Source organism: Anolis carolinensis, chromosome 1 (genome assembly GCF_035594765.1).
Source record: "Anolis carolinensis isolate JA03-04 chromosome 1, rAnoCar3.1.pri, whole genome shotgun sequence".
In the NCBI taxonomy this organism is placed as follows: Eukaryota; Metazoa; Chordata; class Lepidosauria; order Squamata; family Dactyloidae; genus Anolis; species Anolis carolinensis.
In genome coordinates this window covers 307,571,241-307,700,784 of record NC_085841.1, presented here as the reverse complement: position 1 = coordinate 307,700,784, position 129,544 = coordinate 307,571,241, and the positions used below count along the sequence as shown (strand labels likewise).

Below are 129,544 nucleotides of genomic sequence, written 5' to 3'. Positions count from 1 at the left end.
ACAGCCTCAGGCCCCTTCCTTTTCCCCCTCAGCCGCGTCCTTCCATTTTACTCTTTGACCTGTTCCTTTCATATGGAAGATAAATATGTAGAACTCAAGTAGAGCTTGTAACGTCCCTTTTAAAAAACTTGAAATCCTGTAACCTCTGGGAGTTATAGTTCAAACACATGTAACACTAAACCGCTGAGCTGCTGAACGTGCTGACCGAAAGATCGAGGGTTCGAATTTGGAGAGCAGGGTGAGCTCTTGCTGTTAGCCCCAGCTTCTGCCGACCTAGCAGTTTGAAAACATGCAAACGTGAGTAAATCAATAGGTACCACTCTGGCAGGAAGGTAATGGCACTCCATGCAGTCACGCCGGCCACATGACCTTGGAGGTGTCTATGGACAACGCCAGCTCTTCGGCTTAGAAATGGAGATGAGCACCAACCCCCAGAGTCGGACATGATTAGACTTAATGTCGGGGAAAACCTTTACCTTAACAATTATATTGTAATATAATAATAGTGAGCAATAATACTAATATATTAGTTATAATACTACTGATAATATATAATAATAACATAATAATAATAATCACTCTGACCAGGAGGTCATGAGTTTGAGACTGCTCGGAGCCTATGTTTGTTTGTCTTTGTTCTATGTTAAAAGGCATTGAATGTTTGCCTATATGTGTAATGTGATCCGCCCTGAGTCCCCTTCAGGGTGAGAAGGGCGGAATATAAATGCTGTAAATAAATAAATAATAAATAATATAATAATACTAATTGTTGTTTATTTGTTGTTTATTTCTGACTCTTCGTGACCTCATGGAACAGCCTGCGCCAGAGCTCCCTGTCAGCCATCGCCACTCCCAGCTCGTTCAAGCCATTCACTTCAAGGATAACATCCATCCATCTTGTCCTTGGTCAGCCCCTCTTCCTTTTTCCTTCCATTTTCCCCAGCATCATTCTCTTCTCTAAGCTTTCCTGTCTTCTCATGATGTGGCCAAATTACTTCATCTTTGCCTCCAACATCCTTTCCTCCAGTGAGCAATAATACTAATATATTAGTTATAATACTACTGATAATATATACAGTATAGTCTCACTTATCCAACATAAACGGGCCGGCAGAACACTGGATAAGCAAATATGTTGGATAATAAGGAGGCATTAAGGAAAGGCCTATCAAACATCAAATTAGTTTATGATTTTACAAATTAAGCACCAAAACATCATATTATACAACAAATTTGACAGAAAAAGTAGTTCAATATGCAGTAATACTATGTAGTAATTACTGTTTTTATGAATTTAGCACCAAAATATCATGATGTATTGAAAACATTGACTACAAAAATGTGTTGGATAAGCGAGTGTTGGATAAGTGAGACTCTACTGTAATAATAACATAATAATAATAATTAATAAAATCTTATTTCTAGACTGCCCTCTCTCCCCAGAGGGACTCAGGGTAGTTAACATATATATAAACAGCAAACATTCAATGCCGTATCTGCTTCACTTAATATCAAAAGTATAAAATGACAATAACATACTCATTATAATAAAAATTCCAAATTAGAAGAAAACAATACATTTAAACATGACACTCAGTAAAAACATTATTGCACAGAGCAAGCATATACCTGGACCAAATTAAATGACCAAGTTGCAGAAAATGTTCAGCATTTGTTGTAGTTTCACTTAGACCATAGCTGCTACGAGGTGACAATTATGTTAATCCTCCTTCTCTCCCTATGCTAAGGTGCATAAATATGTCTTTAACTGTTTCTTAAGGGAGAGGAGGGTGGGGGCCATTTTTATTTCTTTAGGGAGGGAGTTCCAGAGGCAGGGAGCGATCACAGAGAAGGCCTTCTCTCTCGTTCCCACCAGCCACACTTGTGACCAGCGTTTTAATACTGTTTTATTATTGCATATTTGTATATTTTAAGTTGTATTGTACTGTTTTTTTTATTGTGGCCTGCTTTGAGTTTCCGTATGGAGAGATAAAGCAGAATACACACACACACACACACACACATATATGTGGCACATTTTCCAAGCTTTGACCTAAATGTATCATTGCATCTGTCAGTTTCAGGAATGAATTATGTGTCATCTTCAAGATGTTGGGAGTGTAGATCTCAGCATAGTCAATAATGAGGGCAGATGGGAGGAGCAGTACTATAATTCCCGAAAAGCTACAGATTATCTGTCACTACTCTCCTCCATTTAGATGTGATTGGCTAGTGAGCAGGGCCGGTCCAACATGGCACGCCAATTACGCCTCTGAGTTGGGCGCACGTCGACGGGGGGCGATCTCGGGCAAAACATGTGCCTTGGCAGCTCTCCGTGCGCCCCGTACCCTCCATGCCTTTTTCCAGCTGATTTTGACATTTTTGTCCCTGAGCGGGATTCGAACTCGCAGCCTCCTGGTTCTGAGTCTGGTGCTCTTTCTGGGAGCCACCGACTGCCCTGTAACAATAGCAAACTTATAGTTATTCGCTCTTTGTAATCATTTATCTTTTCCCTTTATCTTCTAAGAATAAGAATAATAAAACTTTATTTATTTATTATTACGATATAATACTGATAATAATGCAATTTAATAATTTTAATTATATGTTATATATTAAATGTTATATATTAAATTGCTCTTTTGCAATCAGTTCATCTTTTCCCTCTATCGGGGCCATCCTGGCCTCGCGCCTTCCCAAACTTGGGGACATTCCTTCCTTCATCCCTCTCTTTAGAGTCCCCCAGGATTTATGTGCCAAGGAGTCTGGCTTGCTAGGGTACTTTGGGAAACTACATCTCTCATGTATATAAAATTGCCCTAAAAGCTCAGTGTTTCTGTTTATGTGTTCCTACTTGCCCATGCGTTATGTTGCCTCATTATGTTTCTGAGACCCCATCCCCTTCCCTTTGGCGGGAAACGGTGTTTCTGACCCCAAAGAAGTCCTGCATCCCACATAATCATATAGCCTGTGGGGACGAAATCAAGCTGGGAATTTCCTCATCATGTATAATTATGTGAGAGGCAGTCATAGGGAGGAGGGAGCAAGCTTGTTATCTTCTGCCTTGGAGACTAGAATGTGGAAGAATGGCTTCAAACAAATAACCCACATTACCTGCTTTGAACTGGGATATATGGCAGTAAGGACTCAGACAATCCAGTTCAAAGCAGGTAATGTGGGTTATCCTACCTTGATATCCTGGGTTATAGAGCTGTGTGGAAGGGCCCAAATTCTTTCTCCTTCTCTGCCAAATAATGCTGGAAAGTGTCCAGAGGAGGGCCACATCTATGGCAGGCATCCTCAGAGGTTGTGAGGTCTGTTGGAAGCTAAGCAAGTGGGGTTTGTATATCTTTGTTGAGAGGTGTTAGCTGGCCCTGATTGTTTCATGTTTGGAATTCCCCTGTTTTTGAGTGTTCTTTTTTTACTGTCCTGATTTTATTTATTTATTTATTTCCCATACTTCTGTCCCGCCCTTCTCACTCGAAGAGGACTCAGGGTGGCCTCACAATTGGCAACAATTCGATGGCCGACATACAAATTCCAATAATATAATGACAATTAAACTCAAACATTAAAACAAAAACTACTAAAAACAACAATTACAACCACATAAGTTCAAAATCATAGTCCAGAATCAGTCCAGTGGTCAATACTTAAAAAGTCCTCAATTATTGCACTGCTAGGAATAATGCTCAATAACCATAACCATGTCTAGCAAGGCTATTCTATGCTAATCAAGGTGATCAACTGCAGTTATTCACACTTGCCCTTCATATTATCCAACATTTTTGCTTATCCAATGCTCTGCTGGCCCGTTCATGTGGTTTGGTGTGTGTGTGTGTGGGGGGGGGGACCAAAATTTCTATTCGCTTACACTTGAAAATGATCTTGGGCCGGCTCTGCTAGTGAGGCAACAGTGTTTCTTGAGATGCATTCTCAGATATGTAAATTCCTTCATAGGACAAACACACTATTCCTTTACTCTGTGATTAAGGCTCCTCCACCCCATTTCTCAGTGTAATATATGAAATGAGCATCGGGGTAGAGAAATGAGGAATTGCCTAATTTCTTTCCTGGGAAGCTATCTTATGAAACAGAATCTTTCTTTTGTCAGTGCAGTAAATGTATTTACTGCCTCATAACATCACTGCAAATGGAATAAAAATGTTCTGCTGTCCCTGTTTTGTGAGCTGCCTGTAGTTGTTTCCTCTGGGTACAAAGGGCAGGGAGAGTTTACCACTCATCTCTTGCTCAGATCACGTGATTAAGCTAAGGTGTGGCCTCTGTACAAGCTGTAAACATTTAAGCTCAGGAGACATGCTGAGAGATTTACATTGGCATGCATGCTACTGCGTTGTTATTGTTACATCCCTCCAAGGAACTTCAAAATATTCTATTTCCCCTGTTTTTTAAGGAAGCATTTTATCCACCAACAGCACCTCCTTTCCCTGGTGGTAGGAGAGTGTGCTTGTGGGAGGCAAGAGGCTATAATGATAGCAAATAGTCTTTTTCTGAGGAGTCAGACTGCATATCCAAACAGCTATGGGTCAGCAGCAATAGTGTGTGTGTGTGTGTAAGAGAGAGAGAATGAAAAATGAGAGACTGGCGGAAGATCTCTCAGACAATGGCATTAGTAGCATTAGTACTGCACAGAAGGAAAAAATTGTAAAATCCTTTTCAGTTTTTTTACTATAAAAACTCTATGATGAGACAGTCCAGTGTGAAACTAAAGATAGTGCTAGAACATATTGTAACATGAAATGTGAGAAGTATATATTTTTTACGTGTCAGAAGCGACTTGAGAAACTGTGAGTCGCTTCTGGTGTGAGAGAATTGGCTGTCTGGAAGGACATTGCCCAGGGGACACCCAGATGTTTGCTGTTTTACCATCCTTCTGGGAGGCTTCTCTCAAGTCCCCACAGGGGGAGCTTGAGCTGACAGAGGGAGCTCACCCGCTCTCCCCAGATTTGAACCACCGACCTGTCAGTTAGCAGTCCTGCTGGCACAAGGATTTAACCCATTGCGCCACTGGGAAGCTAGACATACTGTAATACAATAAGAAGTAGAGTGACAGTAGTTGGAATGATGAAGCTAAAGTGGACAGGAATGGGATATTTTGAAACAGGCAATTGCAGTGTTTTGCAAAGGAAATGAACATCTAAGAAAAATATTTAATTGTAAAGTTTGTTTCCAAAAGATACCAAATCCCCCCCCCCCAATGAAAAATAAATTATATGTAGCAGCATGTTGTTGGCTAGGCATAGAATATTATGTACAGATCAAAACTATCAAACTGTATCAAATCACTTTGGTACAGGACTTGGAAAACTACATTTTATAGAAAAAGAATACATATCCTCAGCGCATTTTTTTGATTCCTGTAGAATTTGTTCAGATGGATTTGGTGTTTTTTGGAAACAAGTTCCACAATGGTCATGATATGCAATATAACCTGTACTCAAGACAGTAGTTACATTGAATGAATGAAATGCCACCTTGGTAGAGTCTTTGGGGAGAAGGATTGAATGCTGTTTAGCTAAGCATGCAGCCTTAACAAACCATTATGTGATCATATTCTGTTTGCTCCCCTTTTCTCTCTTATTGGTTTAACCAAGGGAATGTTGATGAAATCAGTAAATTTTAGCAGCCTTTGCACAAAACACTAAGAGTGCACCTGCACTGTGGAATTGCGGCAATGTAGTTTGACACCACTTTAACTGCCATGGCTCAATATTATGGAATCCTGGTAGTTTGGCAAGGCACCAGCACTATTTGCCAAAGAAGGCTAAAAAACTTATAAAACGACACCTCTCAGGATTCCATAGCATTGAGCTATGACAGTCAAAGTGGTGCCAATCTGCATTATTTCTAGAGTGTGGATGCATCCTGAGATTCCTTTTTTTCTGTGTCAGGAGCGACTTGAGAAACTGCAAGTTGCTTCTGGTGTGAGAGAATTGGCCGTCTGCAAGGACATTGCCCAAGGGACGCCTGGATGTTTGATGTTTTACCATCCTGTGGGAGACTTCTCTCATGTCCCCGAATGGGGAGCTAGAGCTGACAGACAGGAGCTCACCCCACTCCCTGGATTTGAACCGCCGACTAATCGATCAGCAATCCTGCCGGCACAAGGCATGTGTATAATAATGTGCTGATTGATCAATACTTCATCTAATGAAATGGCTCAGGTCCATGAAAGCATATGCCAAATAAAACTCATCAGTCATTAAGATGCTATAAAACACAACTTCCCACCTTAGAAATCCTTGAAAAGCCTGGAAACCTCTCAAATGAAGGATATGAAATAGATGTGGAATGGATTGTACCAGAGCTGATGATGCATCCTGAAGACCTTTCTACTACACGAGTTTATTGCAGATCTGCTCATTTCTTTCACAGTATCCTAGGTTTTTGCCAAAACTCACTTGCATTACACTGACACTGCAGCCCTATTTAGAGGGGGGAAATCACTAGTTTAGAGTACCTACCAAGGACTGCCCTAGCCTCCCACTGAATGTTTTGCAACCAGTGTTAGATCAAGGCTAGCAGGAGAATAGCCCCAAGAGGGAAAACTCCCTTGAAAGTGATTTCAAATGAATTGGTATCAGCTAGCAAATTTTACCAGAATAAAGGGACCTGGACCTCCCAAGAATTATTGACATAAGCCATTGTAAAGGTCCTTAGGCCAGCAATGAGGCATATAAACCAGTAGGCATATGGCTTATGCCTGATATATTTGGGAAACTGCACATTTCCCCCCTTTCAAACAAAGAAACTTTGGCATATTTTGATCTGTGGTCAACCCCTGATCCACTTTGCCACTAACTAGGGACCCTTCCAGACAGGCCCTATATCCCTGGATCTGATCCCAGGTTTTCTGTTTATCCCAGATTATCTGGCAGTGGGGACTCATATAATCCAGTTCAAAGCAGAAAACTGGGGATCAGATCCTGGGATATAGGACTTGTCTGGAAGGGCCCTAGGAGTTTAATGAGTTTAAAAAATGCTAAGGGCAAGGGAAAAACTGCTTTAAACAAAAAATTGTTATGTCGCCATGTCACTGTGATCAAGCAGCTAGCAAATTCTGAATGAGTTACTTTTTCCACATTTCTTCCTGCAATTGGAGCATTTGATTCAGATAGATGTAGGGAATGGTTTATTTGGGTTATATAAAGAGATAAAATGTCTCTGTCATCCTGCCAGTTTCTTGGAAACCATTGCATAAGGCTTCCTGAGGCATGAATGTCAATTCAGTTTCCTAGGGCATGAATGTCAATTCAGTTTCCAAACCTGTTTCAAGTTGCTGAACTAAATATGCACCCACAGATTTGCTTTGGCAAACTTTTTTTTCATGTCAGGAGTGACTTCAGAAACTGTACTTCACTTTTGATGTGAGAGAATTGGCTGAGTGCAAGGACGTTGCCCAGGGGACACCTGGATGTTTTGATGTTTTTACCATCCTTGTGGGAGGCTTCTCTCATGTCCCCACATGGAGCTGGAGCTGACAGAGGGAGCTCATCCACACTCTTCCTGGGTTGGATTTGAACCAGCAACCTTCAGGTCAGCAACACAACCTTCAAGTCAGCAGTCTGCCAGCACAAGGGTTTAACCCACTGTGCCACCTGGGGGTTAATACTTTAAAGTATTTCATAGGCCTCTGTTTAACAGATCGGTTAAACAGATCTGTGATTAGGGTGGTCTAAGCCAGCCTTTAAGAAAGACCATCATCCTAAGGTTCCACAAAAATCTGGGAGCTGTGGATTGAACAAAAAAATATTTATGGCCATGTAAATTTGATACTTGGTCCTGGACTAAGAAGAATAAGGCTACTGAAGGGGAATAAGATCTGTGCTTGTCTGTCTTTCTATTTCTGGACATTAAAGGAGAGGGAAGAGATTCCTAACTTGTCTTTCTCTTGTTTGAAGAACATGTAGGACATTTTGAATGAAGGAGCCACTGCTTTTCTAAAAGTAAATATGGAAACAGTATCCATCTCTGAATTGTGGCTAGTATGGAGACCATGAGCCGACCAAGAGCCCATTCACACTACACAGTTGTGGCAGTAGCATTACACATTAACTACTGGGGCAGCATCCCGTGGGATCCTGGGATCAATAGTTGAGAAAGGAACATTTAGAATTCTCAGCCAGAGAACTCTGGCACCTCATGAAACTATAAATCCTCCCAGGATTCCCAAGGATGCAGCCATGGCAATTAAAATGGAATCATAGTGCTACAACTATTTGTTGTAAAAGCGTCCCAAAATTAACTACACCAATTATATCATAGATCAGGGAAGGGAAACATTTTCTATCCTCCCTCACTATACACCATACTGGTTACAACTGGTGGAGGCTACAGATCAGCCATATCAGGAGGGCCGTGTGTTCGCTACCTCATATAGATCTGTGGATGTGGCTTTTTTTCCTCACTGTCGTTCTTGATGTGAGAGCTAGCATGGTATAGTGGTTTGACCACTTTGGAGACCAAGGTTCAAATCCCGGCCTGGTAATAGAAACCCACTAGATGACCTTGGATGGATAACACATGCTACTATGCCAGCACCAAGAACTGTGATCAAAATGTCAATTTCTATGAATGTTATGAATACAGTGGCCCTATTTGGTGCAATGCATTGGAATATATCTATTCATGGATCACTCCTTTTCCATTCCTGGATCATTCTGTTCCAATAAAGAGAATGCAGCTCCCTCTGCTTGTGCAGAATTTTATGAGAATTGCCATGATAGCCATGTGTACCAATGGTACATTATTGCTGGTATTATGTAATTGCTTATTTGGAAGGAGTGCTAGAATTTTAAACAATAGTCTTTCAAATCAAACATTTATCTGTAGCAGCTTTAATTCGTGTAAATTGCCCTGAGTCCCAGTACAGTCTGAAAATGCAGGAAATATGCTAAGTAAACAAACTATGTTTGCTTCATAATTGTGTTATAAATCATATGTATATTGTATATAATTTATAATTGATTTTATCTAACTTACACTGTGGTCAACATTAAATTAAATTGTTTTAACTGGGTTTAAATTGTCTGGTCTTAAGTAATAAATTATTTACTAGTACTGTATTATATATCCAGTAACATCTTTGAAATTGCTGTTAATTTTCTCTTAGACTGGTGTTGTGCACTACCATAGGCTTTTCAGGTGAATGGTGGGCGGGGTTTATTTAATATTTATTTATTCAAATATTTCTATCCTGCCTAATATCAAAAAGACCTGAGAGTGGCCTGCACCTATTCATAAATAAGTAAGGAGATAGAATAGAATAGCTGGGCATATAAATCTTTTCTTAGTTACTTTCATTAGAGAATTCCAAAGAATCTCAGAAATCTCTAGGCTAAGAACTATTCCCACCTAAAATCTTAAGGAACCTCTGTGAGTCAGAGTTGACAATATCAAAATATGCACCATTGATTTGGCTCAGTATGACACAGTTTGTTCATGTGCATTTATTTATACTATGCTGTCTGACTTTGAAAAAATAGATCTAATTTATTATTCTCAGAAATGGAGTATCTATCATGTATACACAGTGACATACTTAGACATTCATGCAGGGTGACTATGACGTTGTTGCCTGTCTCTGACCTCTTCCTCCAAGTGTGCATCAGACCAGCCAATCCACACTGAGGATTTTTATCTTGAAGCACAGCTCAGAGGCTGTTACCGGGCAAAAGAGACAGCTGTGTATAATGCAGCAAATACTTTGTGAAAGTCTGGGCCAGCTTATGACTGGTCATTTCCACTTTTGTAAACTTGGCTGGTAGGCTGAATAGAACATCAAACAGCTGGTGACATAACTAAATTTCATAAAATCAAATTCAATCAGCTGTAACATATGACTCTTCAGAAAATAGAGAGGAAGAAACGGGCAATTGCTTTTTGACAAGTGTTATTTGAATGAATTGAAATCAAATATTATATATAGTAAAGGTAAAGGTTTCCCCTGATGATAAGTCTAGTTGTGTCCGGCTCTGGGGGTTGGTGTTCATCTCAATTTCTAAGCCAAACAGCTGGTGTTGTCCAAGGTCATGTGGCCAGCATGACTGCATGGAGCACCGTTACCTTCCCGCCAGAGCGGTACCTATTGATCTACTCACATTTGCATGTTTACGAACTGCTAGATTGGCAGAAGCTGGAGCTAACAGCAGGAGCTTACTCCACTCCCCAGATTCGAACCACTGATCTTTTGGTCAGCAAGTTCAGCAGCTCAGCAGTTTAACCCACTGTGCCACTGGGGGCTCCATAAAAATACTTGAGGAAACAATAAGCTCCACTGGGGGCTCCATATGTGTGTGTGTGTGTGTGTGTGTCTATATGTATACACACCAGGGGGGGCTCCATATATATGTGTGTGTATATATATACCATATATATATTCCTGAAGTTAAATGCATGAAAGATTTGCAATACAGCAGGATATGTGTGTGTGTGTATCCTTGTATTGCAGATCCTTTCATGCATTTAACCTCAGGGAGAAGTAGTAACTTAGTGACAGAGTGAATGGAATATGTCCAGAAGACCCCAAGTTCAAGTCTAAGCTTCTCAAGTTCAAAAAATTTCACTCCAGAAAGTGACTAGATTGGAGTAGATGTCAGAGGACTAGTTGGATCCATGTTGTCAATGAACATGAGGCATTTATGTTCAGATGTCTTCCACAATAAACTTTTTGGAAAGGCTATAGATCAGTAGACGAATACATGTTTTGTATATACAAGTTCTCATGTTGAATCCTTAGCATCTCCACCTAGAAGGGATAGGTAAGTTGTGATGTGAAAATCTTCTATTCAAAACGGTGGACTATAAAGACATCCCGGATGAGTGACTCCTGATGGTACACAGCATCTGGAGCTAGAGATTCCTATTAGCTATCATAACCAGTAGTTTCAAATAGACATTTGAGCTTGGAAAAGTACAGGGGTTTTTGGATCACAACTGCCAGAATAGCCATTCTCTATGATGGTTGGGGAATAGGGTGGAAGATGTTGAGAAAATAGGTTTTCTATGCTTTCTTAGAGCAATTCCATTGAGAAATTCTGTGCTAGATGTCAACTATTTTCTTTTGCCAGTCCCAAACGTACAATCAGTTTTATCAAGTGATCCCAGAATCTCAATGTTATTGTTCACTACATCATACTTAATTTTGGTTTCAATCCAATACCTGTGCCATTGTAAGATTTCAAACCATGGATCCAGCCTTGCATTGCTTTAGTATCCTGTTGCTTGCTTTCTTTCTTTCTTTTTGGTTTGGTCTGGTCAGCCTATTTCCTGTCCTATAAATGTCAGTGAAATGAATTCCTGGAGTGCAGCTGTTACGCTGCCAGCTCACTTCTTCATTTAACTATTAAAGCTATATTAAATTCCTCTAAATGTGAGTAATATTCATTTCCCACACGAGATGGCAGTATTTAGTCATGGCTGCCGATATGACCCTTGTCAAGCCTCTAGTAAGTTCATAGATGAATCCGCTGTATGTATTGCTGCTCTATGTTCACAGTTGAAGATTCTTTCCCAGTGCAATTGCTACTCAGGCCTCATTTACACTGCCATTATAATGCAGATCAAGCTGCATTATCTGATCATATAATCCAGTTCAAAGCAGGTAAACTACATTATATGGTTCCACACTGACCATATAATACAGTTCAATCCCCTTTATAATGGCAATGTAGATAGAGCCTAGGTCAGTGCCCGATCACATAGCATAACAGTGAAATATGTTTACTTTTTTAGAAACATTTTTTAAAAATTTATTGTAAGCAACCTAACAAGTCTTTTATTGCAGGACTGTTGCTACAATTTGTATAAATTGAGAGGAAGAAGAGATCAGAATTTTTATAGAGATTTAAGGCTTAATATGCAATCTACTGCAAAGAGGCTACTTATTTGAGATAGGGAGCCATGGTGGGGCAATGGGTTAAACCTTTGTGCAGGCTGGTTTGCTGGCCTGAAGGTTGGGTTGCTGACCTGAAGGTTGCTAGTTCGAATCTGTGTGACGTGGTGAGCTCCTGTCTGTCAGCTCTAACTTGCAGGGACGTGAGAGAAAGCTTCCAGCAGAATGGTAACACATCTGGGTGTCCCCTGGGCAACGTCTCTGTAGATGGCCAATTCTCTCATACCAGAAGGGACTTACAGTACGTTCTCAAGTTGCTTCTGACACCTATTTGAGGTTTCAGGTGGAGGAGATTACGGACGGATATTTCTGATTTCTTTCACTTTATTTTTTGATAAATTTATTAATATTTACCCATTTTTAATATTCAGGTTATAAAGCATGGAAGAAACTAAAACTGGCCAATTTGTCGATCCAAGGACCTTTTCATGCTATAATTCCTCTGTAACTGCCATGGATGAATCCTATGGAATGCTGGTAGTTTGACTCAACACTTGAACTCTCTGAAAGAGAATCCTAAATGTCTTCCCCTAAATTCCAGATCCCAGGATTTCACGGGATGTTGCTGTGGCTGTTGAAGTTGTATCATCGTGCTATATTTGAGTAGTGTGAAAGGCCCTTTGAAAATTGAATTCTTAAACTACTGGGTTTAAATCCCTGTGTATTCAGCTACATTTGTGTTCCTGAGTTAGGACTGACAACTTTTTTTTTCATGAGAAGCTGCTTATCATTACCATATGGCTAACTGGCAAGCACAACACAATTCTCTTTATAGTGGGAATAGTTGTACTTCTTGAATTTCAAAATCCACATATTTCTTCCTATCTGGCAGAAAGCAAAAGTGATAGGGGATCCCATCCTTATGGAAAATACAGTAAAAATCCCAACATGAATGTCTTGAATAGTGATTGTGTGATTTTAAACAATTACTATAATCAAACATGGAGTGGGTTCAATTGAGATAATAGAGGCAAAGTAACTAACTAGGTAAGTCAAATTTCAATAGCATGTTGAAAGGAGAAGTCCCCCCGCACACACGCACACAAATATCTATTAAAGCTTTCGAGATGGAGGATGTGGGTAAATTTTCTGCTGGGGCATTTAATCAGTGTACTGCCTGTTTACATTGGAGGCTGTAACCTTTTACACACTTACATAAGGAAGTATCCAGTACGCTTCAAGCATTTCCCTATTTGCCCAGAGTACAACAGGCTGGTTCAAAGCTTTGCACCCATGACCCATACCTGTCACCAGCATGGCCCAATATGATCACTTGGATGCTTCTTCCCTCTTTCTGAAAGGGCCTTTCATATGTAGTTCTTGATACATTGTGGGAAAAGGGAGACCTTTCTCTTGATTTAGGATCCAAAGTTAAGATAAAAATGACCTAAGGACTTTGTCAGGAACCAACTGGAGAGAGCAAGTTTGAGGAGCCTAGAAAGTATCTAATAACCCAAGATCTTCTAGTTCAGTACTGTCTATGGAACTGGTCCATCTACCTCAGTATTGTTTATGCTGACTGGTAAAGGGTTTCCTGGGTTTTAGGCACATGTGTGTTTACCACCTTTCATTCTTGAAACCCACAACTCTGTTTCCTGTATGATCCGTTAAAATTATTTGGCTGTGAACATAACACTATCCTTCACTAGAACATTTCTCAGCGGGATCTGGTGAGGAGATAGTAACTTAGAATGATTGGGATTACATCGAGGTTCTGGAAGATACAATGTCAATTAGGAAGTTAAAGTCAGATCTCATTAGAAGCATGGGTGGTAGAAGCATTTTGCTGAAGGAAGAGAGAAGCCAAGCAGTAGAATTGGGGGAGAATTTTACTTCAGGTTGTGTGCTCTCAAGAGACCACAAAAACTCTTCATTTGTTGGATGGAACCAACTGCTCTGTTCTTGGATTGCAAAGTCCTTGTTCTCTGTTGAGAAGGCACAGTGCAATGTATCTGTTGGCTCTAAGTGCAAAGTGTCTGCCTTACACTTTCAGTCTTCTCTCTGCCAGCCCTATCTTCTGGAACACAATTGCACACTTTTGGGGAAAGATCAGTTTTCTTGCCAATACACTTAATAGAACTTTTTAAAGCATTATTTAAGATCTTCCTGGATGTACTCAAACATTGTGAAGAATTCTCCTACCACATTGGACCTCTATAATGTTGCAGTTTTTTGCCTTCAATGTTTTCCTCAGTTTACTAGAACCCGAAAGCAAATCTTGGCCAGATCTGTTCAGATGTGGTTTGCCTCTGAGGTTGAGAGTGTGTGACTCACTCAGGGATTTGAAACTGGTTTCCAGTGCTGTAGACCAGTGTTCCAGTTCAGTGTTCCAACCACTACACCACACCTATAATAGCCTGCCACAATTCAAGCAATATTTGCATGTCATTTGAGCTTGATGGAAATTTGACAATTCTCCTGCCTCTTTGCAATAGTTATTATCCTATTTTTCTTTTTTCTGAATGCTATCAGTTTCATGTTGTTGGGCAGCCTATACAGAGTGGACTCCATTGCCACCCAGGAAACTGTGTTTGTGATTTACTGTTATTTATTGTAACATAGAAAAAGAAGCAGGTTCTCACAATTAAGATAGAGAACTGCATCAGACAATGGCTTCATTCTGTGCAAAGTGGTGATCTAAAAAGAGTTAGTCTCAAAAGACCAGCAGCAGCGTATTATTAAGACCTGTGTTCCCAATAGATCAGATTGATGCTTATGTACATAAGGCCTCTATGGCTTTGGCAAAGGAAGGTGTTCCTCGAAAATGGCATTCTAGAATAAAACAAAAACATCAAATACTAGTGGGTCGAAAAGCAACTTTTCTAGGCGAGTGACCTGTACTCAGGTAATAAGTATGTGTAGTTCCCATTTCATTGGGTAACTGCATACCTGCGGTACAGGAAAAACTACCTGATCATTACCCCCTTTTAAAGATAGCTCTTATCTGGCAGCACTTTCATTATCTCTAGTTTACATACAAAATAAAGATTGTGACTCAGTCCCAAAATCAGGATGTTTTCAGCATTTTGGTTGCCTAATTTAGATTGTATTAGAATGGGTGCTTTTTTTTCTGGTTCCTTGACCTCAGGGTGTTGATACTTCTGCTGAAAGTTTTTTAAAACAATCTTTATGTCTGTTAAAACTGTATATACAGGTCACCTTGTTTTAATGGGAAATTTGCACTCCCTTGAGGCTTCCAGGAATATGAGTCATATTATTTGGAGGAAAAACAAGGAAAAAAGTGTGTTTATGGGTTATAGATGCTGCATGTTGTCTGCTTTGACTCTACTAGTTTATTTTGTAATCCAGGGTTTTGTGCACACTATCGCCCTCAACTTCAATAATATATCAAACCAAAAATGGGCAATATTTTTTCTGCTATTCTATTCCCTAAGACTATTCATAGACAGCAATCACAGAATTTTAGAACTGGGGGGAACCACAGGAGTCATCTTGTTCAACCCCCTGTCATGCAGGAATATACAATTATATATTCCAGTGTGTTAGTTAGCCCTCCCAATTTTGTATCATCTGCCTTGTCTTCTAAGTAACTGAAAAAAAAAGTTGAAGAGCAATGGCCCTAGGACAGAATCCTAAGGAACTCTACTTAAGATCTTTTTCCGGTTCAGCCATTGATGATTCTCTGAGCATAGTTTTCTAATCAATTATGGATACACCTGACAGTGTTTCCATCTATTCCATATGTTATCATTTTGCCAAACATGCTCCATGCTATTTTTTTCTTTCCCTGCCAATTCCGCCCTAAATTCGTTGTTGCCAAACTCCACCAATAAAAGCTGGTGTTGCCATGAAATCCTACCTATTCACTTCACTTCATCAAGAAAGGAAGAAGACTCTCTGGCTCATTGCCAGGACTTTGTGGTCCCAAAGAATGCAGTGGCACCCTCCTGAACCCCACAGAGAGCAGGCACAATGACCACTGAATTGGGTAGCATACATGTGGGGCTTTGCAGGTTTAGCAGGAGGAATCAATGTAATCCCCAAATGTCAGGGATTGTTTACTTCCTCTAATGAATGTGTATACAAGGAGGATGAAACCAAGAGACATGTTTCTTTTTAGTGGGGTGGTAGTAGATACTTTAGACTAAGGGGAAGAACTCACATGGTTTGTTTTCTATCAGTTTCAGTTCTATGAATTATAGAGTTGAAAGAGGCCACAAGGGCCAGCCAGTCAAACCCCCTGCCATACAGGAACACTCAATCAAAGCACTCCCAACAGATGGCCATTCAGTCTCTGTTTAAAAATTTCCAGAGAAGAAGACTTCATAATTCTTCGAGGCAGTTTATTCCATTGTCAAACAGCTCTTACCATCAGGAAGTTCTTCCTAAACTTTATATGTAATCCCATAGGATGCTATGTATGTATGTGCCTTCAAGTTGCCTGTTGATTTATGAAAACCCAGTGAATTTCACAGAGTTTTCTTGGGCAAGAAATACTCAAGAGGTGGGTTTGGTAAGTAGCCCACAGCACTTGGTATTTCTTGACAGCCTCCCATTCAAGTACTAAGGAGGACTCATTCTACTTAGCTTCCAAGATCAGACAGGACCTAGTGACTTTATGGTATTTCATACCTCTAAATTGTTAAGAAATTGACAACTTCAGATCTACAGAACCTAATGTTCTGGTTTTTTACTAGAGCCTGCCAATTTAGCAAGAATTTTGAATATAGGACTTGGTTTTGAATACCAGAATTGATCAGGGTTCAAAGGTATTGTATTTCACCACATAATAGTTGCACCCTTTTAGGGCCACAAAACTGGGTTTTTTTGCCTTTTCTTATACAGTAGAGTCTTGCTTATCCAACATAAACGGGCCGGCAGAACGTTGGATAAGTGAATATGTTGGATAATGAGGGATTAAGGAAAAGCCTATTAAACATCAAATTACATTATGATTTTGCAAATTAAGTACCAAAATATCATGTTTCACAATAAAACGACAGAAAAAGCAATCAAATAATGGTAATGTTATGTAGTAATTACAATATTTATGAATTTAACACCAAAACATTACAATGTATTCAAAACATTGACTACTAAAAGGCAGGCTGCGTTGGATAATCCAGAATGTTAGATAAGTGAATGTTGGATAAGTGAGACTCTACTGTACTGGGGAGGAATTCCTCACATTCCTCTCTTACCTCTGAGGAGAGGCAAAAATGCCTCCCCCACAAAAAATGTGAGTATCACACAATGAAATATGGTACATTCTACAGCATCCTACACTTTCTTTCTTAGGGTAGGAGGACAGTAAAGCTATTTAGTTACTGTTACTGGAGCCCCGGCGGCAAAGTGTGTTAAAGCGCTGAGCTGCTGAACTTGCAGACCGAAAGGTCGCAGGTTCAAATCCCGGGAGCGGAGTGAGCACCCACTGTTAGCTCCAGTTTCTGCCAACCTAGCAGTTCGAAAACATGCAAATGTGAGTAGATCAATAGGTACTGCTCCGACGGGAAGGTAACGGTGCTCCATGCAGTCATGCCAGCCACATGACCTTGAAGGTGTTTACGGACAACGCCAGGTCTTCAGTTTAGAAATGGAGATGAGTCAGACATGACTGGACTTAACGTCAGGGGAAACCTTTACCTTTACCTTTACTGGTTTTAAAAAGGAGACAGAAAGGCTTGCTTTCCTACTGCAAATGCTCAAGATCTCCCTCTACTGCTCACATCTACATTAAATGAATAAAAATGATGATGATGATGATGATGATGATGATGATGATGATAATTTTATTTCTTACCCGCCTCTCCTCATGGCTTGAAAAGTTACAGAACAATTAAAACACATAAGCACAGCAAAAACACCACAAAAACACATATTAAAACGTACTTCTATAAAAGTTACACACCAAAACATATCTCTATAAAATATATATTAAAATGCAAAAGACAGAGATTAAACAAAGGACATGCATATAAAATTCATGTTTAAAGACTGTCTGGGTAAGCCTGCCAGAAGAGATAGATCCTTATATGGTTTTAAAATTCTGACAGCTCATTTAGCTGTCGGAGTTCTTCCAGCAGGTTGTCTCACAGTTGTGGGGTGGCCAATGACAAAGTCCTCTGGATGGTGGTTGCCAGTCAGGTTCTGGCTGGTTGAAGCAGAGATCCACAGAAGACCAAATGTGTGGGGTGGACTGTATGGGAGAAGGTGGTCTTTTAGGTAACCTGGACCCAAACCATGTAGGGCTTTAAAGGTCAAAACCAACACCTTGTACTTTGCCCAGAAACTAATTGGCAGCTAGTGGAGTGACTTTAGGATAGGTGTAATACTCCTTCCTAGATATTCCTGTAACCAATCTGGCTGCTATATTTTGAACCAGCTGGAGTTTCCAAACTTGATACAAGGGTAGCCCCATGTAAAGTGCATTGCAGAAGTCCAATCTTGAGGTTACCAGTGCATGCATTATCATCTTCAGGTCCTTCAAATCTAAGAGGGGGCACAGCTGGTATATCAGCAGAAGCTGATAGTAAGCACTCCTGACTGTTGCATCTACCTGGGCTGACATTTGGAGGGACGGATCCAGGAGCACTCCCAAGCTGCAAACACAGTCTTTCAGGGGAGTGTAACCCCATCCAAAACTGGTTGACACACCTCCATCCCTAGATGAGGACTCTTGATGGCAAACACCTCTGTTTTGTCTGGATTCAGTTTCAATTTTTTTCCTCATCAAGCCCATTACCTCCTCCAGGCATTCATTCAGAGGAGACACATTATCTTTAGCTAAACCTCTTTTTGAAGGCATGGAGAAATATATTTGGGTGTCATCAGGATACTGATAACACCCTGCCCCATGCCTACGGATGATCTCTCCCAGCGACTTCATGTAAATATTAAAGAACATTGGAGATAGAATGGCACCTTGTGGGACACCATGTAACAGCTCCTTTTTTGAGGAGCAGCTATCCCTAAGCACCATCATCTGGAGGTATGACCAGAACCACTGCAACTCAGTGCCTCCGATTCCCAGCCCCTCCAGGCATTCCAGAAGGATTCCATGGTTGATGGTATCGAAAGCTCGTGAGAGGTCTAGAAGCACCAACAGGGACACACTCCCCTTGTTGATGTTAAGACTGAAATAATTCACAAAGGTGACCATAGGAGTCTCAGCTCTATGCTAAACTGCTCTTAAGCGAGTTTGAAATGGGTCAAGGAGATGTGTGTTATCTAAGACTGCCTGAAGTTGGAGGACAACTGCCTTCTCAATCACCTTGCCCAAAAAAGGAAGGTTAGACAATGGTCTGTGATTATTACAGTCCAGGGGATCCAGGGAGGGCTTTTTCAGCAACAGTCTAACTACTGCTTCTTTTAAACAGGATTGAAAGTTTCCCTCCTTGAGAGATGCATTAATAATTTGTTGTATTATTGTATTTGTTGGATGACCAGACAACACTTTTTTTGTCTTTTGGGGAAAAGACTGGAAGCCTTTTGTGACACACAGATCCTTGTTTTGTTACAGTGCACCAGAATCAGTCCAGTCCTTTCTGTACTTGCACGTGGTAGTGAGGTCATGTCTCTCTTCTGTGTAATGGCTTTTGGCCACCTGCTCTTAGTGGCAAACTAGGATTTTGGATGATCAGGCCTATTGGATGTCCTGAGATCATCCAGGGGCCCAGCCATTTCCATTTCCATTCCCATTTTCTCTCCTCTTTTGCATATGACCATTAGATTTAGGATTTCACAGAGGAATAATTGCGGAGTAAAATACTGTTACTGGCATTTGATTTATAGCAACCATATGAATGAGAGACATTTAAGACATCCTGTTACAAATGTTTCAAGCCTTCCATACTTAGTTTTCCTGGTCGACTCTATTTCCCTGTAATGTGAATAACCTATAATTCACTTCTTCTTTCCCTACTGTCTTCCACCTAACCAAGTGGTATCTCTTTTTCTAATATGCCTTGTCATCTCATGATATGTCCAATGTGGAATAGCCTCAGTTTACTCATTTTGGTTTCTAGGGAGAGTTCAACCTTGATTTGTTCTTGGACCCATTTATAGGCCTGTAAAAATATAAAAGTGTATATAAAATGTAAGGTATAGAAAAAAAAGATGGCCCAGAAAAAAGATTGTTGGGCTACTAAACACAAGGAAAAAATCATACTGTGTTAAGAACTGATAGCAGAACTTTTGGGGGTGGGGGTGTCTCAATTTCTAGACTATCATAGTCAGCATGTTCATTGTTTCTGGGTGATTCTTGGAGTTGCAGAGTCAGGGTAGCAGACTGCTTGGGTGTAATCAGTCTACAGCTGTGGCTATTTGCTAGCTGTGTGTGTCACTGCCACACACAGTTCTCTACTGATAAGCTCAGGCTTCCCTTTTGACCTTCTCCAACTTCATTCTCAGCAGTCTTATATTCTTTCTGTAAGGCATGTTAAAAACTGTATCTAGACAGAGAGGATTATAAATTCTATCTAAAGAGCAAGAACCTTCCTTTCTTGGGAGCAGGCAGTGTGGGTGGTTGGTGGTTGGGTAAAGGACTATATGTAAACAGCAAGCCAAACAAGATATTTATGCAAATAAATAAATAAAAACAAGAACAATGCTTTCTCTTTCACAATCAGTGCTCATCTATAATCCCTTCTAAGCATTTCCCTCCTGATATTGTTCTATGAGGCTGTAGTAAATTCAGTAGTCCTTTCTCTGAGATCCGACTCTTGTGCGTGGAGTGTGCAGCTCAAACCTCAGTTGCAAGAGGGACAGAAGAAACAAAAGATGAATGCAAGTGCATGCAATCACAAATACTGGTTAGTAGAATACTTTGACATCACAATATTTTTGCAGATGTTGAATGTGTTTTACAGCTATTTAAAAACTGTTCTTAATCAAAAACACCTAGATAAAGGATTTGTTTATACTTTGCCATTCTGAGATAACAGTTAAGACATGGACATTAAGCGCTTAATAGAGGGGGGCCTAACAGGAAATTGTGAGTGGTTATTCATGCCCTCCTGTTAGGCCTCTCTCTGTTAAGCCCTTAATGTCCATGTCTTAACCAAATGCACCACAAGTCATTGTTGAAATAATTTGCATAAAGGCCAAAGGAGGACATATTATGAGTGCTTACTGGGCCATTAGTATAATCCTGTCCCCATTTGCTTCAGTGGCTTGAAAGCAGTGTGATGGCCTCATTGCCCAACAAAATACAGGGTGACAACTGCCACATCCTTTGTGGAGCTTCAGCTTTTTAATTCTAGGAGTGCTAGGGGCTAGGATACCTCAACACAAAGACCACTTCCACAACAACTTCCAGAATCCCTCAACTCACATGAGCAGTAGTCAAGTTGGCAGGAGGATTCTGGAAGCTGGCCTCCCAAAAAGGAAAAGTTGCCAAGCTTTGATCCTTTGCTGGCTTTTCTCCTGGGCAAAAACGCTTGTATTCAAAACTTTGCCTGTTTACCTGCTGCAAAAGTCCCTGTAACTTGAATGCCCCTACTCTGGTTACAAAAATATAAACACAATTCCTTATCAGAAGCACAGTTCCTTCCTTTCTACTAGCATAGTCATGTTTTATCACCTCCCTGTTGCATGCACAGAATTAACGTGACAAATTATTTCCAATACATGTTGATCTGGCAGATAAAACCCTGGAGGGGGAGACAAGGAAAAATATTCCTAGATTCAAGTGATGCAGGAAAGCCTGACCTTGTGTATAACAAAGGGCAATAAAAAGCCACTTTCCTGAAATTGTTCTTACACCCACTAACTTTATTTAAAATCTTGTTGTTGTCATGTGCCTTGAAATTGTTTCTGACATATAGCGACTTTAAGGCAAAACTTATCATGGATTTTCATGGCAAAAAATGTTCTGAGGAAGCTTGCCTTTGCTTTCCTCTGAGGCTGAGAGAGTGTGATGTGCTCATCCTCAGCCAGTGGGTTTCCATGGCCGAGTTGGGATTCAAACCCTGGTCTTCAGAGTCATAGTCCAATACGCAAAACACTACACCATTCTTGCTCTTACTTGAAACCTACTTTCAGAGAAAAAAGAATGATAAAAGTGTCAGGTTTGATTCTCAGCCTTATATGATTATTATCATATAAGAGTCAGCATGGTGTGTAGAGCCAATATTCCTAGGAAATCAGGATTCAAATTTTTGCTTAGCCATGGAAACCCACTGGGTAACCTTGGACATGTCACACTCTCTCAGTCTTAATGGAAAGTAATGCAATAATCGCCCCCCCCCCCCCAGCCCACAAAACCTTCTAAGAAGATCCCATTATAGGTTCATATTAGAGTCACCATTAATTGAAACTAGTTTGAAGGTGTACAGAAATCACAATGGCAAGTCACCTTTGGGATGAACGACAGCTAGGGTCAAATACATGACAACTAATCTTGCAATATCACTGTCAAATCTCAAAATATTTTTAGAAGTCTCAGAGATCTCTAATACCTCAACAAACTACAGATCTCAGGATTCCATATGATATGCCATGACAATGAAAATGGAATATAGCACCATAATTATATAGCGTGAACAGTCTCCTTGTTATCATCTTAATTGTTGCTTTGGCAGCAAGAGTTGCAGTCTGAGCAGAGTATGGAAAACCCACACTTTCTGAACTATTAACTCTCTCCTGGCTAGTGGTCAAATTGGTTGGAAGGTGGGGTGTTCTGAGAGTTTCAGTCAAAAAAGTAACTTTACCAAGTTCTGCTGTGATAAAATGTGCGGCAATCAGTGAGGGGACAGTTTTTATTTTGATTTTGGTTTTGCACTTCTAGAATTTGGTTATATCATGAGATGACATGGTATGATTAATTAAAAAACATGATAATCCTAGGTAAAGTGAGAAGCAGTAGGAAAAGAGGAAGACCACAGACTATAGATGGATAGACTCAATCAAAGAAGCCATGACCTTGAATTTGCAAGGGCTGCTGATAACAAGATGACTTGGCAATCTCTCGTTCATAGGGTCACCAGAAGTTGCATCTGACTTGGCAGCAATTAATCATAACCACCTCTGGAATTACCCTTTCCAGTAGGTCTGCCTGGCAGCTGCACTATTTTTGATTTTTGTTATGGTAGCAGGAGATATTGCTCTCCTGGGTTTTTCAGATCTTACATGTATTTATTATGTATTTTTTAATGAAAACACTCTAACCGCTAGTTTTCTTTTACATCTTTATAATCATAGTTGGAGGACAACACCGGCTGAGCTCTGTGAGTTGCAGCATTTTTTGGAATGAAGCAGAGAGTGTTTGAGGATCTGTAGTGATACCAAGATCCTTGTTAATAAAACTATTGTCCTCCCAACCCTGTTATATGTCTGCAAAACATGGACCATCTACAGACGTCACACTCAAATCCTGGAACACTTCCATCGGCGTTGCCTCCGAAACATCCTGAAAATCTATTGGGAAGACAGGCGGACAAATGTCAGCGTGCTGGAAGAAGCAAAGACCACCAGCACTGAAGCCATGCTCCTACACCATCAACTCCGCTGGACTGGCCACATTGTTCAAATGCCCGATCACCGTCTCCCAAAGCAGTTACTATATTCTCAACTCATGAACGGAAAATGAAATGTTGGTGGACAGGCAGGCCTGTAGCCAGGATTTTGATTCGGGGGGGGGGGGGGGCTGAGTCTGAGTGAAAGAGGATCTACCCTAGCAACCTTTTTCTATCGTTATCCCAATACTCCCATGCATATGGGATATATTGAGCATGGTGATCAGATCATGATATGAATAAACATAACAGTTTAAATAATAAATGTAAGGCCTTCTTGTGGACCACCCTGAGCATTTTTTTGGGGGGGGGGGGGGCTGAAGCCACTCAACACCCCCCCCCCCCCGGCTCCATGATTTAAGGATGGTTTAAAGCTAACCTAAAAAACTGTGGCACAGACACTGAGAACTGGAAAGCCCTGGCCCTTGAGCACTCTAGCTGGAAGTCAGCTGTGAGCAGCAGTGCTGTGGAATTTGAAGATGCATGAATGGAGGGCGAAAGGGAGAAACATTCCAAGAGGAAGATGCATCAAGCCAACCCTGACCGGGACCGCCTTCCACCTGGAACCCAATGTCTTCACCATGGAAGAACATGTGGGTCAAGAATAGGACTCTACAGTCACCTACCTATCCACCGCCAAGACACTACACTTGGAAGGCCATCATACTCAGATTAGGGATTGCCTAAGTAAGTAAAGTAAGATGGAGGAGACATTTAGGCCTTGTAAATCATTGTCCATTGCAGAAAACCTGGAGCTAAGGCATTTCCCGCCTTTATTAAAATACCATCTTTAGCAGGATAGAACAAAGTGAGAACAAGAGAATCTGAGCACCATCCTTCACTTTAAACCTATTTGATTGTGGCCTGTCCACTGGAACCACAGGAAACAAATTATTTGCCCTTTTCTATGAGATGACCAATTTCAATATTAGAGCCGTGGCCATGTAAAAATTCTACCTGTGCCAATTCATTAGATTTAACTGTATCATTTATTCTTAAATCATTTCTATTGACACTTTATGAAAGGATATACTGTATATCTAATATTAATGTTGTGTGCCTTTTAAAAAAGAGAATTTTCTCAGAAAAATTAAGCTAGGCTGCCTTGCCAAATAAATTTTAAAAATAAGCCATTTTGTTGGGTTGTTGTGTCTTTCGGGCTGTGTGGCCATGTTCCAGAAGCATTCTCTCCTGACGTTTCGCCCACATCTATGGCAGGCATCCTCAGAGGTTGTGAGGTACCTCTGAGGATGCCTGCCATAGATGTGGGCGAAACGTCAGGAGAGAATGCTTCTGGAACATGGCCACACAGCCCGAAAGACATACAACAACCCTGTGATTCTGGCCATGAAAGCCTTCGACAACACATAAGCCATTTTATTTATTTATACTTGACATTACAGCCATGATTAGCTCTCAAGTGTCTTTGAATTAAACTGAATTATAAGATACAATATAAGGAAATGGGTGTGCATATGTGCAGGTGAGAGCAAAGGAGATGTGATACTGAACTCGCTATGCTCGTTTTGTTTCTTCCTTGTGTTTCAGGTTTCCATGCTGTAGTACCTGCTTGACTGCAGTTTTTCACTGTCTTCCTCTGCTGACTCAGGAAACAAAAATGTGGCTCAAGTCTTTATCAATCTTTAATAAGTTGCAATTGAACATATCTATTATTGTTCTGCCTGTATCTCCACAAAATGTCTGGTACTTACTGCTGTTTTCCAAAACACTTCACAACAAATTGGCCATTCATTTCATATCATAGAAGCATGGTGGGACATGCATATTAAGCAAGGGCGATATCAAACTGTATTGTACCGTTACAATACCTGAACCTTCTTATCTTTGTAAAAGGAGGCATCTTATTAGGGCACTACATGTGTCCTGGATAAGGGAGTCTGAGGACTGGCCAAGATACTCATTTTGCTGAGAAACCATGATAAAAGGACGCAGCCCATGCACTATGGCTTATCTTTACATGGTATTTAAGACTTTGGAACCTTGCCTTATGATTTAGAGTAAATATATGGATTCTCTCCAGATCAAGACTTGCAAGAACCTTCCAATTTCTTCACATTTTTGAGAGACTTAAACGAGCAAAAGAAAAAAATGGAAATTATCAGATGGTTCCAAACCAGAAAAGTTAATAAAGGAGAAATCCTTTAAAGTGCCTTGCCGCGGGCAGAACTAAACAGGTACTTCTGCCATTTGGCCAGTATGTTGTGCTTATGGTGACCACTCTATCGCCAAATATCAGACAAGTGGGATAAGTCATCTTGGTTCTATAACTCTCCGCACCTATGATTTTCCATTCTTCACTGAAGTGAAAAGATCAACAAGATTTGAAGTTTGGGAGTACTCCTGGACTCAGCATTGAAAGTGGAAGCCCAGGTGTCTGTGGCTAGGAGTGCTTTTACACATGCAAACCAATGGTGCCCATTCCTTGAGGTGTTGGATCTGGCCATGGTGATACCTACCTATGTTACATCCCATTTGGATGACTAACATGCTCTACTTTGAACTGCCTTTGAAGAGTGTTTGGAGGCTTCAGCTGATCCAAAGAGCTGCAGCCAGATTGTTAACTGGGGCATATAACTCTCTTGTTGCAACAGCTCCACTGACTACTAGTTTGTTCCTGGGCACAATTCAAAGTGCTAGTTATGACCTATAATGCCCTATATGGCTCAGATCCAGGCTATTTGGCAGATTGCGTCCCCTTAGACAAGCTAGCCCAGGCTCTGAGATAATCAGTAGAGGGCCTTCCCACCATCGCAAGCACAGGTAGTGGTGACGTTAGACGGGGGCTTTGCAGTGGCTGCCCCTCAGCTCTGTAACTCTCTTATCTGGAAACCATTTTATCCAGGCCGCCTATTAAACAAAGCCTTTAAAGAAAAGACCAGTGGGGTCCTGCCTTGTGCCAAGGAATTGGTTTTAAAAGTCAACTTGTTCTACATGTTTAATTCAATTGCTTTTTAAGTGTAGCTGTTTGGGCTTTCAACTCTGAAAAGCAGGATAACAATAAAATATTAATAATATCTGGTAATACTTATCACAATTCTCTGTCAATGGAGCAGCATTTAACCTTCTCGCTCTAATATATTGTAACTCTTCCTCCATGCCCCTTTTTCATCTTTGAACATAGCTCAGTATGTTTGGTGTATATATATATATATGTGTGTGTGTGTGTGTATCAATCAATCACCTGGTTCTTTTAATTTTTTTATATTAAAAACACAAAATAAAGTACACATTATAAAACTGAATGAATCTGTTGTTCATATCCAGTCATATCCTCCCTTTATTTTAAAATACTAGATAAGTGCAATGAAAGCACTACGACGGGTTCTCAAAAAGCTTTTTGCCATTTTACACATTAGGAAATCAAGTGGAACTTTATTGCTGAAAGTTTGTGTGTCTATGCATATGTTAGTTGTGCAGTTGTAAGCATAAAACACTGTTGGAATGGACCTTGGCGCTATGGTATAGTATGGCTCTATGACTAGCGTTATAAAAAAAAACACATACATGATCATTAAGATGAGGATGTTGGAAATAGCAACCTTCCAAACCTTTCACCATTTATTTGTTAATGTATATATTTTCTAACCTGTATTCTATGTATATGTTGATTTGCCAGTTTGACTGTACCTCTTTGGTGTGGGAGGGGTTATAGACATGTGATTGTACTGAGCATGTTCAGACTTTTTGTATACACCTCACTGGAGATGGATTTGTCTGCTTTACATCTCAGTGGAAGTGGGTGCAAGTTGCTGTTTTGGACTACAGTAGAGAAATATGACTTATGGACTTCAGTGAGTACAACTATACCTGAAGACTATGGACTATTGATTAAGAATGATATCCTGTGTACTCAACAGAGAACTACATCTTATCTATAACTGAACTTAAATAAGAAATGTGCCTGTATAGTGAGTTAACACAAGATGTGAGTAAACAAGGTATGTTATTTTTCAAAGAAGACTTTGTTTTTTATCCTTGAGTGCATATTTTTAACTAAGAGGTTTCAGGGGAGTGTATATGTTTTGGGCAAATGCAACTACAATTTCAACTTTAAAGAAACAACCATCCTCTGCTAACCAAATATATTTTTGTAGTGGCATGTCTTTGTCATTGGTAGTTCAAATACATGATTCTTCAGTTTAATAGCTGAGTTACCTGTGTGCCATTACATGAACGCTCATGAATATCACTTGTTCAAATAATTGACTTCTAACAAGGTTATGCTTTTCTTGGCTAGTGGTTTTCAAAAAGTGGTCTCCACATATTCATGGAGATTCACATATGCCAAATGGATGTGACATCATTTTTCCTTTTCAATAAGGTTGTGATTGCCATTTATTTCCAAAGGGATATATGCTCAGAGACTGGGTGCAGTTATTTCCAATAGAGGAAGAAGGGGGAAGAGTCATGGTAATAAGGAAAAAAAAGAAATCATAGGCCAGATAGATGACTATTTGGTTTTGGAAAGAGCCGTTTTGGAAGGACGTTAATTCATTCTCTATATAAACAAATATATAAATTAAAAGTATAGGGCAGGACATGCAAAATATATTATCTGAACTCCTTCAAGGAGAAATAATTGATACAGTTAATATACACCTTTTTAAAAAGCAGAACTGTTCCAGGATTTTAAGCAGGAAACAAGCAGAAGACAAGCATGAGAACTACCATGGCACGTGACAGCTACCATTCAGATTCATTACTTTCTCAGCACTATTCCACTGTAAAAGCTTGGCTCACTAAGTCAGTTGGTAAATCTGCATAGGACTTCATCTTAGCAGCTTAGTGATCTGATTGTAACCAGAAAGGAGCAAAGATTTTGGCTTTTTGCCATGAGGAAATGAGAAACGTGTAGTATATAAACAAAAATGAAGCAATATCATAATACCATCATTTTTGTTTGTTAAAATCTTCTAAAGATGCTCATGTAATGACTTCCAAAATGACTTGCTCATACAAACAAAATGCATTTTCTGTTAGATTTATTTAAAAGCAACTTATTAATTACTGGATAAATGTATTATGTAAGCCACAATTGTACAACAGATGTCTTGCCTGCATGGCTAGGACCAAGCCCAGATCTGTAATGTCTATAATCTACTGGTAGAAACCAATATTACTTAAATGGATACTTACATTTCACTTCCTATGGCTCATTCATGAATTTTTTTTTTTTTGCAGACTATCATCCCACACATTCTCCAATCTGTAAGTACATCATGGGTTGGATGGAACTCATGTGGTGACTTTCAACATCAATGGGAATAAAGAAAAGATGTGGGTAGCTAGATTTTGGGTCTGCAATACTGGCCTTTAGATTAGCTTATATATACAAACATAGGGCAATTGTGAGCTAAGTCCAGCATAGCATTGATGGCCAGAATGGAGATTCTTCCTCCTCCTTCCTCTCTGCGTTCTTCCATATCACCTGAAAACTGATTCCAGAGGATTTCCTCATTTTTACAGAACTGATTTTGGGGGCATTCAGGGGATTGTGCAAATGTCTGTCTCTACTATTTAGTTCTCTATAGTGGGATCTCTTAAACTTTTTCCACTCATACCTCCTTTCTGCTTGAGAAATATTTACACAGCTCAGGTATAAAATAGGTATAAAATCAAACATTTACTGATAACCAGCATTTGGTAAACAGGCTGATTTTCCTTTTTATGAAGTACAGCTGAATCATTTTCTGCAGAGTCCACTGTACACTCTGCATATTGTTGCTAACAGATTTGTATAAATGTCTAGGCAGCATTCAGAAACCTTTTAACGTTGTCACATTTTTCGTGACCCCAAAATTGAGCTGAGGGGACCCTCATTTGGGGCCGGGACCCACAGTTTAAGAAGTGGTTTATAGGATCAATTTCTGCAGAATAGATGAATGGCCAAAAATTTTGGCTCTATGCAATCAACAGGGAACAGTACCCAGCTGTGAGATTTCAGGAGGGAGCCCAAGAGGATAACCAAAATACTCCCATGTCCCACAACAGATCAAACACAACAGTAATTCATTTCAAAAGATTTTTTAATTTAGAAATGCAGTTATATACATAGAACAATTGAAATTAAATTAAACTTTGTACAAATATTAAAATACTATCTTCACACCCACTGCAATGTACAGGATACCAGAAAAATATATATATATAAAATAAAGCAAAATCAAACTGATTGACATCCTGCACAGCATTAATTATGGTATTTTAAAATCCCACATATACGAGTACCATTCTGCAAATAAATTTTATAGTGGTGCAACGTAGGTTATGGACAAATAAAAAACACTGAAGGCAACCAGGTTCTCCCCATCTCCAACAGCTCTCCTGCATCTCCAATGTTCTGCAGCCTGCCTGCGGGTAACAGAGGGCATGTATATATTGATTTGGAAAGGTGTTTGGTCTGAACTGTGTAAGCGTCCATGCAAAAGCAAAACTAACAGTGAAATCTCCAGCAGAAACAAGACAACCATTCTCACTGGGTCACCTACTGGAGCAAAGCAGAAACCTGTATTCAGCACACATTTCCTCTGGTACAAGTGCTAGAACCTCAATAAAGTGACGGAGGTGGTCAAGTTCAAAAGTGATCAAATACATTTGTTGGAAACAAACTAGATTTGAAGGACAGAGGCATTTAAAACAAGAGATTCATAAAACATCACACTATACAAATCAAGCCAATTAAAGAATTCCTACCCCAAACAAAACATACACTGCCTCTTGTATATGTGTCCACTATGGTACTACAAAAGCACTAATAAGAGAAACTGAAAACATTCACATGGCAGTAGCTGTCACTGTGTGCACAGGCCCAGTGTCTGCTGTAAATGCAATGAACGTTGTTGAATTGTGAAGAAATGTATGTGTCTTTGCTCAGGGAATGGAATATGTAACCTTTGGCAATCGTTGATTAAAGACCACTAACACATGTCACAATATGACAGTGGCCACTGACACCTGCCATGGAATGAGTAAACTGCCTTTGATTTGTGGCTAATCTTTGATGCTTCTGAATATGAGAGTGCTTTTGGCGTACACTGTATTTGAAAACTTCCAGAGTTGCAATACAATCTGTCCAATGGGAAATAACTATGTTGAAAGAAGTCCCAATTCCAGCTCAACACACATGCATCAAAATTACAACAAATTCATTGGTGGTAGTCGCTCTTCCTTACAAAAACCAAGATATAACATTGCATACATCACTTGTGTATGTCCCATTTGCTCTAGCACAGGTAACATGAGCATCTTTGGTTTTGGAAACTATGCATGCAAAATAGTAATTTTAACTACATTGTTTGGTGTGATAGTCATGCACCCAACATTAATAAATACCAATGGTAACAATGAAATAAAAAAAAATGGTCACTGTGGTGCCTGAAAGAAAAACTTCTCTCATCAAGAACATGATAAAAAATTAATGGAGTGTATAAGAAATGATTTCAAGTTCTATGTTTGGCAGCCCTTGTATCCAGTGTTTTGAGACTTGCTTTTCATGTAATATTTTTATAAGGAAACAGACCTACATCTCTCATGAAGTGAGAGACATGATGTGCAGGAAGTAAAACAGGTTATATCCTTATTAAAGGTAAAGAGAAGTTGGGCAAAACAGTATAGGAAAAATTGTGCAAAAGATCTGCAGTCTGAAAAAATTGTATTGTGGGAAATAATCCTACAAGGTAGTTAACACATAAGTCTGCCTCCTGAGCATCTAACATTGTCCAATTCCCCATGTCCACTGTACTCCATCTTAGTTCTAGTCTTTAAAGACATACCTTGAATCCATGCCATAAAGAGAAATGCGTAACTTTAAACACGCAAAACAAGTATGTCTCAAGAAACCTTTTATTCTCCACCTAATATACTGTAAATGAAAGGATATTTACAGTACAGACCTGACTAAAAGAGGACTACAGACCTGACTAAAAGAGGACATGGTAATGCTGGTTGTTTTGACTTGCAGGAGCTCTCAAATTTCAGATTTAACCACAAGAGAAGGACATTGAGACTTCCTGCAAATGCCAAGGCACCTCTAGTCACCACTAGTTACTTCATCATGTCCCAAATTCTTTATTTATTGATCTCTTTCAAAGTACTCCAGAGTCTGTGGCAGGTATTGGTTGTAGAGAAGCAATATAAATGGGATACAACAATTCCATGTTAGTAGGAATCCTGTGAAGTATTTACTTGCCATTTTTCCTGCCTCACATTTTGTCTTGAAGTCATGCTGATGGTTTAGTGTTTTGCTTTCTTACTGTAGTTCTTATATAAACCAATAAAACCAATGTCAGCAAAAGGAGGAGCAAAGAAATCACTCTTTGCCAAGTCATCGTTTACCAGCATATGAACCTAGCCAGTTGGTAAATGATCACCTGCATCCATTAATGAAAAATAGCACGGCATTAAACCGCAAACAGGAACTATTCTCAATTAGGCAGAAAGTGGGAGGAAGAATAAGGGAAAATATTACTTTTCGATGCATGCAGAAGTCCTGTGTTCAACTCCTGAAATCTTCATTTCTCTCTCTTGTTCTCTCCCTCTCTTTTAAAGCTTGGAAATAACTCTTCCACTCTGAGTAAATATGACTGAGCTAGGTAGGCAGTCTTAGGCAGCGTCATGGGTTGATGCAAGGATGACATGGCATGACATGGCACAGCAACCACTCATTCCACCAGTTTAAGGACAATCCAAATTCCAGAAACAGACCCAGATTCCCAAATCACACAAACATAGCTTAAGTGGGATTTGATGCCTGCTGGGCACAAAGTGTGCCTTTGTAGCATTTGGCTCCCAATATGCAAGGCTGGAAGTAGTAAGCTGAAGTAATTTGGCACCTCAGCATCAGGCAGTGTTGGGCGGCAGGCTTTCCAACTGAAGGATTGCTCTTGGATTATTCTGATAATACTACAGATGCAGCCACCCAATTACTTCAAGGATATTGTAAACAACAAAGGTTTATGAACTGTCCACAGGCAAATGAGGAAAGGAAATTAAAAGTGGTGCTATTGGTCCATCCAGCTATTTTATCCAAATAAGAAGAGATCAGCATCTTCCTCGGGTTAACAGCCACCCAGAATTTTTGCACACTTCCATCTTGTCAAAAACATTTAACTCTACCGTTGTCAGTGTGTTCCAAGGCAGCAGAAATAGCCACAGCTATTATTTTCATCACGTGCCATGCTCTCCAAGTACTGGTATAACCTATCCCATCCCCCCTTTGCAATGAAACTTCATATTTATCAGATGTCACCTGCTCTACACCTAGGGCTCTCAAAGTGCATCCTAAGATTTGCCAAGGTTGGGTCTATATGTAATGTAATAACAGTAATAAATACCAGACATAAAGGGAATTAAAATTCACTTGACCTCACTGTAGTATCAAAAGCAAGAAAACTGCTCTCTGTTTAATTAGTTGTTGTAATTTATTTTGCTTCTGCTAAGTATGGCAAAAAGTTCTAAATTCCTTCCTCAGAACCACTAGGGAGTTTAGTTATCACATTTTACTAGATATATGTCCCATATATTTGCAAGGCTCTCTGCAAAAACATGGGCTGTGGAAAGCTTCTGACATATGTGGGCCACACTTTCCCAACTCCTGACCTAAACTTTGCTTTTTGTTTTTAAAATAGAAGATACCATTTTCTGGATGCTTACTTCTATATTCCATATGTGCTTCTGAAGCCTATTTGGTACGTGTAAAGTCTCGAGCTTGTGTAAAATCGAAAGTCTGGAAAAGAGTTTTCTGTTACACTACATCTCCCAGAATTCCTCAGCCAATGTGGGCATGCTAACTGTAGATTTCAGGGAGCAGTTATCTTAAATTAACTGTTCTGAACCATGTGCAGAATGCAATGTCCATCCACAAAAAAGAAGACGAAAAAGAATGGGGCAGCTGTCCATGGAGGCACCAGCTGTTCCCCACTCAGATTCTGCTGGTATTTAAGCTAGAAGAAATTTAAAGTGCAGATGGCCCCATATTGATGCAGCTGCTTATCCTCATCAATGCATGGTATGGAGCAGTAAGCACCATGCTGACCTCTAGCATCGTTTTTCTACAATGGATTTCCAGTGTCTCTTTAGATATGCCGAATATTTCTCACTGTCTTCCTGCTTCCATCAATCCCTAAAAACGGGGCAAAAATGAGAGCTGGAAATTAATTTGCTCTTTATCATAGAAAACTCTGGGAAAGCCCACAAAATTTTGAAATTTTGGTAGGCTCACTAGAAAAAACTCCTAAGAATCTATAGTCCCATACTGCCTTCAAGAAACTAAATGTTTTGTCATGGATGGAGAGATTCAGAAGAACAAAAGCAAACTTGTTCAGAAGAGGAAGAAGCAAGCAAATATGTTCCCTGCATAGTAAGACGTTTCCAACTGAAAGTGTGCAAAGCAAAAGGGGGAAAAAGAGGGGAGGGATCTTCCTTCAGACAAACGAGCAGCATGGCTCTTTCCATTCAAAAAGTTTAAGGCAGACTATCACTGTAATGCTTTCAAGGCAATATGGGCATGCCATTTACAAAAAACTACTTGCTAATGGTGGGAATTTTAATGACTAGTTTTTGACAGAACACGGAAGACATAACACAGACCAAGTACTACACACCCTGGCACTGCCTCTACAAGGAGGGGTACCAAAAAGTAAGAATGCTAAAATATCACACTCTTATCTTGGCGGTTCAAGCATAGGCATGGTCATATATAACCATCTCAATTCAGGCCCAGTATACCCCAAACTACAGCCAGTTGAAAGAAAACAAACACTTAAACATGGAAGTGGAAGGCTTTGGATCGTGCGTGGTAAACCCACAATACTGCTGACAGATGGCTCCCCTTGGAAGGGCAGCACTCACTCCCCACATGGGCTTGGTCATGCAGGTATGCTCAGACCCAGCTAAATACAGTGGAATCACCCAAATCTCCTTGCATTGAAACAGGGAATCTAGACTGATCCTACACCAAGTTCAGAGAAGGAAGTTCTAGATCAGGGGTGGGAATCATGTGTCCCTCTGTGTATTATTCAACTGCAACTCCCAACTCTCATCACTGGCCATGCTGGTTAGAGTGGGGTGGCAGTTACAGACCAACATCTAGAGGGCCACACAATTTCCATCCCTTTTTAAGACGAATAAAGGAAGAGAGAAAGGGAAGGCAGATAAGGTTTACCTAGTTTTTTAAAAACTAAAAATGTGTAGAGATACAGATGCATTATTCCAATCAAAGATCATTCCCTCTTTTAGAAACAACAACAAAAAAGAAAGTAGCATTCTAAGCTTGTCATCAAGGTTTGTTTTGAAGTTGACCAGTGGTGACACATACTCAGCACTGCCTAATATGTTAATGTGTACATCATGCTGTATATGCTTCTGGAATCCTTGATGGGTGTGGTACATGTGTGTGGCTCTTGTTAATTCCCTTGCTCTTAGCCACCCACCCAGAGGAGTTCTGTCTTGCCTTCATAAGATAGTAAATAAATGGAAGTAAACTATCTGCACCCAACAAAGCAAGTTTGGTTTGGCCCTGTTTTCTGAGCAGAAGTCCAGAAGATAATAAGGCCCATGAGAAGCTGCAAAAAGCCAGTGTGAGAAGGAGCAAGGCACAAGTAAATAGCAGCTCTCCGGAGACCACACTCGGATATCTGGCTGGGGAAAGGAGAGGTAGGAGGAGCTTAAGTCCGTTAATATCACTGAAGCCCCCGCTTAATGCAGGAAGAATGCAGGGTTGGGGGATGTCTGACACCCTGTACACCCCACTGACGCATCAAGGAGGCATCCTGGCAGCATCCTTTGGGTCTTCAGCTAAGGGGTGCTTTGCTTGGAGGTATTCAGGGCACAGCGCATGAGGGTGGAGAAAGCCTGCACGGAGTGCTCACCATCCCAAGAAGAAGAAAATGAACTGAAGGCTAGGCAAACACAGCAAGCCTCATGCTTCTTTCAACAATGGAATATCTGAAAAGGGGAGAAAAAGTAAGGGGGGGAGACAAGTTAAATACTTTTGGATGTTTACTTTCAATTTCAAAAGCTTTAATATAAGTACGAAGTCCATGCCATTTTCTATGAAAGCTAGACATTCTTTAAACCCTTGACCAGTTATGTTTTTGCAGGCCTTTCATCAAACAAAGACAAGAACCCTCTTGAGGATTTTCTGAAGAAATAAGTAGACAATGGAATTTATACTTGGGATCAATAGATAGGTCCAGGCCGAGACTTTTGCCATTTTCAATCTTGCAGTTTATTCTTCAATTTTTCATGGGTTTTACTATGGTGACATTTACAATAGCAACACCTTTTGGTAAAGTTTTGAATTAAAATTTATTGATTGACTCAGCAAGTTGTTACTGTTAGATTTTTCTGGTTCTATCACCTAACCATCTAGATCTCCCAAATTAACACTGAAGTAAAAAAATATGTTTTAGTGAATTTGATTGTTAGGATTTGTTAGGTTCAGAAGTCTCTAAGACATATTCCTTCCTTCCAGCCAGTCCATTTTCAGAACCATACATTCAAAACAGAGGAGTAAAAATAATGTTTTATTTTATTAGCCTCACAATAATTTAATAATGAGATTTAAAGAAATAACTATTAAAATTAGTGCCAAGAATAATGGGGTTGTTAGATAAGTGATCTTTGGACCAAGAGTGTTACAGGTTTAATTTGGTATCCCTGCTTCCCATGGGCTCTAACATTGATCACTGTAGAGCACATTTACTGACTGTGAGTGGAGAGGCTGAAATGCTTTGTTTGAGGAAAAAATTCTGCATATGCTCAGACGCTCTGAAAACATTTCTAATTACGTAATAACTGTCTAACCTTCATTTAGTGACTGATTTTTATGGCTATTTACAGACTGCCTTACTAATAGTAGAGCCATGTCCTTTAACTTTCACACTTCCTATTAACCTTTAGCAAAGAAGACATTTAAAAAGTGAATGAAATTCATGAGTTCATATAATCACTGAACTGAAGGGGATACAGGGTATCATTTAATCCAAGCCTGTCATGCAGGAATACACAACTAACACACTCTTGAAAAACACCCATCCAATCTCTGTTTAAAAAACTTGCAAAGAAAAAGAATCTGCCTCCTTACCTCCAAAGATTGTCTATAGTTGGAAAGGATAGAAAACAAAGAAAGATGAAGATAAGTGGGCAAACTAAATTGAAGAGACTGTAAAATGAGCTGTCATATGTTGGGATCTTTCCTAATTTGACAGTTTCCAGATATATTGGATTTCCACCATTCACCACTAATAATTATACTATAAACTTTGTAATCCATGTGGTGAAAAATATCCTGGCTGGGAGCAGGCAACTCGAAAACTCTCCAAAGGCCAACAGTGAAAACTTTCATGCCAACTGCCTGTTTAAAAAGCAAAAACTACAAACAAAACTCTATACCATTCTCCAGGGTCTGATCCCACACTAGTATTTTAACCATTGAGTTAATTGTAATAGAACTAGTTAAATATTTTCAATTATTACTATCAGTGGTTGTGAATAATTTTTAACATTTAACATTAACAAACTATTTTTCAAACCTAATGTTCCAAACTCTGCTTTTGGTGTCTATACATTAGCCACTCAGTCAATCACCCCAGCTGTTCTGGAAGTATTATTTATTTCCTCAGAGAAATTGAAATCAACAAATCTAATTTATAAATATCAGTAAATACTATAATTGATGTTAAAACTGAGTAAAATAAAACAAGCAGATTGTTCTATACAACTCCACTAGTGGAAAACTTGCCCTGGCTTTAATACATGCATTTTCTTTAGGCTAAAATCTACTTTTGATTCAGGAAAAAAAGTGTTCAATATATTGGAAGGCATTATGCCATTTTAGAAAGAATCTGTCTCCTTCAAATAAATTTTGGTGATCTAATATAGGGAATGCTTCATTGTGGTAGGTCTTTTAAATTATATCCCTGCATCATGACATTAAATTGATGACCAACACGATTGGATCCTTTGACCTTACACTGCTGGATTGGAAGGATAAACATTCATTATAACTTGCTCCACAGTCAGATGTTGCTTCCTTAGCATTTCTGTTCTAAGGACAACGTAAGAAAATATATTTTCTGGAATGAAAATAAGCTTATATTCATCTACATGCCAAGTCCATGTTCATATACTGTTTGCACCTTTTCCTTCCCTTCTCTTTGTAATTATGTTAAAATCAATTCTCTTCAATAAATATAGACTTAATCCCTTACAGGCACACTTGAAATTTTTCAAAGTTAGGGACTATCTGCCCATCAGAGAAAGGTGCAAAGAGAAAGGGGGATTTATAGATATATTTAAGTCTAATTAGCAGAAGCTTATATACAAGAATTATTTGTCAAAATGCTTACCATCAGTATAGTCCTCTGAGGAAGTGAGTGACAAAAGGCTTTGTACATCACTACTCTCCGAATCTGGTGCCTCCTTGTGCCCAGAACTACTACTAGATGCCCCAGCCACCCAGGAAGAGGTGGTAGCTTGGTGCACTAGGACAGCCTCCGAGTGGTGAGAGCTGCCAGCTTCACACAGTCCTGAGTGTCCAGGGACTTCATCCTCCCTATCAAAGCAGTTGTGACCCGCATGGTCTGGTGGAGGCTGTTGCATCTCTCCCGCTCCACTCTGCCCAGCTCCTTCTGAAAGAACAATCTGTACTCGTGAATCTGAGGGAGGTATGCAGTTCCCAGCACTGCCATAGACGGCTTCTTCATAGGACGGCAAAGCTACTTGAACTCCATCCACCATGATAGAAACCTGGTCCCCAGAAACACCTTGATCACGCCTGTATTTGGATTTGAAAGAAACAGTGTATTATATTCTAGCACAGTGAAGTACACAAAATCATATTAGAAAACACAACCTTCAGATACTCAACCTTCCTCATAGACCTACTCAATCAGCAACAACCATACAGATTCAGCTATAGTAACAGAATAGTTCTCTGCCATTTTTAGCTAACTTTGGGGCTCCAATAAAAATGAACAGGATAACGGTGCTCCATGCAGTCATGCCGGCCACATGACCTTGGAGGTGTCTACAGACAACGCCGGCTCTTCGGCTTAGAAATGGAGATGAGCACCAACCCCCAGAGTCAGACATGACTGGACTTAACGTCAGGGGAAACCTTTACCTTACCTAAGAGAATAGTTCTCTGCTATTTTTCAGTTCTCTTGCACCAACATTTAAACAGAAACTTGGGAAAAGGTAGTTCAGGATAATGTTTTGATAGATCTCTAAATAGCTTGCATTAAGTTATCGGCATTAAAAAGGCAAGACACACAAGAGGATGCCATACTAAAGAACCAACTGGATTTTTGACAAGGTGTTGAGAATGCAACTTCTAGAATTAACAACAAAATCCTGGAATCTTTTTATATTAGTACTCACACTGTTTTCTTAATTCTAAAAGTATGTGTACCTCTTGGAAACACCATTTTTCATCTGGTTCTGATTAGCTAACCTTGGGGCTCCAATAAAAATGAACAGGATAACAGCACTATTTTTACCACTGCTTGGTTTTATGAAGAAAAAGCAAACAAACAAAATATAGAGGGTATTCAGATTTCTCTGAGATTTTCCTAAGACAGTTCTCCTCCTTGCCATTGGCAGACAGGCATACGCCTTGTGAATAATTCTGGGTCACATTGCTTTCTCCTCATGTTTTGGATTACATGCTGGCACTGAAAAAGGATTCAAATTTATAGCTTTTCTGCTTGATATTAGCCCTATTCAAGATTCACAATGATCAGTAATTAACATTGTGCTGTTCAGATCTTACAGAATGCTCTAAGTTACCAAGTCTATAAAAAGAAACCTACTATGTATTTCTGGTTGAATGCCAGGTAAGATATTTACATTTTATAGTGCTAATCTGATAAACGAATTTACCATTTTCTTACTATTTAAGTTTTAACTCAGATAACTGATTAAGCCACAACATTGACCTGGTTCTCACAAAGGGTTCCCAGGTGTTCCATTTTATGTGGAATATCACATATTTGGATGTTTAAATTCCAATTTCACATCTAGTCATGTGGAATGCCCCAATATTCCTATTTCTATAGCTGTTGAGAGTGGGCACCATCCACACACCCCAACAGATTGAGCATTTAATGTGTTATAAACTTCCTCAAATAACTTACCAAAGGTTGGGTGGGGGGGATTACTGCTGCTGTGAAACATACAGCATGATCGTTATATAATAACAACTCATGTCTGTCTGCCCATTGTGAATGATGAACATGAGGAGGTACAGGCTTAGAAGTAGCAGTGGTAGCAAAGTACTTTCCCCCATCTCATCTCCAAATCTGGGAAGAAGATTGGGTGTATTTGGATAGCTGTGTTACTAAAGCAATTGGAGTTTCCTGGCAGTGCAAGACAAAATCATAATGGAACAGGAACAGAAAGCAACCAGCATGTTTCAGGTATGCAACAGTCAGACCAGGAAACTCTGCTTCTCCTTTTTCTTTGAAAAATAAAATTAACACCCCTCTAGCATACTTAAAGCTGCTCCTACCCATGAAGTCTCTTTTACATCTCAATCTATCACAACAGTGTGAGGCAGGCTATTGTTTTTATCCCAGTTTATATTGCAATTTGGGGAAGACCAAGAAACAGTTGAAGACAATATATCACCACAACACTAAAAAGAGGACATTAAACCAAGTCTATGGTCTTATAAATCATCACAATACTCACAGGGTTCTATAAACCAACACTACCACTAAAATCAGAGCAATGGATGATGTTATATGTGTCAAGAAAATCCATGAATTTTAAGGCTCACTCTGCCAACCTGAGACTATTCAAGAGAAGCGCCTTTAACGCAGGCTCCAGGCAAAAAGTAGCTACTTAACAGCAGCTGGACAGACTGAGAATGTCATGACTCAGAACAGCCAACGTTTTTGGCAAGCTATGGAAGAAGGGAGAATTCTCAGCATATCCAGATGTTTCGTCTAGGCAACTTTCCACTACTTAAAAAAAAGCCCAGAATTTAAAAATGTGATTTTTACAAAGCCAAATTCAAGCAGTGTCTCCAGATTCTATGATAATGCAATTCATAGTTCAAAATAAGTTATATTTGGATTTATAGGGAAACTCTAGAATCTAAGCAATGCACAGATATATACTCCTTTGTCCTTTTATCTTTATTCCCAAAGTGGGTCAGAAATAATTTTTTGGAATGTAATTGTATTGATATGCAAGACTGGAAAGTGTAAAGGCTTGAACAACAGATGGAACAGGACTGCCACAGGAATTAACCAGGAAAGGAGGGGGGACCACCACCTGTTAATAGGAAGCATGATTGCCTACATATATTCCAAAAGAGAACACCATTGGCATTTCTAGCGCTAAATGGATAATTTTTGTGGTATAATGTGGATGGAGTTCTGAGTTCTGTTTGATTTGATTGCCTACTATGACTTCAGTGCCAATTGTCGTTGGGGTCAATTCCAGTGCCTTTTGGTGAGGGCTGAAGGTAGGACTCCAAAAGAGATATTTGTTCAGAATCTCCCCTTCCAAGTAGGAGCCAACAATGTGGACCTTATCAGAAGAATTAATATCTATCTTCCTAGGAATTATCTTAAGATGGCAGAGCAAGGTACAGACACTGCAAAACTCAGGATCTGAGTTAAGGATAGGGGCATGACTACAGGATGGAGACTGGAAATTCCAGTGTAGCCGAGTCAGGGGGAGGGAGGAGGGCAAGGATCAGCAACTGGTTCCTCCCCTCCTGCCCCCCCCCCCCCAAATTCCTCCTTTCATGCGGCTATAGAGCAAAAGAAGATAGCTACAAGGGCTGTAGGAAACAGCTTCTTGAAAGCTGCAAGAGCTACAGTCTGGAAAGCTCCTTACATTAAGAGAACTGTAGAACTGGCAGCTCTATGATGCCTCACTTGCCGAGTAAAGCTCTGACAAAATGGGCACAAGTCAACAATGTCATCTTCACCAAGGCAGGGTGGAAATATAAGTGACTATTTGTATGTGTTATCCTTATCACACTGGCTAAACACTTCTTGAAGAACCTACTTAAAGAAACCATAAGCCCCCAAAGGAAAAGAAGAACTGATATTGCAGAGAATTTCACAATGCTTCAGAACTTCCTAAAGACTACTGTGATGGCAGAGGAAAAGAACTGGATGTGGTGGTAATGCACATCTTATATCTGTGTGAATGAGGGGGTTTGGTTACTACCAAAATGTAGCTCTAGAAGTTCCAAGGATCTCCACACAGGTGCAGGATAACCCATATGTATTAGTCATAGGCCATACAGCTGTATACAATCCACATTGAATTGGATTATATGGCATTGTGGAGTCAGATAACTCAGTTCAAAACAGATACTGTGGACCATCTGTCTTGATATTCTGGCTTATATGGTTGTGTGGAAGGGCCCATAGAGAACATTAAAAACTACCAAAGTTAGATCTTGTAAATGGATGGCAAGACTGGTGTCACTAGGAGGTCTATTTGAGATTCATGAAACCCAAAGTAATCCCAAACAATTCTGGTTTGGCAATCCCTTAGAAGCAATAAAAACAGGAAGTTTATTGAGCTTCTGTCAGCCCAAAACACACAGATGTTAGGCTGCATTAGGCAGGTTTATTATTAGTTTTAGTTGCACAGACCTGCACCAGGATCAGCAGTCTGATAGCAGGTTTTTGGGGGGTTTTTTGCCAAGTAACATAAATGGATTATTTGCATAACACAATGAAAGGATTGTTCCATTACTGTATAGGGAAAAAGTAAAATACTAAGAAAAAATCTGAAGAAAGAAAAGGAAAAGAAGGAATAGATGTTGGACAATAGAACAACCATGAGTCTTGTGGAACTTTTAAAGCTAGCAAGTTTTATTTGGCATATACTTTCATGGGCTGAAGTCCATGGAAGTTTAAACAAAATAAAACTAAGATGCCACAAAATTCTTTCTTGTATTTGATGCAACAGATTAACATGATCCTTTCCATGAAACTAGTGCCCCTTGAATATGCAGATACATCTGATTTCTAGCTGAGGAACGTCGACCTCACACATTTGCATGAACTCACCTGCTGTGATGAAAGGACTTCAGCTTTGGCTGCAGCAAAACAAACAGGACAACTAGGAGAAGGACAAGAGCTACTGAACTTGCTGTGGAAGCCACTATAGATAGTGTGGGCACTCCTACACTTGGAGGTGAATCTTTATCTATTAAATGAAAACAAAAAGAGTCGTTTAAAATCATTTCTCCTTGAAAAGCAGATGTTTCCTATTACCAAAGAAGACCTTTCAGTACACTAGGTTATGCGGGGAAAGGAGAAATATTAGGATGCTCCTGCATGCATTTTATAAGCTTTATTCCCAGCTGTAAGCTCTGGCACCAAATGTATTCAGATATGCTCATAAACAGAACAGAACTCGTGTGTAAACTAAGTAACACTCTCAACACAATTCCCAGACAACATTTGCTATCATCTGACCATCAGGATCCTTTTCCTGCACTGAGTCATTTTGTATTTTTTGAATATAAGCCAAAAGTGCATTAAAAACTTTTGAAGCTTATTTTATCCCTGGGGAACAAGGAATTGAATTTTCTCTTTGTGTTTGTATTATTGAGTCACTATTTCATGGAACAGATTGGCAAGATGTTTTGGGAAAGCAAAAAGTTGAGTCCAAGACACGTCAGAACTTGAAAATGAAGAAACCGCTGTTTTTTATCTAATAAATTCCTTTTTCTTTTGGAAGAAAAGAAGAACCTCACCTCTTTCCCACTTCAATCGGTTTAAAAATGTACATTATCATAATGATTTCAGCATTTTGTCATTTGCAAGGGAGTTATTTTCTTCACCCAAATTTCTGTTCAATTACACACTCCTTCCCTTTCTTTGCTCCAATACCTCATGGTCAATTAAAGGTACATGAGAAACATTTTCCTACAGACTTCTGGCTTCCTATCATGGGAAAAGAATTCTTATCCAGCTAGTGAGAAACCTTGCAAGACTCAACTGTCGAACTCCTTTTGGAAAAGTTATTTTCTTGGCAAGCAGAACTAAGCAGATAATGTAATATGCTATGACAGGGCACAACACTAAAATTCCCCTGCCCCAAATTCACATAATATAGTTTCTCTGTGCTTTAGGTCTGGAAAGTACATGCTTTAGTGTCCAAAGCATGAATGAGGAACACATTGTTGCTCTGTTGCTATCAGTGAGCAATTCCCAACAACTCTCACTAATAGCTATACTGAGAAAGATTAACTGGAGTTAAAGGTTCAAAATCTGGAGAGCTACATGGTGCAACCTGATAAAGAAACGCCAATGTGTCACAATACCTTTCTACTAATTGAAACTGGCTAAAGTGTCACTTCCTCTTCCAAAGGAACCCTGAAAACTGTAGGTTACAGAGACAAGTTTACAGTGAAAACTGATGTCTATGTAGAAGATTACACAACATATTTGATTAACTGTACTGGCATATTAGCACTCTGGCTAATGTGCCAGTACTGATAGGCACTGAGCAAGGAGAGCAGCACTGAAAACAAGAACTGGCATATTCATTCTGAAGCATAACTTACCTGGGCTGAGCCTGCAGGTAACCTCCATGTCTGGATTCCACTTTCCATTCTTGCAGGTCAAATATTTGTAGTCCCCCTTCAGCAGATAGCCTTCCTCACATAAATATTCTATGACACTGTCAGATGTCAGTGGGTCTTTACAGGGTGCTGGGTGGCATCTGTAGCCTCCATTCTCTGGCTCCGGGGGCTGTGGACAGACTGCTGAAGGAGAAAAAAACAACAGAGCCTATGATAAAAACACTGCATGGGGGAAAGAACATGAGGCCATTCAAGGACAGGGGCTGCAAGTTGTAAGGAAGCACCTTCCCCTACTATTAAAATTTGCCAAGCATCATCATCTCATTGGGAACAGCAATCAGACAAATAAAGGTATCTCAGCTACAGAACTCTGATTGTGAAATATCTGCCCCTTATTTGGGGAGCCAAATTAAAACTGTGATGTTCTCTCACCCTTTTGTACCTAATAAAATGAAAAATGATGCCATGATCTGATTGTGGGTTTTATTTATTTACCCAACTGATTTTAAATTGCCCTAAAATCACCGAATAAAGAAAGGGCCAGAAATATGTATTTTATTATTATAGTAATGATTACTTATTTATATTCCATTTCTCCCAAAATTAAATTCAAGGCATCTTATATTTTTTTTAAAGATGCAGCCAAAACATTATTTTACAAAAGTTAAAAAAGGTATTAAATGCCACAGTTAATAAAAACATGATTAAAAACAGGTGAAGTCACTTTAACATATATTTTTAAAGTTTCATAAAAAAGCACACCACTTGCAAAGATATCGCAGTTCCACAATTAAAATTCAAAAGCCTGCCAAAATATATACATCTTCATCTGCCAGCAGACAGAGAGCAGGAAAGGGGCTAAACTGATCTCACATGGAAAGGAGGTCCACAGTCTGGGACAGGGGTCCCCAAACTTTTGAACAGGGGGCCAGTCCACGGTCCCTCAGACCGTTGGAGGGCCGGACTAGTTTAAAAAAACAACAACTATGAACAAATTCCTATGCATTCTGCATATGCCTCATTTTGAAGTAAAAAAAACAAAATAAAACGGGAACAAATACAGCCTTGATGTTAATAATAATAATAATAATAATAATAATAATAATAATGAGGGTTGGAAGAGACCCCTTGGGTCATTGAGTCCAACTCCTTCTGCCTTTGTGCACCAAAAGCACAAGCAAAGCATCCCTGACAGATGGCCACCCAGCCTCAATGTTAATAATAATAATAATAATAATAATAATAATAATAATAATAATAATAATAATAAGGGTTGTAAGAGAAGAAGAGACCCCTTGGGCCATTTAGCCCAACCCCCTTCTGCCCTTGTGCTGTGGGGGCCGGATAAATGGCTTCGATGGGCCGCATCCGGCCCCCGGGCCTTAGTTTGGGGACCCCTGGTCTGGGATAAACAGCAAAGCAAAAACACTTGTTGACAGTGACACCAGGATGATTCTACCAACTTAAAAGGTGTCCTGAAAAAGTATGTATCCCTTGTCCCTTGACTTTCCAATTATAAACTGGAATTGAAATGGTTTTAACTGACATTGTTACTACGTGATGCACACAAAACACTCAACCCTATGGCGGCACAAAGCAGACAAAAAGGTAAGTAAAGAAAAACAAATAGTCTCTTGTTAGCATAAGCAATAACCTTTTCTAATGTCTAAATAAGCTGTGGCACAGCCCAAGCCACAAGTCTTGTGTGCGGCTGAATAGAGTCCGTCTTGGCATTTATTTATTTATTTATCAAACTTATATGCCACCACTCCCCTAAGGCTCGGGGCGGCTTACAAGAACAGGCTAAAATCATCAATTTAAAAACATCTTTCAAACATCTTTTAAAACATCTTAAAAACATCCTAAAAGCACTTTTTAAAACATCAATAACAGAACTCAAAAGCCTGCCGAAACAGGTATAATTGCACCACTCAGATTGGATTATATGTACAAATGAATACTGTCAGAATACAGTTACATTCTATATTACACAATGGAAATAATATAGCTCAAGTATGACTCTGCCTAGACACATCTTTCCACTAGAACTCAGGGACTGAATAAGGGGAGCATTATTCAGAAAAGCAACCAAGAAGCAAATTATGCCAGTGGATCCAGAGAGATCTGCAACTGACAGAAAAAAACCATCCATAGGACAAAAAAATGGTGGCAAAGGCGACTACGGAAACAAATTCACATAAAAGCCCATTTGGTGTTTGCAAAAAAGGCATGTGACAGATATAGCAAATATGTGAAAAGAGTTTTTCTTGTCTGATGAGACCAAAATAGAACTTTTGAGTATTGCCACAAAAAAGCTATGTGTGGAATAAAGCCAACTGCGCTCATCACTCTGAGAACAGCATCCCCAAAGTGAAGCATGGTAATGGGAGTATGATATTTCTCTCTTACAGGGACAGGGAATCCTGCAATGGTTGAAGCTTGAGCAAATACAGAGAAATTGTAGTGGAAAACCTCTTTCAGTCCACTAGGGGCATGGGATTGGGGTGTTCACTTTCCAGAAAGAAAATGATCCTAAGCACACTGCCAAGCCAACACTGGAATGATTCAAATATAAGAGACTGAATATCGTAGATTGTCCCACTCAAAGTGCAGACCCCATCTGATTGAGAATTTGTGGCAAGACTCAAAATGTGCTCTTGAGCAATGGCCCCTAGCTAACTTGATAAATGTAAAACATTCCTGTAAAACAATAAAGGGGAAAATTGTAGGATCCAAATAACCATGAGGACGTACAGCTGTAAAGGCTGCCAAGGATTATTCTACTAAGTATTAACTTGAGGTGAATCTGTGAAAGTGGCACCAACTTGTGCCAGGTTCTTGTTTAATGCCATAAAAAATATTTGGCACCTCCACTGTGTTGAGTATCTTGTGTATATAAAGTGATAGCAATGCCAATTAAATTAAATTCAGTTCCATGTTGAAATAGCACAAGCTGTGAAAGTGTAACAGGGTGATGTACATTTCTACAAGGCAACATATAAGAAATAAGTGCTGTTAAGATATGCAGCAATGGAAGTCTTGCACCTTACTGTATTTCAACAGCCTGTGAAAAGAGGGCTAGTGAAATCACTGCTGAGGAAAGGGACACAGGGAGGGAGGGAGGGCACCAGCATCTCAAGCTCCACAGGGGCCCCTTTCTCCCCATCTCTTGCTTTTAGGTTGCCACGTCTAAAGATGATTTAGATTACTCATGTGTAGCCAATATTTTGGAATAATGGCCACAATAATCTCTGGAATAGCAAGTCTCCTGTTGTGGCTTGAACTTTTGTTGATTTGATTATTCATCATTATCTAGGAATCTCTAAATCCTCCAAGGTGACTTTATGATCAACATCCAGTGGATGTTGTCCATAAAATCACCCTGGAGGGCTTAAAGATTCTTACAGAGGTATCTTTAAATGAAATGATTAGGAACATATGATCAAAAAAAGGAAGTGGGGAAGACAAGACCCAAAAATCTTAGGCTAGACTTTCATCTACTGTTCGCTGATGCAAGTTTGAGCTGCTGCTTAACAGGAAAAGCTGTCACTCACAATCCAAGGCCAAGACATACACTTCATAATGGACTTACGACAATGAGAATTAATTCATTGCCTCATCTCTCCTTGCTGCACTGAACACATGATGTTAACTAATGAGTACCCAGCCAATTTTGGCATTTACATCATATAACCATACCTTGAGGAAGTATGACCAGCATTTTAGTCTCACAACCACACTGTGAAGTGTATTACTTACAAACAGTATTTAACTGAGGTCAATCACTAAGTTTCAGGATGAAATAAAAATCCAATATTATATTTGGAAATATTATCATTTCTGATAATTGTATGTACACATATTCTCTACCCCCCCCCAAAAAAAACCCAAAACTGATTACACATAGTACTGGAATACAATAGCCATCATCCTTCACCATCACGTTAGCTAGCGCTGAGAGGCACTGCAATAAAAATACTGTAAATAAATAAATAAATCTGACAACACTAGGAGAATTTATTTATTTTATTGTTTATTTATATTCCACTTTTTCGCTCCATACAGAGACTCAAAGCAGCTCACAATTAAAAGCATTACAATACAACTTAAAATATACAAATATACAAATATTAAAACAGTATTAAACATCATTAATATTAAAAACAATTCAAGTGAAAACCATAAAAGCATATAAAACTACAGCACTCCCTGACTAGATCTTAGACACCTTCATTTTTAAAAGCCTGCCTGAATAAAAAGATTTTAGGAAGGACAACAGGGAGGGGGCCATTTTGGCTTCCCTGGGGAGGGAGTTCCAGAGTCGAAGGGCAGCTACCAAGAAGACCCACTCTCTTGTTCCCCCCAACAGAGCTTGAGATGGAGGTGAGACTAAGAGAAGGGCCTCTTCTGAAGATCTCAGTGCCCGACCAGGTTCGTACAAGGGGATGCGGTGGACCAAATAGCCTGGACCTGAACCTTCTAGGGAAGTGGTTCTCAACCTGTGGGTCCCCAGACGTTTTGGCCTTCAACTCCCAGAAATCCTAACAGCTGGTAAACTGGCTGGGATTTCTGGAAGTTGTAGGCCAAAACACCCGGGGACCCACAAGTTGAAAACCACTGGTTTAGGGCTTTAAATGCCATAACTTTGAATTGTATCCAGTAACAGACTGGCAGTCAGTGGAGCTGAAGCAACAGGGGCGTTGTCCGCTCCCTGTAGCCAGCCCCAGTGAGCAACTTGGCTGCAACTCTTTGGACCAGTTTAAGTTTCCGAGCACTCTTCAGAGGCAGCCCCACGTAAAGCATGTAACAGTAATCCAGATGGGATTATACATTAACCACCCCAAGCCCAAGAATTTTATAGTATCACAGCAAGGAAGGCCAATAAAATGTACTATTTAATACATTACAACACTTTAACTCTATTCTGACAAAAGCACTACTTTATTGTACCATTAACGGAACCAGCATGTTGTACTGTTTGAACATTGGACTAAGGAATCTGGGAGGTCAGGGTTCACAACTCCACTCAGACATGGAAAGTCGCCAAAGTAACCTTGGGCAAGTCACACTCTCTCAGTCCACTCTGAATAAATCTTGCCAATAAAACCTTATGACAAGGATGCTGTACGATGGAACTAATTTGAAGGAACACAAAACACACTGTACCATTTGTGATTTTCAAAATAATTATTTTGTGGACAAGAATAACTGGCTTCAACTACATTTATGGCAGAAATAGTTTAATCATTCTGAAATGCATTTTTATTGATAGAAAAGCCAGAAAAAAAGTTTAACGAACAGGTTATATAAACTTTAAAACATGCATATGGATCAATTTTACCCTGAACCTTGTCATTTCAACAAGGTATAGAAATAAAGACTCCTTTTCTAACTGTTGTCTTCAGAAATAGAGGAAGAAAGCAGGAGAAAAAACAATATTCAAAATCTTATTTTGTAAGTTTACAAAAGGGGTAAACTATGTTAGTCTGTTCCATAGCAAGTAGCTATTTTTGTTATAAATTATTGAATCCTTGTTCCATTTCCCAGAATACAAAAAAATATTAAATAATGTTGATCAGCCCAAATCCTGAATAAGATATGGACTTCTTATTCTCTTTGTTGCTGTGTGCCTCCGAGTCATTTCCAACTTACAGTGACCCTAAGGCACCTCTAACGCAGGGTTTACTTAACATGATTTCTTCAGTGAGGGTAGCCCTCACCTTCCTCTGAGGCTGAGAGTATGATTTGCCCATGGTCATCCAGTTGGTTTCCATGGCTAAGCGGGGTTTTGAAAACTCTAGTTATAGTCTAATACTCAAATCACTACACCACCCCAAATACCAGAACTTCCACCTGTCCCCTTTGTGGTAGACATCCTTAGGCAAGCTAGTAGATGTTTATCACAGCCCAGGGAAACATGTTCCACAAAGAGTCTCTGCCTAAACCTGCCACAAGAACTGAGACTGAAATAGCGCAAAACAGCCCAGCTTCAAAGACGAATATCACATCTGTATGAACCCTATACACACACACTTTCAGTGGCAAGCACAATGGGTTTCAAATATCAGAACAACTATCATTTGTGTTGACTGTTAAAAAGGATGTTCAATTTAAGTAATTGTTGAAAGTCATGGAATTCACAATATAGAAGCAAGCATATTTTGCCCCATCCGGGTTTTGTCATTAAGTGATTATTGGGAAATTACTGTTTCCCTGTCAGGGATGATTTTTTTAAAAAAAGAGTTTACTTTTTATAAATGGAATGAGATTGTACTCAAAAAGGATGTGTCTATGTAATCATAGTTCCACATTTATGTAATTAGATGTAAGCATTTACAAAGGATAATATATGCTCAGTAATTTCAGCATTTTAAATAAAAGGCACCAAAAACAGAATAAAGACTAATTGCAGCCTTGCACCAATGCAGTCACCAGCTGGTGAATCACAAGCAGCACAGAGTTGATTTATCTTAATTACCATGTGGCAACACTCCCAATATCACATGCTTATTAACCCTCTACCATGATTAACAAACCATAGAGGAAGACTGCCAGGCCCACCAGGAGAAGGACACTTTCAAGGGTTTTCGGTTAAAGATGTTGTTTTATGGCATGTTTTATAGATAAAGCCGCTCCTTCAACGCTTTCCGGGAAACAAAACTAGCCTGAGCTTTGCAGAAGCCAAGGAATGTTGGATCAAATATTTTTTTAAATCTTCAAAATGCTATTGCTGACTATGGCTCATAACTGTAGAATAATTTGAGTCCTCTAAATTTCATTGAAGGGAATGGAGAAATCGAAGAATGGCCCACACAAACTATTATCTATATGAAGAGAAAGATTTGCTTTAATTGTAAAAACAGCAATAATAAAGCTACATATGAAGATGGGAAACCAAAAGCCCATTCACTTGTATTGTCAAGCCTTTAAAACACACATATCCAAGAACTTTCCAGAATTTTTAAACAGGAAATGTTGCAATTTGCCTTTTAGAATACTGGACACATTTATGCTCTATTTTGTTTTCCAACACAACATTAAACCTAAGTGTATTAAGGAAATTAAATTATGAAAAATCATTCACAATTTGTTACAGGATGCCAGAAGGAAGGAAGCCATGCCTGTTTCTCATCAAAAAAAAACTCCTGGATCTGTTTTCTTTTGTTTGAGCACAATAAAATTCAGCATATTTGCAATCAGCAAATCATCAATATTAGGATATCTTGGCTCTACAAATTCTCTTGAAGTAACACATTTCTGCCCAGCTCTTCTATCTTTAGTAGCTTTTAAACATCCACGAAACCAAACCAAAGTCATGTACAAGAGTTACAGTTGCAATGCAAAGACCCTTGAAAAGACAATGGAGACTCAGAGACATGTTCATTGTGTCAAAAACCAGTTCGCTTCTTTGGAAGCCAGATTTACTCCTTTGAAAATCTTCAGAAAGCTCTTTGTAGTTTGTGGACTTCGAATACTATCACAGCATATTAAATATTAAGGCAAGTATTAGGAGACCAGAACATTGAGTTTTACTAAAAGGCTGCTGCTTGCTCATATGGAGCAATGATGAACATACACACGTTCTGAGACTTCCCATGCAACTTTCTAACATGGATGTAGTGGAGAAATTCTTCCTGATCACAAAATTAAAAAAAACAACTGAGAAGACACAATTTATCAGCACATGTGAGAAAGACAAGAACTCACTAAGTTCTGCTGGAGTGCAATAAAGGCAATGGCAAACAACAGTTGGTTATTCTGCACCTGACAAAGCTCTATGAAATACATGAGGTTGCCATAAGCCGACAGGCAGCTTGAAGGTGTATACACTGCTCAGCCAGCACATACTCCTCAATAAAGGTAGTTTTGATCCAGACCTTCCTATCACTTCAACATGGGACTTTGAGGAAGACCTTAGACATAAGGCATTATGGCAAAAATTACTTAGGAAATTGCCTGTACCTTTTTAAACTATAAGTGACTACGCTATCCTTTGCAGAGGGTCATGACTCCAAGACTGGCACTGAAGAGATATGCAACTTTGGATAGATCTGTCCTCTTTCAGGGATGAAATAGCCAGTGGTTGCCTCTTTTTTTCCCACCAAGGTATGTGCAAGGTGGTCTAGGACACCTTCTTGCCCAAGCAATTAAAATATTCAAAGAGTGGCTGCACTAATACTGTGTCCATATGAGATCCAGGTGAGGTGGGGACCGCAGCTCTGCCATGCGATACAGTTCACAGAGTTTGAACACTACTCAAATATTAAACCCTCCATCAGGCTGTAAATAAACATTTGCCAACTTCCAGTTCATCCATTCTGAGCCTCACTCACCTACCTTTCAAGACTCCTTATCTGCCTTTGTTTTCACAAAGTTTGACCCTTAACAAACCTGAATCTAACCTTAGACAATGGAAGATTCACCAAAGGATTCTGGACAACGTTATTTAATTCTCTACATTTACATGTAATTTCCCTGGAGTGTTGCCTACTTTCTTAATTCAAAATAGTATCTATGGACCTTTCTCCATATATTCAAAATTCTTCTAGGTCTCCTTAAGACTTCATGGTTTTTACATATACCCAAGAACTGGAGACCTGATAATTACAGGAAATTGGAGAAGTGTGAAACTAACCAGTATCCACTGGTGGGTGTTGTGGATAGTTTAGCAAGCGAGGATGAGATATTGACTGAAGGGTCAGCTGAGGAAGTTGGAGCCCAAGAGTGCCCAGTAGCTCCCTTAGCCAAGCTTTGAAGGAGAATCCATGGAAGTAGCTACTACTTCTCAGCCTGCAGAACAACTGCAAGCAAGTTCCTCTAAGCAGGCTGATGAAGAATTAACTGTTCTAACTTTTGTGGACATGCGAAGCGAGAGGTCTCAGCTGCACAGGTTCTCAAGGCAAGTTGAGAAATGAGTCACCAACAGGTAACACCCGAACTTTGAATTTAAGGAGTTCAAGTGTGGCACTTGTTACTAGTTGCAACACTGATACTGGAAGCTATGACTTCAGACTCTTGTTATCTGGTATTTGTGATCCCTGGACTAATCTTTACGCTTTGGCTGTCGGATTCTGATTTATCCCTGGGTACTAGATTCTCTGGTATCAGGCTCTTGACCCTGGACTGGACACTCAGTCACTCTGTTGGTTTACTTTCTTGGATGAAAATAATTAGATTCCCCAAGTCTGAAGCCTCCATGGAATTAATAATACTCTACCAAAAGACATTTTTAAAGTAGTACCGCATATATTTATTTATTTACTTTATTTATACCCCACCTTTCTCCCTGTGGGACTTCTCTCCACTTGTAACTTAATTAAGCTATGAAACTACTGCTATTAATAAATTACTGCTTTTCCAAAAATTGTGGCAGAAAAGAAAGGAGAAAGTTGGATTAAGTATCCTACTCCTTCCAAGCAAGTAGCTAAAGGGGGTATATATCACCCAGTAGGCAACACATGGGATATTCCCAAAGTAGCCCCACAGTCCTTCATGTCTGCGGCAACCACTAAAACTTCATTAATAGTATCTTTGGACCGTGAAGTTTCCAAATCAACTAGAATTGCTACTCTCTCAGGCCCACTACTTTCATCAGATCAGAATAAAAGGTTAAAAAACATAATTCTAGTACAATGACAATAGGTCATTAAGACAAAGAAATCAGCTACTGCACAATTCCTAAGAAAGGTAAATATATGCAGCATAAGCAAAAGTAGCAGGTGGTGGAGGATAATTGTCTCCTCAATAATTATTTGCAAAACAGGACACACTGCATTTAATGCACAGCCTTCAATCTGCTTAAAGAGCATGTTTGCATTTTCAAATCATTCAAATTTTGGTGTATGTTTTTAACCGGTATAATCTGAAACAGAAGTAATTCTGGTTTAGAAACACATTCTCACATTAACGTTCCATAGATCATTTTGATGCAAATGTATCAGGAAAAGTCTTTACAGTACTTTAATTAGCCTTTCCTATATATTAGTAAACCAATCGCTTTGTAACAAGGTGGAAAAAATATGTTCCTGGTTTGAAAGTGTTATTCCTGTTTAACTGTGTGGTACTTAATTTGAACATAGCTGTTATACTCCAGAAACTTTGTTTTTGTGGCTGCCACAAATTATGGCTGCCACAAATTACATAGAATCATAGAATCATAGAATCATAGAATAGTAGAGTTGGAAGAGACCTCAAGGGCCATCTAGTCCAACCCCCCGCTAAGAAGCAGGAAATCGCATTCAAAGCACCCCCGACAGATGGCCATCCAGCCTCTGCTTAAAAGCCTCCAAAGAAGGAGCCTCCACCACGGCCCGGGGGAGAGAGTTCCACTGCCGAACAGCCCTCACAGTGAGGAAGTTCTTCCTGATGTTCAGGTGGAATCTCCTTTCCTGTAGTTTGAAGCCATTGTTCCGACTAGGACACGGAACAATGGCTTCAAACTACAGGAAAGGAGATTCCACCTGAACATCAGGAAGAACTTCCTCACTGTGAGGGCTGTTCGGCAGTGGAACTCTCTCCCCTGGGCCGTGGTGGAGGCTCCTTCTTTGGAGGCTTTTAAGCAGAGGCTGGATGGCCATCTGTCGGGGGTGCTTTGAATGCGATTTCCTGCTTCTTAGCGGGGGGTTGGACTAGATGGCCCTTGAGGTCTCTTCCAACTCTACTATTCTATGATTCTATGATTCTATGATTCTATGTTGAACTGCATGAGACTCAATCAGATGTTTATTGAAAAACTGTAGCAAAATATGCTGTAGGATGTCCCACAAAAACAAAGTTTTTGCAGTTTAATAAACCTTTTCCATGTATTTATGATATTACCAATTAGAAAATGACACTTATAACCCATATATAATGTATATAATGTTATATGTATACAATATATCACAACAACATCTGTTAAATGCCCCATCTGAAAATATGGGGAAATTCCATATGAAAATTAAGTACAGTAATGTTGCCAAATGTTTGCATAAACTGAAAGAATACTACAGTGCATATGAGAAACCATAGCTGAGTCTTCTATTGCTTAAGCCAAGTAAGCACAGCAATGCCAAATGAAGCAAGACCTTGTTTCTAAAAGCAATTTGAGTACAGCTTCATTTTTCCTAAGACTCATCATAAAGATGATGGCTTTGAGGCTCTTCCAAGAATAATGTGTAGGACTGAGTTACTATTAGCATTCTTAAGAAGGAAGGATTTATTCCACCAAATTCTTGCCTAACGTACTGGTTTCCAGGACATGTTAATTCTCTTCAGTCATCCCAGTCAGCACTTAGCTACTCTAATACAATATCATCAACATTCGAACAATTTTCCTACTGGATTTTTTAAAAAGCAGAACTAACGCCAATTTGCATCAATCTTCCCAAAAGCAATGCAGACAGGAGGCAGACAGGGGTTACAGGAAACTGTAGCTTCAACTGACACAACTCTTTCTTTGACAATTTTAAAGTGAGATGAAAGGAAGATGATGTGAGCAGTTGTGCGATGGGAGAAGTGGCTGTATTGTTGTTTCAAACAACCACATGTTCTTTATTTAAATACACAGGGCCACAAACAGGCCACTCTGGAACAGCTCAAATCACTCCTTTTCTTATTTCCAGTGCTACTTCTCTTGCTTCACTTTGCTTTAGCACAAGCCCCATCTTCACACAAAAAGAAAAGAAAAAGAAAAAAGAAAACAGCAAACAAAATCAGAACATTTGTGATTGACAGACTGAAACAAGGTCTTATAGTGGGCAGCAGACTGTTACAGAGTTTAATTCATGAGGTGAGATTAGCATACTTACATTTGTTAGCATAGAAACTGAATTACAAGGGGCTCTCCAACCTACTTGTTACACAATATTGGTTCAGTTTAGGTCTGATTCATATATGACGACTATATCATCATTTATTATTATAGTGGGCTTGCTATATCTGCGGATTCACCATCCATGGATTCAACCCACTGCAGTTTCAAACTACAGGACTGAACAAATTACACAATAACTGCGCTGTACTTTACTCAACACATTTTGTGAAGCAGTAGAGAGATGCACACATGAGGCTTACAGACAGACACATACAGCAGCTCTATCTTATCAGGTGAAAGAAGAGCAAGGAGATTCAGATTACAGCACAGTATTTTTAAAAACTGTTGTAGCATCAAACAATTTTCAGCTAAAAACTTAATCTTGACAAATTTAAATGCTGAAAGCATTAATGAAGTAGTGCTTAAAGGACTAGTACAGATTTCTCACAATGGCCATGCCGGCTGTGGATAAGAAGTCAGAGAAGTCTAGATAAAAACAAGAGACGGGACACATGGGAACCTAGAAAATTTCTCCATTGAAACAACTGAAAGAACCAAATGAAAAGATGAACCAAAGGTAAAGCCCAGGCCTCTGAAGAGAGGCAGAAACATGATCCACACACTCTGAAATATACATGCATATAATAGATACACCCACATTCTCTTTCTTGGTAAGCCTCAGGCAATCCTTGCAAAGGTTATTGTTGAGACCCGTGAAGTCTAATTAGGCAAAGACTGTGAAGGAAAGATGTTTTTAAAAACAATCAGATTTCTCAAAGACAAGTTCATCTTTGCAGAGACACAGTAGTTTAGTAGGGTGGCTCTCTTTCTCTTTATTGCATACCAAAGGGGACAACTACGTGAGTGGACGACAAGGAGCAATGCTTCTGATTTTCAAGCATTTTAGAATGCCTTATGGTTGATGCAGGTACATCACCACACAGAAGGCATACTAAACAAGCTGCATTCCAGCTCATTTCTCAAAGATCAGAACATTCCTGTCCCACAATCTGTTATTCCCTCTGACTTCAGACCTAAACTTCCAAAATGAAAATTGTCACGACCCGGCTGCAGGGCACCAATAACCATACACAGAGTCCAGAATCTATCTAATATCTTTATTGAAGGAGTATATAAAGTTAATAAAAACAAGTGTAGAAAATAGTCCAGAATTAGACCTTTCAGAAAAGGTCAAAATTAGTCCAAAGAAACAATGTCCAATATGAAATATTAAGGTCCAAAGTTGTAATCCAATAACCGAAACACTCACTTTGCCAGGCAAAGTGAGGGGAGATGACAAGGTCCTTTAGTCCATGAACTTGAGCAAGGCTAGGAAATAACTTGAAACAAGGCTTGATACAAGGCAACAAGGAACGAGGAGCGAGAACAAGATCCGTGGAATTACTTGGCAAAATCCGGAAGACAAGGCAAGGCTGAGTCCTGGAAAACAAGGCAAGGTCCGTGGAGGTAAACAAGGCTGGAAACGGGAACGAAGGCTTGGAAACGGAGCGAAGGCTTGGAATCAGGAACAAGGCTTGAAACAGGAACGAGGCTTGGAAACGGAGCGCGCTGTCCACACACAACTCACTCCAGTAGCTGACGAATTGACTCCGCAAGATGCCTTTGTGGGTAAAACACCTAAATAGGGTCTAGTTTTCCCACCAAAGAGCAGTTCTCTGGGGAACTAGAAACGAAAGCTAATCTCTGAGTCCAGATGCATGACTCCTTAAGGTTTCCCATGGAAAGCAGGCTTAATCAGCTGAATTCTTAGCAGCTATCCTAGCACTCCTACGAGAGGCCGCTTGAACTGCTCTCTGATGTTTACAAAACTCGTGGCGAGAAAACACAGGAGATTTAGACTCAGGGCTTGTTTGACAGATTTCTGGAAGACAAATCTCTTGCAGGTGCAAGGTTCCCAAATCTGGCTGGGAAGGTTCCAATTCTGACTGAGACGGTGAAAAACCCAAGTTCTCCTCTTCATCTGGGACTACAGTGCCATGAACGGGACTACATGGCCCATGACTCATCACAAAAATTCAGGGGATGGGACAATGTACCCCATTTTCCAAGATGCCATGGGAAATGACACGGTGAGTTGAAAGTCACAGAGGCAACCACTGTTTTTATAACTCTTTGATTTTTTTTTAAAGTTTTACACATAATGTCATGTAATTTCATTTCCTATATATACTGTATATGATGCTATGATACTGCAAATAAAAAACAAAAATACAGTAGTTATTGAATATTTAAATCTCTTTGTGACTTTTTGGCCCACTCGGTATGACAAAAAAACTGGAAGATTTAATATACGTACGAGTACCTGACATTTATGTAGCAGAGTGCTAGAAGTCACGGTTTTGGAACAGCTGAAGTCATGACAGAGCTTTGAGTGGGCTCCTGACAAAGAAATGCATTGATGAGTTCACAGCTCCTTTGAATGAAGTCATAACTGCTAGAAAGATCACTGAGAGCACTGGTGTTTAAAAGTTTCCTAGAGGATTTTGTGTTGTTCTGCGTGGGACAGACATGAGAACCGGATGCTTCCCTCATTAAATGAAAGCTCAGTCTCTCAGTATTTCAGGAAAGGAGTGCTGTGCGTAACACAAATGAACGCCAGAAATCGTTACCACAATAGAAAGCAACCTGAAACAACTCAACCTTGCATGTTACAATGCAACCTCTAAAGATGCCAGCCACAGATGCAGACGAAGCATCAGGAAAAAATGCTGCTAGAACATTACTTGCACAATGTTACTATAAAATCTCCAGTTGTCTTCCACTTATCACACTTTTAATTCTAGACACTGTGGTTTGCTTAAAACAGTGATCTGAGAAGAAGGCAAGATTTGAAGCCAGTTTGATTCTTTTTCCTTCTCAAAATCTATATACATTTATGGATGTGCTGTGATTTTCAGCTTTCACTCAACTTTGTTTTATAAAAGAAATGTGCCTTAGATTTTTAATCATACCATTGCAACTATGAGTGATGCACAACACAGCTTTATTAATAGAAAAACCATTTATGATTTTCAGTGTTAATACTAAGTTTTCCTAATGACTCATCACCATCATCGGTGATCACTCATGTCCGAGTATGATTGTCTTCCAAGTGTTGTGTCTTGGTGGTGCAACTGAGCTTTACTAGTAGATACAATGGGAGAATCTCACCTCCTATGTGTGGGAGAAGAATGCTGCAGTCTGCTGTGCATCATTATTGACATACAGTGGGAGACGGACTAGATTACCACTCTCTCTATAAATTCAATCAACAGGAAGGTTCTTGTACAATGGAATCGCTTCTGTAATGTATGTGAATATGTTGCAATACCCTAAAAGTACCAGATTCCATCTTATTTTGGGAACTAAAGAGCCCGCCCCAGTTAGTACTTGAATGGAGAACTACCAACAAATACAAGGTGCTACAGGGTACATTTCAGAAGAAGTAAGTGGCAAAACCATTTCAGAGTACAGGAAGTCCTCAAGTTACAAACATTCAACTTACTAATGACTCACAGGTAAGAACAGGGGTGAAACACAGGAAGTGACGGAAATCTACTCCCAGGAAGAGAACTTAATTCCTGGAAGAGTTATTATGGGGAATTTATCATGGGGAAGAGGTGAAATCTTCTGAACGGGGACACAAAGAACAAAACAAACACTACAGGGGTGTTAACTCTTCCCTATGATACCTAAAGCTCTATTTATCTATTTATCTCTATCTATATATGAAATACATGGGACTGGTTTTTGTTGACACGTGACTGAAAACATACACACACATACACACATGCTGCATGGCTTAATTGAATGGAATGCAATAGTTATGATGGCCTATCTAAATCCCTCTGCTCAGATTTAGGAATGTTTTAAGAAAATCAATTGAGGATTCTTTATTAGAATGAAGGTGGTATTCTGCCTGTCTGGAGACTACAACTTTTGACTTTTTGGTGCGTTCATAGTATCCTGTATGATTATTTGATTTTTCCCTCTCTTTTTATGCATTTATCACCACCACCCCTTAAACTGAAAAATCCATTTGTGTAAACCTTTTGATCAAATGCATACAGAATACCCTACTCCTGTCTGTCACCAGGGTTGACTTAGGTTGCCGTTAAAGTCTGAAACAACCTGAAGCCACAAAATAATATGTCACTAGTTCCAATTCTTCCAGTATTTAAAAATGAATGGGGAAAGCTCCATTCACAGACACTTCAAATGGGTAAGTCTGCGGTAAACTTCATGTTAAAAAATGCAAACTTTTCCATTGCTCACTTTTGTTTCTACCGTGCATGTCAATCAGTCACAAAGCAGGCTTTCAATTAAAAGACAAATCCATCTACCTCTAAGAACCTGGGAGTTATGGTAATTCCCCTTTTGAAATGCTAATGCCATTACAAGCATAGCACCAGAAGACAAGTGGCAGAGCCTGGCGGACAGAAGTTCTGGCTGTGCCCTTATGCAGATGGTCTAATCAGGACCTTTTGTAAGCCATCTATCCTTCCACCCACCCCCTGCATCCCCTATGGGCCATACTTGATGGGATCTGCAGCTGTGGTCTAGATAAAGAAAGGGTTGGGAGCAAGTAAGGGAGAGTCTTTTCAGATGAAGAATGTAAGTGTGCCAATAGCCTGCAGTATGGAGGCAGCATGCAGCTCCATTCTTAGACATGCTTACAAGTTTCTGACGGCTATTTATTACCTTTATGGCTAAGCCAACAGCTGAACCAAGAACTCAGTTAATGCTCTTAGCCCCCAGAAAAAATGAGGTCCTTAGAATGTACTTGGACGAGCTACTCTATAAAACTGTTCACTAGCTCAATCTTTTCGTTCACAAAATGTGGAACAGAAAATATGTTTGTACACTCCCTTTTCCTGAACCCAAAGCACAAAATTATAGATACTCCTGGAACATGTTTCAAGTTGTAAGCTTTTTCCCCGATCATACACAAACACTAAGCCCATATCCTAATGGGTAAAAAATTGCATACATACAGATGTTACATAGCTTTTGTGGGCATCCTCCAAAGCTGTCACTGGCAGGTGCTACCAAAGATGACTTCAAGGGAGAACATTCCTACTCAAATTAACAAAGAATTATTAAAATATCTTTGGAAACTTCCACTTGTACTACCACTATTATCACTTGTGACAATTCTCTTCTGATTACTTAACCTGCTATCAAAGATGGTGGCTGATCTTTTCTATAACTTTATCTCAGTGTGTGTGTGCCTTCAAGCGGCCCCATGAATTTTTTATAGGTTTTTCTTAGGCAAGGAATCCTCAGAGGTACTTTTGCCAGTTCCTTCTTCTGAAATATAGCCTTAAGCACCCAGCATTTGCTGATGGTATCCCAACCAAGTAACCAGGGCTGACCCTGCTTGGTTTCCAAGATCAGATAGGATGCAGTACCTTAAGGACATTTAGGTCCCTTGTATCAGCATACTTGACCCCAAATGCATGTCTTGTGTTTAAACTAAATTATTTAGTAGAAGACAATGAAACTATTCACAATTATTTATTGTTCAATGCATGTGGATACAATGCAGTGTTTTAGCTTTGTTCTTTGTTCTTGTTGTTAACTACTGCCAAGTTGACTTCAAATCATATGGCAAGCGCATGAATGACAGACTTCCAAGTCATCCTATAATCGACAGCGCTGCTCAGGCTTTGCAGACTCAGGAATGTAGCTTCTTTGATTGAGTTCATACACCTGGAATGCGGTCTTCCTCTTTTCCTAATGCCTTCTACCTTACACCAAGCATTACTGTCTTTTGCTTTGGCTCCTGCTCTTACCTCTCAAACCAAGGGTGCATCTACACTGTAGAATTAATGCAGTTCAACATCACTTTAACTGCCAAGACTCAATGCTATGGAATAATGGAAGATGTAGTTTTACAAGGTCTTTATCTTTTCTGCAAAGGAGTGCTGGTGTCTCACTAAACTACAATTCCCAGGATCCCACAGCATCTACCCCATCAATGGTGCCTGCAACTTTATTAAAAAGGGGTTCCAGAAGCACCCTAACAGACATTAAATTTGTATTTCTCTCCGCAAAATAATCCGTTTTCCCCTATCATGTAAAGGGTTTTCAACAAGTCTCCAAGCAGACCACACAAAGAGCCTCAAGCTGAGTCTTCAGTCAAGTGGAAACTAGGCTAACATTTAAACAGGTGAAAAAACACATTAACTGGCAGAGAGTGCACTGCTGATTAAGCTACTGTATCCAGCGGATGAATATTCCAGTGTTTCAAAGATTGTTTCTGTTCCACCACTGTACCCTTGCCTGGACTTGGAGATGTCTGAGAAGCTATCATCTCGCCAAAAGGAAAAGTCACGAATTGAAGATTAATATAAAGAAACCATTTTATCACAAGGTGACACATCAGCAGTATTTGGTTTCTTTATACAAAATACACTGTCAGAAAGACAGAAAGTAAACAACATACAAATAATTAAACAGATACTAATGGGAAGCAACCAAACTATTAAGTTTTGTTTCTTTAGCATCTTTACAACTATCAATTTGTTTTGCTTCAGGCAGGGTGCTCCGATGGGCTGATTTGCACTTTGTGGAGCTGAAAGATTTGTTCAGGACATGGCTGCAATCCAACATCCCCTCCGTATAGTGTAAATGTCCACATTTGGAGGCATGGTTTGCCAGCATTCTGCAACCCCAGTGTAGAATTGCAACATTGTGAAATGCATGTTAATGAGTGGATGCCATTGTTCAATGCACAATGCATAACCATAATGTACAATATATGATGCACAAATGTAAAGCACAAAGCATGACTGTAAAACAAAGCGTGCAATCACAATGTAAAGAGGAAGATGTGGTCTGTGCAACAGCCTCAGCCTGAATTTAAGAAGGGGGAGAAGGGGAGCTGAAGGAGTAAGTAAGTAAGTAAGTAAAAGTTTATTTGTATACCGCCCTCTCTCCCAAAAGGGACTCAGGGCGGTTTCCAATATAAAATCAGCATAAAACATTGTACAATAAAACACTGAAAACACTATAAAACGCTATAAGAATTAAAACACTGAAAACACTATAAAACGCTATAAGAACAAAAACAAAACATAACAATTGACTAAAACAATCAAGGAGCAAGTGGGGAAAGAGGTAGATCAGTGAGAAAAGCATAAAACAATTCAGTCTGAGGCTTGTGATCAGCACTGGAGTCTAAGAGACTAAGGAAGGAGTTTAAAATATTTAATGGGAAGGAAAGGAGTAAGAGGCTGGCATTACTGGTAGGATAGCGATGGAGCAGCAGAAAAACAGCCAAGGAAGGTCAAGCTAGTTAAACAGCAGCTACATACTCGCAAATAATCAAATCCACAAAAGCGAAACCTGTGAACGTGGAGGGCCAACTCTATTCAATTCATTTACTCCCACAACTACCCCCCCCATGTATATTCTCACCCCCCCCCCTCTCTCTCGCACTCACTCACTCACTCATTTGGCTTCTCCAATAACTATCTTCACATAAAAATGAAACATACTTCCTAAAATCCATACTAGAAGTAAGTTTGCGGAAACACTTCAAACTCACTAGGCATCATGTTTTCCAGGTATCCAAGCCCCTCGCTTTCTATAGAACTAATGATATATATTTTTCCAGTAAGCCTTTTCTTTTCCCCTCAAAGCCTAGCCTCTAACTTAAAAAAAAGGGAGGGGGGGAGAGAGATGGATTGTGAAAGAAGGAAAATTCAGTCTGTTACAATACCAAACCAATGAAGCATCTTGGATACTGCTGAATTAGATAAATTAGCACATGTTTCCCTTTTCTTCTTCCAGCAACAATTTCCGTAGTCAAGAGTTCTACTAAAGAGAATTCTGAACCCAACTGTAGTGTTTTCCCTTTGCAACATATAGATACAATATATCTACTTTTGTAAGTTTAAAATTGTTTTGATCTGCTTTCAAAATTTTCTAATAATATTTTTATTGCACACTGCTTTTGGGAGCCCTGATAAGCAGTAAAGTGTTCAGCATTTTTAAAAAATAAATAAGTAAATAAATACTAGATGTGGTGATGTGAAATAGCACTAAGGAGGCCGAGCCCAACTGGGACAAGTTGCCTCCAACATAAAAGTGCAGAAATAATAAAGCTATCCCCTTTCAGCTCCTATTCTGCATAAGCCAGCTTTAAGTACACAATGGACATAGGAACAAGGCAGCACCTGCCCTTTTGAAAACAGGTCAGTGTTGTGAATATACCATTCTGAGCACAATGTCAGTCATCTGTCTGTCACGACATTAATATACAGTTCAGCAGGAATACGGTTGGATGGCATCAGCAGTTTAAGCCACTGTTCTCAGTGGAACGGCTGCCAGCCCAATGCAGAGCCTCTTTACCACAAAGCTGTTTTTCCATTCAGTGCATCAGAGTAGCTTCCTGCATACTATGAAGATGGTCACACAGGGCTGCTCCTGTCATTTCCAAGGCAGCTCGATATGGATGCACATGCTAAATTATTTGTTCACGGAGCCTGGGGATAGAAACCTGTGCTCTACTGTCTGATTTCATACAGTCTCCAGCTTGAACTCCATCCTGATGCACTTTTATTTCATGGTGGTTGCGGCTGCTAAAATGTGAAGCATAGTGACTCTTGGTAAATGCTGGAACTCTAAGCTTTGAATCTTCTGTTCCTTATCTAGTATAATTTAAATTGTTTTTTACTATTCAAAAATTGTATTTCAGCTGCTTTATGTTTCTTTATATCGACTCGATCTCTTACATGGATATCATTTCCATGACCTTTCATTCTGATATCACAGTGTAATTGGTGCCATACACCACTTAACTCTCACATATGTACTGAATTGTATGCCGTTGTTTGTTGGAATCCGCCCTGAGTCCCTTCAGAGAGATAGGGCAGAATAAAAATAAAGTATTATTATTATTATTATTATTTATATATTTTCCCAGCATATGGTGTAGTTCCCCTTTCTTTCAAGAGGCTATGTCTCCTCCCCTTTAAACTGTAATTGTTAGCTCCCTAAATCAGAAATTGAGACTATAGATTTTTATAGCAAAATGCCCTTCTGAAATCAAGTAAAGAATAAGAAATATTAGTATGCCTTTCTGGAAAGAAGTTGCTTATAGATGCCATACTCTACCATAGCTTTTCCTCACCACCAATTTCCTTGTGCTATATACATCAGGTTTTTTTGTTTTGTTTTTGTTTTAAATATCAAAACTAAGCAATCCTTTTATTAGGAAATGTGCTGGGGAAAATCTCAAAAGCATTAAACCTCCTGAAAACCTTATATAAAGTATCAGCTTTTTGAGGAAACTGCCACAGCTCTTCAAAGCAGTATAGTCAACACTGACAGTAAAATTACACCGCACAGTGCTTAGCCACAGTATTTAGATAGAAAATCAATGTAGGCACAAGCATAACTGAACTGTCTCTGTATACAATGTGCTGAAGACAAGAACAGGGAAGGGCTGTGGCAAGCATATTTACAATTCTGTATGTCAACCACATTTTGCACACAGCTGCCAGCTAATTTCTGACTGTTAGCCTTTCTATAGTGTTTTACATCACAATCAGATGATAGAAAAGTGATGTCCTGGCAGCTGATGTTTCCCTAGTGCCAAGGGAACTCTGGTAACAATATCTATGACTTCTTTTGTACCAGTTTCTAAAGAGCAAGTAATCCTCTAGAGAAGGATCCCTCAAAATGGTGCTCTCCCTCCTCTTCCAACTCCCATAATCTCAGGATAGCACCGCTAATGACAACACTGGTAAGATGATGAAATTTGTCCTGGGAGGGTGATGCCCTTAGTAAAGAATTAGGGCATGGGTTGTGTGCTCCTGCTGATATCAGAAGCATGATCTTACTTACCCCTTCTCATTTAGCATTGCTTACATGACAATAGCATATATCATATTAACTATTTATTAAACTGAAGTAACTGTCCTTCTGAATGTGTATTTGTGTCACTCATGAAGGAATAATGGCAATGTTAAAGGACTGGGTACAATAAATAAATTTGGATGAATCTCACAGGTGGTCTCACTGTATCTTTGAACCAGAATCCTGTTGTGGCCACACATTTGCATGAAAATTGTTGAGAAAATAGTTCTGTTTCTTAAACATTGCTGAAACATGGTTCCTATACTAAATGCTAAAGGCCAGTGACGGCAAGCAGGCGAGAAAGGGGTGGGTGGGAGAACAAGCAAGGGGAGTGGGCAAATAGGCTAGGCAGTCACTTGTTACAGGACCCAAAATTCTTAAGACTATTGAAAATGTAGCTCATTCAAATGAAAGTCTAACTGGATGTTTCATAAACATTTGGGGCATCTCAGGTTCAGCCTCCCCAACACCTCACGGCTTATTACAAGTATTTTATTGTATTATAACTTTATTTTAACTTATACCCATGACACAGATATGTAATTGTTTTTTGACTGCTTTTAATTTTTATATTTGCCATTTTTAAATTTATTGGGTTGTGTCATGTAATTTTGAGCCATCCTGAATCCCCATGAGGTGAAAGGCAGGGTAGAATTAAAGTAAATAAATAAATACAATAACCTAGAAACATAACTTCTTGACACATCATGTCTGACTCACAGCTTATCAAAGTATCCAATTCTAATATTCACCATAAGAGGGTCATCTTTACAGTAATTAGACAACGACTTGGTTTTTCTTTGCCCATACATTACCACCAACACAGATCCAATGGCTTTCATGTTGAAAACATTAAAAAGCAACGTTTTAGAAAGTTTTTAGGGAAAGAAGGTTTTAAACTGAGTATTCACTTGTATATCAAGTCCCTAGGTAAAGGTAAAGGTTTCCCCTGACGTTAAGTCCAGTCATGTCTGACTCTGAGGGTTGGTGCTCATCTCAAATTCTAAGCCAAAGAGCCAACGTTGTCCGTAGACACCTCCAAGGTCATGACTGCATGGAGCGCCATTACTTTCCCACCGGAGCTGTACCTATTGATCTATTCACATTGGCATGTTTTCGAACTGCTAGGTTGGCAGGAGGTGGAGCTAACAGTGGGCGCTAACTCCGCTCCCGGTATTTGAACCTGCAACCTTTCGGTCTGCAGGTTCAGCAGCTCAGTGCTTTAACACACTTCGCCACCGGGGCTCAAATCCCTAACCAACTTATATAGTAAGTTACACATAAGACTGCTGAAGGTGAACTTTGTTGGTTACATGTCGACTGATATCAGCTTCCTAACACACAAAACAGTTGTACATCACTTAAACTCAAAGAAAAGGCTGCTATCTTTATCCTGTGCCAAAGAATAGTTCTAACATAAATGTTCCTTCCCTTAAGACCTTTCTGACCCATTTCAAACCTGACCAATTCCAAACCTCAAAGTAAAGAAAGAATGCAAGATAGGGGGCAAGGAGCCCTTTGTACAAACACAGGAGAAGTCTCTGTAACTTAAGTCAATGTCCTCAAAAATGACTTCTTTTCCCTTTTTAATGTAAATAGCACTAAGTAACTTATATGGCAGGAAAAAACAGGGGGCTCAGGAACAGTTTGAAAGAAGGTTTAAATTTGCCTCAAACACCAACTGACTCCATTCCCTGATGGCAGGGAAGCAGACTTAACGGACAATTTTCCTCACCTACTATATAACTAACATCTTTATATCTGTACTACCTACATAACATATACACATTGCCCTGAGCTGCCACACAGAGGGCTATAAACGTAAGACAGAAAGAGCTTTACTTACATGAGTCCAGCCCTTCCACCGTATGTGTACTGAAGATAACCAGTGGGAAAAAAATCCCATGACTGATCAAGGTAAGCAGCGATGTTGTGGTGCCCTTTGTTGATACCATTCCATGGTACATCTTTTAGATACCAAAAAAAATTAAATCTTTTTTCTCCCTCCAAAGTTTCAAGGTTTTGCTGGTCAAGGTGAACTCTATCTACAACAAAAGGAGAGAGAAAAGAGTTAGATAAAACATCTAAGTGGAACAAGGGAGAAATGAAACAAAATGCAAGAAGACATTTGAAGAGATTCAAAAACAATGAGGCTGGGAGTCCACAAAACAAAGAAATAAACCTGCCTGAATGGACTCATGTTCTGTTGCATAGTACAGAAATGATAAAAAAGACATATATCTGGGAGTGGAGGTAAAAGCGAGAACCCACCTGACTATCTGGAGAATTAATTCTACAAACATCAGGTAAACCAGTTTTACTAGACAGATGCTTCTGTTTTCACAAAGAAATGGCAACCAAACTAGACTAGACTAGACAGATAGAGGATAAATAAATAGAAATATTTCATTACACACCCGTAGGAAGGGGGGCATTCAACCTGAAATCCCCCAGGAAAAGAAATCTCCAGAGTTTAAAAACATACGTTCATCTAACCAAAACCGTCATGAGAGGAAGTCAGATAGAAAAGCAAGCTGCAGTGTCTGAATGCCACAACAGTATTACAAAAGAGCACAGCTATTTACATTCAGGGAAGTGACATCATGCCTTCCTCTCAATACACTACTAGATCCAATCCAATGGTCTATGTCACCTTCTATATTCAGAGCCTAAGCCAAATACCTAAGCAAAAACCTGTCCTACGGCAAGTTGTTTCAGGAAGTCAATAATGTATCTAAGGCACTCGTAAATGCAATCCAGAGCTGTTAGTATCATATAACCACTCTGGTCCCAATCAATTTAAAGAGTCCCCTGATCTCAGGTACTCAGAATGAGATTTCAAAACATGTAAATAAAAAATGGATGACTCACTAATATAGATTTTGAAATACTGGCCTAAATCCAATTGCTAGTCTCAACGAGAGCAGGCCCATCGAATCCGTGGAACATAAATAAATGTTGGGGTTGTTGTATGTTTTCCAGGCTGTATGGCCACGTTCCAGAAGTATTATCTCCTGACATTTTGCCCACACCTATGGCAGGCATCCTCGGAGGTTGTGAGGTATATATATACCTCACAACCTCTGAGGATGCCTGCCATAGATGTGGGCGAAACATCAGGAGATAATACTTCTGGAACATGGCCATACAGCCTGGAAAACATACAACAACCATGTGATCCCGGCCATGAAAGTCTTCGACAACACATAAATACATTTTGTTTCCCCAAATTCCTTTTAGTAGTTCTAATCTAGATGGGACTAGCAATTGGAAATTTTTAAGTAATAGACATCTTTAGGGGGAAAATTAACTTAAATGATATTTCACTGAAGTTACAGCACTATTGGAGGGGATCAAGAATAATTACAAAAAGCTCCAAGACATCTAATATTATAAATTACCATGGATCTAAGTCAGTAGCAACTAAGAGTTTGGTACAATTAAGAACAAATGCACTAATGGGATTGTTTTAGCTCAAATTCTTATGGTTCTTTGGTGAAAACAGCAATGCAGGCAACCTTGCTATGACTCCATCCCTAGATATCAGTTACTTCTGTTGCTATGGAGCGAAGAGAGGGCTTCCACCAATCCCTCAGTGCTGCAATGCAGTGTCACTACTTCCTGATCATCTGTTTACAAAGTACATGGCTTATCTCTTAATACATAAGAAATGCTTTGAAACAAATATGTAAGCTGATGAAAAAGCAGCCGGGAAGTCAAGGTGCTCAAAAGAGAACTACAAAGGCTTTATTGCTCCCTATCTTCACTGACTAGTATAGATCACCATAATCCCTTATGAGAAATATGGTCAACCAGGGCTTGGAAAAATGATTTTCATAAGCTTTGACAAAACCTGAACGCAATCTGACTCTTACTATATATTAGAGTAAACAACAAAGGAAACCATGCCAGCTTTGTATTAATACAAGTGACCAAGCAAACACAGTGCAGAAACCCCGCAGCATGGAAATCTTAAATTGAAATCAAGGGGGAAATTAACACACGTGTATGAACTAGCCCAAGTCTTGTGATCTTCTCGCAAGGTCTTTTCCCCATCCTATTATGTTCACAGGTACATGTTGGGATAATGGTAGAAGGACTAGTTCAGCATTTTTCAACTTGGGGGTCAGGATGGGGTGTCAGCGGGGTCACCAAAGACCATCAGAAAACACATATTTCTGATGGCCTTAGGAACCCTTTTGGCAGAGAAGGCTGAAGATCTCTCCGCCTGTCCCTCCCTTTTTGAAAATAAATGGCGAATCCTCCCACCAAAAACCTTCCTCCTGCTGTGATTGGCTGGCCTCTCAGCCAGCCTCTCAGCCAAGGGGAGGATTGTTTCTGAGATTTCAAGCAGGGAGGGGAGAGCAGGAGTGCTCAGCATATCGCAGCATGCTGCACATGCAAGGGTGAGGGAGCGCGTGCGAGTCCCTTCAAGGTGGGGGGGGGCGCAGACTGAGAGTGGCCCAGCAGCATCAGGAGGAGGAGGAAGAGAAGCAGATTAGGTAATTTGTAATGTTATTTATTAGGAAAAAGTCAGTCTTTCCTTTCATTTTTTATTAATGCTTCCATTAGAAAATGAATAAGGATGTGGGTGAACTACAACTTTGAAAATCATGGGTCAAATCCACCAGTATTCACAGTTGGCCGGGTCAGGTCTGTGTACCAAGTTTGGTCCAGATCCATCATCAGCTGGGTTCAGTGCTCTTTGGATGTGGGTGAACTACAACTCCCATATGCTAAGGTCAATCACTCCCAAACCCCATGTGTTTTTGGGGTCTGTGTGCCCAGTTTGGTTCAGATACATCATCAGTGGGGGTCATAGGATGCATGGAGAACTACAATTACCATCATGTTGGGTCAATCCCCCCAAAAATCCCACCAGTATTCAAAGTTGGTCATATTGGGTATTTATGCCAAGTTTAGTCCAGATCCATCATTGTTTGAGTCCACAGTGCTCTCTGGATATAGATGAGGTGGTGTGGGGGAGGAGGAAGATCGGTCACTTGCTGCCCAGGGAGAAGCGCAACAGAGTTCTTGCGACCCTGGAGAGGAATAGGTGTGGTAGTCTCCAGGACAGAGCCCCCGGTCTTAAGGTTCTGCTTTTGAACGCCAGATCCGTCAACGGTAAGACAGCTGTCATTCAGGATTTGATCCTGGATGAGGGGGCGGATCTGGCATGCATCACCGAAACGTGGTTGGACGAGCTGGGTGGAGTGAATCTCACCCAGCTGTGTCCACCGGGTTTCGGGGTACATCAGCAGGCCAGGGCTGGGGGGCGGGGAGGAGGAGTCGCTGTGATCTTTCGGCAGTCCATCGCCCTGATCAGATGCGCCGTTCCGCAATCTTTGAGGTTCGAGTGTGTCTTCTTGAAGGTGGGAGCCCGAGACAGCTTGGGGATTCTGCTGGTGTACCGTTCACCCCGCGACCCAGCAGTCTCTCTGTCTGAGCTAGCAGAAGTGGTCTCCAATTCGGCCCTGGTCTCCCAACAACTCATAGTTTTGGGAGACTTTAACATCCATGCCGAGACCACATTGACAGGTGCAGCTCAGGATTTCATGGTTGCCATGACGACCATGGGGCTGACTCAAGTTATATCTGGGCCCACACATCAGGCAGGACACACACTGAACCTTGTCTTTATTGTGGACGGTGGGACAGTCAGAGTGGAAGAGCAAAATATCCTTCCATTGTCATGGTCTGACCATCATCTGATCTGTTTCGCCGTGTCTTCTAACCTCCGCAGGGGTGGTGGACCCACTAAGATGGTCCGCCCCAGGAGGCTGATGGATCCGGATGGACTTCTGAGGTCTCTTGGGGATCTTCCTGTTCTGGAGACTGGCGATCCTGTCGATGTCCTGGCTGATCGCTATAATAGTGAGCTGGCTAGGGCACTTGACACGATTGCTCCCGAACGTCCCCTCTCGCTTCGTAGAGTCACGTCGACTCCTTGGTTCACTGAGGAGCTGGCTGTGATGAAGCGTGCGAGGAGGGGACTAGAGTGCATCTGGAGGAAATCTCAGGATGTGTCTGACCAAGCACGGGCTAAAGCCGCTATTAAGGCTTACTTCGTGGCTCTGCGAGCAGCCAGGAAAGCTTTCACGACTGCCCGCATAGCGTCTGCAGCCAACAGGCCATCGGAGTTGTTCCGAGTTGTTGGGGAGCTCCTGTGGCCTCCCGAGACCCAGGGGCTTCCTGATGACTTGGCAACTCGGTGCAGCAATTTCGCGCACCATTTTGCAGGCAAAGTTGCTCAGATACGCCGTGAGTTGGACTCCAGCTTAACTGTAGTTCCAGCGGAGGTAACCGAGGTACCTGTCTGTCCGATCTTGTGGGATTCTTTCCGGCTTGTTCTTCCTGATGACGTGGAGGGGATTCTTGGGTCTGTGAGGGCGACCACTTGCGCTCTGGATCCTTGTCCTTCTTGGCTGGTTAAGCTGGCCAAAGATGGGTTGTTGGATTGGTTTGTGGCTATTATAAATGCCTCCTTGGGTCAGGGGTCAGTTCCATCCTGCTTTAAGCAGGCAGTAGTAAAACCATTACTAAAAAAGACCTCTTTAGACCCATCTGTATGTAACAACTACAGACCAATTTCCAACCTCCCATTTTTGGGCAAGGTTCTAGAGCGGGTGGTTGCCACGCAGCTCCAGAAGTTCCTCGATGACACTGATTTTCTGGACCGCTCGCAGTCTGGCTTCAGGCCTGGGCACAGTACCGAGACGGCTTTGGTCGCCTTGGTGGATGACCTCCGCAGGGAACTGGACAGGGGGAGTGTGACCCTGCTGGTTCTCTTGGACATCTCAGCGGCTTTCGATACCATCGACCATGGTATCCTTCTGGGGAGGCTCTCTGGGATGGGGCTCGGTGGCACGGTTCTGCTGTGGCTCCAGTCCTTCCTGGAGGGCCGTTCCCAGATGGTGAAGCTGGGGGACACCTGCTCGGACCCCTGGCCATTGACCTGTGGGGTCCCGCAAGGGTCTATTCTATCCCCCATGCTATTTAACATCTACATGAAACCGCTGGGAGAGGTCATCCGGAGTTTTGGAGGGTGTTGCCATCTCTACGCAGATGACACGCAAATCCACTACTCGTTCCCATCTGACTCCAAGGAAGCCCCTCGGATGCTGAACCAGTGCCTGGCTGCTGTGGCGGACTGGATGAGGAGGAACAAGCTGAGGATCAATCCTGACAAGACAGAGGCCCTCCTGGTCAGTCGCGAATCGGATCGGGGTATTGGGTGGCAACATGTGCTGGACGGGGTCGCACTCCCCCTGAAATCACAGGTCCGCAGTTTGGGGGTCCTCCTGGACTCAGCGCTGACACTTGAGGCGCAGGTGTCGGCGGTGGCCGGGAGGGCCTTCGCACAACTCAAGCTTGTGCGCCAACTGCGACCATACCTCGTGAAGTCTGACTTGACCACGGTGGTGCATGCCTTAGTTACCTCTAGACTGGACTACTGTAATGCGCTCTACGTGGGGCTTCCCTTGAAGACGGCCCGGAAACTACAATTGGTCCAGCGCTCGGCTGCCAGGTTAATTACGGGGGCGAGTTACAGGGAGAGATCTACTCCCCTGTTCAAGGAGCTCCACTGGCTGCCTTTTATTTTCCGGTCCCAATTCAAGGTGTATACCATCACATATAAAGCCCTAAACGGTTTGGGACCCACCTACCTTCGTGACCGTATCTCCTACCACAAGCCTACACGATCCCTTCGCTCATCAGGGGAAGCTCTCCTGTCCCCACTCCCGATATCCCAGACCCGCCTTGTGGGAACAAGGGAGAGGGCCTTTTCTGCTGTGGCCCCCCGATTGTGGAATTCTCTGCCCGCGGAGATTAGGCAAGCCCCCACACTAGCAGCCTTCAAGAAAGACTTGAAAACATGGCTCTTTCACTGCGCTTTTGGAGAGTAACCATTTTATATTTCTTTTCCGTTGCTCCCCCTAATATCTATCCTCCAGAATACCCCACTCCCTTATGACCCTGTTCGCTGTGGTTTTTATTTTTATGTCTTTCTCACCCCGAGTTTTAACTTAATGTTCATGTGGTCTGCCCTTGTTTTTATTGTCTCCTTGTTTTATTTTGTAATGGATATTATTTACTGTATTGTTTATTGTATTGTGTTGTGCTGTTCTTTTATATGCTGTTTACATTGTATTGTTTTGGGCGTGGCCCCATGTAAGCCGCCCCGAGTCCCCATTGGGGAGATGGTGGCGGGGTATAAATAAAGTTTTATTATTATTTATTATGAACTACAGCTCCAAAACTCAAGGCCAATGCCCACCCAACCCCTCCAGTATTTTCTGTTGATCATGGGAGTTCTGTGTGTCAAGTCTGTTTCAATTCCATCATTGGTGGAGTTCAGAATGCTCTTTGATTGTAGATTAACTATAAATCCCAGCAACTACAACTCCCAAATGACAACATCAATCCCCCTCCCAACCCCACCAGTATTCAAATTTTGGCGCATCGGGTATTTGTGCCAAATTTGGTCCAGTGAACAAAAATACATATCATATCAGATATTTACATTATGATTCATAACTGTAGCAAAATTACAGTTATAAAGTAGCAACAAAAATAATGTTATGGTTGGGGGTCACCACAACATGAGGAACTATATTAAGGGGTCGCGTTATTAGGAACGTTGAGAACTACTGGTCTTGTTGCTGGTTGCTCCCAGGTCTACATGTCCCTTTCTAGACAAATTAGACTGTCATTCTTCTGGTTGCTCCTTTAACAGGTGGGTTAAGACTGTTTCAACAGGCCTTTTGGGGATAAATACTTGGGAGAAAAGATCTTCAGATTCTGTGATACAAATTTGGCACAAATACCCGATACGCCCAAATTGACCGATTTTCAACTGTTTTTAATTTTATTTTTTAACTTTTGTATGATGTACATTTTAAATTATATTCATTTTAACTTTTCTAAGTGCTATCCCAGATTGGGTAAAAGTTAAAGAGTGTGACGCCTCTAAGCTGCGAGAGCACTGGGAACCAGACACGGAGGTCAATAACAATCTAATATCTTTATTAAAGTAATAAAAGAGTCAAACAAAAATAAGCAGAGTATTTAGTCCAGTAATAGTCCTTTTAGGAAAGGTCAAATATAGTCCAGTAATGTGAAGTTAGATGTCCAGTATTAGAGTTCAAAGTTTTAAATCCAATAACCGAAACACACTCAAACTTCCAAGCAGTTTGAGTGGGGAAATAAGCAAGATCTTCAGAGAGTCCCAGGTTCAATGTCCAAGGCTAGGATAACAAGGCAAGGCAAAGTTGGTCGTGGTGGAACTGAATCGCAGTCCAGACTTGGCAGGTAGACGAGACGCAACGCCCGGTCTACTCGAGAGTCGCGCGCCGCAGGAACTGGAGGCGATGTTGGTTTCCCAACTGACATGTTGACACTGCGATGGCCAGCCTGCGCGTAGAACTTTTATGGGACTTCAAATCTCCCCTCAACCCAGGTGCCTGAACACTTTTTCCCAAGGGAAATGGACTGAAGACAACAACTTGCCAGATGCAAACCTCCCTGGAAACTCTCAAGGGAATCGGTTTAATTAGCGTCCTCTCTCTCCGCTAATCTCACGCTTTTCCTCCTATTCTCCTTCTCAGAGCGGAATGTTTTCAGAAACAATCTCCTATCAAAAGGAGCACTCTCCGGGGAACCAGGCTCTGTTTCAAGGGCTTTTGTAATTAACTTTGGGCTAAAACTGTCAACAGGGAACATCTGGAAGGGAGCAGAATCTTGCTGAGTTGGCACAAACCCCATATCCTCTTCAGTCTGATCCATAATGGCTGCGGGGTCATGACTCGAGGGTCCCTGAGACATCACAAAGAGTATCAATATGGTAACATTTAAAAATAGAAAAAATTATATTTGTGTGAACAGATGAGCAAAATTTATATGGCAGCTGTAACTGTAGGTTCTTACAGACTGTACTGTACTGCTTCTTTTGTCCTGAGCATGCTTTTATTGGAAATTATAGAGAGGATATTTTATGTGTTGAAAAGCTTATATCTGAGGGAAACTGGAAGATCTGAAAGAGCAAAGAGGCTGAGGGGAGCGAAGGAGAATATGTCAAGAAAAATATACTATCTAAAGATTGTAATGGTTGACCAAATGGTCCATGGTTGACCAAAGGGTCACTATCAAGGCATCTCAGCAATTGCCATGCTGTTCAGCTACTCTTGGGCATATCAAGGTTCTCAAGCAGCTCTATCCAGCAGTCTGTTTTAGCATTAGCTATGGCTGTAGATAGTTTTTGGCCTGCTGCTATAGTCTCATCACTGTATGGATTCTCTTGAAATAGTCTGTGATATTCCTGTATCTGATTTAGCGATTCTTCATTTAGGCCTGGTAGGTAGCTTGTGTGACAGCCTCTAGGGATTGAGAGCCTCGAGGATCTTTTCACAGCTTCTACAAACAGATCATAGCCTTCTATAGAAGGTTCTATGTCAGGAATAGCTGCTTCCAAGGTCTCTGTAAACTTTGTCCAGTTAGCTTTATTGAAGTTATATCTTCTGCGGAATGGGACACTTTTTGGTCTTACAGCTGCATATGCTACGTAGCATATTAGTCTGTGTTGAGTATTTATTGGGTCTGTTCTTTGCTAAAATACTGAAATAGTTGCCTGATTTCGACAAACACTGGCACTCTAATAACAAAGGGCTACTAGGAAAAAATATTTTGTTAAATAAAGAAATATGGACCAAGGACAAATTAGGGAACCAAACTCCAAGCTTTTCTGAAGAAAGGTATATCAAATTCTTACGTAATAGAGATAGTACAATATTGTCACACTATATTGATGGGGAGGGCAGTTCCCTTGAAATTCAGTAACGGTATTCAACAGATTGTTAGCTGCTGATGGAATGAAGGTTATCCATTAGAGATAAAGCACTCAAAAGGAAGATCCTCCCATGCATAGAGATAAAGCTGCTCAGAAGAATTTTTCCTTTTTACTAATGCACAAAAATGCTACCATACTTCAAATTGTACAAATTTGTGCACAACAGTGAGACAGGGAGAGGACATTTATTTTCTGACTGTGGCTTTGATTAGTCTTTGGTCCAAAGCAGCAACACTCTTATTACACTGCACATTAGTGGCTAAGTAGAAATAAGTGTGGATTAGTACTTTGCAAAATCCTCTGTGTTGGTATTATCTTTACTTACTTTCTACTCTTAAACAGAAAACAGTTTCTACCTGCGTCTCACATCCAGTTCTGCCAGAAGTCTCTCAGCAGGACTTTTCTTGTGTTCTAACAAGTGTATGAGGCCTGGCTGACAATCTTTAGACTGCACTGTAAACATCTTCATTGGCAGGCTAAAAAAAGTGTTTCTTTCACACTAACTAATCATTTGCTGATCTCAGCAACTCACATGGGCATAAGTCCCAGACTTCAAGCCAAAGAAACCCTCCCCATGCAATCCAAGGGCATGAGAAAGACACAGCATGAAGTAGACATGTTCCGGTGCTTTAAGGACACACACAAGCAAAGTTATGCAGCCGTGAGGACCAAAGGAAAAAAATATTCGTCCTCTTTTAAATACTGCACAGGAGAGTCAGTAGATGTCATGTGCTTAGTTTTCAAATGAGAAGAATCCTTTAGATAAATATTTATATGTTATTCATTAGCCACTATATAGCCAACATAGTATAAACAGTATTTCTAAGGGGAAAACATCCTGAACAAAACAATCCTGGAACAGTTCACAATGGGTAAGCTAAAACAATTTCCACTCACAAGTTAAGTCAGGAATGAACATCCAAACTTGACAGAGCAAATTCATGAATACTGTGCCCTCAGGCAGAAATTCCACAGAAAAGCATTTGATGAAACAAAAAATTTACTGAAGGTAGAATTCTTGAAGCCGAAGGGCTGCAGCATTTATTTCCATGTCATGGAAAACATCATTATGTTTAAGGCCTCACAGCTTTTAACAGCCCCCACCTCCATGTACAGGACTTCAACTACCATTAACCTGAGCCAGCATGACCAGTTGTGGCTTCGTATCTGAAGGATGTCAGATTGGAGAAGGCTATCTTTAAATAACTAAATTTATCAGGGTGATTACTCCTTGTGCAAAACACTTATCTATACATATAAGCATCCACAGATATTTGAAATTTTCCAAATATGGCAAAATACGTCAATAAAAATCCTACATAAACTTAACAACTACTACCCACCCATCACATGTAAACCTAAAGATACAGACAGCATTCCCGAGAGGTCAAAGATTTAAATAAAAATACTTGTGACAGCCAATGAGAGAAAAAAGTGTTTGATGCGTAATCTGAAGAAATCCAATTTACTTTTTTGTGATTAATTCAGCAGTTCTGATCAACTGAATTTAGTTCAAAGCTTTTTAAAGAAACATGTACATTGCTTTAGAGCTTCCATATTGAATCATCAACTTTCAAAATTGAATTTCTATGTAGATGAGCTAAGAAATATATTTAAAGCAAACTAGAACTTTCATAAGCTCCATGGAAAATGAGCTTATTCCTATTTTAAACATTCCTTGGCAAACAGCTTGAAAATAGGGCACTGCCTATCAAATCATTGGAAGGGAAGGAGAGATGAAAGACAGCCAGTGTAAAAGGGCCTGGACTTCAGTCTAGAAGCCTAGGTTTGAAAGATTCAGTGCGGTCACTAGGCTTTTCTTCACACCAACAGCCAGCTCTACATCCCATAGAGCAGGGGTTTTTAATCAGAAGTGTGAATTTGATTTTTTAAAATCAACATATTATCTTTGTTTTCTCTGATATCAGCTGGAATATAGCATTTTCGTAACATAAATGTATACCAAACATTACAATTGTATTTATTTCATATCACACTGCAGTTGTTGCATACCTCGAAAAATTGCTTACGCTCATCTATATTTTGAAATAACCGTAATTGTTAGTCACGATGCTAGATCACATGTGATCAGAGTCCTGATGTGTACAAACTACAATTTTAACTTTAGTTTAAAGACTTGCCGATGTTGAGTGTCACAAAGCTATTTGCCGCTACATTCTGAGATGGGCTCAGTGGAACAAAAAGGTTAATATGATAAGGAGCACTATTTCTTAAACTGTGGGTCTCAACAACCCCAAATGACTCAATGCTGGGTTGTGAAAAGTTTGGCAACAGTAAACGGTTTCTGAATGACACCTGGCATTTACACAAATTTGTTAGTAACAGCATGCAGTGTTTAAATTTATTGGGTGAAAAGGAGTTGCAACTGGAAAAGCATGAGAAATCTTGATATAGAGTGAGGTAGCCACCTCAAGTGTTTGGGGGTGAAACCCGGTGTATCAAGCAGCCTGCCCTTCATGCAGTAAAGATAGTAACATTTCACTTCAACAGCACCAAATTCTGAGGTGCTTAAATTAGACCAGGCACTAAGTTTTGCACCTAGGGACAGCAAACTATAGACATGGTAAGAACCTTCATGGTATAGACAGCAATTTGCAATATGATAGTACTGGAGCATTAACATGAAATAGTAGTAGTAGTAGTAGTAATAATAATAATAATGTATGTTTATTTCTTACCTACTTCTCCTTATGGCTCGAGGCGGGACACACCATTGTTTAAATACTGAAGAGATTGCCAAGAACCAAGATTTAATATTTTTCTGGGGTTGTGTTTATTTGTTGCATCAAGAACAAGTCATGTGTTATCTTTAAGATGATGATGATGATTATTATTATTATTAACCATATTTATATCCCACCCTTCTCACTCCAAAGGGGATTCCGAGCAGCGCACATCAAGGCACACTGTCATGCTACAAGAATAGTAATGACAACAAAGCTGCATCTGATGGGAGTGGACTGTGCCCACAAAGTTTGTCATTAAAAAAACTGGTTGAATCTCGAGGTGCCACAAGGCTTTACTAATTTTAATATTTGCTTTCCTCTGCATCAGATACAGGCAGTATCTGGAGGTGTTTCTTTCAATCCTATTATGTAGCCAAAAAGAGGTTATTTGAAATTGCTGAGTTTTTGAATTAATCCAGACAGCACTTTAGTTGTTATGTCAAGGCCTTTCAATGTAGTAAAGGGTCAACATCTTCCCATGTGAAAACACTGCTGATTTTTACTCACAATTGTGTATGAGTATGTGCCTGTTAAACAGCTATTGCTACTAAAAAAGTTTTCACCACATTATTCGGCAAGAGACTTCTGTTTCTTGGCAACAAGTAACCCTCAATGATGTATAATAATTGTAAATAAATACAGATAAATCATTTACTGAAGCAACTACTGCATCATGCTTTACTGGGTAGCATCTGTCAAGGTTGTATTTAGATAGAAAGTGAAGGAGGGGCTGTTCAAACTAACAGAAGGCCCAAAGGCTTCTTACCTACAGGCAATAAAATACTGTGCAATGGAGTCAAAGCAGGTCTGGGTTGAAATACCTGCAAGGAGTGATCTCAAATGTCAATTGTTTAGCAACCAGCTGCATAAATCTAAGGAACAGCTTAAAGGCGCATTCAACCAGGGCTGACTTCAAAGGCGAGGGTGGGACCCAACCTTTTTTATCCTAAGTCGTAAGGCTTTTATATAATTGTCTCAGACCTACAGGACTGCCTTTCCTGTGCTTTCCCTCTTTCATTCCTCAGCTCAAGATCTTTGAGGCTCTCAACTGCATTCTCTGTAACTTATCCCTCACTTTCATATGCCTTCTTTGTCTGCAACAATTCTTCAGCAAAATGTAATCAGAACTGGACCATAGAACACTTTATACATCTCCGTACACAAAATTATTAAAGGGGCTACAAGAGAAATAAATCATACAAAAATGAAGTGCAAGTCCCTACCAGAATGCACCTTTCTGTAATATAGCTTCAAATCAGTTTCATTAGACATGAAGCTCTAGCCAAACATGTGTGCGCCAAGATGTTGGTTTTTTTCCCTCCTAGTCATTTGGGATCAATAAGGGGCAGAAGCCACAAAAGGGAAGGAAGAGAAGAGCAGCAGGAGCCCAAGTTCAAAAGGTGAAAGCCCATCTTTAACAAGACCTCTCGTCTGCATTTGAATAGGGCACTCAGCAATTTTATGCTGGGTTCTCCACCCCTCACCTGCTTAAAAAGATCACATTATGCAGATTTTATAAAAGAAAATCCCTGCAGAGACATTGTTTTGTGTGAAATGTAATTGCCTTGCTAGTGGGTGGAAGATTTCTGAATGAACACTGGGATACTTATTCAAACACAACTCCAAAACAAAACCCAATTTAGCTGTGAAGGAGAAAAGGGGAGGTATAGATCCATACAGAGGAATACCAAATTCTGAGACTGGGAAAGACTTTAGATATCGGCAGTTCTGCATGAAAAAAATCAGCCACACCCCCACAACCTCAAAATTGTATTTCAGTCTAAATTGTCTGTAAAAGGCAGTGCAGTTATTTCCAAATGAAGGCCTAGTTTGGAGTTAATGCTCTTAGGTTAAACTGCCACACACATATAGAGGAAATAGATTATTCAATCCTACGTGCATACAAAATACAAAAAAATTACGAAGTAAAATATGGCCACCCATTCAGTAGATTCTTATTCTGGAGAAAGAGATATAACCCTGAATTATATGTCCTTTATACAATTATCCAGCCCTGTTTTAATTTAAGAATTTCCCAAACTGTACCATTGCCAACCTAACATCTCTATATATAAAAGAGTGATGGCATCACGGCAACCCACAAAACAACAAAACTACAGGCCCCCCAACCTCAAAATTTGACAACACAACCCATCATCCATGCCTCTAGGTTGATACAACAAAAAGAAAAGAAAAATAAAGTCCTAATTAGAGAGATAGGAATAATTGTTTTTATCCAATTGCTGCCAGTTCGAAGGCTAAGCTCCTCCAACTTGGTCTCCTAGCAACCCAATAAAAAATAATAAAAACACTAAAAATTAATGCAATAAAATACTATAATAACAGAAAATAACTAAAAATAATACAAGAAAATAATAAAATATAATAAATAAAAATATAACTTACAATAAAATTAATTTTAAAAATGCAAATAACGTCAAATAAAAATTACACAACAATTTTTAACCAATACCACCACCACTTTGCCACAGCAACGCGTGGCCGGGCACAGCTAGTTTATACTAAAAAGTGTATGCTTAAGTATCTTATTAATATCAGTTGGAAAATTAAGCAAATACTCTCCTAAACTTGAACTTCCTAGAGGTATTGGACAACTCCCTGATTGGAAAAACAACCAGGAAACCAGGACATCAGCCTGGAGAAGGATAATGTATGCTATTTTCCATAGAAGCCAATGAATCCTTACTGTACCTTTGACTTAGGTATGTTTCTTGTAAAAGTAGTAATAGTTCCTGTTTTGTTTAAAATCATTTCCTTCAAAGATTAACTTTTACTTCAGATAAGCAATATACACATTTGCTCTTTAGCATGTTATATTTAATTAAAGTTACTTTGGCAAGGCTCACAATTACATCAGGCAGCACTATGGTTAGATGGAAAAAATAGTTCATAGCATTAAAAATTAATTGGTGGGTATCTCTTGGCTCATACAGACACTAAAATGTTCCCCTGAAATATATTCTTCTTGTATTGAGCATCAACAACAGTACACACTTATTTTCACATTCTAATGTACAAGAGACAGAGTTTCAGAGGTATCCATGAAAAACATGTAAAATTTATTTCCTTGGCAGACACCAATACTTCCTGCATTCTAGCACAGCAAGAGACTAATCTCCCACATTTCACCACTTATTTTCTGAAACATATGAGAAAGGTTTATATGAATTAGTTTTTAAAATGTGGACAGCATACATGCATTTTAACAATAACTTTCAACCTGTTTTTACACAAGTTTTTGCAAATGCTGGTAATTGTTTCTTTTTTAATTTTGACAATCTGCCTTGATTCCCATTTTCAGGAAAAGGCAAGATATACACAAACAACAACAGTAATAGCAGCAGCAGTAATATGGATATACACAAATGGTAACAGGCTGTACAGATACTGCTGTCCAAACAGAAAGACACAATAAACCCATTACTTCCCATCTTCATGAATACATGTACAAATACTTGCCACCTTTAAAACTTGTGGGTGCATGTATTAGGAACTTTTGTGGCTAAGTAGTGGGAACATTGTGGGAAATGGGAAGTTGGACCAGATGGCCCTTTGATCTAGACCCTCAGAAGTCTTTTAAAAAACCCTACAACATGGCCATTCTGGCTGGAGGGCTCTAGGAGTCTGCAATGCAAAAAGATACCTTCTCAAAACTGGTCTGGTTTGATCAAGCCAGCCTTTTATGCTTTCATACACAGGCTACAACTTCATTTATATTTTCCTGTTTATAAAGAAGCTGCTCCCTACAAAAATTGCTGAACATGACAAACATTAAATGACGCAATGGTCAGCACCACATAGTAGCATGAATGGGTCATTTGAACCACCTAAACAGGTTTTTCTAGTCTACCTTGTAAAGAGAAGGAATAAGACAGTTGAATAAATGGTTTTGAAGGCTCATTCTAAGTGGTTAATTGAGAGTTTGGAAAGCTTTATTTTAAAAAGTACATTAATGCATACTCATTAGTTTTTATAGCATTTATATCATAATTTGTTGCAGTTACGCTTTACAGTGCTGTGGGAGGTCACTATTTATTGCTCTTTACTTGTCTATTGCATTTTAGTGGTGCTTTTCAAAAAGGATCTTAGGTTTGCTATGAAAATATGTTCAAACTAGTTCTATAAGTGAAATAAAAACAACTATGTAAACCCCTCTTATTAAAAAAAACCTACCTACTTGTTTTGAAATAAGAAAAAGCACAGCTACAGATCCCCCAGACCATGACTACAATAGCAATCTGGATTAGAGAGCCTGCCAATTTCTTGCTAAAAATCAGCATTCTCTAGGTGTTGCTTGCAGTTAACCAATCATCTGGGTGGTGGGGGTGGCATTTGTATATTTTTTCCACAGAAAGCTGGGATAAGGTTCCAGTCCTGAACACAAGTACATTCTGGATTAGAGCTCTGGGTTTTCTCACCCCATTTTCAACATGAAAGCAATCTTTTTTCCCTAACACAAAATGCATGGCTATCTTAATATGTAATTTAGCCCTACAAAACCAGGGTGGCAGTATGATTCAAGTGTTGGATTAAGACTCTTGACACCAGGGTTTAAATCTTTGCTCACCCATGGAAACCCATTGAGTCTTTTGAGCAAGTCACACTCTCTTGGCGTCAAAGAAAGACAATGGTAAATTACCTCTGAACAAAAAGTTTACTAAAAAAAACAAACCTTGATTGATTCACCTTAGGGTATCCATACATTGATAACGAAGTCCTACAACAGTTTATCGTTGTAAACACTTATAACCATTAAGTTAAATTTTATGTCATCAGTACCATGTTTGTATGTCACTTTTCCGTGGTTAGGCAAGCCCAAAATATCCAAGTTTACATAACAAAATATAAAATTTTAAAATGCGCTTTCGCAGTTTACAAGCCAAGAAACATAAATAATCATAAGTATCAATGTTCGCCAAGACTAAATAATCCATGAATAATGTATACTAGGGTTTAGAAGCAATCCAATACCAATCTGAACAGGAAAAACACATCCTATTCAAGTCTAAAACCCTAAAACACTGCTGACTGCCTAGTCACCTTGGAGTATTTTCAATCATTCTGACAAGGAAGCATCCATAATTGGGAGGAGAACTGGAAAATTTCCCTTTTCAAGATGCAATGTCAGATGGTGCCAAAGATGGGCCAAAGGGTATTGCTTCTATAATTATTGCAAGACTTGGTACGAATGACATGACAATCATATACACACTCTTGCCACAAAAATCTGGCTTCCTCAGGCAGATATCCTCCGGCAAACTGATGAAAGGCTGAGGAAGATGTGAGTTGCAGTCCAAAACAAGGGGAAAATGTCAGATTAGGAATGCCTCAGCCTGGAAGTAATTCAATACCACTGATGCTGCTAAATAATCTGCTCTTAATAAAACTTAAGGATAACACTAATGAGAAAATATGATACACTGAAAAGTGGACAATGGTTTCCTTTGAAAGTTTGATGAATCATTGCATTTAAAATATATTCTATTGGGTCAGTGGCTGGTTTAAGAGAAACTGACATTGTAAAGATAAGTTTATAGTCTCAGAAAATTAGGAGACAATTAATTAAGGACAAGAAGCGATTTACTTGTGCTGTGCTGTGGAAACATCTCAACAGAGACATATCTGAAAGTCATTTAAAGCTTCTGAATATTGGCAGCATTCCATAAGTCTCCATTCAGAGTTATGTGCGCAGCTACAGAAGCAGGTAATATCTCTTCTTCAAAAATCTGGAACATAAATCCAGTGAAATGTAAATGCAGCATCAGTACAAGAATACTCCGACATAAACCCATTAAACAAAACAGTCAGCAAAGAATACTGAAGAATGCTTAGAAAACTTGATTAAGAATATGACTAGGGAGTGGGTCCAGCGTAGAAAACTCTCCATCTTGAAATAACAGACACGGTATGGTAACATTCTGCCAAGCTAGGATCCAGACTGCTACCTTCTCACAAAAAAGCATGTTCCTTATACGATGGACAATAAAATAAACAGAATTTATGTTCCTTTATCTGCAACCAAGAATCCAATTATAGGTGTCAAGGCTGCAATGGAATCTCCTTTTCTGAGCAACTCAAATAAAGGCTTACCCTACTGGACTGACAGACTGAGAGGTTAGAGTACTGCTGCATTCATACAGGGGTGAGAGGAGAACAGAACAAGGCTATGATTGAGATACTGCACAGGGAGAAACGAAGTTCCCATCCTCCTATTCCTCCCCCACATCCCAAACAGCCTGCAGGGATAAAGCAAGGAAATTCAAGGCAAGAACAAAGTAATTACTGTTTTAAATATTGGTTCTTCAACATTATATTTTACTTTCAACTTACATGGGAATACGCTTTGGCACTGAAGGTATGGTTTATTTGAGGACATACTGGCTTCCCCTCTTCTCCCTAGCAACAAGTGGTTTTGCCACATCTGCAATTTCATGCATGATTTTTTTTTATTAGTCACAACCTATACCTCTTAAAACTTAGAGCCATTGCTTTCTTGACATTATCTATCTATAATATTATCTAACTTTTTCTTTTTTTCTTTTTTACTATCCTTTTAAAAAAAAATTATGGCTTCTCATATGTCCTAAGTATGATAGTCTGAGTTTAGTCATTTTGGCTGCTAGAGAGTCTTCAGGCCTGAATTGCTGTATGACCCATTTATTTGTCTTTTTAGCAATCTATGACATCTATAGAAGTCTTCCCCAGCATTTCAAAGGAATTGATTTTCTTCCTATAAGCTTTATTCACTGTCCAGATTGCACAACTATACAAGTAAATACAGTGGCATGGACAACTAACTTTTCAATGATATATCCTAATATCCCATTTTTTAATCCACAAGGATATCCCAGTTTTCTTAATATTTGAAGAGGTTGTCTTGTTTAGGTTAGTCATGCTTTACCTATCCTCATCAACATTAATGGGACTGGTCTAATCTGTATCTGGACTCTCATGAAGAGAATCTAGTGGAATAGTATAAGAGATGGCACAGAGAGTACGTTGAATGCTCAAACGACAGTTCCGCTTGAAGCACAGGTTTAGAATGAAACTAGTACAGCTTCTCCAGGCAAGGAAGTTTTCCTATTCTGGGCAGGAGCAACACTGAAAGCTGAGGCGCTTGAAAATACAGAGCTATTCAATTCATTACAAGTATGGATCAACTGTAATATTGTGCAGAAATCTGTAGCAGGAAACCAGATGTCCCCAAACAACATACCACAAGTGTCATTTGTTTATATTCTGCCTTTTTCCTGGTTTGGGACTCAGAGGGGCGCACAACATATTAAAAAAACACATGACTAAAAAAAAGTTCACAAAATACATAAGTTTATGTAAGAGTTCTCCATTTGTTTTTTGCCTCCTTCTTCCATCACTAATCTTTTCAAAATGTAGTCAGCAAAAAGTATTCAAAGCTGCTGTATTCCCAAACAGTTGTCCTATTGATCAAATGAGCTTTTGTTTAAGAGCTGTGATGGAGAACTGTAAAGTTTTAATTGAAATGCAGCATATTTTGCAGCAGTAATTATGTGAAAGTAATGTTTTCCAAAAGTTGTTTTTTAAACTACTTGCATTTTTAAAAAGCACCCTCTTAAACAAGAGTTGTTTAAATGAAGGGTGGAACCAAATAATGGTTAAAATATCTGTAATTACTGAAAATCTAGCCATGGGACTGAATTCTGTATGGTATATGCATTTTTCAGAGTTTTTTAATTGTACATGCATTTTTCAGAGTTTTTTTAAGAAACATAATCTGAACACCATAAGAGGTTCATAAACCTTTAGAAGGTAAAAGCTACAACTACCTATTAGAATCCTGCAGAGCTGTGAGGAAAACCTCTTTCAGTGTCCTAAAGCAATTCTTTTGGAAACAAAAGCTTTTTTGTAAGTACCCTGTTTCCCCGAAAATAAGACATCCCCAGAAAATAAGACCTAGTAGAGGTTTTGCTGAATTGCTAAATATAAGGCCTCCCCCGAAAGTAAGACCTGGCAAAGTTTTTGTTTGGAAGCATGCAGGATCGGTAAATGTACATGCCATGGATTGTTGTACATGGAAATAAAGGTAGTAACAAGAAATAATAATAATAATATTATAATAACTTTATTCTTGTATCCCACCTCCATCTCCCAGAAGGGACTCAGGGCAGCTTACACAGGGATAAGCAAAACAACAACATAAATTTACATACGAACAAATTTAAAACAGTAATTTAAAAACAGTATAGCAATAAAATATAATATAGAAATTCTCGAAAGGATTCACAGTTTGGCTATGCTGGTTTGTGATGACAACTACTGTACAGTAGATAATACAATTTCATTTTTAATAATTCAACCATAAATGTGAATTCTTCTTTGTGGAAAAATAAGACATCCCCTGAAAATAAGACCTAGCGCCTCTTTGGGAGCAAAAATTTGTATAAGACACTGTCTTATTTTCGGGGAAACAGGGTACTCACTAGCAAGTCTTTCTGTGGAGAGCCTACACTGAACAGCATGTCACAGAACAAGAACATTTCTATAAATCCAAAAAGTCTGAACTCAGCAAGACAAACTCATAGGTTTAAGGAATAATCCAATATGTCATTCTTCTGTGCACAATTGTCATAGAAACACAATTGGAAATACAGCCAGGTGGTATTTTGCATTGTATACTGTCTATTATTTAGTATTCTCTAAATGCAGAATCCAATAAAATTTGGTTCCAGGACCCCTGTCGATACCAAAATCCATAGGTATTTAAGCCTCATATGGTGGCATAATAAAATGGCATTCCTTATATAAAATGGCAAAATCACGGTTCGCTTTTGGAATTAACAAAATATGTGGATAGTTGAATCCGTGGATGCAAAATCCATGGATATAGAGGGCTGACTGTACTGGTAACCAGCGCTTGGTTTGTTCTAGGTGAAAAAACAATGGTATTCCCAAGCATCTGGTTAAGTTTCTTTTCTTTTTCTTTTCTTTCTTTTTTTTTTTTTAAAAAAAGCACATTTGGTTCTTTTGGATCAAACAGCTATATTATATATCTCTTCTAAACTAAACACGACTCAAAATAGTGGGGCAAATTTGAGGCCTCCAAAATTCTTCATCCAAAGAAACCTAAACCCTGCACACTATTCTGTAACTTTTGCATTTTTGTTTTATGCACCAATATGGCTACCTTTGCTTTCTGCTTTTAAAATGTTTATTGGTCAGGACAAATGATAAACTGTGTTTATCACAGAACACACCTCATTGACACGTTAAATTTGGGGAGGAAGCAAAATAATCTTCACTGTGTCTGAAATCTCCAAATCTCTTCAGTCATTCTGACCCAGGGGTACATCCCTATTTTACCCTTGGCTGACACATGCCTCCCAAATACTGTGAGTTCACTTCCACAATAAAATATATGAAGTTAATTTACTGCATTGCTTTAATACCGTGTGTGTAAACACCAGTAACAATGGGGAAGGAGTACTTCTTTGTCCTTGGAAATTGCCATAACATTATATAGGCTCATGAACTAAAACAAAGTAAAATTTCCAGTACCACATGGAACAATGTTTCAATTCAAGTAAAGCAAGTATTTCAGGCAACAATTTTTCTCTTTCCTCTCTTTTATTTAGTTCCTTTATATCAGAAGAAGTATGAGAGACATCACATTACTTACTTGGATATTTGTAAGTGCCTGTCCATTGTTCACTTAAACTTTTTGCAATCAACAAATATCAACACACCAATGAATACAACAGATATTGACACCAGTAGAGTTTTAAAAACTTGTACAATTCCGATACATTCAATGTTCTCCATCATAAAATAAAACTAACAGAGATCTATACAAAAGCTTGGCTCACTCACCACAAACGAAAACAGCAATTGGGGAAATCGTGCTTTCTGTTAAATTCTGTTGACTTTGACACAGTAGTAGACTGCACACAAAAGGAAAATATTCAGTTAAGAGTGATGCCTGAGAAGGCAGGATCCAGTTATTGAACTCTTTGAAAAGGCAGGCTTCATGGCTACATTGTTAACAGCTCCTTTGTCCATGAATTTTTGTATTATGAAATCCATGCCAATAATTTGATGCACAGCAACAATTGCTGCCTTCGTTACTGCTCCCAGCCCTCTGCAGACAGGACATGTGGGAACAAAAGAAGATCAGGCAACAACAGAGAAAAGGACACAGAGCAGGAGAAACATCTGCCGCTTTCGCTAGAAATACCATATGGCCAGTATCAAATACATGGGGAGATTGACTCATGTTTAAAGAAAACATAACCCTTACCATTTCTTCAGGAAGTAAAAAAAAACTTTCAGTTTTTTCCTCTACCCATTATAGCTATGATGTAATGATGCCTGAAAATAGACCTGAAAATAAGAGAGCAACTAAAAGATTAACAATTCTGCCCAGATTCTAAATTATAATATCTTTACCATTCATCTCTCAATAAATGGACTTGTTCTGTTGGCTCTGTGTTTCACAGACAAACATGGTACTGACTGAATAAACCAACGAAGAAGCAATTAATTTCACATTTATAAATTATTTCAGATATCAAAAAAATGCTTCAGAACCAACAATACTGTCTAAATTTGGATACTTTTGGAGCATTCAAGAGCCCTACCACTACCACACCAGTATTTTTAGGAAATAGAACATCAAATAGCAAACCTTGGGAAGGTAGTATTTTTAAACTACAGCTCCTATAATCTCCCAGTCTACATAGCCATTTGTTTCTCAAAGTGATATAGAGACCTTCTTCAAACACAAACCTGGCCACCCCACCTCCTGAGAGCTTTTGGCAGGCAACCTTTGACCAGAGATAAAACAACAAACTTCCCTTCCCCTTCTCCTCCCACCTTTTGTCTGTCAACCAATTTGGTAGGAACCTTGAGCTTTACTGCAGTTGTACAAAATGAGTTTATCCACTTCAAATTCTCCTAATCTCTTCAGTTGTCTGATTGCACTGGAACTAGTTAGTCCCTTTGGGACCCTTAAAATATGCTAGGGGCCCATAAATTTGCACGTTCAGCTTCAGAGCTGCTGTTTTTAAAAACCAACACAGCCTTTTCCAGCACACGTGTTCTTCCACTGTTCCTGTGCCAAGAGTCAATCAGCTGCTTCAGCAGCACAACAGATGTCATGTAACTATTCAGAACAAGCAGGAGAGATGATTCAAGACATATAAAAGCTCTTTCTCCTTTCAGACAAGACTAGCTCCTTCAGAAATTCAGGAACCTGGGAGGTGTGCAATCAAGTCTAATGATCTGAGATCAGGAAAAAAAGGATTTAAAATGTTTTGCATCCAGGTTCAGGCTATCCCCGAAGATTCGATTTTAAATACAGTGGGCTGACATATAATGAGAGAGACCTGTTCCAGGACTTGTCATCTAGTAGGATTTTTGTGCAATCTGTAACCTTATTTTTCTTACCTGAAATGAATGTTTTGAGGTTCTAGCCAAACAATACCACAGAATTACCTTGGATGACCTAGTGATGCATAGAAGTGTTCTCTTTAGACTTGCAATGTGAACCTATAGTCACCTTCCACTAAAACCTCCAGTGGATTATCTGACAGACTATGGATTCTGGAATCATGATGAAGGCCTAAAGAGAACATGTATCTAGTTCATTTTAGGTCCTCCAGAACTATTATTTCCCAAAAGCAGCTCTTTCCTATAAATGAATTTGTGTTCAAGGACCTTACACAGTAAGTGGACTCACTCTAGCTGGGTGTGATCCAACATTCAGTTGAATAATGCATACCATAGACAATTTATCAAACAAGCTGCAATAACCTTGTTTCAATAAAAATGACATTGTGAAGTATTTTCCTTTTTTAAAGACTCAATCTAAAAACAGAATAATACATTCGCTTCTTTTTCTTACACTTGTTCAGTTTTCTAATCTGGTTACTTCCATGGGAGATAAAATAGCTCTTTGGAGAAGGGTTTGGATTTCTAAAACATCTTAGTGGCAGAGGGGAGCAAGCAAGAGAAGGTTAACAGTTCAGCAACTTCCATTTTAATAAACACTTCATGGCACATAGGTGTTTTCTTGTTTTCCTTCACAGTCTTCCTCCTGTTTTGTTTTACTCTCTACTAGCAATTTCAAATGATACTTGTCAGATAACCAATGTGTTTCGTTGTGACCCAAGCGAACTAGTTCAGTAAGTCTAAAGAGAGAACTGTGCAAAAGCTGCCACCTTTCGCATGCTGCAAGTCTGCTTTCTACAATTCTCCCTTAGGCATTTCCATGATGTAATATGGTCTTGTGGTCTACTGCCACTTCCGTCTTTACAAAAGACATCTTGTTATCTTTCCCACAACTTGAGTATTATTGACAATAGCAGACAAAGTGAGAAGTATACAGTAGAGCAGGGGTCCCCAAACTTTTTAAACAGGGGGCCAGTTCACGATCCTTCGGACCGTTGGAGGGCTGGACTATAGTTGGCCACCGAGCAATAATAATAACAACAACAACAACAATAAAAAAGAGAGTTGAAAGAGACCCTTTGGGCCATTGAGTCCATCCCCCTTCTGTCTTTGTGCACCGAAAGCACAAGCAAAGCACCCCTGACAGATGGCCACCCAGCCTCAATGTTATTAATAATAATAATAATAATAATAATAATAATAATAATAATAATAAGGGTTGGAAGAGACCTCTTGGGCCATTTAGTCTAACCCCCTTCTGCCTTTGTGCAGCAAAAGCACAAGCAAAGCACCCCTGACAGATGGCCACCCAGCCTCAATGTTAATAATAATAATACTAATAATAATAATAAAGAGGGTTGGAAGAGATCCCTTGGGCCATTGAGTCCAACCCCCTTCTGCCTTTGTGCACCAAAAGCACAAGCAAAGCACCCCTGACAGATGGCCACCCAGCCTCAATGTTAATAATAATAATAATAAGGGTTGTAAGAGAAGAAGAGACCCCTTGGGCCATTTAGCCCAACCCCCTTCTGCCCTTGTGCCATGGGGGCCGGATAGATGGCTTCGATGGGCCGCATCCGGCCCCCGGGCCTTAGTTTGGGGGGCCCTGCAGTAGAGTCTCACTTATCCAAGCTAAACGGGCCAGCAGAAGCTTGGATAAGCGAATATCTTGGACAATAAGGAGGGATTAAGGAAAAGCCTATTAAACATCAAATTAGGTTATGATGTTACAAATTAAGCACCAAAACATCATGTTATACAACAAATTTGACAGAAAAAGTAGTTCAATATGCAGTAATGCTATGTTGTAATTACTGTATTTACAAATTTAGCACCAAAATATCACGATATATTGAAAACATTGACTACAAAAATGGCTTGGATTATCCAGAGGCTTGGATAAGTGAGGCTTAGATAAGTGAGACTCTACTGTACTTCTCTGCTTCGCTATCTACAGACATACTAAGAACATTCAACAAATGCTATGTTCAGCCAAGGACAAGAGGGATCTTTTCACCTCTGCAGGAATCTACCATATACTATGCAGCTGTGGACAAGTCTACATAAAGACCACCAAACACAGCATTGCCCTAACACAAATCAAGGAACATGAAAGGCACTGCAGACTAACTCAATCAGAGAAGTCAGCCAGAGCAGAGCACTTGATGAACCAACCTGGACACAGCATATTATTTGAGAACACAGAAATGCTAGACCACTCCAACAACTATCATGTTAGACTACACAGAGAAGCCATTGAAATCCACAAGCATGTGAACAATTTCAACAGAAAGGAGGAAACCATGAAAATGAACAAAATCTGTCTGCCAGTATTATAAAAAAACTCTAAAATCAGAACAGTAAATCAGGAACAACACTCTAAAAACAGAGGAATTCTAGACATGAATCAAGGATTCTGAACAAAGGATGCCCCCAGGCAGGAAGAAGCCAGGAGATGAAGCTATTCAATGCTAATTAAGGTGATTGATTACAACATTCACACTGGCCTCCAACTGACAAGAGTTCTTCTCCCACCCTGGACCTTCCATAGATATATAAATATTCATTTCTAAGTTTTCCCATATACCTCACAACCTCTGAGGATGCCTGCCACAGATGTGGGCGAAACGTTAGGACAGAATACTTTTGGAACATGGCCATTCAGCCTGGAAAACACAAAACAACCCCATAAATGGAATAACTCCATGTACAATTATCCGAGTTCTTTGAGGAAAGGCATGTTCCTCTTGGAAATATTGCCTGGATGTCTTACACAGAACAAAAAGTGTTACTACTGCCATTCCATCTTGTAACTTCTCTACAGGGAGAAAATCAAGGCTGAACGTTCACTTCAAAGTCGCCAAACAATAAAATCAAAAGACAATAGATCTAATGTAATGCTTTTATTACTTATTACATAAGATTGCTGGCAGAAATGATGGTTACTATATTTATATATTCTGTTTAGAGAACAGGGATCATGGATCACTTTCAGAGTGGCGAAGTTTTGTGCCGCAGACATCAAATTAAGGAGGAAGATATTAGTGGATGTTTTAAACTGTGTTGTTGAAGGCTTTCGTGGATGGAATCACTGGGTTGCTGTGAGTTTTCTAGGATGTATGGCCATGTTCTAGAAGCATTCTCTTCTGACGTTTTGCCCACATTTATGGCAGGCATCCTCTGAAATTGTTAGGATGCCTGAAATAGATGTGGGTGAAATGTCAGGAGAGAATGCTTCTGGAACATGGCTATGTGTTGTTGTTAATTCATTCAATCGCTTCTGACTCTCTGTGACCTCATGGACCAGCCCACGCGAGAGCTCCCTGTTGGCCGTTACTACCGCCAACTCCTTCAAGCTCAAGCCAGTCACTTCAAGGATACCATCCATCCATCTTGTCCTTGGTTGGCTCCTCTTCCTTTTTTCTTCAATTTTCCCCAACATGGCCATACAGCTTTAAACTATTCATTTTAATATCTATATCCACATATATTAATTGTCATACATGAAGCGGATTGGGATGGTTGCATATCCTGGACTTTCTGCTTTTAATGTTTTGAACTTCTGATTTTAATGTTTTAAAAAAACTGATTTTAATGTTTTAAACTCCTAGTCTGTGACCGTACAACAAAATTAATTCATTCATTGTATATCTTCAAAGGACGCAACTGGCAATCTTTGTAGAGTAGATCCTAAATTATCATATTTAAAACCAAGGTGGACTTAAGCTATCTATATGACCCAAATTAAGTTTATTTATATTTTACTGATTGATTGCTTTGTGGCACTGGGCAAACAACTCATATTAGGTGGATTGGTCTCACATCAGTCTATTCAATCATATCCAAACTTTTTCCTGAGAGTAATACTGTAAGTTGTTTTCCATAACAACGAATACACTAAAAATAGTTATATAGCAAGAAGTACATGATACTAACAAAATATGCTGTATGCAATGCAAAAGAGCACAAATTATAACTAGGTCATTTTGAGGCATACACACATCTTTAGTGTGTCAAATCCCCTCACCCACCCCCCAAAAAGCCCACAGTCTACCAGACACAGTATCTGGTTTGATGACTTCAAGTATATATGGTTCCTAAATATAGATCTCAAGAAGAGAGCTCTTTTGAAGTACCCATCCTCTCATCTTAGTATGCTGAAACCTTCTTCCAATCACAAGCCTCATTCCCATAGAACAAGAATCCCCTTGTTTTAGAAGACATGCTCGAGGAAGGCCACTGGCTTGCCACATCCTCAACAGCATGGATATAATTGTCCATATGATACAACTATATGTGTGTGTGCATCTTCGTGCAATCTGTCAATTTATGGCAATCTTATGAATTTCACAAAATTTTCACCAGTTCCTTCATCTTTATAGCCTACAACTCTAGCCATTGCAAAATAGCTAACCAAGGGAACTAATTGTTTTTACTATAAAAATGTCTAACTGATATAAACTATATTCTCCCCATGAAATTCTCCATCTTCTAAGTGTTTCAGAACTTATGTATAAACGCCTCTTACCCTTGTATTTTTAATAAAGGAATTAATCCAACAAACCATTACAAGTAAACCACATCATACTTGAAGTTTATCTCACAAAGCACACAATTATACAAGTGATATAGCCCTATAACCAAGTGCTGGTGCAATGCGTTAAACCCTTGTGCCGGCAGGACTCCTGATCAACAGGTTGGCAGTTCGACTCTGGGGAGAGCAGGTGAGTTCCCTCTGCCAGCTCCAGCTCTCATGCAGAGACATGAGTGAAATCTCCCACAAGCATGGTAAAACATCCCAGCATCCCCAGGCAATGTACTTGCAAACAGCCAATTCTCTCACACCAGAAGCAATTTGCAGTTTCTCAAGTCGCTCCTGACATGGAAAAATAAAACCCAAGTGCTTAGATTGGTAACATATCAATTCCTGCAGTGCTGTTTTGATTTACGTCCATAATATGTCACACACACACACACACCATTTTAGCTGGCTTATCTCTCTTGATGGGAGAATGGTAGAGTATAAACTAAATATCTTTAAAGTGTTTACATAAAGCACTACGATTGTGACCCTCTAGTGATGACCTCTGTATTTCTAAAATAAAATAACCTCTTTTAACAAGCACATGTTATATATGCCAGTAATTAATTTTTAAAGACTATTCCAAATTACAAGTCACATTGGAATACTTTATCATCCATCGCTAAGATGAATAAACCAAACACACTTGGATATACCCAATCTTTTTCAAAGCCGCTGAATGACAAAAACACTGAAAACAAAGAAAACAAAAATGTCAGCAGCAACTTTAGGGTAAGAGGAACAGAAAAGCCCAAGGTGAATATGTTGCTTTGAGAAGTGATAGAAATAATAGAGACACATGGGCCTATTCAAGGACACAGCATACGTAGTAATGCAAGTTTCAATGTAATAACTCAAGCACAATATGGTGGGTCTCTAGCCCATTTCTGTGCTGGCCCATGCAATGACTGGTGAGCTGTGCAGATGAGAAAGGGTTTCTGATTCCCAATCTAACAACAGCAAGAATGTAAAAGCCTTACCACACTAAATTTGACTGCTGAAAATGCTCGCAAAGAGAACCACGAGTAGATTTTTGTGTAAAAGGACTTGTAAACGTGGTTCTAGTAGTAATCACAAACACATATACCAAAGAGAGACCAAATAAATAGTTAATAATAATATTTAAGTGTATGCTTGCTTGCCTGCCTGCCTGTTATCTGTGGTTCTGACTGGTGGGTCTCAGGGTTGCAAATAATAATTTTAAAAAAACAAGGCAGTTGCAAGCCTGATAAAATACAACATTAACATCATTGCCAAAATCTTATTTCTTTATATTTTCCTGAGAATCTCCAAAACGCTTGACTCACCCATATATGTGATATAAGCTACCTAAAGACAATTTGTGCTTGTCACAACACAAAATAAGGACACTTTAATAAGATATATAATCAAAACATGCATCGCTAGTTTATTTGTACCTCATGACAACTAGAAATGCAACTTTTTTCTTGCACTACTCAAAACTTTTTCCGCATAGATATAGGCTGTCTTTGATAGCACACATCCACAATTATACAGTTAAGTGCCTTGAACATTATATTTAAAGAATAGCACTGAGGGAAACTCAACAAGACAATAACATCATTCAAAACAGTAGTGTCATTCTGGATATGCTATTAGTCACAGGAATAATGAATAGTAGGAGCCAGAGAGCAACAGAGTAATGTTGTTAACCCTAACAAACAGATCTCTATGGATTTTTAAATTGTCACTGACAGGAGTCTTTATATCCTGAACGACAAAAGGGGCATTCATTTCTTACAGTCATGTCTGCTCAACAAACAGACTTTTAAGAGAAGACATAAACTAAGTATCCTCAGGGCTAACAATTACTGGTGCTTTTGAGAAGGCCAACTACCAATACTGATTATTGGCAGTCCACAATGTAGTTAACAGCAGGACAAGAACACGAGCAAAGCTTGCCTTGTTACTTGAGCTAGATCACAAAGCTGGCAAAAAGCACTGTGTCCTACATCTAGATTATCCACCTTTGAAATGAAGGGCTCAAGTGCTCTCTGTATTGTAAATCAAAAATCAAGGATGACAAGCACACGGCATCCTTCTTCAGTCTCTACAATGGATTTCTGTTTTCTGCAAAGCTGACAAGTTAAGGGTAGGACTTTGACAGAATTGTCCATTGACAGCATTATGATGCAGTGGCGCTTAGAATCTACAAGTTAACTATACAACGTATTAGCTACTGGTGCTGAAAGCACAAGGTTGAATCTGATGAAGTAAATTGAGTCTATAAAAGCTTGTGCTACAAATGTCTTTCTTCCAATAAGGCTCGAAGACAGGATTCTTTTTTTATGAAACATCAGAAATGACAGGTGAAGCTCTTTAGCAACAGAGTTTCCAAATCAAAGGGGTCAGTAATTTCTACATATTTAAGTTCAGCAAAACAACTCATGCTTTTTTACATGAAACCACTGCAAACATATCTGAATACTTTTTTTCTCAGCAGTGAATATTCTCTCTAGCAGCTAGACCAAAACCTGACTGTACTACTATATACTATTGGTTTGGTATTATTACTTACCTTCTAATGACATCATTGAAGGTGCCTACAATGCCCATCTGTTCGTCTTTTGAGAACCAAGGAGAAGGAAGCAGGGCCAGTAAGTTAGCCTCTCCCCATGGCCTTTCAGAACAATGTCAAGACAGGAGACGTCCGTCTCCATATGTCTCCTTGCATGAGAAAGCAGAGAAACAACTGCAAGAGTTGGCTCGAGCAGTTAGATTCAGTATTTACTGTCAAAGGAAAAGAGCTACGTATCTGGATGTTAGACGAACCTGCTGCACACCCCAACTGAGGAAAAAGTTCACTCTTGTTGCAGCTATCTTTGACTGATGCTACTGTAAAAGGCTTGGCCCCCATGTCTCCAAGTCCAGTCTCTGAAGCATCTCTAACTTTAATCCCACCCAACCTGTGCTCAATGAACAGGGGCAGTTCAACCATTAGGCGAAGTAAGCGGTTGCTGAAGGCACCATCCTCTAGAGGGGCGCCATTGAGACACCTCTGCCCAGGCGTGGCCTTCCTCCCTCCGCAGCCGAGGCCTGGCCTCTGCGGCGGATTATATGGCAGTGTGGACTCAGATAACCCAGTTCAAAGCAGATATTGTGGGTTATTCTGCTTTGATATTCTGGGTTATATGGCTGTGTGGAAGGACCCTCAGGGCTCTTCCAGACAGCATATAACCCAGAATATCAAAGCAGAATAACCCACAATATCTGCTTTGAACTGGGTTATCTGAGTCCACACTGCCCTATAACCAAGTTCAATGTTTGGTGCTAAATTCACAAATATAGTAATTCCTACATAACATTACCATGTATTAAACTGCTTTTTCTGTTGATTTGTTGTAAAACATGATGTTTTGGTGCTTAATTTGTAAAATCATAATGTAATTTGATGTTTAATAGGCTTTTCCTTAATCCCTCCTTATTATTCAACATTTTATCTTATTTTTCAGTGATTGGTTTGGGGTGCCAAAATTCTGTTTGCTTACACTTGAAAATTACCTAGGGCCGACCCTGTCCCTGAAACTCTTGTGTACAAGCCAGCAGAAGCTCCTGAACAGTGACAAATACTTCTTTCGATATGCCAGTGAAAGGAGAGCAACTGCTACTCATCCTGACTGATCAGCAAGTTGAAAAAATGGCCATACCTAACCAAGAATGTATATAACCTCAAAAGGACATGCCACACGCAAACAAGACTTACTACATCTATGGTATTAGGTTGTGCACTGCATGTTACAGAAAAATTGAAAGAGCAACTTTTGCTCTCTGTGACATTTAAATGCATGTTCTGTATGTATCTGGAAACTATCATTTCTTGCGAATAGATTTGTGTAAATGTCTAAAACAGCCACTAACATTTTACTGTTGCCAATTTTTTGTGGCTCCAATATTGAGCTAAGTGGACGCTATTGGGGGCCTTGATCCCCAGGTTAAGAAGAAGTGGGTTGGAGGAATGCTGTGCCCAAAGTCACTCCAAGCAACTCCAAGCACCGAAGTCCACTATGAATACTGGGTACAGTAGACAATTTTCCAAAGGAAGGAATTGCAAAACCACTTTTAAGTATTCCTTGCCTTAGAAAACCCTATGAAATCCATGGGCTTCCCATAAGTTGACAGGCAACTTGAAGGTACATACACATTTTATGCAGACATTAAAACATTATCTTGAATTTTAAAAAAAGTCCTCGCCATTTCTAATTTGCATCAGTACTTCACTAAAATATATATAATGCCAAGAAAAACGAAAGAGAAATCTACACATTTATAAAGGGTAACTGAATTTGTTCTATAATTAAAGTTCATCACTTTCTCATAGTTTTTTGCTACACTTACAGATGACAATTTACAGACATAAAAATAATGTGATTTTAAAATATATATGAGATGGATGCACACATGCCAATTTAATCTTTCATTATGATCTCCAACCATATACAGACTGTACTTCCTGCTTGATACCATAGTTTTCAGAATTGCATAGCTCCCTTTCAGAAAGAGGTGTAATTGCTTGGGCTCTCAACACTATATAGACTACAAGTGGAAATTTTCAGCATGCAGCATTCCTTCCCACGTATATCCAGCTAATCTGTTACTATACCTCATAATTAAGATACAGAAAAGCCAAGCAGGATAAGAATAGTTTCCAAATATAAATGCAGAAGGTAATATTAAGATGCTAACATTTGAACACTTTGATTTTAGGACTTTAATTCACTGGTACCAACACTCTGTAAAGTTTGGTTGACAAATGAAAAGGTAATTCAGCCCTATACCTAAAATGTTCTTTATTTCCTGTGATCAAGAATAATTACTATGCCAAGGAAACTCACTTCCTGCCTAAGGCCAATTTGAAGACTGCAACATATAAACATATATCATTTAATTGATATTAAATACAACACTCTTCCATTATTAGCAACAGGCTTACAAGCAGGAAGTAGCCAGGCGTCAGCCGAGGCCAAGTTGAAAATAAAAGTGAGTGTAGTATGCTTGTTTTAGCCTTCCCACCTCCTCACCATAAGCTAGCTTTCCCAGCAGAACCATATTAGGAAACCTTTCTAGAGGTATTTAAGCTCATTATAAAGATAAAACAAGAAGGAAAACTACACAGATTATTCAAGAATAAGGAAACCAAGGTGAATACTGTATTGAACCTCCCTGAGATACTTTTGTAAATGAAATAATTAAGTGTTCAACTCCTTAGGATTTACTCCGTCCAACTCTTTGCCCTCATAATAATATCTCTCAAACTTTCTATATCCTAATAAAAAAAAGTCCAATTATGTTAACATTCCACACCAGCTTTTGCCTAATATATTTATTTTTTCTATTAAAAAAAACCAAAACAATGAGTGCTTCTACAAGATTGTTTTAGGAAAACAGATTTTTTAAAGTGAAACTGTTTAATGGGAATTAAAACAAATATAACCATTAATGATTGATGTCAGAGACAATTCAGGGATAGGCTGAACATCCCTTATCAGGAATCCCAAAATACAAAATTGCCTACATGGGTGGCTGACATAGTGACACCTTTGCTTTCTGATGTTTCAGTGGACACAAAACTTTATATCGCATATTAATTTACCTTCAGGCTGTGTGTATAAAGTGTACTTGAAGCATACATTAATTTCATGTTTAGATTTGAGTCTCATCTCCAGGATATCTCATTATATACAAAGATAGGTATTTCAGAAGGATAAGAAATTCAAAACAGTTCTGATCCAAATAACTTATAGGAAGGCTGTTTAACCTATATTAGAGTTATTCGCGCAATCAATTGGGGTAGTAGCTCCATTGCTTCAGGATCACCAATCCACAAATTATCCATGATCACATTCCTTTTCCCAAGATGGAGTCTTTTGTGCACACAAATATGGCCACAAGTTCCAGTGGTTCAAATATTGCAGTAGCAGCAGAGTAACTGAGGAACAAGTTATTCATAGATTCACTATTTATATTACTGCCTAAAACAGTCCTCAGTTTACCACCACTGTAGCCTCACTCTTGGATGTATCCAGGCAATTTCATTGGCAGCAAAAATTACCCTCAAGTCACAGCATTCATTGGCACTTCAAGTACATATCTAAATATCCCATGCTCATGTCCATACCACACATTCTCATGGTCACACTTCCCAGTTTGCAATAATAGATGGTGCTGATCTGAAAACTGACTGTGTATGAAAAAATTACATCCATATTCCCATTTCCAAACATACAGATACTTGCTCCCTTCACTGTGTACATATAATAGAAAAGAAGTTCCCCTATATTTTCTGCAAGAAAAACCAAAAGTACACATTGACAATGTTCAAAAGTGAAACAGCAGTTATCCAAATTTCAAAAATTATTACAGAAGAATCTCAAATCTCCTTTGAGACATTTTCTCTACTTGCTTAATTGCCTTATATCTGTTGGAGAAGCATGTACATAAATATACATTTGGAAGAGTTGTATTTATGGGCTACAATTCCCAAAATTCCTTAGTCAGCATTGTTTAAAATTTAGAAAATTGTAGTCCCTACAAGATACTTTCAAAAATTCTGCTAGAATCACACTTGAAGGGGAAAAAACTGGTTGGAGTGACTATCCGTAGGAGTGAAATTGCAAATGAAGAGAGAATTAAGGAATCCCATCCCTGCCACTTTTTTGCTCAAAGATGGTTCTAGAAGCTGCTTTTCAGAGCTCAATTACATGCATCTTGTGCCATTAGCTCCCAAGAGATTCACTTTAGGGACCTAACCTGAAAATGAAAAGCTAGTAATTAAAATGTTCCTCACTGCAGTTTGCCTTCATTTCTCTCTGTCCTCAAGATTTATGTCATTCAACCACACCACGAACTTAGAAACCATGTCATGTTATCAATCCTACCTAAAACATGTCAGAGGAATAATGGTTCTAACAAGAAGAAAGATGACAATCTGAGTTTGCCAGAGTTTTGTTCCTTATGGCCAAATGGAAAGGCAGAAGCTACTTTTATCCCATGAAAATCATTCATGGTGACATGCTGCAGCAGGCATCACAATTCTGTATCCAGTTTGTCTTTTCACCTCATTTGCATAACTGCTCCTTTATGTCTCCAGTAGTATTTTACTATTATGAATATCAAGTTCAGCACTGACACATAAGGCTGGCTACAAAAAACCCAGACTGAAAATCAGATACACAGCGCTTTGATTGTAATTAGGTAACATAGTACTGCTCTGAGGCTAACAACTTCAAAATCTCAATATTTCACTCATTTTTAAAAAAAATACAGATATGCCACCTTGGGCAATGCTAATGCCCTATGATCAGTGCCAGATTTTCCATTGTGCTCAGCTGTACTTAAGCACAAAGCCCTGTTAGCCAGGACAGCCCATCTTTTTGCAATAATAATAATAATAATAATAATAATAATAATAATAATAATAAGATGGATTTTGCTTATGTGGTGCAATTCTACATTTGAATGTGTTCTGTTTCGGAGTGATTCCAGACATAATGATAGAGTTGATAGTCTATGGGAGTGTACCACAAAGCAGGCAGTGTAGGACTATCTGGCCTCCCTCCTTCAGGGTCCAAGTAAGTAAAAGGCTACATAACTTAGCTAGCAAAGGCTGCGGTGGCACAATGGATTAAGTCCTTGTGCTGGCTGAACTATTGACCTGAAGGTTGAAGGTTTGAATCCATGAGACAGGGTGAGTTCCCATCTGTCAGCCCTAGCTTCCCATGCGAGGACATGAGAGAAGCCTCCCAGCAGAATGGTAACACATCCGGGCATCCCTGGGCAACGTCTCTTTGACGGCCGATTCTCTCACACCAGAAGCAACTTGTCTCAATTTGCTTCCAACACGATTTTTAAAATGTGCCTCATTTGTCCTAAATCCAACACCACTGAACTAATACTTTAGTTGTGAGTTCAATGGTTCAGCTGTAGTTTTCTGAATGTTTGGTAACAATATCTTTCCAAATGATACTTGGCCTTTATATTATCTCAGACTGTGCTCCACAGTGAATAACCCAGAAGCAGAGGTGGGGGAAGCATTTATATCAGTGCTTAGAGCTTAAGTTCCCAAATATAGCTGAAGAACCACATCAGCACTGACTCTACACACATAGCAAGATTTTTGAAAATAATTTCAATGAAGTATTCTTCAAACAGTAGGGGGAAAAAATCAGGTCCTTTCCCACTACTAGTAAAGATGAATGCCACAGTTTTATACCAAAATGATTTTATAATATCAGAAAACACTACAGGCTAGTGTGATGGTAACAGGCAGAGCTCTATTTTTAGAGCTATACATTCAGGAGCTTTGGTAGACTAAGTGTCAATAGACACATTCCTTAAAAAAATTAAAAGGAATCATTTCCTTTTTCCCTAGTCACATTGTAGATAAAACAGTAATGCCATTGACACTCATAAAACCTCGGTGACAGCAGAAACATAGACCTAGAGAAGAACTGACATTTCTGAATTACTAACCAGAAGGCTTCCAATGTTAGAGAAACAAGCAGATCAATTCATGCCAGGGGGAATCTGCCTCTCCCCAGTTCAAGCTATTCCTTCAGTTTTTTTCAAAATTCACTCCTATGTTGTTTCCAAAATAAGAAAAATTAATTTATACCAGCTGCTACAGAAATAGCAAGGCTTTGGCTCTGTGGATCCACACCTTTCCACAATCCTACCATAACTTATTCACAGAATGCTAGCTGTGGTTTCCTCACCAGCTAGAAGGGCAGGCAATAAAGTCAGATCTCTTCTGAAGACAGCACTCTCTTTTGAGACTTTGCTTCACAAACCATCTGTGAACTGTATAATGTGAATGGAAAATATGATTTATAAAGTGACATTACAAGTCCATGCCCAAACACAGAGGTGAAGACTTTAAGAATGTAATACCTGTATATTTATGTACTCTCATTACATTGCTTCCCTCTGATCAGACTCCAGTTTTCAAAAGAGTTTTTCAGATACTAAAATGCTTCATAGTCAGTATGCTATCCTTTAGGCATGTAAGTGAGATAAGCAAGTACAGTCAGCATTGGAGCATATGTGCATACCTGTTGGTGAAAACTAATTCTTCATCTTCTATTACTTCACGAGCTATAGGGCAGGACTTTAAAAATACATCAGAAAGCCCACAAAGTAGCATAACATTGCCAAGAACACTGCTGCATTCCACTTGGGACACATGATGTGGATTTTAAGGGCACACTGGCAGTTTTCCAAAAAAACTGTTAATTCCTCAAGGGTAATTTTAAGCGACACAAGACAAAATTAACTTTTCTTGCATGAGGATGGATCTAATCATGCACAGCTGTTCTTAGGGGGTGTCTTCCTTGTGATCTAGTATCTCTGCTGCAAGAAGGTTCCAAGGGGTATTAAGGCTCCAAAGCAGTTTTTGTACAAATGTTATAGCATATTTTAGGTTGGGATGGGCAACCGTAAAAAGCAAGAGTCTGCATTAGTCACTAGGAGAACCTGGAAGGCTACTGCACTGACTTCTTCCAAAAAAAAAAACAAAAAAAAACACCATGTTTTGGCCCCAACACCATCTAGGGTACATTTCAAACCATGGTTTTGGGCCTCCCTGGGCAGTTTTTGACCCAGAGGAGGTATAGTATTTTTAACAACAGAAAAGGAGTGCATTTGAAGTGAGACAGAAAAGGTCTTCTGGGCATATATTAGACCAGGGGGTTCAAAAATGTTCCCCACACCTCTGGGAACAGTCTCACAAAACAAAACACTTTTTTGGATTTTTTGCAGAGACCTTTGACCCCTCCAAACATACACACCTCAGAAGTAAATTATTAAGAAAAAATAACCCTAGGGATTAGGGACCTACATTTTACCCAATCATTTCTGTGTACTGCTCATTCAGCATTACCACTAGCTCCTAGCAATTCATTTCTGACTTTGTGAACTGACCTGGTAATACTAATACAGTAGAGTCTCACTTATCCAACACTCGCTTATCCAACGTTCTGGATTATCCAACGCATTTTTGTAGTCAATGTTTTCAATATATCATGATATTTTGGTGCTAAATTCGTAAATACAGTAATTACTACATAGCATTACTGCGTAATGAACTACTTTTTCTGTCAAATTTGTTGTAAAACATGATGTTTTGGTGCTTAATTTGTAAAATCATAAACTAATTTGATGTTTAATAGGATTTTCCTTAATCCCTCCTTATTATCCAACATATTCGCTTATCCAACGTTCTGCCAGCCCGTTTATGTTGGATAAGTGAGACTCTACTGTAATTGCAAACAGAAAAGCAAGCTTTTCTTTGACACCTGCCCTCTTTCAGTGATACTCTTTTAAAATGGAAGAGGTACCATTACATAAGAAGAAAAACCACAGATGAAAAAAAAAAAAAAGATTACGCTATTACGGGAAAAGTTTGTCGGTTGTCACCCTTAGATTAATTTTGAGTTTTTTCTGTTCCGTAAAAATATCCTGTCTGAAACTTCAAGCTCACAGAACAAATACTCATAACCGCTTCCTGCTTTCACTCCTCCTTTGTGCTTGCAAACAATATCTGAAGTTAAACACTGCATTTTTATTTCTTGATATAAATTAGTTTCAGGAAATATTAAATTTGTAATAATAGGTTCTCCTAAGAATTAACGTTCCCAATATTTTATGCAAAGATTTTCCAAGGGAATTAAAAAAAATCCTGCACAATAACTCAGTTTTGGCTTCCTGCCTCCTCCCTACAAAAGAGAAAAGAGAAGAGGAGAAAAAAAAAGAACAAGAGAGCTGGGTTATGTGATGGCATAGCCCACACCACCCTAAACACAGTCAATATTCCAGATTTTTGGAAACTAAGCATGATTGGACCTTGTTAATACTTAGATGACAAAACACAACAACATACTGGAGCTGACAGTTCTAGAGTCTAGACCAGGCATGGACAAACTTGGGCCCTCCAGGTGTTTTGGACTTCAACTCCCACAATTCCTAACAGCCTCAGGCCCCTTGCTTTATCGCCTCAGCCACTTAAGCACCTGGAGGGCCCAAGTCTGCACATGCCTGATCTAGACTGACCGATGATCTGATTCAGAATAAGTCAGCTTCTTTTGACAACTGAAATTGGGAAGGGGGTGCATATTCTGGTGACATGACTTTGGACACCACTTAATATACAAAACTGGATGATCTGAACATCAAAAGGATGTCTCCTTGCTGTGTGAAGAAAAGCAAAATCCACAAGTGCAAAGGGTCATTGTCAAATAACCAGTCCTTCTTCAACAACTCTTTTTTCTCATCGGAGTGATTTCAATTCTAATGAATGTTAATTCATGTTAAATGCAAAACTTGTTACAGCAGGAGCATCCACTGTGTCCCTCCCCCACAATGTTCTTTCTAAATGTCAGTCTTGGTCTGCACAGGACTTTCCACAGCCCCTATTCTCACAATGTGACAATAGTAACGGCTCTAACAGGAGAAGTGAAAAGAAGTTAATGGTTCCACTTAACTGTTGGGTGTCTGGAAAATTTCCAGCCCTCGATGTAGTAATGAAGAAATTAAACAGTACTGTAGTGACATTCATGAATGGGATGTCACTGAAGAACTAGAACGCATACAATATTCAACATTACTGGGGTGCCTGCCACCAGAAGCACACATACAAATTCTTTGCTTTAACTTTTAAATATCTACTTGTTGGCAGTTCATCCAAGAACTGCCAACAAATGTAATTTAGTTTTGACATTTGCCACAAGTTTCTCACTGTGTCTGATACACCATTGCTCTTTAAGTATTCTGGGCTATGTTTTATTCTGGTTGGCTTTGCATGTAGGCAATACTTAATCATTTGTGATGCTGGTCTAGGTTTAAACGTATTTATCTAACATTTTAGAAGTACTTGGAACAGGCAATGAAAGCAAATGAAGAAAAATAGGAATGTTATAAATGATTTTCATTTCACTCTGCATTTTTTTTAAAGTCAAAGCCTGGAATATTTTATCAAGACAGATATTGGGTGGACAGAACCAGAACTGTACAGAGAAGTCACCGCAAAATACCGCTTAGCATGCCTTTGATGCATCACACACAGGATTTTTGCCACAGTAAAGAAGTTTTAGTTAATAAATTCCTGAAGACAAGGACAGAGAATTATTTTGCGTAAAACAGGGATCAACACATAGATCCCTACAAAACCTAGAATCCAGTGGGAACACATCAATATCAAACTAGTTCAGCAAACAGTGTAAGATGTAAGTGCTGTCTATTTGATAACCAACATGACCCATCTGTGATATCAACAGGTATAACAGAATCCCCTATAGATATTTGACCTGACTGACAAATATATATGTTCATATTTACTCATTTCATCAAAAGCAGAGCTGAAACATCACACATTAGTATTAAGAATTTTTAAAAAAGAATTCGACCCCACCCCCCAACCCTACCAGTATTCAAAGTTGGCAATGTTCAGTATGTGTTCCAAGTTTGGTCCAGATACATTGTCAGTTGAGTTTACGGTGTTCTTTGATTGCAGGTGAACTACAATTTCCAAAATCATGAGTCACACACCCCTTCCTCCCTAAAACCCATCAGTATTCAATGCTGCCCATGTTGGGCATGTGTGCCAAGTTTGGTCCTGATTGTCAGTTGGGTTCACAGTGTTCTTTGAAAGCGGGTGAACTGCAACTTCCCAGAATTCAAGGTCAAATCCCCACAAACTCTATTAGTATTAAAACCTGGCCATGCTGGGGGGGGGGGGGTGTCAAGTTTGGTCCAGATAATCGTAGGCTGGGTTTAGAATGCTCTCTGGATGTTGGCAAAGCATAACTCCCAACATCCAGGGTAAATCCCCGCCCCTCCCCCCCCCCCCAAAAAAAACCTCTCCAGTATGTTCAGTTCATCATAGGGATCTGTGTACCAACTTTGGTCCAGATCTGTTGTTGTAAGGCATTACAGTGCTCTCTAGAAGTGGGGATCATCTTGGAAAATACAAGCAAACATACATACATGCATACAAACTTTGACTTATATAGAGGGAGGGGGATACGGAACGAGATTGTTGTTGTTGTTGTTATTATTATTATTATTTTGGCATCAATATTGCCTTCATAAATGTTTGACTTCTTTGATAATGAATGTACTCCTTGCATTATCACAAACAGAAAGTCCAAATAAAACTTGGTCGCAATAACTCAAAGAGTACTTTTCTAAATTTTCTGACAGCAACTGAAGAACCTTCGTATATTGCAAAAGAAATCTTGGCCAAGTTGCTGGTCCATTATTGATCCTCTTGAATAGAAACAACATCTTCACTATCTTTAATCTTTCCACCAAAGAAGCCCCAATGCAATTTACAAGGAAATGCCAAGTTCCCCAAATAATATTGCAGTAAAGCAGTTTTAACAAGAAGGGTGTCTTATTCTTCAAGAGAAGCAAATGGACTCCGTAAGTTTTAGTTGCTCCACTCTATTGTCTCATATTCGCCATTGCTTGCAAAGGGAAGAACCAAGCTAGTAGCCTGCTTGGATCTACAGTGATGCAGTCTAATACATGGTTACAACTGTGTGCACTAGGTTTTATGGATGTTATCTTCATGGCATAGAAACCAAAAGGGCAAGTAAGATAAAGAGACCTGTCATGTGGGAGGACTCTATAGTATGTTCCTTCCACTCCTCCCAGAAACTATAGTGAAACTGGTGGCTGAAAGAGCAAAGTCCTTGAAATCAAGAATTCTGACATTACTTGAACAGCGTAGAAAGAACTACAGGATTTCCAGTCGTTCTCATAAGGTAAATACCATAGGGTGTTCCAAGTATGACCACAAAATGTTATGTTGGGGTATGAGCCAAGTATCCTGGCACTGCTATATACAAACAATCAGTAGCCTCCCTTTTTGGGTACTGTACTTTTAAAAGCATACCATTCTTGTGTTAGTAGCTATTCTTCAATCAAAACAAGTAGAAATGCTTAAGTGAAAGCTGAAATTGTGAACAACTGGAGCTAGAAAGCTGCACAAAAAACATTACTGTTCATGTGGCCAATTTCATGGAATCATAGAATAGTAGAGTTGGAAGAGACCTCATGGGCCATCCAGTCCAACCCCCTGCCAAGAAGCAGGAAATCGCATTCAAAGCACCCCCGACAGATGGCCATCCAGCCTCTGCTTAAAAGCCTCCAAGGAAGGAGCCTCCACCACAGCCCGGGGGAGAGTGTTCCACTGTCGAACAGCCCTCACAGTGAGGAAGTTCTTCCTGATGTTCAGGTGGAATCTCCTTTCCTGTAGTTTGAAGCCATTGTTCCGTGTCCTAGTCTGCAGGGCAGCAGAAAACAAGCTTGCTCCCTCCTCCCTATGACTTCCCTTCACGTATTTGTACATGGCTATCATGTCTCCTCTCAGCCTTCTCTTCTGCAGGCTAAACATGCCAAGCTCTTTAAGCCGCTCCTCATAGGGCTTGGCATAAATTTGTGGCATAAATTAACCTTAAAAACTGTAATGATGCTGCCTTTAATTCTGTTCAAGACAGAATGAATAAGTTTGAATTGCTAGATCTTCTTGAGCTTCACAAAATGATGAAATTTTAGAGATAATGGCTTTTCACAGGTTGAAAGGCAGTGCAGAAGTGGACTAGCCCAGGCATGTTTGCCTTAGTCTTGATTACTAGGCACAACTGCTCCACATAATGTGGCTACATTTGTGTCAATGGGGTTCAATATTTAAATATCTGGGAAAAGGTAATTCACTCAATTGTTCTGATCTTACACTATGCTTAAAAGTGGGTACACATGGATCTTTCCCTCTTTTTGTAAACTGGTAGTATTTCTCATCACTGAGCATGCATTTTCACTTCATACCTATCTTGTGTATTTTTTAGTAAAGAAGACACGAAAGCACCATTTAGAAAATTAAGAAAAATGAAAGTTTGCACTAGAAAACAGTTGCTTCTTTAGCTGAAAAAAATGCATCCTAAGACCATCTCTTCAGTGAAGCAGTTTACTGGATTCTTCTAATGAAAGAGAAGGACAGCAAATTTTTGAATTTCTCCTTCGCTTTCAAAATATTGCACTCCTGAGAATCTGCTCCAGAGAAGAAAGACAACCCTTTTGAATTGCATGGGGAATGTAAGTTGCCATCTCCTTCAGCAGAAATCTCCACTGGACCAGGGCCTTTTGTGTGGACAGAAGAGGTTCATCTACACCAGGGGTATCAAACTCATTATCACCGAGGGCCACGTCAGCCTTATGGTTGCCTTCAAAGGACTGGGCATAATTATACACCTGTATAAATGAAACTATGTTGCTGAGGCACTGAAAGCCTCACGGGCCAAATAAAATGACGTGGCAGGCAGGATTCAGCCCATGGGTCTTGCGTTTGTTACATGTGGTCTATATACTAGTGGCATCCTGTTGATCAGTCCTAGCTAGAATAGACTCACCAAATCAACTGTTAAATATGACCTCTATATCTGCCAGGGATACATTCCTGGACTCATCATGGAAAAGTGAAATGTATTGAAAAGAACAATCTCTGGTGGAAGCATGATATAGAATCTGGAAAACAGAGAAAATGCCTAGAGAACATTTTTTTTTCAGATGTGAGGAAGTGAAACAGCAGGTAACACTTTTTGCAGAAGTGGGGGGGGGGGAGTCATACTGTATAGGCAAATTCAGCTGAACCAATGGATTTATTGTAATCAGCACTAATAATACGATTTAGGTCATTGAATGTTGGGATCCAGCCTACTCTTTATTTTCAAAATGAAAACTGTCCTACACAAACCAACACTGGAAAAAAAGACTGCACAGCAAGAGTGACAAACAAATCCTGCCAAGTGAAGCATTATTGCATAACAACGTTTACAGGAACATAAAGCTAGCACAGGGAAATTAGCTGGCAGCAATATCAAGCAACAAAGGACTATATGCATCATCAAGGTACTTCCATATTTTTGCTTCCTTCTTCTTTAGGAGGGCAGACAGCTTTTCAAGCAAATGAGAAATAATTCAAAGAAGCCAAAGAAAATACTTCCTAAAAACAGAAGCATGTCAAGGGAGTACATGTTAATCAATTCTTCAGCAGAGCTCCACAATTCCTTCTGTAAAGTTCATCATACAGTAGTTACATGGTCTATTGTTCTCCCAATAGTCACCGTTTTCCTCTCAACCTGGAGAGAACTTGGGGAAAAAAAACCTTTTGGACTACAATGCCCAGTATCCCTAACTTAGTATGGTCCCATATCAGCTGGTAATTCTTGGTGTTGTACCTCAGAACTTGCAGTAGCTTTCCTTTCCCATAGCTACACAGTACTTTAATGGCATAAGAAGGCTGCAGGGAGGAGGACTAGATGACAGATATCCAACCCCTCTGAGCTTGATTGCAGAGATAGTGGACCTAGGCTGATGGGGCAAATCGGGGATGAACTAAAGGAAGATATTATCCCCATCTTCCTCCAAAGTTAAATATAATGGGACCTTCTCATCCATGGAGGTTTGGTTCTAGGACATAAACACAAAGATGTAGATACCAAAATCCAAGGATACTCAAACATACTAAAATGACAGCCATTATATAAAATGGTGAAGAACTCAAATGAATGCAGGACAGTGCCTGAGTGATCTGTGAAATGGTAGGAGACTATTGCAGGGTATACCTACACGTGAGTAAAATGGGTTGGATAAGAAAAGTGAGTTTGAGGGCGATTGCTCATTAAGCTGAGTGCACTCATTTTAGTTCTAAGCCTTTTTAGTGTCTGCTCCCCACCATCACCCCCCTGAAGCCTTTATTATGCTGGAATGGGAAGAACACAATGGGACTGTTGCTTATAGGCCTGTCAGTCAAACAGACCAGCACAACACTGCTACATGTTTTTAAAGAGATATAACAATAGTTGATATTGAAGTTTTATTTAATAAACACAAAGAGCTATATGTGGGGAATGAGCTGAGTCAACCCTTCAGTATGAAGTTTTGAAACATACCACATAAACGGTGAGAAACACAAACATACCATGGTGAAATATGCATGTACCAAAGAAGGAAATCATCACTGTGTAACAACAATACAGGAAAGGTTGGGAAGTACACTGAAATGTAGTCCTAAAATAGTCCCCAATTTTGTGTAAGTAACTACATTCACTACATCTTGAGATATTACATCAAAGATATCTTGAGTCATAAAAACCCAGTCTTAAACAACAAATAACTAGGGAAGCATAATAAGGAAGTGCTAGTATTTAGAACAAAACAATTGCAATTTACCACTGAATCGCTTAAAATGACAGCATTTTAAACATATAACTTCATGCTACTCTTCCAAACTAGGGAAGGGGAGTTAGAAAGTGAGATGGTCAAACTTCTTGACTGGAAGGGTACAAGTGAAAAGTGTGAGGCTGTGCATGCCTACTTATTAGTAAATCACCTTGCTTTCAGGTAAGCAAGAATACGATTGCTGCCTCTAAGTTGATTGGAAAAATCAACTTAGAGGCAGACTGACATGAGGTTCACACAAGATCAAGACATGAGTCACTTTATATATGATTAGATTAGCTTTGCTTACATAAACTTTTTCTCAGAAAGGAAAGTAACCTTCACTATCTCTTGATCTGTAATGACGCTTTATTCTTCCTCCCCACCCCCCCACCCCCACATCCCTTCTTGCTTTACCAACTTATTTGGAAAAGGAAGCAGAGATATAAAAATCAGATCTCTGATCCAGAAAGCAGCGATTGAAGAACATGGATCTTGTACCAGGACACAGGAGATATCAAATGTTTTCATTCCCCCTCATCCTCCCCCAGTCCCTGAAGAAAAAAGACGGTTGGTTACAGCCTTAACTTTTCTCAGAAAACCCAGCATTGCTCAAACATCACGCAAGATGCAGGCGCAGACACAAAGGAACTGTGCATAAACCAGGCCTGGGCAAATGTTGGCCCTCCAGGTGTTTTGGACTTCAACAATTCTTAACAGCCTACCGAGGTCAAGATGGGAATTCACCCAAAATTCTTTTTTTATTATATTATTTTCTTTCTTTTTTTTCTTTCTTTCTCCCCCCCCCTCCGGTTTTCTCTCTTCACCTATTTTCAGAACCCTTTCACCTCCCTCACTTTCCTATCAATATATTGTTCCACCACTTTTGATGTATTATGTTTCTTTACAAAATAAAAAAATAATGAGTCAAGAAATTGTGGGAGTTGAAGTCCCACAATTTGTTGTATTTCGTGTCACACCTCGAGTGTTTTGTCAGTCGCTCTGGGAGATGGTGGCGGGATATAAGCAAAGTTTTATTATTATTAAAATGGAATATAAATAAATGTTATTATTATTATTAATGGGCTAATGCTGAACTTCTGTATCCTGTTTGATTTTTGGGTGCTCTGCTATATTTTAGGGTAGTTTCCCCTAACTGTACAAATGAGTGCACGTTGAACTACCATGTGAAGCCATGGGAGATGTAGATTTACAAGCCTCTGCCAAAGAGGGCGGGTGCCTCGCTGAACTACAACTCCCAGGGGACGCAATGCCTTGAGCCATGGTAAGGAAAGCAGTGTCAAATCGAATTAAGGCTATAGTGCAGTTATGGGCAAACTTGGGCCCTCGCCCTAGGTGTTTTGGACTTCAACTCCCACCATTCCTCACAGCCTCAGGCCCCTTCCTTTTCCCCCTCAGCCGCTTAAGCGGCTGAGGGGGGAAAGGAAGGGGCCTGAGGCTGTGAGGAATGGTGGGAGTTGAAGTCCAAAACACCTAGGGCGAGGGCCCAAGTCTGCCACAGTGTGTGTACATGTCAGACAGTCTTTCCAGCACAGGTGCGCCTTTCCCTCCTCCTCCTCCTTCCTCCCGAAGTCGGCGAACAAAGAGGCCAAATGGGAGGCCTCTTCCCCAAACACTCCTCTCCTCCTCAGACTCACCCAGAAGAGCAACAGCCGTAGGAGCCGGCGCCCGGCTTTTCCCCTGTCGTCGCTGCCGCCGTCTGTTGCTGTTGCTGCTGCTGCAAGGCCCGCCTGCCCTTGCCTACTGCTGCTTGGCTCCTCGACGCTGCAGCAGAGCTCGGCCAAGGCAACGACATGCGACGCGGGAGGGAGGGACGAAGCAAGCCCGGCGCCCCGAAAGGAAGGAAGAAAGAAAGTCCTGCGTGGGCCCCACGGGTGGGAAGCGCCTCTCCCTATGCCTGTCTCTTCCTCTTTCTCCACCTCTCCTCTTGCCTTTCTTCCTGCCTTCAACTCTCCTCAGACTCAAGAGAGAGAGAGATGGCTCCGCCTCCGCTGGCGCGAGCTCGGCTCACGCGCCGGGCCTGCCGACGAAAAAGAAGAGGAGGAGGAAGGAAGGAGGCTCCGCCCCTTCTGCCGAGGTTTAAAGGGAAAGCGAAGGCTAGAGTCAAGGAAGGGAAGCGAGGGAGGAGGGAACCAGGACGGAGAAAACACCAATCAGAAGGGGCGGGGCTTCGCTGGACAGCTAGCCAATCCGCGCGGCTCCTGGAGTAAGGCGCACGTGGACCGACACGCCCCCTCCTTCCCTCCCTCCTCCGATAGGCGGGGCTTTGAGAAGTAGGAAACGCACCGGATGAGGCGTGGGCCCGCTTTCAGCTCCGGATCACGCCCTGCCCAATGTGGGCTTCCCCTTTTGCTCCGTGGGGGGCGGGGAGATGTTGGAACTGGGTTCAGAGTCTCAGGGCTTTAAACCACCTTAGGCCACTCGCAAACAAATACAGTAGAGTCTCACTTATCCAACACTCACTTATCCAGCGTTCTGGATTATCCAACGCATTTTTGTAGTCAATGTTTTCAATACATTGTGATATTTTGGTGCTAAATTCGTAAATACAGTAATTACTACATAGCATTACTGGGTATTGAACTACTTTTTCTGTCAAATTTGTTATTAAACATGATGTTTTGGTGATTAATTTGTAAAATCATAACCTAATTTGATGTTTAATAGGCTTTTCCTATTCGCTTATCCAACGTTCTGCCGGCCCGTTTATGTTGGATAAGTGAGACTCTACTGTACATGCATAACACATCAAAGTGCAACCAACAGCACAAAAGTACTTTCTACAACAAATGGCAGAGAGATCTTGCCTATTTTTTTTAAAAGAATCAATACAATTACTGTTACGGATTGTTGATAATAAATGGAAGCTCTTAACGCAATCCAGAGTCTCCCGCAGAACAATAACATGCCGCTCAGGTTTGCAGAACAAATACACTAGAACGTTACTGATTCCAAGAGATCAAAACAGTCGTATTTACAATGGTCCCTCTGATCACTTACAGAAGTCCACAGTCATAAATAGTCCTTTCTCAGTCTACAAATCTGCTTCAGAGAAAATTACTGTCCTGGTTCTTCTTCTTTTCTCAACAGCAAACAGGCCTCAAAATAGCAAGGCCTCTGAGTACACTGCTCTCTTCACCAGCAGTACTCAGTCAGCACTGGAAACTTGATCAAACTGGTGCTGCTGCAGCAGAACACAAATACAGTAGAGTCTCACTTATCTAACATAAATGGGCCGGCAGAATGTTGGATAAGCGAATATGTTGGATAATAAGGAGAGATTAAGAAAAAGCCTATTAAACATCAAAATAGGTTATGATTTTACAAATTAAGCACCACAACATCATGTTATACAACAAATTTGACAGAAAAAGTAGTTCAGTATGCAGTAATACTACATAGTAATTACTGTATTTACGAATTTAGCACCAAAATATCATGATGTATTAAAACATTGACTACAAAAATGCGTTGGATAATCCAGAACATTGGATAAGTGAATGTTGAATAAGTGAGATTCTACTGTAGTATCAAATCAATCCCCAGGTCTTTACAGGCTCAGCCAATTGGCTTCATGTACTTCATTTTCCAGTTAACACACACAGCACAGAGCCTTTGCAAACCATGACAATTACCATCTATCATGTTGGGCCAACTAACACCTCCCAACAAAGGATTCCCTCAGGCAGTAGGCAGCTAGACCTTGAAGCTGCAAGTGTTGGAAATAGCAACTTCCTAAACCTTTCACTATTTCCAAGGCAGGGAGTTTCAGGAAAAAATTATATTTCTGTTTTATTGACTGTTCTAAAGCCTTTGACTGTGTGGATCATAATAAACTGTGGCAAGTTCTTGGTGGCATGGGAATACCAAGTCACCTTGTCTGTCTCCTGAGGAATCTGAATAACAATCCAAGTAGCAACAGTAAGAACAGACTACTGAACAACAGACTGGTTCAAGATTGGGAAAGGAGTACGGCAGGACTACATACTCTCTCCCTACCTATTAAACTTGTACGCAGAACACATCATGCGACGTGCAGGGCTTGAGGAATCCAAGGCTGGAGTTAAATTGCTGGAAGAAACATTAACAACCTTAGATACGCAGATGATACCACTTTGATGGCTGAAAGTAAGGAGGAACTGAGGAGCCTTGTAACCAAGGTGAAAGAAGAAAGTGAAAAAGCTGGGTTGCAGTTAAACATCAAGAAAACCAAGATCATGGCAACCAGTCTGATTGACAACTGGCAAATAGAGGGAGAAAAAGTGGAGGCAGTGACAGACTTTATATTTCTAGGTGTGAAGATCACTGCAGATGCAGACTGCAGCCAGGAAATCAGAAGACGTTTCCTTCTTGGGAGGAGAGCAATGGCCAACCTCGACAAAATAGTGAAGAGTAAAGACATCACACTGGCAATGAAGGTCCACATAGTTAAAGCAATGGTATTCCCCATAGTAACCTATGGTTGCAAGAGCTGGACCATAAGAAAGGCTGAGCAAAGGAAGATAGATGCTTTTGAACTCTGGTGATAGAGGAAAATCCTGAGAGTGCCTTGGACCGCAAGAAGATCCAGCCAGTCCATCTTCCAGGAAATAATGCCCGGCTGCTCACTGGAGGGAAGGATATTAGAGGCAAAGCTGAAGTATTTTGGCCACATCATGAGAAGACAGGAAAGCGTGGAGAAGATCATGATGCTGGGGAAAATGGAAGGAAAATAGAAGAGAGGCCGACCAAGGGCAAAATGGATGGATGGTATCCTTGAAGTGACTGGCTTGACCTTGAAGGAACTGGGGGCGGCGATAGCCGACGGAGCTCTGGCGTGGACTGGTCCATGAGGTCACAAAGAGTCGGAAACGGCTATGTGATTGAGCAGCAGCAGCATATAGCAGACATGGGCAAACTTTAACCATCCAAGAATTTTAGACATCAACTTCCACAATTCCTAACAGCCGGTAAGCTGGCTGGGATTTCTAGGAGTTGAAGTCCAAAACACCTGGAAGGCCGATGCTTGCCCATGCCTGGTATATAGGGTAAAACACAAATATAAATGACAACAATTAGGACAGGATTATTTCCCCTCTCTGCTCACCCACTATTTATTTTTTGAAAACATTATCACAATTGACTTTGCAATCTGCCAGGCATTACCAGATGGAGTTTTGCTCCATCTATGATTTGGATTCTATGCAAGAATTTAGGGATCACAGAGGTCTCCAGATATGACGCGTTCCCTTTTTGTAATGACGCTGCTGCAATTTTGTCTGGAGCAAATGCATTCAGATGTATTGTTGTTCTATTTTTTAGATTCATTTATATTCCATATTTTCTCCAATACTGGTACTTACCTGCCCACCAGGCCGTTTGTGAGATTGAAAACCATGAAAAAAAAGAAGTCAGTTTTCATACCATGTCAAAACAAAGACAAGATAGACTTAAGTGTGCTAGTTTTAACTACTCATTGGAAGTTCAAGGGGTCTGGAGCCTACATTTGGAAAGGAGTTCAGTAAGAAAGGACAAGAACTAACCTTCCCATATACTTGTGAAGGCAAAATGCTGTCCTGTATTGGTACAAATAAACAGCCAGAACATCTTCCCCATTCTTCTCTCCGTGTTGTTTTCTTCACTCCCAGTATCATATTGTCACTTTCTGTCCCCAACAGCAAAATTCCCTTCACCTGTGACAATTCATTTGTCAGTATTTCCAGAGCAGCCAGTTTGCTAGTCTGTATAAAAACAACAAACATCTTCATTAATCTTTGAAGTGCCAAAAGATTATTCACTGTTGCTCTATGGATTGCTTGTCCGTGCTCCTTGCCCACATCAAGATATTTTCATGTCCAGTTCAGAAAACGGCTTTACTTTATGCCCTTCATGTTGCTGTAAAAGTGTACTATAAATCTGAATGAGGGAACGGTTGTGTGTCCCTCATGCTTAAAACCAGGGGTCCCCAAACTTTTTAAACAAGGGGCCAGTTCACGATCCTTCGGACCGTTGGAGGGCCGGACTATAGTTGGCCACCGAGCAATAATAATTAACAACAACAACAACAACAACAACAATAAAAAATGGGTTGAAAGAAACCCTTTGGGCCATTGAGTCCAACCCCCTTCTGCCTTTGTGCACCAAAAGCACAAGCAAAGCATCCCTGACAGATGGCCACCCAGCCTCAATGTTAATAAAAATAATAGTGATAGTAATAATAAAGAGGGTTGGAAGAGACCCCTTGGGCCATTTAGTCCAACCCCCTTCTGCCTTTGTGCACCAAAAGCACAAGCAAAGCACCCCTGACAGATGGCCACCCAGCCTCAATGTTTTGGTTTTTTTGGTTTTTTTCGTGTCAGGAGCAACCGGAGTTGCTTCTGGAGTGAGAGAATTGGCCGTCTGCAAGGACATTACCCAGGGGACGCCCGGATGTTTTGATGTTTTTACCATCCTTGTGGGAGGCTTCTCTCATGTCCCCGTATGGAGTTGGAGCTGATAGAGGGAGCTCATCCACACTCTCCCCAGGTGGGATTCGAACCTGGCAGCTTTCAGGTCAGCAACCCAACCTTCAAGTCACTTAGTCCACTACGCCATCTGGGGGCTCCAGCCTCAATGTTAATGTTAATGGTAATAATAATAATAATAATAATAATAATAATAATAATAATAATAATAATAATAAGGGTTGTAAGAGAAGAAGAGACCCCTTCTGCCTTTGTGCCGTGGGGGCCTTAGTTTGGGGACCCCTGCTTAAAACAGTCTTTGTCTTTATGTATCTCCCCTGGCAGGTAAATAAGATGTATCTTGAAAAACACCACTTCAAAAGGCAAGGAGCTGAGACATTGATTCTAAAACCAATATTAATAATTACTACTTTGGGTTGCTAACTTCCCAAGGACCCACAGTGGTACAAGATGAAAACCTCTGAGGTCCTTTTTCTGTAGAATTTTAATCTTATACCTCTCTGGCATTGGCTTTGAAAGACTACACAGTTTTTCCCCCCTTTGTTTTTCCAATATCTCAGATTGAGGGAACTGCTTTGGGCTTGAAAATATCTGCAGGTCTTTGAGAAATAGGAAGCCCTCTGTGGGTCTTTATATTCTGTTTCAGATCAAACCAGCTCATGAGGTATTTTCAGGAGTTTAAGCACTTTTTGAATGCACTTCCTGTTTTTCATTTCTTTAAACAATCAAAGAGAAACTGCCAAAAACATTACATTCCAACCACGGAGCCAGGCCTTGTGGGAGGGGTGGCTTGGAAGGCTGCTGGGGTTTCAAGTGTGCACCTCTCCTCCCTTTCTTTTTTCAGGAGAGGGGAAGCATCCCAAAGCAGGAAGCTTCTATCTTTTACACAGAGCAGTAAAAGCTTTTCAAAGTAACAAGGTCAATGTACCAGTTTTTGTTTTGTGCCTTAAAGTCGTTTCTGAATTATGGTGCCCCTAAGGCAAATGTATCACAGGGTTTTTGTGGCAAAATGTGTTCAGAAGGGTTTTCCTTTGCCTTCCTCTGAAGCTGAGAGAATGTGACTTGCTCAAGGTACCAAGTAAGTTTCCATGGCCAAGTAGAGATTCAAATCCTGGTTTCCGGAATCATTGTTTAAACCGCTACACTACACTGGCTCTTCCATGCATGATAGGGAACAACAAAATTTCAAGCCCAAGTGCCTCGCTGCTTGAGGATCCACCATAACACAATCTCATGCTAAGGATGACCTTGAGAGAGAAGAAGTAGTGCTACCTAAATACTCAGCCCATTCTCATACCTCATTCCCATATCCTCCAGAGCAGTGGTTCCCAACCATTTTTTGACCAGGGCCCACTTGACCAGCGACCCCATGAACAGGGACCACTTTGATAAGGGACCACTCTTGCAGGTTTGATTGAAGATGTTTTCTCCTTCAGTGTGGCCAACTTCCTCCAGTCAGAGCAGGAAGACTGAGATCTCTGGAGAGAACATCTCTTTAGGAATCTCTAGGTCATCCGGGGAAATTCTGTGTTCAGCTACCAGTGGAAATTGATCCTCCTAGAGTCATGCTGAAAGACCTAGCAATTCCAAGAGAGGTGTTATCTCAATAAAACAATGGTTCCCAACCTTTTTTTTTTGACCAGGGACCACTCTCCAACATTAGTACCAAAAGGATTGCAAATCAGTTTTTGGTCAACTTTAGATTCTATTTGGTTACTTGGGGTGCTGATTCAGAAAAGTGAATTGGATAGACCACATCGGCTCTAGTTTCTGATACAGAACATATGCCATACAGTAGTCACCATCTGCTCCCCAACATAAGGTCATATTTAATCATCTAAAGGTTTCTGGAAAATGATTCATAATTATGCAAAAGGAATCTTAGATAAGAATTGTAAACCTGAATATTATTTGTTAAATATTACCGACTTTCACTTAGAAAAAAATGAAGATATATTATTCTTTCACATAACAGCAGCTGCTCGAGCTTTAATAACTCAAAGATGGCGTTCGAAAGACATCCCATCGGAAGATGCATGGATCACCAAATTAAGGGAATACATGGACATGGACACTATGATCTTTTTATTACAAGATTACACCAAAAAACAAAGGACGGACTGGTCACCAGTAAAAAAATTCTTACAAGGGAAATGTCGGATCAATTTTGAATAGTTTGTCAGAGTAATGTTAGACGAGTGTCGGACCGAGAAAGTGCGGGGATATGGGCAGAGAAAACTCTTAGTATAATGTAAATGAATTACTACCCCTGTGAAATCGACCGGAAGTTATCAGTGTGTGTGTTTTTGTTTTTTGTTTTGTTTTCTTTTCTTTTCTCTCCTTTTTTTCCCCCCTCACAATTTTTGTAATGTAATTCCCTAAATTCTGGAAAATCATTAAAAATATTCAATCAAATAAAATCATATTTAATAATCTAGAGTTGATCTGGTCAGCAGAAAGGAGAGGGAAAAAATAAATAAAGAGGAAGGAAGTTCACAGACCGGATTTTCGTTCTTGCAGCCCACTGCTGGGCCACGGCCCACAGGTTGAGAACCATTGCTCCAGAGAGACTGGAGATTTCTCCCATGCAAACTGCACTGAAACACTTTGTGCTGTGATTGGTTGTTCTGCATCCACCTTCCAGTGATCCGACAAAGCAAGCGTGTTTGTGAATGCTTAGTAACATTGGCAACGGTTGAGTAAAATACCTGGAGTAGAGTACTTTGTCAACAGAAAGCTTGTAGGAATGAGTGTGGGCGGTAGTGGTGAAAGGATTGCTGCTCCCTACTCCTGTGTGGAAGGGGACAATACCATTAGAGTAAGATAGTTCAGATAAGATGAGGGACTTGTCTCCGTGAGGATAAGTGGGCCAGGGTGGCCAATGGAAGGGAAGCCAAAATAAACAATAAGTGTGGCTAACTCTTTCCTCCTTCTGTTTTTGTCCTTCTTCTCCTCCTTTGCAATGACACTGCGGTACAGCCTCTTATAATTCGTCACCTAACCACACTGGAGAACCGTCTCTTACAGTGGCTCAGCTGCCTTCTTCCATGCTATAAATACCAGGCAGACAGTGGGTACAGCCTCCTTTTCCTTTCCCCCCATTTGTTTTCATTTATTCGTACAGACAAGCTGAAGTGGTTTCAGAGAAGGGCAACAAGGATGACTCAAGGTATGGAGAACAAACATATGAGGAGAGCTGGAAGTCACTGAATATATTCAGTTTGCTGAAGAGAAAACTCAGGGGTGACATGATTGTATTCTTTAGAAGCCTTGGGGGCTGTCAGGGAGAGGAGGATAAAGGCTTGTTCTCTACTGCCCCAGAGGACAGGATGAGGTCTAATGGCGTTAAGTAGATTTTGATTGAATGTTTTGAAGGAACCTCTTGACAAGCACAACAGTGGAACCAATTGCCCAGAGAGGTGTGGGATCTGCTCTGGTTGTCTTCAAGAAGGAGGTAGACATCTACCTGCTGCAAATGTTGCATTGAGCAGTGGATGGGAATATGAATCTATGATTCTATTATTCCTGTCCCATTTTTCCCCTAAAATTGGGATTAATTATAGTTTACAATAAAAAGATTTTTAAAAATACACATAATGGCATAAGTAAAACATACAAAGCATTGTTGAAATGTAGATTTAAATGTCAATTGAAAAGACAAATGAATTAAATCAATAAAACAGCACAATGTTAATAGCATTTGAAGTCTCTTCCTAAAAGCCTGTTGAAATAGAAAGATTTTTATTTGCCAATAAGGACAGCATGTAGGAAACTAACTTAGCTTCCTTAGGGCCCTCTCCCAGGTTTCTGCTAGATATTTTTTGCAAGTTCTTGAAAAAATTTTTTTAACCCTATCACTACTAACCACTTTGGGGAAAAAAACTAACCATGACTCTAGGTCAATGTCTTAGAATAAAAGTACTGGTTAACATGGCTCATGAGAAACCTTGCAGTCTGGAGGTTATAATCAGGCAGTAATCAGCTTCTTTCTCCAACCACAGCAACCAAACAAGTCTATTTTTTAACAGACTTAACACCGACAACACCCAAGTATGTGCTACCTACGTAGACTTGTTTATGATACTATCTCTGTTTTCACTTGAATGCCATTGCGTTCATAGACAAGCCCCACAGAGAGAATAAGATTACTCATTAGGAAAGCCATATATGATTATAACACTGCTTCAGTTCTCTTTGTCTATGTAGTTTTTGGTAAAAAGCAGCCTGAACTTGATTTTCTCCTTCTCTTTCCTGAAACATAGTCCATATGAGCCAAAAAAAACCAGCACAAAACATGAGGAAATGGAAAATTATAATATGGAAAAACAAATCACAGACAGTACAAAAGAGCCGTATGACATCAGTTGCTAAATATACCCTAAAAAGTCAGACAGTTCTCTTAATTCTGGTAAACCTTACAATTATCTGAAACTTCCTTAGAATCATAGAGTTGGAAGAGTCCACAGTGGTCATCCAGTTTAGCCTTCTGCATTGCAGGAATTCACATTCAAATCACTAATGACAAATGGCCATCCAGCCTATGCTTCAATACTTCAAGACAGGGGTTCTCAACCTGTGGGTCCCCAGATGTTTTGGCCTTCAACTCTTAGAAATCCTAACAGCTGGTAAACTGGCTGGGATTTCTGGGAGTTGTAGGCTAAAACATCTGAGGACCCACAGGTTGAGAACCACTGCCTTAAGAGAAGAGCAACCCGCCACATTCTAGTTCTTTCCCTCTTTTTCTGTTTGTTGTATATGTTCCTTTTTAATCTTTTCTCAGTTGAAAGTATTTTAGACCTCCGTCCTGGTTTCTCAAAACATCTGCCATTTTTCCTCCTCACTCCAACTGTTTGCTATTGTGCCTTCAATATCTCACTTTTCAGAAACTCCCATCTATCCTGAACTTCATTCCCTTTTAATATTTCAAACCACAGGGTCACACCCACTCTTCCCCTAAGTTTACTGAAATCATCTTTTTAAAAGTCTGGAATGTGTATCCGATCATGCTTTGCTTTCCCTTTCCTCTGTATAACAAATGGCAGAGAACATGGTTACTTCCATTTAAGGATCAATGTAATGCTGCTTTTCATGTTTGATCTGTTTCTCTGAAATATATTATATCCCTCTATTACTATATTCCAATCATGAGAGTCATACAACTATGTTTCAGTGATGCCTTTTCTATCATACTTGCTTTAAGGGTTAAGGGTTCCTGCTCCATCTTGTTCATTTTCCATGCTTTGTGCATTAGACTAGTACCAAGTTAAACCAACGAACCATCATCCAGCTTCATATTGTTGACATGACATCAGCAACCAGATGTTCTCTGTATGTTTGAATTACCACTCTCATCATCCCTAGTCAGTCAGTTTGGTCAAATATACACTACAGGTGGTTCACACATAGTGAGAAAAACCCCTGAAATGCAAGACTGTTATCTCAACTTGTTATCCTTTGGCATGGCATTATTCTAGATGCCTGGTTATAATAATTCGTATTTCATATGCAATTCAAAAGATGTTTATAAAATGACAGTTGCATCTATTTTACACATGGATATAGGAAATGTAAATATAATATTATCCGGACAACTGCAAGTATTTTCTTGCTTACCTTGCCTGTAATGGTCTAAAATTGCTGCCTTTGTGTTAAAGTACATCTTCTCACATGGAGCCTTTATCAAGAAATAACTGTGCCTTTTCTGTCTGGAAGGACTCCATATAGACTTGTGGGCAAACAAACACAAAACCTTTTCTTGTATTTATTTATTTGACTGCATTAGAAACAATGAAGACACGGCAAGCAAGGCACTAGAATGTGCAGAGCGAGCATGCATACATTTCATCCAAGGGCATAACTTCAGTCTATGAACAAAATATTACCAGTACCTATCCAAAATTCTGCCATGTAAACAGTGAACAGGAAACAGCTGCATTATCATTCTAGACAATATGTTCCAAGACAGGAAGGTAGAACTGAATACTGTGAAAGAGCCACACTAGATAACCCATGCTCGTTTTAGGGGAATATTATTTTAAAATTCTATTTAAAATTCTTTCACATAAAATACCACTATTACCAGTACAGCGAGTTAGTAACATCAGGGTTAGATAAATATATGCAAATTGTGGGAAATGGCAGATTGGTAAAATTGCCTTTTTGGAACAAAACTCTCAACATACCAAGCCACTGTGATCACTTGCCGATTATAGCATGTAAAAGTAGCTTTTCCAAGCCCTACATAGTATCAACATCACTAGGTAAGGGGTTTATGTGAACCTCTTTCCTAAAAGATCTGGCAAAATTGAACTCATTTGTAGCTGAGCTTTCTCAACACTGGCCAACACACATTTTGGTACCTCAAATGTAACTCTATTTCTGTGTATATTTGACCTGCTGATTCCAAAAAATGGCACCAGTTCCCCCTATCAGTTCTAGTTTTTGAGATACATAACATATGGCATCTTCCAGTCGCCATAGAAAATCATGATAACCATATCTTTGGGCTCTTCCAGACTACACTTAACCTTTTCTTGGAGCTGGTTAAAAAAAACCATACTCTAGAGGAAAAAAACGGGTAACTTCCAGGGGGGCATGGGGAGGCTGGAGACCCCCCCCCCAAGCCCTAAAAGCAACAGAAAACTTATTGGGCCACCATGATACCTCTCTGCAGGCCTCCTGGAAAGTACCAGGAAGGTTGGGGGGGGGGGGGGCAGAAATCAGGGATTTGGGGAGCAGGTGGCTGGGTTTTTTTTTGGTTTTTTTGGTTTTTCTGGCTCATCAATCCTGAAGGAGTAAATTAGGCTGTGGGGACAGACTCCCGGGACTGCAGGATCACGCCCAGGAGTCTGTCCCCACAGGGCCCATACCCCATTAGAACTGGGCCTTTCAAGGGGAGCACAGGGGTGAATGTAAATAAAAGAGGGGGAAATGTATAGAATATGTTTATATAATTGTAACTTTTTCTCAAATAATAATAACAATAAAAAACTTCAAAAAAAAAAGAAGAAGAAAAAGAACTGGGCCTTTCAGGAAGGCCCAGGTATAATGGGGTATCTAAATCATTCGCAACAAAGCAGGGTTTTCCTGCTTTTTCACGAATTATTCCCATTTCACCTGAGGCATCATTTGGACACTTCAGGTAAAAGTCTGACAGGTATATGGATACTGTCTGGAAGGGCCCTAAGACACTAGAGCTGATGTGGTCTAACCAATGCAATTTTCTGAAGCAGAGCCCCAAATAAATCCAGAAACATACCTAAAAACAAACCACCAATAATTTCTTTTGTTCGGCTGCATTATCAATCAGAAGTGTACTAAATTATCAAACACTTAAAAATAATTAGAAATAGTATTATTATTCCTAGGAGGTTACAACAGCAATTGAAACCCCTAAGCATAATAAAGGTTTCTTTGTACATTTACTTGGGAGTGAACTACACTGAACATATGGCAATATTTCTATGCATACATTGTGCTTCTAAAATTTAAGAACATTTGAATGATAGTGTACAGTAGAATCTCACTTATCCTGCATAAACGGGTTGGCAGAATGTTAGCTAAGTGAAAATATTGGATAATAAGGAGGGATTAAGGAAAATTACGTTATGATTTTACAAATAAAGCACCAAAACATCATGTTTTACAACCAATCGACAGAAAAAGCAATTCAATACATAGTAATGTGATGTAGTAATTACTGTATTTATGAATTTAGCATCAAAACATTGCAATGTGGTGAAAACATTGACTACAAAAACATTGGCTACTAAAAGGCAGACGGTGTTGGATAATACAGAACGTTGGATGAGTGAAGGTTGGATAAGTGAGACTCTACTGTATTAGGAAAATACTTTGTCTTCCTCCTGCAAGTACTTGCCAAGTAGACAACTTGCCATTGTTGACCACTCCACCCCTGCACCTTGAAAACATGGCATTGAAAATATGCTTCCTTCCTGGATGCATTTTCTGCTACACACCTGTGAACCTTTTCTTACAAATTTCCCACAGGTCTAGCAAGAGATTTATTAAAAAGCAATCTTATATTTGTAATATAGTATGGGGGAGGTAGAAGAAGACAGGCAAGCAATTAACCACACCTGCACATGCTATTGGATAAATACAGTTCAAAGGTGAAAAGTGGAGTACAAACTTTGCTGCATGAAAGTAAATGTTTCACATTAAAACTGATTTAAAATATTAGGGTTATTTCTTCTGAAACAGATGAACCTGCTCTGGTAAGCCATTTTTGCACTCACTGTGCAAGAGGCATGCTAAGCTGGAGCACTCCCACTTTGTCAATATACCATCTATTTTTATCTTGGAAGAAGGAGTCTCATATAAGTACAGTATCTGCAAAGTAATGCTTTGCCCAACCCAGTGCTCCCCAGATGCCTCCGACTGCAGTTTCCCTCTTTCCCCGGCCAGCATGGCCTTTTCCCAGCTGGATACCTATACCTAAAAAGGAAGAGCTCTATTTTAGCTCTTAAGGTTCTTCACAGAGAAAGGAAATGAGGTACAGTGGGCTTTGTTTATATGAAGGGTTGGAAACTTATGCATCTCCACAAAAGAGGGGATGAAAAAAGACACTGTTTTGCATCAAATCTGAACATAGTAATTTAGATATATGGATACAAATTTAAAGAAATCATTACTGTGTTTTTATTGGAAATACAATTTTATTTCATCATTGTGGAAAAGCTGTGCCCGGGTTTGTTATCTAGGGACTGTCAGGATAGGAATAATGAAACTGCCACCCCCACGTTGTGGGAATACAATTCCTAGTAGCCCTAGAAGCATCTTCACCAGTGAGGAATCCTGGGATCTACAATCCAATAGCATGTGGAAGGCCACACCGTTTCTATTCTTGGACTAAGTTCACAGCTATCTTTTTGGCTCCTTCCCTTCCTTCCTATGATGCTTAACCTTAAATAGACTTGGGAATGCAAAGCTTATTTAGACAGGATGCTTTCAAAAGAGGGGTGTCCTCTAATAAACCATTTAAACAGAAAACTCTTTGGTCATATAGCCATCCTATTTATGCAAGAGGGAATCACTGGATGATAACAACATTTCTGGTTGTCTATGTGTTGCCTTTTCCAAATAATAGTTCCTCGCTATGTATTAAAACATACTTCTCCTTTCTTGAGTTGTACAGTCCCGTAACTGTAAAAGGAACTTCTGAATTTCTAAAAGGACAGAATGCTCTCATAAAAAGATTACTAATGCCCTGACATTTGTTTAAAATAGTTTGCTATAGGATTCATGTAGCATGTTCTTTGTTTTAGAGCTTTTTGGGAGGTAATCCTATTGGGATGCATTCATGCCAAAAATTACAGTATGACCCCCATATCTGTGGGGGATATGTTCCAAGACCCCCGGTGCATTCCTGAAATCATGGCAAATACCAAACCCTATATTTTGACTATACTTGGGCAGAAGCGTACCATAGAATCACACTAGAGGAACAGGAGAGGTCTACAAACTAGAATGGGGGTGCTGTTGGCGCATGGGTACGTAAAACTATGTCTATTGAATCTGTGAAAAATGGCATTGTACTGGAAAGCAAGGGAACAGGTCTTTCAAGTAAAGGATCTGATCAAGTGTAGGAAATGCTGCAGCAGGCCTATAGGAAACAGAGAATAGAGAATACTGAGATAAGAATCTGAGTTGCTACTGTATGGCCTTCAACACTATGAGTGGCTTTAGAGAGGCAATAGAAGCAGATAATACGTTTCTCTACGGAGTACATGGAAAGGCGGAGCAGATGATGAATGGGTGGCTTCATTATTGACAGAAGATTTCCTCAGGTTTCATTCTGGGTGAGAATGGATGTTCAGAAGGAGAGAGATGGGGAAAGAAGCTCTGACTCTGTACTCAGCCTGCATGTAATAATTAGAATTTATCAACAAGGAAAAAAGCTGCCCTACAGTTAGGCATTGTTAGGCAGAACTACTAGAGTGGAAGAAGAAAGTGGGAGCATGTTGGTTATACAAGCAGTCCCCAATTTATGAACAAGATAGGTTCTGTAGGTTTGTTCTTAAGTTGAATTTGCATGTAAGTCGGGACAGGTACATTATATATGTGATAATTAGATTTTTGAAAAAATTGGTATGTTGTGGAAACAATGATTGGTGATAAAGCTTTAGTAGAGACACCTTTTCCCCATGATACCTCATTCAGGAGCAAATTTCTCTTCTTATGGGTATTTTTATCTCAATTCCTGTTATTTCACACTGTTCTTATCTATGAATCATTTTTAAGTCGGATGGTTGTAACTTGGTGACTACCTGAATAGGCAAAAGAAATTCAGGGCACACGCTTCAGTAAACAGAAATGTCTCCAGTTCGCCTGCCTCTCCCACACCCAGAAGTAATATCTGAGCCTATATTCAAGTTGTTTGAGAAAATTAATTTCTTCTTCCCTTTTAGACACATGTGTAAAAGCACTGTCAGTAGCTGGTGATTTCCATATCATTTTTCAAAAACAAGTCACTATATGTATCTTGTTTTTTTGGATAGAGTAACAAGCTTATTAGATGAAGGGAATGCCATGGATGTGGAATATTTTGATTTCAGTCATACCTTTGATAAGGT

General features: G+C 39.8%; 1 protein-coding gene and 1 long non-coding RNA gene across 5 annotated transcripts; one reads left to right on the top strand and one right to left on the bottom strand.

The window, feature by feature from the left end:
* Nucleotides 1–29,417: 29,417 nt before the first annotated feature.
* On the bottom strand, nucleotides 29,418–114,576 carry susd6 (sushi domain containing 6). Of its 4 annotated transcripts, XM_062968064.1 has the most exons (7): nucleotides 114,144–114,567; nucleotides 89,094–89,164; nucleotides 67,483–67,681; nucleotides 43,958–44,158; nucleotides 42,453–42,591; nucleotides 37,758–38,185; nucleotides 29,418–35,352 (listed from the first exon to the last, which is right to left on the bottom strand). In XM_062968064.1, exons 3-7 carry the CDS (start codon nucleotides 67,601–67,603, stop codon nucleotides 35,327–35,329), a joined length of 915 nt encoding a protein of 304 aa, XP_062824134.1. In that variant the 5' UTR covers nucleotides 67,604–67,681; nucleotides 89,094–89,164; nucleotides 114,144–114,567; the 3' UTR covers nucleotides 29,418–35,326. The 4 variants fall into 4 exon arrangements, with proteins under 4 accessions (XP_062824134.1, XP_062824135.1, XP_062824133.1 ...); XM_062968065.1 differs by lacking the exon at nucleotides 89,094–89,164 and having other exon boundaries at nucleotides 43,958–44,155; nucleotides 114,144–114,576; XM_062968063.1 differs by lacking the exon at nucleotides 89,094–89,164 and having other exon boundaries at nucleotides 67,483–67,677.
* LOC134295457 (uncharacterized) lies at nucleotides 65,389–67,831 on the top strand. Its single transcript, XR_010002026.1, has 2 exons — nucleotides 65,389–65,523; nucleotides 67,649–67,831. It is a non-coding gene; the product is annotated as an uncharacterized LOC134295457 (long non-coding RNA).
* Nucleotides 114,577–129,544: the final 14,968 nt, after the last annotated feature.

What these genes read in the sequence shown, in the direction of transcription:
- susd6 (XM_062968064.1), bottom strand. Translation starts at nt 67,603, where the DNA reads ATGTACCATGGAATGGTATCAACAAAGGGCACCACAACATCGCTGCTT. An exon ending in TACCTGCAGGCTCAGCCCAG is followed by an intron (nt 42,592 to 43,957) that starts GTAAGTTATGCT and finishes TTCATTTAATAG; the next exon opens with ATAAAGATTCACCTCCAAGT. An exon ending in AAGTCCTTTCATCACAGCAG is followed by an intron (nt 38,186 to 42,452) that starts GTGAGTTCATGC and finishes ATCCAAATACAG; the next exon opens with GCGTGATCAAGGTGTTTCTG.